Below are 141,545 nucleotides of genomic sequence, written 5' to 3' on the forward strand. Positions count from 1 at the left end.
AGCCACTGCACTCCAGCCTGGCCAACATTACAAGACCCTGTCTCTAAATTAAAAAAAAAAAAATTCAAATGAACAAATGCGCAGCCCCTCAGTCCCTTCAACCGCAGACCCCAAGCATCATCCAATCTCCCTTTCATCCTCCAGGTCCTCTGGGAACCTGCTCTCCTACGCTAGAGTTTCCGTAGGGAATGTTTTTTGTTGCACCGCCTTTGCCCCACGTCGCGTCGCACTCCTGAACGTTCTGATTGGCTGTAGCTATCTCATGTGCTCTGACGGGCTGCTCTGAGTGGCCGGTGGCTTGCAGCGAGCGCGAGGATGCCAGTTTTCTGGGATATGGCCGTGGCGGGCGGAGACTTCAATGCGGTTGTGTCGTATCCTGAGGTGAAAGTGGGGCGCGGCGCGCGGCGGGGTCCCGGGACTTAGTCTCGGGACGTTATGGCCAGCGTCCACGAGAGCCTCTACTTCAACCCAATGATGACCAACGGGGTGGTGCACGCCAACGTGTTTGGCATCAAGGAGTGGGTGACGCCCTATAAGATCGCGGTGCTGGTGCTGCTGAACGAGATGGGCCGCACGGGCGAGGGCGCCATCAGCCTCATGGAGCGGCGGAGGCTCAACCTGCTTCTCCTGCCGCTGCTGCAGGTGAGAGGCGCCAGATGACTCCCGCTCATTCAGCAAACTTTCACTGGGCACCTGCTCCGTGCTGGACACTGCTCAAGGCTTGGGGGGATGGGAGTCATCAGATGCTCTCCCTGCCCTGGAGGACCGTGAAAAAATAAAGATAGCTAATACCGCCAGCTTACACTTATTAAGCGTTTATGGTAGACCAGGCGCTTTACATGCATGTTTTTTTGCAGGTTCACGTCTGGCACCAGTATTTATTAGCTGAATGACTGGGAGACAGTTATATTCTCAGATCCTCCGTCTTCTGTAAAAGGGGCTATACATAGTCTTGAGCGTTGGATACTCAAAGTTGAATCACACAGGTTCCCTACCCTAGAGGACCGTAATAAATAGTAAAAATGACGTAAAACTAATAAGGAGCATTGATTGAATGCTTACTGTGAGCTAAGCACTTGGTGTTTTGTTTCATTTTTCAGACTCAGGTTGTAGCACCACTGTACTAGCCTTCTCTCAGGCAAGTTCCTTAATCTATTTGGGTCTCAGCTTTCTCTATGTAAAATGGGAACAATAATAGAAACTATGTTATTAGCACATAGTAAATGCTCAATCAATTTTAGTTGTAATATTTTCATTTGAATGTGTTCTTATAGGGCACATACCTTTCCCTGTCAATCTTGGTTTTCCATTTATTTGTGTGATTGATGTCTTTCTCACCCACTAGACTGTAACCTCCATGAGGTCAGTACTTTGTCCCGTTTTTGTTCACCCTTGTATCCCCAAAACCTAGCACAGTGCCTGGTTAGTTATTTGTGAAATGAATGAAATGTGATATGCCTTCCTAGAGGTGGATGAGTGTACTCATGTGAATGGAGAGAACTTCTCAGAAAAAGTGAGGTGTTAAGCTGGGCCTTGGAGGTTGAGCAGTTGTCTGTTGAGGAATTGGTGGCAGAAACAGAGCTCTGGGGTCCTGGGCCCCCAAATTATATGATCTTAAGAGGTAAATCTAGTAAAATTAGTACCCAGAGTTGCATTTCTGCCCCTCAATATAGTTTATAAAGGATTAAAAAAAAAATCTTCTCTTGTTAAGAGTCTTCAGATCCAACTGGGAAATATAGTAAAGAAAAAACTAGATAAAAAGAAAAAAAAATTATAAAATCCATCATTTGTGTTTGTGGGAGAGAGGAATGGGAGGAGGAGGGAATGGAGGATACTATGGTTAAGAGGCTTGCCCAGTTAAATAAAAGGGGCACTGTCTTTAACTTATAGCTCTCAGTCCTAGCCACATTACTATTATTATAAGTGCATTTCCCCCATTGTTAAAAAAAAAGCCATAATACTAAAATTTTGGTAAATAGGGAAAAAAAACAGTAATCCTAGTGTCTTAACTCTCACTTTCCTGCCTTGCCCATGCTATTTTTTGCTACCTGGGATTCTCCTCTCTGGTTTTTTGTCTGGCTGACTACTATATAGTTTTAATCAAAGTGTGCAAAGAGGCCGGGTGTGGTGGCTCACACCTGTAATCACAGCACCCTTTGGGAGGTTGAGGGGAGAGGATCGCTTGTGGTCAGGAGTTGATACCAGTGTGAGAGAGACTCTGTCTCTACAAAAAATAGAAGAATTATCCTGGTGTGATGGAGAGTGCCTGTAGGCCCAGCTACTTGGAAGGCTGAGGCAGGAGGGTTGCTGGGGCTCAGGAATTTGAGGTTACAGAGGTTGCAGTGAGCTCTTATGATGCCATTGCACTCTAGCCCAGGCAATAGAGGGAGAACCTGTCTCAAAAAAAAAAAATAGCTTATCATTTAATAATTTACTAATATAAAGGTAAAATTTGGTTTAAAAAATATATACATACAATTAATCTAGTAACATTCCAACCAGACCTCAACTCATTCACTAACTGTTTGACTTTTAAAATTAGTAGTTAATTTTTAACTACTCAACTAATATACAAAGTTCCATTGTAAAAACTTCAAGTACAGTAATACAAAAATTGATGGAGTGAAAGGTTATAGTTCTTCTGCATGCTGTCTAATCCTGTTCTCTCTCAGAGATTATCATTAATATTAATTAATTCAACTATTTATTGAGTACCAGTTTGGAATGGATCTTTCTAGATGCATATGATTATAGGTGTATGTATATGTATATGCTTTTAATTTCATTTCATTTTCTTTACATAAATGCTACTTCTACAGCTTGCTCCTTTCACTTAACAAGTCTTGGAGAGCTTTCCATGTCAGTCCATTTGAATAGTCTTTTTAATGGCTGCATTATATTTCACAGTAAGAAAAGCAGCATAATTTAACTCTTTATTAAAAGTTTTTTTTCTATTTTAGATCACTGACTAAACAAAAACACTATGCAAATGTTAGGTATTACATTAGTGTTTTAGGTAGACAGAAAAACCTTGATTTGAGATTTCATGTTTGGAATGATTGTTACAGCATCAGGTTGATAAATGAATTTATGTTTGCAGTTCCTTATCAATCTCTACCTCTTTAAAATTTATCCATAACCTCCCTATCTCTTCTTTACCCAGGGCCCAGATATTACTCTGTCAAAACTATACAAATTAATTGAAGACTCTTGTCCACAGCTGGCAAATTCAGTACAGATCAGGTAAACTTCATTTTCTTCTGTACATACAAAATGGTGTCAAGGTAGATGGAAATTTAAAAAGGGCATGTGGTAATTAATTCTTTAAAAAAAGCTATCTTTATTATTCTAAGTTGTTTCCTAAGTACCGTAATTTTTTTTAAAAAATGGATAACATTAGGCCGGGCGCGGTGGCTCACGCCTGTAATCCTAGCACTCTGGGAGGCCGAGGCGGGTGGATCGCTCGAGGTCAGGAGTTCGAGACCAGCCTGAGCAAGAGTGAGACCCCGTCTCTACTAAAAATAGAAAGAAATTATATGGACAACTAAAATATATATATACAAAAAATTAGCCGGGCATGGTGGTGCATGCCTGTAGTCCCAGCTACTTGGGAGGCTGAGGCAGGAGGATCGCTTGAGCCCAGGAGTTTGAGGTTGCTGTGAGCTAGGCTGAAGCCACGGCACTCACTCTAGCCCGGGCAACAGAGTGAGACTCTGTCTCAAAAAAAAAAAAAAAAAAAAAAAAATGGATAACATTAAACATACTGTTATTTAGGTTTTTTTCCACAAAACTTGTTATTCTGTTTGATCTACGTCATTCTTTTTAGTTGTTGCAGAGTATTCCATTTTTAGTGGCTGATGTGATACTTTGGCAAATTTTATGATCAAGAAAACAGCAATGATAATTTTCAGAAATACGAGAGTAACATTTTGGATTATGAAGTTTGTTTTATGAGCCACCATTTTATACAAATCCTTGAATTGCCTTTAAAATATTAATAGACTTATTTTATATAATTGAGGAATATGAAATGAGGGAAGATGTTCAAAGGGCCTTCCTAAAATATACACCTCAAATTTTCTCATTCAGAATCAAACTGATGGCTGAAGGCGAGTTGAAGGATATGGAACAATTTTTTGATGACCTTTCAGATTCTTTTTCTGGAACTGAACCAGAGGTTCACAAAACAAGTGTAGTAGGTATGAAACTCTTCTAAGAAGAGCAGAGTATTTTCATTGAAGGGAACAGCTTTCTAAATCATATCTATCATTACTCTGCTATATCTGTGAACAAACATAGTGGGGATGTTGGACATGTTGTAGTTTGTATTTATTGCCTTGCCATTTTGATCTATATTTACATATTTGTGGAAAAGCACCTTCTCTTTTGTCTACAATAGTCAGAGACCAAGGCTGGTCCTGGGGTTTTTAGGGTTTCCCAGCTCTTTCTCACAGTCCTCTGGATCACTTGCCTGCATGGTACAACTGTAAGTGAGGGTCACCAACCAGACTTATGAAGAGAGGTAAGTAAAAATATATTATTGATATGGTATACAAGATGAGGGCGTATGAATTATTTCTTTGATGCTTTTCTATTAGGTTTGTATCTGTGCTCTATCCATCTGGCTTTTTTGCATGGTAATTTTTATGTTATTCAATATTGGTTATTTCTCAGTCTCCTCCTATGTGCTGGGCTCTGGATTATACAGGATAGACATGGAATTTCCTCTTACAGAGATTACCGTCTGGTAGGGGGAGTCAGACTTTAAAAGTAAACCAATAAGAAAGATAATTTCAGATAGTTAAAACAGCTAAGAAGAAAGTAAAATGGAGGCTTTGGGGATAGAGATGGTGGTGGGGTGGGAGGGCTGAGCCCTGAATAAGAGAAGAAAGCAGCTTTGTAAAGAACAGAGGAAGAACATTCCAGAAGGAGGGAGTGGCAACTGCAAGTGCCTCTTTTTGATTCTTTTTAAGGAAGAATTGTGACAAATAGTCATCGCCATGGTACACCTGGATTTCTGTTAATGCTTTCACCTTGTCTATGGTCTTATTTTGTAGGTTTATTTCTGCGTCACATGATCTTGGCCTACAGTAAGCTTTCTTTCAGCCAAGTGTATAAACTGTATACTGCCCTTCAACGGTACTTCCAATACGGTGAGAAAAAGACAGTAGAAGATGCTGATATGGAACTGACCAGTAGAGAGGAGGGTGAAAGAAAAATGGAAAAAGAAGAACTTGATGTATCTGTAAGGTAAGTTGGGTTTTTCTGGCAGGGATCCTTCTTCTGTGAAACAGTATAATTTCGTGTGTAGTAAATCCTCATTCATTCAGGGTTTGTTGGCTGGCTCTGCCATTTTTGCCCCTCCAGATCCAGGAAGTTGATTCTTGTGTGTAATTTTTTACTATTTTTGTTTTTATTTTTTCCAGAGAGGAGGAAGTATCTTGCAGTGGGCCTCTGTCCCAGAAACAAGCAGAATTTTTTCTTTCTCAACAGGTACGTAAATTCTGTATTTAGACTGGGCGTGGTGGCTCAGGCCTATAATCCTAGCACTCTGGGAGGCCGAGGCTGGAGGATCATTTGAGCTCAGGAGTTTGAGACCAGCCTGAGCAAGAGTGAGACCCTGTCTCTACTAAAAATAGAAACAAATTAGTTGGATAACTAAAAGTATATGGAAAAAAAATTAGGCGGGTGATCCATGCCTGTAGTTCCAGCTGCTTGAGAGGCTGAGGCAGAAGGATCGCTTGAGCCCAGGAGTTTGAGGTTGCTGTGAGCTAGGCTGATGCCATGGCACTCTAACCCAGGCAACAGAGTGAGACTGTCTCAAGAAAAGAAAAGTAATCAGGTGATGCTAGTTAGTACATATTTCTACATGCTTATTGATCATTTCTTTCTACTGAGTTGTCATATTTAAATTTCAGGCTGCTTTGTTAAAGAATGATGAGACTAAAGCCCTCACTCCAGCTGCCTTGCAGAAAGAATTGAACAACTTGTTGAAATTTAATCCTGATTTTGCTGAAGCGGTGAGTCTTTCCCAGAATTTGCTGAGTTGGAAAGGAATCACCAGGCCGCTCTTTATATCAAATAGCCATGCAAATGAAGATCAGTCCATTGGCCCAGGTTCTTGAAAGAAATCATGTTATTTGCAAGTAAACAAGTAAGTGTAGGTTGCAAAGCTCTCCCCACTCTCCCCGGACATAGAGGATTTCTTCAATCTGTTAATGTTCTCTTCCATTCTTCATCTCTCTGATAATGTGAATTTCTAACTGGAGATGATAGAGTAGCCTTACCAAAAAAAAAAAAAAACAAAAAGTTTGGGGCCTGAAAAACTCTTTTCTCCTTTTTTGTGAGTGTTTATTTGTTTTTAAAGTTCCAATAATCCCATTCTTTATTGGCTCTTCTTACTCTAAAAACTTTCTTCATAGTATTATTTTTGGATTTGACATCTGATTTTATCCATGTGTAGATATATATCTGTTTTGCTTCTCAGTAACTGGTATCTGCACATTAGGAGGAAAGTTTAATTCAGTGCTTCAAAAAAAAAACAAAAAAGAAAATAACTACCTTAGTAAACTAGTAAGAGTCTCACTGTGTTTTATCTTGGACATTTAGAAAAATTGATTTTATAACATATCTGAATTCAGGTTTTAAGATATCTAATTTTGAACTCTCAGTGCTCCTTAATATCTGAACTAGGTGAGGCCCACTGCCCTCATCTATCACCCATAGGTCCTAATGTAACCGGTGTCATAGTGGACGTGGGTTAAGGATAAAACTGACACAAATACGAATGAAACTCCTGGTTTTCTTGTGGACTCCCTCCGGGTGTGGGGGGGGACTATGCCAAACCAATGGGTCTTGAACCCACTTTATTTTGCCTGTAGGGAAAAGGTTAAGCTAAAACTATGATCGTCTTGTTAGAAGGGTAGAGGACATAAGAGTGCTTGCAGCCAGTGGAACTCTGCAGTAGTCCTGCACATTTAAAATGTGTTGATTATTTCTTGTTTTAGCATTATCTCAGCTACTTAAACAACCTCCGCGTCCAAGATGTTTTCAGTTCAACACACAGTCTCCTTCATTATTTTGACCGTCTGATTCTCACTGGAGGCGAAAGCAAAAGTAACGGGGAAGAGGGTTATGGCCGGAGCTTGAGATACGCTGCTCTGAACTTGGCGGCCCTGCATTGCCGCTTCGGGCACTAGTAAGTTTATAGACGCTTTTCTCTGTACGGAAATTGAAGAAACTAACTCTGAGAAGTTAACTGAGATGCATTTAAAAAAATAATGTATTTAAAAAAAAGGAAGAAGAAAAGGAAGAGACTCTTCAACCTGGACTGGTCAATAACTTCCAAAGAGGGAACCTTTTTGCCCTGAACAAAAGTTAATGTTAAACCGGCTACCTAAATAGTCTGCCCCCTGGTGTCATTATTTAGCATTGCTGTCTTAGTGCCCGCCCTCTTTCATTCCTTCTAAGAACAAAGCCATTCAGTGAAAAGGAAATTAGGTCATTAGGCCAGGGAGTCCCTAAAGGATTTTTCAGAGGTAATGAGGATGCAAAAGCTATTTTCAGTATTTCAAAAAGCCAAAAGACATTTGTGCCTTTACTGGATGAAAGACTACACAGGCTTATTGAAAGTCACATGCTTGCTTTTGGATAGAATTCAGGCAGCTTAGTGAGGTGACACTGGTTTATTCTGTTGCCTAGGTACATCAGTGTTTTTAATGAATAGAAATAGGAAAATCAGTTATTATTTAGTAAATAGAGTTAAGTATATAAAAAATCTTTCAAAGCATGGAAGTTATCTTGGGAACAATGAAACAATGGGAATAATGGTGAAAGGTAAGAAATTACTAATTGACAGAGGCCCCCTCCCCTGGGCTTTTTACAGGTTGAGAGAAATGTGGTCTCTGCTACAGGCATCTTTGAATAGAGGCTCTAGGGTATATTAATGGGAATGCAGTGTCCAAAGTTCGAGAACTGAGACTTCTATTCCTTTCTCTGTGGGCCAGGCAACACCTAGGGAATTCTATTAATTTCTCGTTGTCAGGGTTTAAAAGGGACACAGATAAGCTGGAGTTTGTGTCAGGGACAGTCTCAGGGCGTCGAGACATTCAAAGCCATGCCATATAAATAATGTGGGAAGGATGTGAGAATGTTTGGTCTGGAGAAAAAATAATTTATACAAGCACGTGTTTGACATCTTCATGTAGTAAAAGGTCATGAGAAAAAGGCTTAGATTGGTCGAAGCTGTGGCTACTAGAGAAGATTGAGACCTGGTAAGTACAAGTTAAAGGGCAAAATATTTTTGCTCATTATAAGGAAGATGTTTCCCCTTACAGAACTCTCTGAGGAAGGGGTCAGTGGAGTGCTTGAGCCTACACCAAGGGTGTCATTAAGGGCATTCAAGCATTAGATTGATAGCTGTGCCCAAAAATGCTTAAGGCTGCTCCAAAGTCCATGATTTTGTGAGATTCTACAATATCTTGTAATAACTAACTTCTTTTTGTCTGCCCAGCTTTAATAACCCCTTGATCAGGGCCTTTCATTTCTTATGTATTCATAAATAATAGGAACACCATTTGTAATATTTTCCAGTGAGCTGTTTAAACAATTTAAAAACTGTCCTTTAGGATTTAGAAATTTGTATATAGCCTTCCAGATACAAATAATCTTTATTTATTTTTTTGGAGACGAGACTCTTGCCCTGTTGCCTGGGCTAGAGTGCAGTGGCATCATCATAGCTCACTGCAACCTGAAACTCCTGGGCTCAAGCAATCCTCATGCCTCAGCCTCCTCAGTAGCTGGGACTATAAGCATGTGTCACCATGCCCGGCTAATTTTTCTATTTTTTGTAGAAACAGGATGTCTCTCTTGCTCAGACTGGTCTCAAACTCCTGGCTTCAAGCAGTCTTCCCATCTCAGCCTCCCAAAGTGCTAGGATTACAGGCATGAGCTACTGCACCTGGGCAAGATTTCTTAAAAATATTTGTAGTTCTTTGTTGAACATCTGCTGTGTACTGGGCACTATTCTAGGTACTGGGGTTACAGCAGTGAAAAAAGAGAAAAAACTCCTGTTATGGAGCTTCTAGTGGGGAAAAAGACCATAGAAAATGCTAAAGGTAATTGTTATATGTCACGTAGTGATCAATCAGCACAAGGGATTCGAGAGTGGTGACGGGGAATGCTATTGTTTTCATAAGGAACACTTCAGCAATGTGCACAGATTGCTCACTCCCTCAACTTGTAAATCTGTTTAAATATTAAGGTAGCAGGTCAACCTTCCTTGATCTCTGCCAACTTAATATTTGAACAGAGATTTAAAGGAAATAAAATCTCAGAAGTGGAAATCCTCAAAATATTTTTTAAAACTAGTTTTGAAAAGATAATAAAAGTCACAATTGCACATAGTAAAAAAAAAAAATTCAAACAATGCAGAAGGGAATGTAATGAGAAGTAAAATATTATGTCCTCTCTTTACCCCTCCCCTCAGCAATGGACAGCTAAGATAAACATCTTAGGAGCAGAGATAAGCCTTTCCTTTGTGCCTTCTAGTAGAAATTCACCTTAGAAGAAGAGACACGTCCTATATCTCCGCTGTTAATGTTTCCTGCTGCTGGGGTCGGGGTGCACCTGTGAGAGAACAAGCCCATAAACAGTCACAACTTCCAACCCAGAGACCTGCCCTCGGATGAATTGTGTACAGATGACTTCCTGCTGCTGTTGCTTGTGCATGTTTGTGATTGTTAATGAGATATTAATGTTCAGTCTGTCATTAGTCAACAGGCAGAGCTCGCCCTGCAGGAGGCAATTAGGATTGCCCAGGAGTCCAATGATCACGTGTGTCTCCAGCATTGTTTGGTGAGGCCATCCTCTGGTCTTGGGAGTTTTGCTCATGGGTTCGGTTGGAAGCCCTTTGGAAGGGTCCTGTTTGAATTGGGTTGTTTGCAATTGGAGCAAATGTCTTTGGCGGCAAAGGGAAACTAGTTAGGTGGTCATGGGAATTCAGAAAATGCAACCCATATTTATTTATCTTTCTTAATTCATGACATCTGTTGTGCTTCTGGGACATTTCTTATCTACAAAGTTTAATGCAGCTTGCCGTGAAAAAAGAGTAAACCTTTAATGATCACATTTAACATTGGCATTAACAAAAAGATGTATGCTACACCTAGTAACTGGGTGAGATTTTGTCCTATAAAAGCATAATTGCCAAGCACAAGTAGAACACAGAAGCCACTTGACAATCACTCGAGAGTCTCTTTCTCAATGATAGGCCACATGGGGGCTTTATGCTTTTTTGCTGACATACCTGCCACTCACGACTGTCAGAGGTGAAGCAGATCAATGGCTTATTTATTTCAGTCTGGTTTTAGTATGTCTGATAGGTTTCATTTAGGTTCATAATTCATGAGAGTATTTTGGAGGATATATTTGGTCCCCTTTTAATGCTTTCTTATAACCACATTGATATTTCCCTAGCACATTAGGCATTACCATTGTTATGATATGTTTCGATGATTTCTCTCGCCAGAGCTGGCTTTATGTACTGGGGCAGAAGAGAGCCGATAGCTATGTTCTACTGGAGCATTCTGTGAAGAAAGCAGTACATTTTGGGTTACCGGTAAGGCTCATCTTTCTGTGAGATTGTTTCCATAAATGGTATTGAGCCTTTATCTCTTTTTCCACCTACCTCTGTCATGAACCAATGACAGAGGGTACTTCAATGTGTGGTTTTATTGTTGGTAGTTTCAGAATGGGTACTTCAATGTGTGGTTTTATTGTTGGTAGTTTCAGATGACTTTAATTATTAATCAAACCACTAAATTCTGGTAGGTTTCTCTCTGTTCCCTTTATCCTAATGACATCTGTGGAAGTTCCACTGATCACCTTGATAGATCTTTGTCTGGTTTATTAAACAATATTAATTTAGCACATATTTAGCACTTAGACAAATTTTAGGAAAGGCTTGTTTTTAAACCAGGGATTGGCAGACTTTACAGCCTTTGGGCCAAATCTGGCTCTCTGTCTGCTTATGGTCTTCAAGTTAAGAATGGGTTTTAGATTTTTAAATGATTGGGGGGAAAAAACAAGAAGAATATGCAACAGAAACCAAATATGGCCTGCAAAATTTAAATTATTTTACTCTCTGGCCCCATATAGAGCAAGCTTGCTGATCCTTGTTTTAAACAATAAACAAAGCCAGGAACCAGTAAACCTGACAGGCAGGTTTGTCCTTTCTGATTCTGAGTGACAGGGAAGGACCTGAATTATAGTCATCAATGACATACAGTGAGGAACCTTGAAAGGGCAATATCTACATACACACGAAGTCGTGATGACGGTTAGAAACTAGATTCCTGTTGCTTTAGTAACCTTATTCTCTCAAAAACGTCTACTGAAAACCGGAGCATACACAGTGCGACAGCTTAAGCATCCTGTCTCATAAAGTTTGAGACAAACTTCAGTAAAATTGAAAGTAATTATGTATAGTAATTTAACATCTGTGCTTTTAAAATCTGTAAATTGTCCATGTGATTCACTTCTGGGAAAGGAAACTTAAATGTTCAGAATTGGTGGTAATGATAAAAGTGGCTCCTTGAAATGAATGATAGACTTCTTAAGTATACTTTTTGCTATGGACTCAAGCTGACTCTCTTTAGTTGAGCTTTCATCCTTGAAGATTATACCAGGAGTTAATGAAAAGATAACTTTGTTGCTCATGATCGGCATCCTTTTTTGATCTCCTATTACATAATGTGCCCAGCACTGTTTGACATATATTATTTCATTGTAATCCTTACAACAATTCTTTATGATAGGTTTGATGCCCATTTTACAGATGAGGAAGCTGAGGCATAGCTAAGAAGCTAAGTGACTGGCCCTAAGTCACACAGTAAGTAGCAGAGGCAGTGTTTAAGTCCAGGTTCATCTAATGCCAAAGCCCTGCTGGCTGTTTTCCGTGTCCCCTCTGCCTCTCTTCCAGCCCCAGTTATTCAGGAACACATCTCACATGGATCAGGGTTAAGGTCAGGTTGTAGGTACTTTCCTTTTAAATAGTGCTGTCACTGTGCATGTGCTGAAATGTGAAATCCACCACATTTCTGAAGAGCAAACAAATTCTGTCATGTAATCTCTATCTTGGGTCGTGGGTATATCTGTCCCCTTAGTACCTCGCCTCCCTGGGAATACAGTCCCTTGTTCAACAGAGAGCTTTCGCTGGGAAGACGGCAAACAAGCTGATGGATGCCCTAAAGGACTCTGACCTCCTGCACTGGAAACATAGCCTGTCGGAGCTCATCGATATCAGCATTGCGCAGAAAACGGCCATCTGGAGGCTGTACGGCCGCAGGTAGGTCTTCAAGCAGATTGCCAAGGCCGTGGGGGGCGAATCCTTCGGAGATAAGCAGGAACTAGTAAACTGCTTCTGTGAAAGGCCACACGGACAAGGTTTCCCCCTCACTTTGGTAGAAGTTGTTCATGCAGGGGGTTAGACAGAATGTTTTATAGTGTAAAAACATTTTGTGTTTTGCAGTGACTTTGCAAAATTTTTTCGCATGCATGTTCTTACTTATCCCTCTCAGCTCCTCTGTGAGGTAACTGGTGGGTGATCTCCATTCTGGGATGAGTAAACCAAGGTTCACTTGATCTTGATCTACCCAAGATCACAAATGTAGTTAACAAGTGCCAGAGCCAGGACTCCAACCCAGGTCATCTGACTCCCAGCACCGTGCTCCTCCTCTGCTCTGAGACAGGAACCTCTCTTCCTGTTCGCAGGAGGTGTGGTCCACGGTCACTTCAGTAAAGCATCCCCTGAACCCCAAAGCTGTTGTGTAAAGACAGGTGCTTTTGTGTTAGCCAAGGTGTTTTCTCTGGAATATTGCCAGCTTCATGTTTACTTTTCCATTTAGCTAACTTTAGCTTGGGAGTAAACTTCTGAAGCAAATTTTAATCCTGGAGCCCTGTTGCTACCTCATCCCTCATCTAGACAATCTACTCTTTCTAGGAATTCAGTAAGGAAAGGAAGTGACTATTTTACCAGTCTTGTTTTTGTATTTCAGATAATTTTTTGGCACGGTGTGCTCTGAGACAGCTGCAGACACTGGCCACTGCTTACATTGCCAGAGCAGCCGGTGCCAGGATGGCATCGGGTCTGAATTTACCCGTGAAAATTAATTAACATACTGTGACCACAGGGAAAATCGGGTTGGGGTGGGGGTGGGACGGGGAATCGGAGAGCTTAGATCTTCCAGTTGTGCTGTAACCACCATATGTCTCCTTTGGGGCTGCACGTCAGGATGCTTTTTCGCTCTCCTGGTCCTGAGGGCAGGATCACTGGCATTGGGAGGCAGCTGCTCCCACAAAGCCAGGACCTGCAGAGGGGTTTATCGTCCTTGCGTTTCCACTCAAGATAACTGATGGGTGTGGCTAAGGGGCAGCCCGGGTCTACTGACTGAAGGAAAATCCTGTCCCCTCTCCTCACTCAGCACCATGGCACTACAGCAAGCCCAGATGCTGCTGAGCATGAACAGCCTGGAGTCGGTGAACGCAGGCGTGCAGCAGAACAACACCGAGTCGTTTGCCGTCGCTCTCTGCCACCTTGCAGAGCTACACGCCGAGCAGGTAGGCAGGTGGCCGGGCCTTAAGGCATGATAAGGCAGCCTTATCATGAGTCTCCAATTACTCTAATTTCCTTTGTGTCCTCCACATGAACTGGGTGCTGTCTTTTGCTTTGTGGTATGGCAGTGGTTGGGGCTTGGGTGAGCCTATAAGAAGTCATGGGGCTCTGAACAACTTTCTGATCTTCTTTCTGCAACTCAGAGGAAGTAGAGTGAGCCTTTTTTCCTAAGATTGCCAGCCCCTTTGCTCTCTCTGCGTGACTCTGCTTCATCTTGCGTCATTCCTCTCATGGCCTCAGGAATGGCAGGTCACAGTGGGAATGTTTTGCTGGATACTGCAGTATGTGCACTGTTCTTTCCACTTGGCCCGAAGGTTTGACAACCCACCTAGGTCCATATGCCCAGATCCCTATGGCAGTCATGAAAATAATTGGCCAGACTAGCCAGTTAAAATCACAGGAATAAGAAGATAAATGATCTTTTATTGTAATTCAATGTAATGTCCATTTACTTCAAATAAAAGTTCATTTGCAGTCTAACTGAGCTTCTATATAAACAGAAAGTACATTACCTCATGAAGGATTGAGACAAATTGAAAAGCTTTTGGGGTCAATAAGATAAACATCCCAACAATATAAGAGTGTAAAAAAGACATGAATGTATTCACAAAAAAAGCAGAAATGACCCCAAAACATGAAAAAATTTCAGTCTAGTCATTGAAATTAAATGTAAAGCAGTTAAAATAGTAGTTTCACCAATCAAATAGGCAAAGATGTACTAGTGGAGGAGAGGAGCACAGAATGCTGATATAAAAGTACTTGGTACATTTCTAGAGGGTAATTTAGCAGTATATCTCAAAGAGCTTAAAAGTGCCTAGCGTTTCTATTAGTACTTCCAAGACTTTATATCAAAATAACTGGACAAGTGTGCAAAGCTATATGCACCAAGATAATCACTATATCATTTTTTAAATGGAAAAAATTAGAAACAACCAAACTATCCAAAACTAGCAGACTATTTTGATGTACCATAATTTATTTACCTAATAAAATGACTATATAGATTTGTATTTATTGACATTGGAAAGATTGACTCATTCAAAAACTATTTATTGAGTGCTTCTCATTTTCAGTACTGTAAAAAATTTATAAAGACAGTATATATACCTATTTTGGAATATTTGTATATTTTATATTTATGTCCATAAAAGAAGCCTAGAAAGAGATATGTCAAAACATTAACTGTGATTATCTTTGGTGGGATTAAAAGTAATTTGTCTTTTCTTATTGTTTACATGTATTTTGTAAGTTTTTTTGTAGAATGAGTATGTCTTGTGTAATTTTCAAAACTTAAAAAAACACAAAATGTATTAGAACCTTAAAAAAAATAGCCCTTTGAAATTCGGCAGACTCTGCATATGGTCTTTCAGGTTGCTGCATCAAGAACAGATGAATCCTGTTGACATCCCGCGTGTGGTGCAGCAGGTGTGGTTTCAACACAGGTTGTACTAATCTAATTGTGTCTATTTGAAGGGCTGTTTCGCTGCAGCTTCTGAAGTGTTAAAGCACTTGAAGGAACGATTTCCACCTAATACTCAGCATGCGCAGGTAACCTGCCTTTTGCGTAGCATTGGATTTATTTCTGATAAGAAGGTCTTTTTATTGTAATGTAAAGTGGGATATTTTAGAGTCTCCTTCAGAAAAATTATATTGAGCTAAAAGAGAACTTGTCAAAGGATGCATACAAGTGTGCCATTACTTTTTTATACATAGTTTAAAAACATACAAGCTCATACTATACATTGTTTATGGGCAGATACATATGTTGTAAAAGTATTAAAAACATGAATGAGAATGATAAATACCAAACTGAGTGCTTACTTTGGAAAAAGAAATGGAATTTGCGAAAGACTTCAGTGTCATCTAATAGTATCTGAAGCAAATAAAGCAAAATGTGAGTTGACAAAGTTGGTAGTTGGCACACATCTGTCTATTATTTTATTCGCTTCTATACATACTTGAAATATTAAAAAATGTATTTAATCTCAAAAAAAAAGAATGTGAATTGTTGTACGGATATTTGTTAAAGAAGCCAAAATACTTTTGTATTCCTATTGAATAACAAGGTGCACATTTGCCATTTTGTACTTGTTTTTTTTTTTTCTTATTATAATAGTTATGGATGCTGTGTGATCAAAAAATACAGTTTGACAGAGCAATGAATGATGGCAAATATCATTTGGCTGATTCACTGGTTACAGGAATCACAGCTCTTAATGGCATAGAGGGTGTATATAGGTAAGAAACTTTGGAAACTCCAGCCCCAGAATAAAATAATTTTTAAATGGCTTTGTTTTTATTAGTTTTGTGTGTGCATTAATTTATTTACTTTAGCTTAGAAAAAACTTTTTCTATTATAAGAATTAAAATACAGATAAACAAAATGAATAAAATAAGTATCACCCAGAGATAATCACTAACATGCTATTCATTAAAACATCTATAATTCCAGATATTTTTCTTGCATGCATGTGTGTGTGCATATACACATACATGCTTACATATATACGAATATTCATACACATACATATATACACATGTTTTTCTATAACAAAAATTAAATCAGGCACAGTTTTTCCCCTTGGGAGGTTTACGGTCTAATTGAGAAAACGGAGATTCTTACCCCCAAAGTGACTATAGTTAAAATACTTGGAAAACATCAGCATAACCATTTGTCCTTATCTTGATTTTGTTTCAGGAAAGCAGTTGTACTACAAGCTCAGAACCAAATGTCAGAGGCACATAAGCTTTTACAAAAGTTGTTGACTTATTGTCAGAAATTGAAGAATACAGAAATGGTGATTAGGTAAGGGGTCTCTCGTGTACCTCGTGGAGATGTGGTGGTGGGTGTTCTCATCCCATGTTTTCCTTTGTGTCGTCAGTGTCCTGCTGTCGGTGGCAGAGCTGTACTGGCGATCTTCCTCCCCTACCATCGCGATGCCTGTGCTCCTGCATGCTCTGGCCCTCTCCAAGGAGTACCGTTTGCAGTACTTGGCCTCTGAAACAGTGCTGAACTTGGCTTTTGCCCAGGTAAGACGATCTCTGTTTTTATAGCACATATTTGTGCTGAAGAACTGGTGAGTCTATTACCACTTTTTGGTATTGAAAAGGACAATAATGAGCTTTCACTTACTAATATTGAAGTCTGGAAAGGCAGTTTCCATGTGCAAGCCCTCCAAGGAAGCCTGTGGAGTTGTGAACCTGGTGACAGGCTGACACCTCCCAGTGACACTGGCTTTCCTGAGCTGTGTGTTTAGTAAGGGGGGACTTGCCTCTTCAGTGAGGACACTTGCATCATATTAATGATTAGCTAGCACAAAGCGATTGATGCTTGATTTAGCAACAAGAGGATGTGAATAAAGAAATCAGGGCTAGGCCGGGCGCGGTGGCTCACGCCTGTAATCCTAGCACTCTGGGAGGCCGAGGCGGGTGGATCGCTCGAGGTCAGGAGTTCAAGACCAGCCTGAGCAAGAGCGAGACCCCGTCTTTACTAAAAATAGAAAGACATTATATGGACAACTAAAAATCTATATAGAAAAAATTAGCCGGGCATAGTGGCGCATGCCTGTAGTCCCAGCTACTCGGGAGGCTGAGGCAGGAGGATCGCTTGAGCCCAGGAGTTTGAGGTTGCTGTGAGCTAAGCTGACGCCATGGCACTCACTCTAGCCTGGGCAACAAAGTGAGACTCTGTCTCAACAAAAAAAAAAAAAAAAAAGAAATCAGGGCCAGGTGTGGTGTCTCACGTCTGTACTCCCAGCACTTTGGGAAGCCGAGGTGGGACGATCACTTGAAGTCAGGAGTCCAAAGTTGCAGGGAGCCATGGTCATGCCACTGCACTCCACCCTGGGTAACACAGCAAGACCCTGTCTCTTTAAAAAAAAAAAAAGAAATGAGATGTTTATTGGAAGTTTTTGGAAATCAAATTGTGTTTTATGTTTATTTTCTTTCTCCTCTAGTAAACGCCACAAAGGAAGGGACTCTATTTATTTCTAGTTATATTCCCTGGTACCTAGTAGGACCTACAGGTAGTAGACTTTGAATTTTGAACCCACTGGAGAAATTTATTAACTCAAGCAGAGGTTTTCCAAACTTTACATTAGAATTATTGGGGAGATTTAAAAAATATCTTCACACCTGGTCTTGCCTCCGACCTACAAGTCAGAATCTCTAGGGGTGGAGCCCAGGAATCTGTTCCTTACCAACTTCCTCAGTGATTGTTTTTTTTTTCTTGAGAAAATTTATATAACATAAGATTTATCATTTTAACCATTTTAAAGTGTACAATTCAGCAGTTTTGAGAATATGGACAGTGTTGTGCAACCATTATTACTGTCTAATTGCAGAGTATTTTCATTACCTAAAAAATGAAACTCCGTACCCATTAAGCAGTCACTCCCTAGTCCTCCCTCTTCCTAGCCCTTGGCAACCTCTAATGCTTTCTGTTTCTGAGTTTGCCTATTCTGGACATTTCATCTAAATGGAATCGTACAGTATGTGGCTTTTTTTGACTGGTTTCTTTCACTTGGCATAATGTTTTCAAGTGGTAGCATGTATCAGTGCTTCACTCCTTTTAATGGCTGAACAATATTCCATTGTTATGGATATGCCACATTTTGTTTATCTGTCAGATGATGGATGTTTGGGTTATTTCCACTTTTTGGTTATCATGAATAGCTGCCCTTAACTTTTCTGTATACATTTATCCTTTCTGTACTATTTATCCTTATGCCAGTACCACATTGTTTTGATTACTATAGCTTTGTAGTAAGTTTTGAAATCAGGAAGTGAGAGAGTCTTCTAACTTTGTTCTTTTTCAAGGTGTTTTGGCTATTTGGGGTCCCTTGCAATTCCATATTTAGAATCAGCTTGTTCATTTCTGCAAAAACGGTAGTTGGAGCTTTGATAGGAATTACATTTGAATCTGTAGGTGAATTTACAGAGTATTGACAGATATGATATTAAGTCTTCCAATCCATGAACACAGGATATCTTTCTAGTTTTTTAGGTCTTTAATTTCTTTCAACAGTGTTTTGTAGTTTTCCACGTACAGGTCTTTCGCCTCCTTGGTTAAATTTATTCGTATGTATTTTATTCTTTTTGATGCTGTTGTAAATGAAATTTTTTTAAATTTCATTTTTAGATTGTTCATTATTGCTGTATATTGATCTTACATCCTGCAACCCTGCTGAATTTGTTTCATACCTGTAATAGATTTGGGGGATTTTAAAAATATTTTATAGTGCTCACTTCAGCAGCACGTATACTAAAATAGTTTTTTACATATAAGATCATGTCATCTGTGCACAAAGATAGTCTTATTTTTTCCATCCCCCTTTGGATACCTTTTATTTCTTTTTCTTGCTCAATTGCTTTGGGTAAAATTTCCAGTAGAATGTTGATAGAAGTGGCACGAGTGTACATCTTGTCTTGTTCCTGATCTTAGGGGGAAAGCCTTTAGTCTTTCATCATGTTCATGCTAGCTATGGATTTTTCATATATGCCCTTTATTATGTTGAAGAAGTTTCCTCTGTTCCTAGTTCATTGAGCGTTTTTAATCATGAAAAAATATTGGATTTTGTAAAATGTTTTTCCTTTTCAATTGAGATGATCACACGGGTTTTTTTCCTTCCTTTTATTCATATGGTATATATACCATGTTCATACATTGAGCTACCTTGCATTCCCAGAGTATATCCCACATAGTCAGGCGTATGATCCTTTTAATATGCTGCTGGATTTGGTTTGCTAGTATTTTGTTGAGGATTTTTGTGTCTATCTTCATAAAGGATATCTGTAGTTTTCTTGTGGTATCTTTATTTGGCTTTAGTATTAGAGTGGTAATAGTCTCACAAAATGAGTTAGGAAGTGTTCCCCCTTCCTCTGTTTTTTGGAAGAGTTTGAGAAGGATGTGTGTAATTCTTTAGTAATTTGGTTGAATTCACCCGTGAAGCAGTCTAGTCCTGGGCTTTTCTTTGTTGGGAGTTTTTTTGGTTACTGATTTGATTTTTTTTTTTTTTTTTTGAGACAGAGTCTCACTCTGTTGCCTGGGCTAGAGTGAGTGCCGTGGCGTCAGTCTAGCTCACAGCAACCTCAAACTCCTGGGCTTAAGCGATCCTACTGCCTCAGCCTCCCGAGTAGCTGGGACTACAGGCATGCGCCACCATGCCCAGCTAATTTTTTGTATATATATATTTTAGTTGTCCATATAATTTCTTTCTATTTTTAGTAGAGACGGGGTCTCACTCTTGCTCAGGCTGGTCTCGAACTCCTGACCTCGAGCGATCCACCCGCCTCAGCCTCCCAGAGTGCTAGGATTACAGGCGTCAGCCACCGCGCCCGGCCTAATTTTTTTTTTTTTTTTTTTTGAGATAGGGTCTTGCTTTGTTGCCCAGGCTAGAGTTCGGTGGCCTCATCATAGCTCACTGCAATGTCAAACTGCTGGGCCCAAGTGATCCTCCTGCCTCAGCCTCCTGAGTAGCTGGGACTACAGGCTGTGCCACCACACCTGGCTAATTTTTCTATTCTTTTTTGTAGAGACAGGGTCTTGCTGTGTTGCTCAGGCTGGTCTTGAACTCCTGGGCTCAAGCGATCCTCCCACTTCAGTCTCCTGAGTAGCTGGGACTGTAAGTGTGCACCACCACGCCTGTCCCCAAGTGATTTATTACCTATCTAGTTCAACCCCTCAGAATCACCAATCTAAAGGATATTAATGTGAATCTTTCTCTAAAAACAAAAAATGTTCTGTAGCAAACAACCTTTCCCTACTTTATCTGTCATAGTGTGAAATCATACTGTCACATACTGTATTTTCTAGGAGTCTGATGCCTGTTTTGATGTAGAACATGTCAGGGAGTAGATAAGCCCGAGATAGCTATTCAGGAGAGAACTGCCAGAAATGAAGCCCTTCCTGGTTGTGGGCAGTAGGTTCGGGTGTGTTCAGTGCCGTGATGTTTCTTTTTCAGCTCATTCTTGGAATCCCAGAACAGGCTTTAAGTCTTCTCCACATGGCCATTGAGCCCATCTTGGCTGACGGGGCTATCCTGGACAAAGGCCGAGCCATGTTCCTTGTGGCCAAGTGCCAGGTGGCTTCAGCAGCTTCCTATGATCCATCAAAGAAAGCAGAAGGTAGGAAGCTATACAAAGATTGTTAGGTGATACTATTCCTAAATATGCTGAAGGTTAGGACCCAGAAGAAAAAAAGACATTAAATTTGGGACAGTATTTACGTTCTGAGTGTTCACAAACATATGTCAAAATTTCATGCAGCATATAAAGCACTTTCGCATGCATGCTTTGCAGGAGGGTTGAAGGCAAATGAATGGTTATTTTGACCCCATAAAGCCAGGTGCCAGGCTACAAGTCAGGACTAAAGACCTTTTTCAAAACCTCGTCCTAATGGTTTTTTTCCCCTCAAAAAATGTAGAATATAAAAGTATTTGGTACATATTAAACAAATGAAATTAGATACCATGTTTTGAAAACTATATGGGAAGTGTTGAATTAAAGTATGGGGTATTTTCTTCATTTTCCATCAGCTCTGGAGGCCGCCATTGAGAACCTCAATGAAGCAAAGAACTATTTTGCAAAGGTCGACTGCAAAGAGCGGATCAGGGATGTTGTTTACTTCCAGGCCAGACTCTACCACACCCTGGGGAAGACCCAGGAGAGGAACCGGTGTGCAATGCTCTTCCGGCAGCTGCATCAGGAGCTGCCCTCTCACGGGGTGCCCTTGATAAACCATCTCTAAAAAGGACATCCCTGCTGGGCCATTGTGTGGAGTATAAGATTTTGGACTTGTTCATGCCCCTTCCTCCATGTATATGATGTATTTGTAAGATCCTGTCTTGTCAATAAACTGCATTGTGATTAGTTTGTCTTATTTTGTTGCTAGTAAGTGCATCATTGTTTTATCTCCCTTTTCTTTCCTTTTGGTAGAGAGGACCCCACCTTTTTGTTGATAAATGGCTGTTTTGCTAACAAGCGTCTGAGATTATGTTCTCTTTGGCCAAAATAGCCAGTATCTTTGTTAGAAATTTTATTAGAAATCATGCATACTCCATCATTATGTAAATTTGTTTAGCTTATGTGCTCAGACAAAGAACTCTTTTGGGAATTGGTAGATCTCTCTGAGGGGGGTCAGTGCAGGTTTTTAATGAGGCTTCGATTTTCGTTTTGAAGCTTCCCTGTTTTGTTGGGCTGAACCAGTGCTTGTGGTGCCTGGGGGTGCTCACGAGTACGTCGTGGTCCCTGACTGGAGATTAAGAAGGAAAAGGTTTTTTTGTGGTTTTTGGACCGATGACAAGAAGCATATTTCATTCCCTTTCTAGGTGTTGGATTTTTTTATACCTTCTGCATGGGGATTTTTTTTTTTTTGTATATTTAAGTATATAAATTAATTAAGTCTATTAAGGAATTCATCATGAATAAGGTGATTATAAATTCAGAAAGAGTCTAAAGCTCGGAGGTGTATGGATGCTATCACCAAATATACAATATATATATTTACATTTCTCTACCCCACAATTAAGCAGAAACCAGTTATTTCTTTGTTCATGAATTTCTTTCCTTTAGTGTTCAAAGAAAAATGCCTGTTTTGAGTCCAAAGCAGCAGCTGTACCCAAACAGCCCTTATAAATCGACAAGGAACCTTTGCAGCTTCTGTCATTGGCTCTTTCTCTGTTAAATTTAAACTTTCTAATGGAAATAATTTCTCTCCAGAGCTCTCTGAAGCAGTGTAAAACAACTTCTATCCATTGCGGAATGTTTGCTGGTCAAAGACAGCTGCTCTGGAAACAACAGACTCTGTAGAGATAGAGACATTGATTGGTATGTTGGTGTTTAAAAATCTTTCCTTAAATTTATTAGAAGGGTTGTATATGTAGATGGTGAAAATTAAATAATATTAAAGGCTATGAAGTAAAAAGTAATTCTTCCTTCCAGGAAGTAACTACTATTATCAGTTCCTTTGCATTCTTTCAAAATGTTTTCTCATCTGATGTCACTTTTGACCAACATATTTAAAGTAAAATCCTTCCAATCTCATAAGTGGCCTTAACTACTCTGCCTCAGCAGAAGATCCCAGAGGTGGGGCCAGGTTGTTCAGCTGACCCCACAGGTATCAACATAAAAGCCGGAAATCATCAAGCCTGACCAGGACCAACTGTGGAATTTTTGGGGCCCAGAGAAAAGTAAAAATGTGAGACCTCTACTAAAAAATAATAAAGAATTTCCAAATGGCAACAGCAGAGCCTTAAACCAAGTACAGGGCTCTTCTGAGCCCAGAGCCCTGCACACTTTGCACACCCGAGAAGCCAGCTGGCTGCACATCCACCTGAGCAGGGAGGAAGGGCCTGAATCTAAACCCATTAGAAGGGTCCAGGGTCCCCTGCCATCTGTGACTTAGATTTGTTGGCTGGGGCCTGTCTCCTCCAGGAAGGAACAGTGGGGTTGAATGGAAAGCGAAGACATCAGAGTGACCCCAAAACTCAGAACTAACTGGGTGACAACTAGCTTTTTTCCTGGTGGAGCACTTGATGGGGGAAGAAAGAGTAATTACATAATGGTGCAATTATGGATGGTTTAATATAGGAGTGTATGCATCGACCATCTGTTTAAATGAGAAAAGGGTTAGGTGAGGAAGGAGTTGAAGCTTATTAGTCAGTGGGCATGCGGGTCTATACCAGAGACCTTCAGGATATATCCTCAGAGAAGGAGAAAAGAAAGGTGCTCTGACCAAAGCGGCATTGTGGGAACTCTTCCCAGCAATTTTGGTGTTGAGTATTCAGAGCCCCAGATTGGATGGGAATCTTCACAACAATCCTAAGAGGTAGGCAGTAGTGTTAATTCCATGGAACAGATGAAGAAACTGAGGCATAAGGAGGTCAAGGTCATAGATAGTAGCTTGTGGAGCTGAGTTTGTACCCAGAGTTTTGAAAAGTACTGTTCTGTTTTTATGAACATTCTTTTTCAGTTTCTTGAACACACTTGATCATATTAGTTGTTTATCTGGTGTCCAATATGGGCCAGACACTGCTAAGTGCTTGCACACATGCCATCTCTAATGCTTGTGTGCAAGTAGCGCTAAACAGCCCTATTTCACAGGAGAGGAAACCAGGCCCTAGAGGGTGGGCCTGACCCAGCCCCCACACCGGCAAGGACCAGAACCAGGATTCAGCCCCAGGTGTGAGGGCTCCACCACCCACGTTCTTTCTCTTAGCTCCACGTTGCCTTTGTAGTCACCTCTGTACCCTGAGTATTTCTACTTGGTCAGAGTGTTTTGGATTTTGTCCTGACAATTTTGAGTAGTTACACTGTCCTGTTTTCCTTTCTCAAAGATATGTGCTGAGACAGATAAACAGCTTCCTCATCTGTGACCCCCGACAACATCTTTTATGATGATGTTTACATTTGGGACTAAGAAACCTATTAATCTCATTGCCTGTTGAAAGGAAAATTCCCAAGGTCTTTTTCTTTCTTTTTTTTTGACAGCATTTTCTTTTCTTTCTTTCTTTTTTTTTTCTTTTTCTTTTTAGAAATGGGGTCTCACTATGTTGCCCAGGCCTCCTCAGCCTCCCCAGTAGTTGGGACTAGAGGCATGTGCCATTGTGCCTGGCCTGACAGCATTTTTCTACTGTCCTGTTGAATGGGAAAGAATTCAATGGATAAAGTACATCGGTGTGATTAATCCTGCTGTTTGTATCTAGATGTTCAAGGTTTGGGAGATGGAACATTCCAGTGAGCAACATGAGTAGAACACAGTTCAGAAAGGAATAACAAAGCCTCGGCAAGAGATTAGGAAGCCGTCCTAGTGGGTGAGATAATTTTGAAGTGTTACTTTTCAGTTCCCTCCCTGGTACTGTTCAAGTTTTCTTTAAAAGTAAGATTCAGATGCTTTGTTTACTTATTTCACTGGCAATCTGTTGTCAGGACAACAAGATCTGTTTGCCTAGAATAGGGTTTTCTGGTATTCTTGGAAGAAAAAACCCAAAAGCAAAGATAATTCTTACTTTCATTTTTCTAAGAAGAAAATGGTTTCCTTGAGGGGGATGGTTCATATCCTAAGAATTATAATGACAGGCAATTTGATGTTTCTGCTTTGTTCTAATTCACTTTAATAGGAAAGGCATATAAATTGATGGGGCTTTAAGCTCTGTGCTAAGTATTTTAATAGTTAGCATCATTGAGCACTCACATGCCAGGCATTGAGCTAAGATCTTTACACACGTTATTGAATTTAAACCTCATGCCAAACCTGTGAGCAAGGTACTATTATTATCCTCATTTGACAGCTGATGAAACCAAACTGGAAGAGATCAAGGCACTTGCCCAAGACCACAGAGCTGGTAACTAGGGAAACTGGGATTTGAACTAAGTCTATCTGACTCCAGAGTCACTGATTTCAACCACAATGTGGAACGCATGAAATGTTTCTGATGGGGTACCTACCTTGACCCCAGAAATTTATAGCTCTATTGGCAAGTAAAATGCACGTGTGAAAAAGGAAAGAATAAAGAAGAAATGGTGGCTGAGCATTAATATGTGGTACTGTGCTTGCTTGAGGAGATCAGAGACAGGAGAGGTCAGAGGGCCTGGGTTGCAGCATTTTAGGAAACTTCCAGGAAGAAGTGACTCTTGGGCTAGGGTTTGCATTTGTATGGGCTCTTCCTAACCCATCTTACGTAATTGGCTTTTAAGCTTACACAGCTGTATGTATATCTAAGTTTCGATTAGCTACAGTGTTCTAATCAAACATAGGCAATTTAGTAACATGATGTAAATATACAGAATTGTGTATTTTAACAAGTAACAGAAAAAGACACCAATACCTATTTTGGTTACCTTAGTAAAGCAGAGTTGTCAAACTGTTTATTGCCCATGGGCCAAATCTTTCAGAGCCTACTAAGAATGGTTTTTACATTTTTATATGGTTGAAGAAAAACCAAAATAGTAATATTTTGTGACATATGAAAATTATAGGAAATTCAACATTCAGTGTCTGTAAATAAAATTTTATTGGAACATTGCCACGTGCATTCATTTACTATTGTCTGTGGCAGAGCTAAGTAGTTGCAACAGAGCGTATGGCCCACAAAGCCTAAAATAGTTACTATCTGGCCCATTATGGAAAAAAATTTGCCTTACAGTTATAAATGCCCAAAATGCTCCCCCCAGCTCTAATACATATTTTGGGGGGAGAAAAATGTAAAAATATGGAAAAATACAGAACTATGTATCCACCATCGAGAATTGACAGTTGTTACATTTTGCCATTTGCCTCACATCCATTTCTAAGTACATTACAACGTTCCTCATCGTCGCTACTTCCTTCTTGCTGGCAGACTGTCATGAATTGAATGTGTATCCTTCCCCGTGTCCATGAACAGTTTATACTGTGTGGGATTTAAAAATACACACAAATTGTGCATCATACCATATTATACAACTTGCTCTTTGACTCAACAGTATGTTTTTGGGATTTCCTCATGTCAGTATAAGTAGATCTAACGCAGTCCTTTTAATTATTGGATGGTATTTCCATCAAATGACTGATTTTATTTATCCGTCCTCTGCTGGACATTTGGGAGGCTCCCAGGTTTTTGCTATTACCAACATATGCATGCCTATTGAGTAACATCAGAAGGGGTGGTCATTTCGTTGGATCACTCCCAATTGTTTGGGAGTGCCCCGTGCAGGCTGGGAATACCAGAGGCGCTCATCGGAAGGCGGCTGGAAATCCACCCAGTTGACAAGAGGGCTTTGAACCTTTAATTAACTTGGCGCTTGAGTCTCTTCTCAACTCTTCCCTTTTGGCTGCTTGGCAGGGTCAGCGAGACATCCCCTGGGCCACTTTCAGGCCAGATCTGGGTTGTCCGACCCCCCAGGACGGTTCAGGGAGCCCTTGAGGTCTTCTCCTTTCCCCCCTTGTCCAGTGCTGTTACCTAGCTGGGAGACCTAGCACACGACATTCTTAACGCTCCAGCAAAGCAGGGTGCCAAGACGGGGAGAATATGATGTATTTCACAAAAAGCATCTGAGTACCCGTCTGGAAGATCCAGAACTTTCAACGGGTTTCGTGCAGTTTGGTGCATACAGGTTGACCGCATATGGGAGAGGAACTCCTTCCCACAGCCTTTGGGGCCGGCCCTGAGCAAGTAAGTGCCCAGTGGGGAGGTGGCTGCGGAAGGCGGCTCCTCCGAATGGATGGTCCCCGAAATCCAGGCCGCATCCACCGCGGGGCGCCTCGTGCTGGGGCAGCTGCCCCGTGGGCGGGAGCCGGGCTGCGAGGCGGGACCCCGGGTCTCCCCGCCGGTATGGGGAACTTTCCGAGTCTCAGTCGCCCCCCTGCAGTCCCCGCATTTAGCTAAACAAAGCGAGCGCTGGGGGCGCAGCCCGCCCGCGCGAGGGTGCCGCGGCCACCGCGCGGAGAACCCCGGCAGGTGCGTGCGGGGGCAAAGTCGCAGCGCCGCCGGCCGCGGCCCCGCCGGCCGCTCCCTCCGCGCCGCCCGCGGACTCGGACCCCCGCCCGGCCGGGCCTCACTTCCCCTCCTCCGCGCCTCCTCCCCTCGCTTCTCCTTTCGCTCCGCGGCTACTTTCGTCTCTGCAGGCGCCCGCCCCTCCCCTGCGCTCCCGGGCGCGGGGCCGAGCCGGCGGGGGCGCGCGGCGGGGGCGCGCGGCTCCGCGCCCGGGTTTCCAGCGGCCGCGGCCAATCCCCGCGCAGCCCGAGGCGGCGTCGCGCCCGAACCCGGGCCGGGCGGCTCCTCCCGCCTCCGCCCCCCGCGCGCCCGCCCGGGCCGGGGAGAGGAGCGCGCGGCCGGGCGGAGCGAGCCGAGCCGAGCCGGGGGCGCAGAGCGCGGGAGGCGGCGGCGGCGGCGCGGAGCCCAGGTGAGTTGGCGTTAGCCGGGCCGGGGGCGGGGGGTGCAGCCGCCGCTGCCCCGGGCGCCCTCACCCTCTCCCTCTCGGGGCGGGGGACTGCCGCCGGGACTGCATACAAAGCCCCGAGGCTGGCCTGGGGTTCTCTTCACTGAGGGACCCCACGTGCACCGCCCCACGCCCCGCCACGTGGATGACGCGGCCCCCGGCACCCTTTCCCCAGTGTCCGTGGGCGCCCAGGGCCTCGGGGTGGCCTCTTAGGCTGGGCCGCGCCCTGTCCGGGCGGCTGGGACAGTCCTGGAGTTTGGAACCGATGTCACCGGGTTCTGGGGCTGTCCAGGATCGTGGAGGCGGCCTAAGGCCCACACCCTCGCGTTTGGCAGGTGGGGAAACCTGGAGCGCTCAGGGGAAGACAGGGCCAGCGGACTTTGAGCACCTCCACCCCGCAGCCTGCTTGTCTTAGGGCAAATCCAGGCCTTGGTGGCTTGGACACCAGGTGGCAGGACCCTATAGCAGCAGTTGTGGGGACCTGGGGGACCTCTGCCTCTCCTCAGCCTGCCCTTTGACCACCCCCACCGCTCCTCTCAGGCTTGGTTCTTTTGACCTAAATTTACCTCGGGCTTCAGCATGCTGTGAATGCAGAGAGGTGTCCGCCTGACCCTCTGGATGCTGGGCCCAGCCTCTCTCAACGCTGGGTCTTGGTGTCTGGGGTGCCACCCCATCCAGCCTTGAGCTTTTCCTGGCTTCCCCCGGCCCCTGCACTGCCTGGTTTGGGAAGCGGGGTGTTTTCACAGCTCTGCCAGCTGCCGCCTGGGCTGCTCTCACCTGGTGCTGAGGAGGTCGCACCTCAGCCCCTCTGATCTCCACAGAAGGTTGAGGTGGAGGGATGTAGCTTGGGGAGGGAGTGCATCTCAGGGCCCTCAGCAAGGGAGGGGCACCCTCGTCGGAGGTGGGACCTGCAGCATCCATCTCCCTAGAGGCAACTTTTGCCTTCCTCAGCCTGGTGTTTGGAGTCCCCACAGTCCTAGAGATAGAAACTTCACGGTGCCCCAGAGCCGTGCTGTCATTTACCACTACCCCTCCCCTGGCTCTGCCCCCAGCGGAGAGGAGGATAGCTTTATGTCCCCCTAAGCTCCTTTGTTCCTTGGAGAAGGCAGGGGCTGCAACAAGGGTAGGGCTTTGAAGGAGTTAGCCCGCCTCTTCCCAAACCACACCACAAAAACATGCAATTTCAGAATAAACAGTGTGCATGCTATGGAAATGCAGCTTTAGGGTGAGTCCCAGACCGCCCCTTCCAGATTTGCAGCTTGTAAACCCTTGCTATATAGAGAAAGCAGGCATTTGTGATGAGGGCCCACAACGTATTTTTGTAGCAAAGGATAATAGCCATCGTTTGATGAGCCCCTAACTTGGATAATAATAATGTTAACAACTAACATCTTTTGAGTTCTTGCTATGTGCCAGATCCTGCGCCATGTGTTGCATGTATCATTTACTGCTTTCCAAAACCCTACAAGTCAGCGATTTTTATCCCCATTGTAGAGATTAGGAGATTGAGGCTTACAACAATCCTGCAGTGTTGCTAGGATTTAGCCCCATTTTATAGGACTCAAAAAAGTTGAGTAACTTGCCCAGGGTCGGACAGCCAGTGCAAGTATATCAGGCCCAAGGGCCTTTGTGCTTTACCACCTGTTCTAGAGCAGGGGCCCTCACAAGGTTGCCGTCAGCTTCTTGAGGAGCCCAGATTTTTTTTTACTAAGTCAACATATGAGGATGCAGATCTAAGCAGGCTCTATAGTAATGCCAATTCTTAGGCTTGTCTTTGCCCCAGGTTGTTAGTGGGCTGCTAGCCAAATATATTCATTAATAACCATACATTTGTTCTCATTCAGGGTGGTCCCTCCCTCCTGGCAAGCATTTGGAAAAGTGTGGGGGCGACTTTCGGTTGTCAAGTGATGCTAAGCACTCCTGGCTTTTAGTTGGCAGGAGCCAGGGATGCCAAATGTCCTGTAAGCAGGCCAGTGCCACCACATGAAGAATTCCCCTGCCGTAGATGCCAGTTGTGCCTCTGTTGAGAAACACCACAAAGAAAAAGTGCTGTGGAAATGGAGGGAGCAGAGGGCAACGAGGGTTTGGAGAAATCTCTTTTGACTGGTGTGCATCTGAGAGGCTTCCTGAAGGAGTCGTTTGTGCTGAGCCTTGAAGGATGGGTCAGAGCTTGGAGACTGGATGGGAGTGGGAGCGGGAGGGGAATGGGATAGGATGAGATGACCTAGCAGAGGGAACTTTGTGCAGTAACCGGGATCGCTCCTTGTGAACATCAGCCTGGGTGGAAGATGGAGTGGCTAGCCTGCTCTCTAGGGGAAGGGCTGGGCTGGGTGGGGCAGGCCAAGCCTGTGTTCAAGACATTTTGGCTCCAGTTTTAACATGGGCCACAGAGTCAGCCTTACCCTACCATGAACTCATTTTAGGGAAGGGCTCAGATAGGCTGAGTAATTAGATCAGGGTCAATCAGGGTCACCTGCGACCTTCTTCCCTGCCCGGCACACCTTCTGGTGGCTGTGGGAAGCATATGGTTCCCATTTCCTGCCCTGATCCTGAGGATTTGGGGCAAATGCTATTTCAGATTTTCCTTTGAGTCAGAGGGCCCGGTATTGCTATTTTTCTCAGATGTTTTGCTTTCCCACCAGCTCCTCCCCTTCGGATGGGGTTAGAGAACCTGGATGTGGGGTTCCTGTCAGCCAGCTCCATGGTACTGCAGTGGCCTCACCCTCGCATCTGTGCCTCTTTCCTGGAAGTTGAGGAAATTGTATTTCCCCTTTGAAATTGACCTTTCTTCTTTCAGGCTGTGCTAGTTACCTTACTGACCTAGGCGTAGAGATTCGTAAGGTTGGCTTTGCTTTTTTTTTTTTTTTTGATTGCGGTGAAATTCACAGAATATAAACTTAATCATTACAATTCGGCAGCATTTAATACATTCATAGTGTTGGGCAACCGTTACTTCTGTCAAGTTCTAGGACATTTTTATCACTCCAGAAGGAAACCTTGTCTCCATTAAATAATCACCCTCTCTTCCAAATGCCCATCCTTGGACCCCTGGCAACCACCAATCTATTTTTTGTCTCTATGGATATTCTGAACATTTCATATAAATGGAATCATGTAACATATGACTTTTGTGTCTGGCTTCTTTCATTTGGCATAATGTTTTCAAGATTTGCCCATGTTGTAGCGTGTGTCAGTGCTTCATTCCTTTCTGTGGCCAATATTAATATTATTCCATTGTTTGGATGGACCACATTTTGTTTATCCATTCATCCACTGATGGACATTTGGGTTGTTCCTACCGTAAAGGCTTCTTATGGCTACTTTGTCCATTCCTGTGTCTCTGCAGCCCTGTGGTAAACTTCTGGGTGTAAGGCATTGTTTTGTCACTCCATTTGCAGGGAGAGGGTGACGGGAGACAGGTTTCATGAAATCACCCGGGGATCAGCTTCCTGGAACAAAGGTTTTTGGGACTCCCTTCATTGCACCCTCACCTGTGCCTGCACAAGAATTGTAGCTCCCCTTTTAAGCCTGTTGCCTCACAGGTCAACTCATGGTTCTTACAAGTGTGATTTTTCAGGGACAGTGTAGATTTTATTCAGTTCACATTCATTTCAGTCATGATGATTTGTTAAACATAGGTCCTCTTGTGATTTTATATTGGCATGTTTTGTGAAACTTTTTCCAAGTAAGTAAACCCACAAAGTAGAGAAAACCTCACCAGACAGACAGTACCATGACCCCGTGGCCACAAATGGAGTCAGCCCAGTCTCTCCTGATAGCTTTGCCAGGAATGCCCACCATGGGAGCAGAAATCGGAAGCTGAGCTAGGAGGGAGCCTAGCAGCTCCTTGTCCCCTCTCGTTTTACAGATGGGGAGAGTGGATGCAAAACAGGAGGGAGAACATGGTCTTTTTGGAACATTCACTGTGTGCTGAGCTGTGTGTCGGGCACTTTCATATAGAAGATCAACTCTGCAGCCACCCGCTATGTAGGTCCAGGTCACTCCATTTTACAGATGAGAAAATCAAGGATCCAAGATCCCCTGGGATCTGTATAGCTTCCTCATGTACCTTCGAAACCTGAGCTCTCATTCCTCCCTCGGCCGCCATCTAGCAAATGATGTCCATTTTCTTGAGCCATGGAGTCCACCTTCCCCAGGAGTTTGTGGTTTGGAAATAATGTCCAATTGGTTTTGCTCTCTGAAAAATAAGATTTGAATTATTATTCTTTTCTTTCTTCTCTGATTGGACACTTTCCTCAATAAGACCAAAATTTCAGAAAAGACATCTTTAAAATGAATTAAGTGCTATTAGGTTTCATGGGGAAGACCTCTGGCTCCTGCCTTGCCTGCCAGGGCTGTTAGTGATCAAAGTGGCAAAGGGATTATTTTAGCTGCCAGTTTTTCTAGATTCGGTCGTGTTTGTAGTATTGCTGCTGAAAATTTTTTTTTTTTTTTGGTTACGAAACATTTTAAACATAGAGAAAAGCCAAAGTTTTGTTTTGCTTTGTTTTTTGGACTGGCTTGTTTTTTGGAAAGCTGGAAGGGAGCCCAGGAGGTGACGGAAACAGGGCAGAGTGGGGCGCCCTGGCTCTGGAACCTCCGTCATTCACTCAACCCACTCTTTTTTGGGGGGTGGGTGGGTGCTGGTGACAAGCCCTGCCTGGGGAACTGAGGAACACTGGGACTTGGTCCCTGTTCCCAAAGCGCTTTCAGGTGGGTGGGTACTGTTGGGTAGCCCTCTGGAAAAGATGCACAATTCTAGCATCGTTTCCCTTTTGCGAAGGAGGGAAAGAAAATTAGAAGATTCTGTTGTGCCCCCACCCCCACCCTATCCTGAAAGCTGCTGTGCAACTATTTTTACGTTGCCTCTTTTTATCCTGGTGGCTTCTGTAAATAGTTGAGAGATGGCAGTTGCAGAGATAAAAATGCTAATTCCACCCTGGAAAGGAGAGATGGATGGTCCCCTGAGGAAATGGGGGTGGGAGTCGTGGGGAGGCCAAGGTCTTGGGCATAAGGTAGGAACCCAGTGGGTGGGGAAGGGGCATTTGAGTGGTGCCTGAGATAAGCTTCTGTTAGAGAAGTTTAAATGGGGAACCAGTGGTTTGTGGGGGCCAGGGTGTAGGAAGGAGGGCACATTCTGTTTTTTGTTCTTTAAAGATGCGTTGAGATACTGCCTTCAAGGCCTCTGGCAGAGGAAGACTTTATTTAGGTTCTTCTAAGAAAATTCTCTTGCCCTCTGGGTCCACCTGTGGGGGGCCAGGGTGGGTTCTGCAGAGCTGACTCCCAGTGCCCTTCTTGCTGGAGGGTGGCGAGGGAAGGAGATAGATTTAGCGTTACGTCCAAGAGGCAGGGAAGAGGGAGGGAAGGGGCCGTGGGTAGGCAAGGCGAGGATGCCTGTGGGTTCCGAACTGGCCCCCTGTAGCTCTGATTTGCCAAGCTGCAGGATGTTGGGGTAGGAGTCTTTTTCTTTTCATCATGAACTGAAATTGCAGTTTCTTTCCAGCCTCTTCCTTCAGTACTGTGAAAGATTGGGAGGACTTCAGAGGGGGAAGAGGAAGACTATTTCCACCTCCCATTTCCAAATACCTCCATCCCCGAAACACACAGCCATACTCACACACATCCATACTTCCTCCCTCGCTCCTCGAGGCTGGGGCCACCATGCACACCTGGCTTTAGATGGCTGCCCGCAGGAGTGGGGCTTCTTTCAGTGATGCTTCACTATGGACTTAACAGCAGCTGCCTCAGAATCTTAAGACAGTTGACGCTGGTGGGCAGCGAGACAAGGGAGCTGCTTGCTCTGTGAGCATCCAGGGCTGAGAGGGACATTGGGCTGCAGCACACGTGGATCACTTCCTGGCTGGCCAGGAACCTGCTGGGCTGCGTTGGTGAGGTCATCTCATTTCCCTGGGTCTCAGCGACTCCATCTGCAGCCTCTGTTGCGCTGATTGCCGGAGCCGTGTGAGAGTGCGCGCAAACTCTCAGGACAGACGTAAGCAAGGCTGGGAAATTATATGCAAACCCTATTTTTAATTTTGTAAAAAGTGATGCATATGGACAAGGGCTGGGGGGTGGGGAAGAGGAAAAGAGTTAAGTTAGCATGGTGGGATTAGAGGTTTGATGAATTTTGTTTTGATATAAGTTAAAGCCAGTTGAGGGGCTTGAACTTGATAATTGCTGAAGTCCTTCCTTGGCAATAGCTTCCATTTAGTGAGCATCCGCACCTGTGCCCTCCCAGAGCACTCGTTAGCTGGGTGGTCCTGGGCAGGTTACTCAGGCTCTCTGGGCCTCAGTTTCCTTGCTGGTGAAACGGGGATAATAGCAGTACTTATAACTCATAAGGTTGTTGAGACAATGAAATGAGATGATACAGGTTAGACTTGTGCCTGGCACTAAAAGAAAGCTAGCCATCGGTATGACTGCATCTACGAGGCGATTCTTGTGTTGAAAGTGCCAGTCAGTTTCTTCTCCTCTCCCTGTTCATCACCCCTTTCCTTTCCTGTCCTTGATTTTTTTTCTTTAAGATTAAAAAAAGAAAAAAAGGCTATGGAAGTGCTGATTTCTGCCTGACTGTCAAGGTGAAGGCCATCCGGGTTGCCAGGAGCCTTGCAGCTGCCTCTGGTGCTTTGGCCCGGATGAAAGCCTAAGGGTGCAGAGAACCAAACATCTGCAGGGTGCTTAGTGAAGCAGCTTTTCTGTCAATCAGCTCTGTCGTTCAAAAGCCAGGGCCCTTGATTATAAGTGATGGAAAACAACAATCACACAGAAATGTATTGGCTCATTTGGTTAAAAACTCCTGGGGTACATGAGCTTCAGGCATGGTTGGATCCAGGTGCCCAAACAGTGTCTCCAACCTCAGTTATTCCCCATCTGTTGCCTCTCCTCTCTCAGTAGACTTCATTCTGAGTCAGGATTCTCCCCAGCCCCTGATGACTCCAGGAGATATCCTCAGAGCTCTAAGTTCAACTGAAAAAGAAAGATGTTCTTTCTTTTCAACACTTCCACACAATCCCAGAATGAGACCCAGAATGGACTGACTGGGGCCACACATCTACTCTTGAATCAATCACTTGACCAGAGCAACTGATGCCCAGCTGGCCAGGCTTGAGTTATGTGCAAATCCCTGGAGCTGATGGTGGGGTCAGCTCCATGGGGCCACCTCTCACAGGAAGGGATGGGTTCCTGGACATCAGGCTGCTGTTATTAGACTAAAGGATTGTAGATTCCAGCCAGCTAAAGAAAGCTGACCTCCTGAACAGCCTTGGGATGAGTGAAATAAACAATGACTTCCAACCAGTATTTATGGAATACCAACAGTGTTCTAGAAAGTTCTAGGTCCTGGAGTTCATCAATAAACAAAATAGGCAAAACCACAACTCTCATGAATTAATCAGATTATTGTTTCTGCCCAAATCCTGTGCATTTCTTTCCTGAACACTTTGAGACACGGTGACTTCGCACTCTCTCCATCACAGGTTGAGGTCCTAGGAAGGCAGAGGTGATCCCCTTTGTGAGAGATTTGGGCCCAGCTTGGACTCTGTTCGGGATGCAATCTGTGGACGTTGCAAGGCTGTGCCTGTAATGTGTGGCCCTTCCTGAAAATCTCAGACCAGTTGTATCTCTGCCTGTTATCACCACGTGACTTTGGAGGAATCAGTAAATCTTTCTGAGCCTTCCTTTTTCTCATTGGTAAGATGAAATGGTTGGAGCAGGTGACCACTAATGTGTGCCCCTGTTAGCACTAACAGCCAGTGACTCAGATACCCGTAGTGGGGAGGTAGGGCACGGGCTGTGGGAAGAGGCGGGGCATGGCACACGCAGGCAGCCTGTCCTCAGCTCTGGGGAGGCAGTGGAGAGTGAGTGGTGAGGACTGGGGCGTGCCGGCAAGTGTCTCCCCTGCCCAGAGCGGCAGCGAGTTGATACCAGGATAGAACTCAGGACCAGTGCTATCAGAGTGTCCAGTTCTTCAAGAGAATCTGGAAATTGTGATTTTTATCTGAAATCTCCTGGCTCTGACATACTGGCATCTAATTCAAATTGTTTTAAACATGGTGCAGGCCAAGCAAAACATGTCAGGGGCCAGATGTCACCCGTGAGTCCCCATTTGCAACCTTTTTGTCCTGAGGACTGTGATGGGGACGGGGGTCTGTGGCCTCTAAATCCTGAGAGAGCTCTGCTGCTGTCAGATGAGTGGGGGCCTTTATATTTGGGGACCCAGTAGTTTTAGTGCCCCCCAACTAAAGGGTGTTTAAGGGGAGACAACTATAAGGGTTAATGTCACTGGATCTAATCAGACTGCTTAGCTGGGCCAAGGCCCTGAATCTGGAATATTCCAGCACTGCCTCAGCTATTGCAGCTGAGTCTCTCGGGCTTCCCCACCCTTCCAGCTTTGGGAAATACCTCTGAGGCTGTGGCCTCCAAGGCAGCCATCTTCTCCGCATCTCCCTTGCTGGGTGAGATGCCGTGTTGGTTTCCTAGGGCTGCCGTGACAAAGTACCACAAACTGGGTGACTTGAACAACAGAAATGTGTTGTCTCACAGTTCTGGAGGCCAGAAGTCTGAAGTCAAGGTGTTGGCAGGGTTGGTTCTTCCCCCTGAGGGCCCCGAGGGAGCATCTGCTCCAGGCCTCACTGTGGCCTCCGGTGGTGCCTGTGGGCAGCCTACGGTGCTCCTTGGCTTGTAGAAGCGTCACCCGCCTCTGCCCACGTCTTCACACAGCCTTCTGCCTGTGTGCTGTCTGTCTCTGTGTCCGAATTTCCCCTTTATAGAGGGACACCAGTCCTACTGGATTACGGGTCACCCTAATGACCTCGTTTCAACTTAATCACCTCTGTAAAGACCTGGCTCTAAATAGGGCCGCATTCTGGGGTACTGAGGGTTGAGATTCCCACGTATCTTTTTAGGGGGACATAGTTCGACTCACAGCAGGATCCAAGTGGGGTCCCTGTAGCCTTGGGCCACCCCTCTGCTCTTCTCATCAGCTTCCCATAAAGCTCTGACCCCTCTAGACACCCCCGTGCCCCTGCCTCACTCTGGCTCACAGGCTGCAGTCCCTGGACCTTCTTTCTGTTTCCTCCCTCTCCCACCTCCTTCCTGCTGCAGGGCCTCCCCAGAAGCTCTTTCCTCTGCCGGGAACAAGTGCCTGCTCCCTCAGCGCCTGCTCGCCCTGCTCCCTGCTCGCCCTAAGTGTGATTTCCCCAGGAGGGGCCTTCCTCTCCCCACTGCCTCCCTTTCGGGTCTGAGGCTGGCCCTGTATTCCCTTTTCTCACATCCTGGTTTTCTCCCATCCATACTCCCAGATTCACGTGTGGACCTACTTTTAAATGTTTGTCTCCCTCACTAGACTCGGTCCCTCGAGGGCCAAAACCATGTCTGTTTTGTTTATCTGGCACAGGATAGGTCCTCCATAAGCATTGAGCACATGAATGAATGAATTTTCCATAGGACCTCCCTGGGCCTCAGTTTCCCCATATGAGAGAGGGTGTGGCCAGTTGAGCCCTTTAGCCCAGGGAAGCCTTCGATATTCCAGGGAGAACATTGTCCCTGGCCTTGGCAGGGTGCATGGAGCTGCTTTGGGCCCCTTTTCTGTTCCTTGGTGCCCGGGTGAGGTGCCCTCAGGGGAGCCCGCACAGGGTGTGTCTCGGGTTGGGAGCACCTCCTTGGCGCACCTGCTGGCTTCTTGCTGTGCCAGAAGCAGCAGGTGGCAGCAGGAGCAGGTTGGAACTCCCCCTTCCCCGCCCCCGGGAAATGAGAAAGTGTTTCCTGCAGGCCTGTGCCACTTGGCTTCCTGGCAGAGGAAGGAGCGTTTCCCTTATCCTGGCCCAGGCCCCGGTCCATCTGCTCCAGGAAGGGCCTGTGGCTCGTGTGGAGCTGCCCTGTGAGAGGGGATGGCGGGTGGGGAGGGCTCGGGGGCTGGCCTCCTCTTGGATTTCATGGGGAAGGACCCAGGGCCGGGGGAGGAGGCTCAGGGGTGAGGACTCTTGGCATCTGTAAGACTGAAGCAGCTTTGCAGAAAAGTCCTCTGACTCTGGGCCCCCTGGAATCAGATGCTTCTCTGTCCTTCCCTCGCACAGGGCCTGCCCTGCGAGGATTAAATGATCGGGCTGAGCAGTGAGCTCTATGCTCGTTGCCTGACGAGTGCTCAGTTGGATGTTAGCTGTAGCTGCTTTTATGCTAAACTATCATCTTTTTGTACAATTTTATTCTCCTGGGGAGAGTGTTGGTAGCTTTCATCATCTTCTTATAGGGTCTGTGACCCTAAAAACATTCAGAACACTGGCCTAGACTCTGTAGCGGTCAGCGAGGGAAGAAGTCCTATCATCTGGACACACATCCCAGCGCCTGAGGCACTGAGGTCTGTGTCCCAGGGACCCCTCACTCCTGGGCCCTGGGCAGCCTGCCCCGCCAGCCCTGCCAGCCCTCGGTCCAAGCTCCGGCGTCTCTCCTCTCCTGCCTCCTCCAGACCTCAGAGGCCGAGTGGGAGGCATGGGCCAGGCGCCAGCCTGCCAAGGAGACTGATTAAAAGCAGCTTTGCTGGGGCCGGATGGCTTGGTGTCCTTGGCCTGGAGCAGAGATCGATAAGCAATTGTTTTTCTGTTGGCAAGAAAAAGAAAATTCTCCACTGAATTTCCCAGGTGCCGCCAGGCGTAGCTTTCTTTTCAGGAACCCTTGCAGCCCTGAAAGAGGTGGCTCTGGGAGGGAGGCAGGCCACACGGCCAGGGCAATGGAACACAAAGAGCAGGCTAGCTTGCTTGGACGTCAGGCCCCTCAGGAACATTCTGGAATGCAGGCTACCTACCACAGCAGGTAGTAGGCATTCCACAGGTTTTGTTGAAATAATATCTTCTGAGCATTTAACTGTGTGCCAGACATGATTCTGAGTGCTTGGCTCATATAATCCTCATGACTGTTGGGTAGGTACCCGTTTTATAGATGAGAAAACTGAGGCTTAGAGAGGCTAAGGCACTCGTCCATGGCGGTCAGGGATAAGATGAGCCCAAGCTGTCAAACTTCAGGGGCCCTGTTTTTTCTCTTCCAGGAGATAAGGATCATAAAAAGGACATGTAAAGTGATATAGCAGTTCGGGCCACAGAGAATATTGAACTTGGGTTGTACTCTTTCATTGATAGGGAAGTCAAGACAGGGACACAGAAGATTTCTTTCCCAGATACAGTAAGGAGCAGGGTAGAGGAATAGGAGACAAACCAACTGCTCCCTCCCCTGGTCTCTTGCCCCATGTGATCCCACAGTATCATATAGCCTTCTCATCCTAACCCCAGTCATGGTTAGAACTAATTCCTTTCTTTTAAAAATTCATTTTTAAAGAGTTATTGTACCCACATGGGACAGAAATAAAAGTGAATATGATGAAAAGTCTCTTCCATGGCCCCCACATTTGCAAACCAGTTATCTTCTCATGAGACCACTGCTACCATTTTCTTATGTGGCTTCCCAGAAAGATGCAATACACTTGCAGCCACGTATGCACATATGGCCTTTGACCCTATGCCAGCAGCAGGCCAGTGCGTTGTTTTTTTCCATGTAACAGTGTGTCTTGGAGCCAGTTCACATTAGGAGGTATAGAGCCACCTCTGTTAAACTAAACACGTGGTCGTCTTCTGGGATAGCTGTACCTTATTTTATTTACTCATTCCCCCATGGAAGGTCATTTCAAACCATACTGCCAAAATAATCTTGTACATACATCATTTTCTATAAGTGTGAGGTTGTCCAAAGGGTAAATACTCAGGTGTGCATTTAGGATTTTGTCAGATACCAGCGAATTTCCCTCCATGAGGGTGGTACCATTTCATAACTCCGCTTCCCCAGAGCCTCACCAGAATATGCTGTTATTAAATTTTTGTCTTTACTAATCTGATAGATGAAAAAAAATGGTATTTCATCATTGTAGTTTTATTAATACTTTCTTAATTTTGGTAAAATATACATGAAATTTGCCATTTCAACCATTTTTAGGTGCACAATTCAGTGGCATTTAGTACATTCACACTGTTGTGCAGCTACCACCTCTACCTAGTTCCCAAACATTTTCATCACCCCAAAAGGAAACTCCATACCCTTTAAACAATAAACTCCCCATTTCCCTTCCCCTCCGCACCTGGTAACCTCTATTCTACTTTTTTTTTTTACTCTCTAAGTTTGACTACTGTAGGTACCTCATATAAGTGAAATCATACAATATTTGTCTTTTAGTATCTGACTTGTTTCACTTAGCATAATGTCTTCAAGATGCGTCCATGTCATGCCATGAGTTGGAATTTCCTTCCTTTCTATGGCTGTACAACGTTTCGCTTATCTGTTCATCTGCTGAGGGACACTTGGGTTGTTTCTACCTTCTGGCTATTGCAGATAATATTGCTGTGAACATGGGTGTACAGGTATCTGTTGGAATCCTTGCTTTCAATTCTTTTGGGCATACCTAGGAGGGGAATTGCTGGTTACATGGTAATTCTACGTTTAACTTTTTGAGGAACCACCAAGCTGTTTCATTGTAGTTTGGATTTGCACTTCTCTTCCTATAAATGACACTGAGCGTCTTGTCACACGAATGGATTCTTTGTTCTTTTACCATAAACTCCATGTTCATAAATCAGGCCCGTGTCAGGGCTGAGATGTCGTGGTTGTTTCTGTAATGCCTTCTCCACTGGGCTTTCCCTGCCACGTTGCCAGATGTAGTAGATGTTCCATCAGTACTTCTGGAATGGCTGTTCCAAGAAGGCTGAGTGGCTTTTCTCTGCCTCTCAGCAGGGTCCTCCAGGGAGCTCTGGCTCTCTGCTGCTGTCTGCACCTTCCTCTCTATCCCCCATACCACCCAGTGTCATCAGGAGATAAGGTTTCATTCATTCATAAAATCTCTGCTGAGCACCTACTGTTTTTCTGGATCCAGAGAGGCCTTTTGTGATGTGGGTGATTGACACAAGTGGCCACTGTCCACAGATGGACGTCTGTGGATGTAGTCAGTGAATTCCAGCGGTACCTGTGACATTTGTCCAGTGGAATTTGTCAAACATGTGAACCAAAGGTTAACATTCTGTGCCAGAGACGGAGGGAATTGACAGCCTAAGGAAATGTGTCAATCTTTGTTTTAAAAATTGAGATAAAGGCTGGGCGTGGTGGCTCACAGCTGTCATCCCAGCTGGAGGCTGAGGCAGGAGGATCATGTGAAGTCAGGAGTTCAAGACCAGCCTGGGCAGCATAGCAAGATCCCATCTCTACAATCCCATCTCTAAAATTTTTAAAAAATTGAGATAAAAGTACACATAACATAAAATTGACCATTTTAAAGTGTATAGTTCAGTGGCATTTAGTACATTCACAACGTTTTGCAGCCATCACTTCTATCTAGTTTCAAAACATTTTCAACACCCCAAAAGGACACCCCCTACCCATTAAGCAGTCACTCCTCATCCCCTCCACTGTCCCCCCTGGTCCTAGGCAACCACTAATCTACTTTCTGTCTCTATGGATTTACCTATTCTAGAAATTTCATGTAAATAGAATCATACATCTGTGACCTCTTGTGACTGGCTTCTTTTACTTAGCGTGATATTTTCAAGGTTCATCCACATTGTAGCGTGTGTCAATCTTTCGTTCGTTTTTATAGCTGAGTAATTTTGCATTGTGTGGATAGACCACGTTTTGTTTATACATTCATCCATTAGTGGATACATGCGTTGTTTCATCCTGTAGCTATCATGAATAGTGCTGTCTGGGCATATACTATGGGCTGGAATTCCTGGTCACATGGTCATTCTTTAACTTTTTGAGGAACCACCAAGCTATTTGATGTTGACCTTTTAAAATTCATGTTTCACCCACTGTCTGGCAGGCACTGGCCGGGAAGACGCAGCCGGGGCTGCACTTACTGTAGCTCTGTTGAGCCTGGCTCCTCAAACAGCACTGATTCCCCTGGCTCACACGCTCTCAGTGGCTGTCAATGGAAGCTCTGATGAGACCCCACCCCACTCCTCACTTGAGAATGATTGGCTGGAGCCCAGGCTAGGAGACCAGACTGCTGTGTGTGTGGGCTTTGCATTAGGACTGTGGTCCCCAACCTCCAGCCACGGACTGGTACTGGTCCATGGCCTGTTTGGAACGGGGCCACACAGCAGGAGGTGGGTGGCAGGTGAAGGAGGAAGCTTCATCTGTATTTACAGCCGCTCCCCATCACTCGAATCACTGCCTGAGCTCTGCTTCCTGTCAGATCAGCAGCGGCATTAGATTCACATAGGAGCACGAACCCTGCTATAAACTGCACATGTGAGGGATCTAGGTTGCAAACTCCTTATGAGAATCTAATGCCTGATGATCTGAGGTGGAGCTGAGGTGGTGATGCTAGTGCTGGGGAGCGGCTGCAAATATAGATTATCATTAGCAGAAAGGTTTGACTGCACAATAAATGTAATATGCTTGAATCATCCTGAAACCGTCCCCTGCCCCCCAGTCCATAGAAAAATTGTCTTCCATGAAACTGGTCCCTGGTACCAAAAAGTTTGGGGACCACTGCATTAGAAGACCTTGGACAGATCCCTTTCCCTCTAAATGGGGGTATAATAGCAAACCAACAACCTATGGGGCTTATGACATTATGCTGGTACATGGGAGATGTTCTGTAAACCGTAAAATGCTGTCTGAGTGACCTAAAATGCTGTGAGGTGATGCGGCCCAGAGGTTGCCAGGTAGAAGCATTTCCTTTGGCCTGCCCAGCATTTAAAAATATTTTAAAAAATTGCTAATTAAAACAAAAAAATCAGGTGACCTCAGCTAACATCCTCAGGGCTGCTTTTGAGAGGAAAAAAAATAAAAGGGGAAACGAAGCAATGGTAGGCCCAAACCCTGCTGAGCACTTGGCTTGTGCTGGAAGTAGCTGCTGGTTCTACATGGGGCATGTGTGCTCTATTTGGGGCTTTTCTTATGCTTGGTTCCTATAGGAATTGAGTTGGGAATCCTTGTCACGGTGTGTGAGAAGGGGCTTTTAAAATAAGGAGATGCAAGCCAGGTATGGTGGCTCACGCCTGTAGCCCCAGGCACTCTGGAGGCTGAAGTGGAAGGATCGCTGGAGCCCAGGGGTTGGAGGCTGTAGTGCACGATGAAAAAAACAAACAAATATTAGGAGATGCAGGCTGTGATTTTCTATGTAGACTCAGAGATCAGGTCACATCATGTTTTGCAATATTTTTTTTGGATATCAACCTGAGGCAGGAGGAGAGGGGCTCTGTCCCTGTCCCTGCCCACAGGGGTGGGGCCAGCTGACCCTTCCTCTCTCTGCAGGTGGCTCCGCTGCCAGATGGGAGCGCCCGGGTGTGTTGGATGAAGTCAGCGCATGCACCATGTCATCATGTGTCTCTAGCCAGCCCAGCAGCGACCGGGCCACTCCCCAGGATGAGCTGGGGGGCAGGGGCGGCAGCAGCGAAGGCCAGAAGCCCTGTGAGGCCTTGCAGGGCCTCTCATCCCTGAGCATCCGCCTGGGCATGGAGTCCTTCATCGTGGTCACCGAGTGTGAGCCGGGCTGTGCTGTGGACCTCAGCCTGGCCCGGGACCGGCCCCTGGAGGCTGATGGCCCACAGGTCTCCCTCGATGCCTCCAGGTCCCAGGCCCGGCCCCACCTCTGCGGTCGCAAGCTCTCCCTGCAGGAGCGGTCCCAGGGCAGGCTGGCGGCCGGCGGCAGCGTGGATATGAATGGACGCTGCATCCACCCGTCCCTGCCCTACTCACCCGTGGGCTCCCCACAGTCCTCGCCGCGGCTGCCCCGGCGGCCCACGGTGGAGTCTCACCACGTCTCCATCACGGGTATGCAGGTGCGTGAGCCGGCGGTGAGCTGGGTCCCAGGGGTCTCTGGTGCCCTTTCCTGCCCCCAGGAGGGTCTCCGTGGTAGGCTGGGCTCCCCCAGGAGGATTTGAGGTGACCTTGGAGGTGACCCCAGGAAACTCTGGTTGCGGGGAGGATTGTGGGAAGGGAGTCAGCACAGGGTGGGTGGTGGAGTTAGTTACAGTGTGGACACTGGGGGCTCCGTCCTTCTGGGGGCCCCTGGGGACAGCATAGAGCACCAGCCTCAGAGTCCTCCACCAGGGGGGTGGGAGTTGGGTGTCTGTACCTGTGCTGCTGTCACCCATTGGTAAGGTGACCTGCCATGAGTGTGGACAGAGCAACTCCAGGGCCAGAGAGCCTCCCGCAAAGAGAGTCAAGAGCTGGCGATTGGCAGGTGTGTTGGCACGTGGTGGCTCACTGACAGCCTGCGTGGCCTGACAGCCGTGGCCCCTGCTGCTGGGTGTTTGCCCGCACCAGGCCCTGGGTTCAGTTCTTTGTGATCCTCACTGTAAGCTCTGGGAGGTCGATTAGAACTCACATCCCCACCAGGATTCATGAGGCCATTCCCTGCCGTTCTGCCACTGGGGCACAAGGCTCCACCTGTTCTTGCCACACGTCCCTCAGATACCCAGGTCCTTTCCCACCTCCAGTTCTTGGCTTTTCCCTCTAGTTGGAACCACCCTTTCCCTTGCCAACTTTGCACGGCCATCTCCATCTGACGACCAAGTCTCAACTCAAATCCTCTGAAAGGCCTCCCGGACCACCCTCCCTACGGCAGCCCCCAGCCTCTCTCTACCCTGTGGCCCTGTTTACTTTCCTTCCTAACGTTCATTGGCATCTGATCATCTTGGGTGTTTGTTCAGTTGTTTGTTGCCTGTCTCCTCCCAGCTGGAAAATAAGCTCTATGGGAACAATCTTATCCACCACTGTGTCCCCAGCACCGAGCACAATGCCCGGCTCATAGTAGGAGAGCGAAAATATTTGTTAAAGGAATGAATGAATGTAATTGGAAGAAGATGTGAAATCAGAATGGCTTTCTAAAGTGGCTGATTTTGAAGGGGGCTGTATTCCTACAGGGGCTACATTTTGAAGGCTAGGAGATAGCACACGGAGAGCTCAGTGCAAGGAGGGTGCACAGCATGAGCAAAGGCCCACAGGTAGAAGCCATAGGGTGAGGGGGATGATGGCCAGGGGAGTAGCTGGAGTTTAGGGGCCCTTAAGGAGGGCCCTGTGGTGAAAGGGCTGGAGGGATAGTCTGGTTTATGTCAGTTAGAATTGAGCTCAGCTTAGAGAAACAGATCCCCCGCCCCCGACCCCAACAGTGGCTTTAACACAACAGGGCTTATTTATGTTGCAAAATAAATCTGGAGCTAGGTGGTCCAGGACTGGAGTGGTGGTTCTGGGGTCTTAATAGGGCTGCTGTGGCTCAAGCCCTCACAGCTCCATTCCAGGCAGGAAAGAGGAGCAGAGGAGAAGGGCAAAAGTCATCTGGCTCCTGAGTCAGTCCTTTTTCCTGGAAGCACGTCTGCCTGTCTCCCACTGGCTGGGACACAACCACATGACCACCCCTAGCTGCAAGAGTGGCTGGAAATGAAATTTGCCAGCCATTTGCCACCTAAAGTTCGATTTATCAGGTAGAAAGGAGAGACTGGGATTTGGTAGGCAACTCTGCCAAGGTCAGAGCTTTGGAGGGCTTCGAAGGCCAGGTTGTGGGGTCAGGACTACAGCCTGGGAGCAGCAGGGAGCTGGAGCTGACACCATCAGACTCTTAAAAGATGGATTTAGCAGTGTGTGGAGGTTGGATTAGGAGGCAGTGAGACCCCTGAGGGCAGCTCCCCAGGGCTCCCCTCTGCCTATCACATCCCTCCAGGACTCACGGGGATAAAGGTAAAACAGGAGAGAACTAGAAACAACCTGAGTGTCCACTGGCGCGGGGAGGACTCCACGAGCTGCCAAGGGCTGTGCGGCCGGTCAGGTGACGCAGTTCTGTGCATACGTTCTTACGTGGAGCTACCTTCGGGGACGTCGTTGAGTGAGAAAAGGAAGTTGAGAGATGGTTTAGTGTGACACCATTTGTGCCTCCCCAAACCCCATTCCCAACAATACTCTATTTTCTACAGGTATATATTACCCAAAAAAGGCCTGGAAGTTTATACACCAAGCCGATATCAAGGTTCAGGGAGACAGAATTGAGGAGTGGGGGTGTCAAGGGAAACGTACGGTTTATCTATTAACAGTTGAACTTTTGTTTCCTATCCTGTTCCTTTTCCCAATTTTACTTCTTATACACTTGACTTTTCCTCCTAACTATATTGAGGTGCAACTGAGGTTAAAAAAAACAGCTGCACGTATTTCAAGTGTACAAGATGATTAGTTTCAATATATGTCTCCACCCATGAAACTGTCACCACAACCAAGATAACAGACATTTCCAACACACCTGACAATCCCTCCTCCCCTCCTGCCCCTTTCCCAGGTAACCACCGACCTGCTTTTTAAAAATCATTGTAGATTAGTTTGCAAGCTCTGGAATTTTATATAAAAGGGATCATTTAGTATGCACTCTTTTTAAACTTAGCTTCTTTCACAGCCTAATGATTTTGAGATTTATCTATGTTGTTGCATATTTCAGTAGTTTGTTCCTTTTTACTGCTAAGTAGTATTCCATCATACAGACGTACCACAGTTTATCCGTTCACCTGTTGGTAGACAGTTGGGTTGTTTCCAATTTTTGACTGTTACAAATAAAGCTGTCATGAAATTTATATACAGGTCTTTGTAAATGCAATTTCATTTCTCATGGATAAACACCTTGGAGTAGAATGGCTGGGTGTATGGTTAGGTGTATGTTAAGAAACTGCCGAACTGTTTCCCAACGATGTTGCACCGTTTTACATTCCCACCAGCAGTGTATAAAGGTTTCGTTTGCTCTACATTTTTGCTGGTACTTGGTCTGGTCAGTCATCTTGATTTTAGCCAACCTATTAGATGTGGTTTTAGTTTATGTTTCCCTGATGACTAATGATGTTGAGCATCTTTTCCTGTGCTCATTTTCCACTTGTATATCTTCTTTGGAAAAATTTCTTTTCAGATCTTTAGTCCAATTTCTAATTGGGTTGCTGGTCTCCTTATTACTGAGTCATGAGAGTTTTTTATGTATTCTGGGTACCAGTCCTTTGTCTAATATATGTGTTGCGAGTCTGCAGTCTGGGGCTTGCCTTCTCATTTCCTTCATAGTGTCTTGAAGAGCGAAAGTTTTAATTTTGCTGAAGTCCAATTTATCACTTGTTCCCTTTTGTATTTGTACTTTTTGTGTATTATCTAAGAAACCTTTGTGTACCCCAAGGTCGCACAGATTTTCTCCTCTTGTATTACTTTATGTTTTTACAGGACAGTGTAGTCATTGACTACTTGTTTGATTTAAGGGCATTCTAAGAGTATATATTGTATGATTACATTTTGACAAAGTACAACAACAAGCAAAGTCTATGCTCCTAGAAGTCAGGATAGAGCTGGGGTTGTTGGCGCACACCTGTAATCCCAGCTACTATGGAGGCTGAGGCAAGAGGATCACTTGAGCCCAGGAGTTCAAGACAAGCCTGGGCAATATAGTACGACCCTATCTCTTAAAAAGAAAAAAAAAAAAAAAGGATAGAGGTCACCGTGGGAAGGAGGCAGTGGCTGGGAGGTGTTTCTGGGGAGCTGGGAAGGTTCCCTTTCTTGATTTGGGTCCTGGTTACGTGTGTGCTTATGTTTAATTTGTGAGAAATTTATTGTTATTTTCCATGTGTCTCTACTTACTTTCTAGGACTGTGTGCAGCTGAATCAGTATACACTGAAGGATGAAATTGGAAAGGTAAATATCCTGGGAGCCAGGCTGGTGCCACATTCACCAGGGGATGTTTCAGATACTATGGAGCGAACCTGGTATTGCTGGGAGTAGGAGAGGAGTCTTTGGAGGCAATGTTGGTGGGGAGGGTTTTGTCATTAATGATCTGGTGTTTTTGTTTGTTTGTTTGTTTTTATCTTAAAATTAAATTTATTTCTGCAAAAGCTCAGAGAGCTTCCAGAGAAATCCCATATCACCATGGTGACAGTTACATCCCCATCACATTAGTGGAGTTTTTCCCCCTGACATACTCCCACATCTATTTTTGCTTCTGTTTTAGCCAATGGGTGATATCATTACAATGGTCAAAACCTCATATGCCAATAGAAAACAAATGAGTGAGGTGTGCTAAGTGTAAGGTGGTAGGGAGTGGTGGGGACTGTGGCAAACTGTTAATTTATGGAAGTGAGGGCTCCGTGAGTGAAACAGGCTCTAGGTGTGAGAGTAGGGAGTAGTGAGATCTGTGGCAAACTGTTGACATGTGGAAGTGAGAGTTACATATGGCTAGATCGTCCAGTTGTTTCAAAAGAAACTGGGAATCTGGATTTTTATATCAGATCTTTGTGTTTTTAAATGTTGGCAACTAATCCAAACTTTGTAAAAACTGCAGGTCCAACAAAATACAGTCACAGGGCAGATTTGAACAATGGGCTTCCAGTTTGCAACCTCTGTATTAGGGTCCTGATTTTGTAGATAATATGTGGATAGTATTTCATGGGCACCTCCCCTTATCCAGGGCTCTTATGGCGTGGTCAAATTGGCCTACAATGAAAATGACAACACCTACTATGTGAGTATCCACATTGTCCTCCCCGCCCCCTGTCTTTATCTACAGAAAAGCCTCCTGTCCAGCACTCAGCTTTCTGAAAGGTTTTCATAGCTGTTTCCTCATTTTATTCTCAGGTTGTGTTCATTTTGTGCATTAGGAAGGACGTAGTGTACCCATTTTCAGATGGGGAGGTGGGGAGGTAAAGTGATTGGCCCTGGGAGGGTTATTCATTCAGCAAATGTCTCTTACTCCCTTCCTCTGAGCTGCTGTTTCTGCATTCTCCGTAGTACTGAGAACAAGGCAGCAGCCAGACGGATCGTAGCTGAGGCTTTGGAATCAGTCCAGTGTAGGTTCAAATCCTGGCTCTACCGTGTGCCAACTGTGTGACTGTGACAAGTGACATTTCCCCAAGAGTAAAACAGCCGAGCCTCAGTTTCCCCATGTGTAAAATAGCCGGTCACACCCCTCCTTCACCCATTACTCAGCTCGTTTGTGTTTTGACTCGGTGACAGTGAGTCTCAAAGCTCGTGGTTTCCCAGCTGGGTAGAGCTGACCAAGAATCTGAGAAGCACCCCAGGGCTGCAGGGACTCTGGGAGTCCGGCTTCCACACAATGCAGTGGCTGCCTGTAGTGCCTGCCGGGGTCACCACATTGCCCCGAGGCTGCCAGGGGACCAGGAGCTCGGGCAGGCCTTGGAGTGGCGGGAACCCACCCTTTGCCATCCTTCCTTCTTCCTTCTCCCCGCTTTAACCAGGACATGGGGTCTCTTTTCCTGCAGGCGATGAAGGTGCTGTCTAAAAAGAAGCTGATCCGACAGGCCGGCTTTCCACGTGAGTTTTGTGGGCCTTTGTTCTTAGGTGCAGGGGCCCACCCAGCGGTCTCCCCTGCGGAGCACCCTGGGTGGGCACCCCATCCCACTCAGGGCTTCCCCCCGAAAACAGCGCTGAGCCTCCTCCTAAAGTTCTTTATTTATTTTCGTTTAAAAATATTATTAAAGTAGGCCGGGCGCGGTGGCTCACGCCTGTAATCCTAGCACTCTGGGAGGCCGAGGTGGGTGGATCACTCGAGGTCAGGAGTTCGAGACCAGCCTGAGCAAGAGTGAGACCCCATCTCTACTAAAAATAGAAAGAAATTATATGGACAGCTAAAAATATATATAGAAAAAATTAGCCGGGCATGGTGGTGCATGCCTGTAGTCCCAGCTAATCGGGAGGCTGAGACAGGAGGATTGCTTGAGCTCAGGAGTTTGAGGTTGCTGTGAGCTAGGCTGACGCCACGGCACTCACTCTAGCCTGGGCAACAGAGTGAGACTCTGTCTCAAAAAAAAAAAATAAATAAAAAAAATAAAGTAATACAGGTATCAAGTCAAAAAATTCAACAGAGGAAAATAATCTGGCAGTTCCTCAAAAAGTTAAACATGGGGTTACTACATGACTCAGCAATTTCACTCTTAGGTGTATCCCCAAGAGAACTGAAAATACACATTCGCATGAAAGCTTGTACATGAATGTTCATAGCAGCACCATTCACAATAACCACAAAGGTGGAAACAACCTAACTGTCCATCATCAGATGAAGGAATAAACAAAATGTATGTGCACCTAATGGAATATTATTCAGCCATAAAAAGAATGAAATACTGATTCATGCTCCAACATGGATGAATCTCGAAAACATTGTGCTAAGTGAAAGAAGCCAGACACAGAACACCACATATTATGTGATTCCATTTATATGAAATACCCAGAAGAGGCCAATCCATAGAGATAGAAAGTAGATCAGTGGTCGCCAGGGGCTGGCAGAGGGGGAATGAGGGGTGACTGCTGACAGGTGTGGGGCTTTTTTCGGGGAGGAGCAATGAAAATATTCTGGAATTAGGTACTGGTGGTGGTTGCACAACCTTCAAGACCACTGAAATATACATTTTAAAATGGTGAATTAAAAAAATTTAAATACCACGAGGTATTTGAATTATATCTATCAAAAAAAAAAAAAAAAAAAAAAGCCAAAGAGCAGGAGGGCACGTGATGGGAACGGCAGTTTCTGTTCTAGTCTTCCCTTTTCCCTACAGGCAGCCCTCACTTTCAGCTCTTTCAGCTGCTGGTGATTACCGTGTGTGGTCAGAGACAGACCTGCAGGTGAGCTTATCAGAGGCTGCTCCAACGTAAGCTCCCTGTCAGCAGTGCTGCGCACAGCGTCAGCTCCAGCCAAAAAGAGAAATTAGATGAGAAAAAACAACCCCCATCCTAACACTAGGACCCGGTTTATCCTGCTTATCTGAACTCTGAGCCAGATAACGTCCCTGTGCCTTGTGTTGCTATTTATTGATTTACCATAATTTTTTTTTTTTTTTTTTGAGACAGGGTCTTACTCTGTCTCCCAGGCTGGAGTGCAATGACCTGATCATAGCTCACTGCAACCTCAAACTCCTGGGCTTAAGCGATCCTCCTGCCTCAGCCTCCCGAGTAGCTGGGACCACAGGCACGAGGCACCACACCTGGCTAATTTTTCTATTTTTTTGTAGGGATAAGGTCTCCCTATGTTGCCCCCTATAAGGCTAGTCTCAAATTCTTGGCCTCAAACTGCTCCTGTGTTGGCCTCCAAAAGTGCTGGGATTACAGGCATGAACTACCATGCCCATCCTAATTTATCAATTCTAACATCTGCTTGTGACCGCCTCCAGTGACAGATGAGAATTTCGCTTGCTTGAGCTACTCCTTACTTCCTATCTTAACAAAATAACAAGTGCTGTGCTTTAATGAAACAACCATAGACCAGGTGGCTTAACCAACAGACGTTTATTTTTCACAGTTCTGGAGGCTGGGTCATGGCCCCTCACTGTGTCCTCCCATGGCAGAGAGGCTAGGCAACTCTCTGGGACCTCTTTTATAACAGCACTAATCCAGTTTATGAGGGCTCCACCCTCATGACCTAATCATCTCCCAGAAGTTCCACCTCCTTATCCCATCACATTGGAGATTAGGTTTTCACATAGGAATTTTGAGGAGGTGCAAATATTCCCAGCTATAGCCCCTTCCTTTCCCCAGCCAGACAATAAAATGGTACCGTGATGTTTAGCTCCTCTATTGTTACACATTTGTGATTTCCTCCTTGTTCCAGCTGGCGTAGCGAGCGTCTCCCACCTCCTCTCTTTGTTAGATGTGGCTGTGAGCGCCCTCCCCTCTCCTTTGAACATCCCACTTCTGACACCTGCGCTGTCACCTTGCCTTTTCCAAAGCTCATCACGTCTACATTCCGTTCCGTCAATCACACTTAGAGCCCTTACATAGAATATGTGACATCATATGTGTTTTGATTATTGTCCTCTCCAACCTTGTGGCTTTGTCACTGCCATTCACTGCCGGACAAATCGGTGACCTGAGTGTCTCTCCTTCCTGGCATAGTCTTTTGTTTTTCTCTCACTGACACTTGCTTTCTTTTCCTCTCGCTGGCTTCATTTTACATGTGTGCTGTTCCCATGAGTTAAGGAGATGAGGGATAATGTTTATGGCCATTTTATGGAGTAGAAAAGGTGAGCCCCAGAGAGGGGAAAGTGATTAGCCCTGGGATGTTGAGATTGCTGAGCTAGACCCCAGTTACCTTAGTGGCCTCCGGCCTCTCACTGCAGACTGGGGTATGTGACAGGACAGAGGGGATTAACAGAAAGGCTGCAAAGGGGGTCAGAGCTCCGGCCTCACTGATTTCTAGCAGTGGAGGAGAAGGTGGTTATATCCCCTGGTGGCATCAGCCACTCCAGTCCTGCTGCGACCCTCCCCCTTTTGGTTATCCCACCTGCAGCTGTCCTGGGCAGAGGAGAGTCTCTTTGCCCTGACCCTGGGTCCATCTGTGTCTCCTCCAGGTCGCCCCCCACCCCGAGGCACCCGGCCAGCCCCTGGGGGCTGCATCCAGCCCAGGGGCCCCATTGAGCAGGTGTACCAGGAAATCGCCATCCTCAAGAAGCTGGACCACCCCAACGTGGTGAAGCTGGTGGAGGTGAGGGTGGGACGACATGGGGGAGGGAGGGAGGTGCTCAGTCCAGCCCCGGCTTTGTTAATTCCCAGACACTGCACCGCTGGTTTCCTGGGAGAGCCAGGTCACAGCGAACAGGTCACTGCAGGGCTGAGTGGTAGTTCTTGCTCTGGGCTCCTTTGCCACTGTTTTTTATGTCACTTCCCTTCTACCTAAGACTATCACCCCCCTTTTACAGACAGAGAAATTGAGGCTTAAAGGAATACTGAGGCTTCATCTCATTTCGATCTCTCTGTTTTTTTTCTTTTTTGAGAGAGGGTCATGCTCTGTCATCCAGACTAGAGTGCAGTGGTGTCATGATAGCTCACAGCAACCTCAAACTCCTGGGCTTGAGCTATCCTCTTGCCTCAGCCTCCTCAATAGCTGGGATTATAGGCACTCGCCACCCTGCTGACTAATTTTTAAAAATTTTTTTTGTAGAGATAGCATCTTACTATGTTGCCCAGGCTGGTCTTAAACTCCTAGACTCAAGCAATCCTCCTGCCTTGGCCTCCCGAGTAGCTCGGACTACAGGGATGAACCCCTGTGCTTGGCCCATTCTGTCTCTTTGAAGTGGGTTCTCTTTCTATTATACCACACCTATGGGTAGTTGTAGTGCAAAAACAACAACACAGATTATGTAAACAAATGGGTGTGGCCATTTTCCAATACAACTTTATTTATAAAAACAAGCAGACGGCTGGCTTTGGCCCACAGGCTGTGGTTTGCCAATCCCTACTCTAGATCAGCAGTTCTCACACTTTTCAGTCTCAGGACCCCTTTTTTCTCTTAAAATTATTTGAAGACATCAAAGCACTTTTGCTTATATGTTATATTTATTAATATTTACCACATTGGAATTTAAAACTGAGAACTTTTAAAACTATTATTCCATTTTAAAACAATGATAAGGTTATTACGTGTTAACATAAATATTTTTATGAAGCATAACTTTTTCTGAAAATAGAAGACTGGCGTAGTTTTCCATTCTTGCAAATGTTTTTTGGTTAATGTTTGGCTTAGTAGAAGACATCTGGATCCTCATATCTGCTTCTGCATTCAACCTGTTGTGATATCACAAGCATTGTGGTTTCTGGAAAACCCCCATAGACTAGCAGAAGATGTGAGTGAAGAGGGAAAATGTTGTCTTGATTTTAAAGTGAAAATAGTTTTAACCATGTGAACTTTCTGAAAGCTGCTTGGGGACCCCCAGAAGTCCCCACATCATGTTTGGAGCACCTCGGGTTTAGATAAGAAGGACTTGTAAAAATAGCGTGTGATAAAGTACCGTGTTGGACATTCAAAGTGCCGTGGGGGTACGGAGTGGGAGCAGCCAGCTCAGCCTGAAGGGCTGGGAGAGGCTTCTCAGAGGAAGTGGTGTTTGAGAGGGCCCTGGTTGTTCCCCGAATGGGGAAGACAGGGAAGGGCACTGCAGGGGGAGGAACAGCATGTGCAAAGGGCTGGAGGCCTCTATTTGGAGGAGTACATCCCTGCCTTTGGTAGATGGGAAGGTTTGCTGCCACCTTGCCTGGGGCCCATCAGGTGGGCAGGGTCCTGGGTCTGACTTCTTTGCAGGGCACAGCTCAGGGCTTCAGGCGGTTTGTCCCAGCTCAGCCTAGGGTGCATCCCCTTTCTCAGGGTGTGTTGTTTTGTTGATCTTAGGTGGCTTGGAAAGGCGATTTGATGTGGGAAAAGGTGGGAGGACCAATCTAGCCAAGGATCCTGCTTTTGTTTCTTCCCAAATAAGAGAGGTGGCAGCTGCAATTCATCTCCATCTGTCATGCTGAGTTTCACGATCTCGACTCACTGATGCTGGAGTCGGCCATCTTAGAGGAAGCCCAGTGGCGTTTGGTTAGCAAGTGGCCCTGGGTCCTGGTGGGATCTCCTGTCTCCCCACTGCCCTTTGGCATCTGGGCTGTTCACTCAATAAGACTCTTTGCCAGCACATCATTTGTTCATTCATCAGGTGTTTCCTGAGCACCTAGTATGTGCCCAGCCCTGTATGGGATATCACTGAGGCAACCAAGGTGAATATAGCCTGCCATCTGTCCTTTGGAGAGAAAGAAACGGTGCTGTGGCAGTTCCAGTCAGGGAGACATCATTTCCTGCTGGGGCAGTGGACAATGGGGATGCTTCATGGTGGAGTCACTTGAGCCCACATAGGACATGAATTTTCACTCTGAAGACCAGTCTGTTTTCTCCTAGGAAATGGGCTGGATTCTTATTCAAGTGTGAGGCATTTCTCAGGGAGAATTTTGCCCCCTTCCATTTGTAACCTCCTTTCTGGGTGTGTCAGACCTTGGAGGATAGGGCCAGAAGGTGCTTATTTTCCACATGGGGATGTTTTCCTGTGCCCTCTATCTCAGCTAGGAAAAGCAGTGTGAAGTACAGCCCTCCTGTTGGCAAACACAGTCATGTGGATGCTGCTTTGTGCTCATATCTGTTCTCTCTCTTCCTTTCCTCCCGCCCCCTGGCTGGCCTGTCCGTGTGCTGTGCCCACAGGTGCTGGACGACCCCAATGAGGACCATCTGTACATGGGTAAGAGAGCCCTTCTGCCAGCCTTGCTCAGGCCGCAGCACCTGCCAGTGCCCAGGAGGGAGGCAGCCCTTTCCCCTGGCACCTCCCACCAAAGACAGCTCCCCCTTTCCGGGTCCAGCTGGACTCCACAGAAGGCTGCACCCCTGGTTGGAAGCAGGAGGTGAAAGAGTTCTTGCTGGAACTTTCTTTATCCGGATCTCCTATTCATTCATTTGCAAATATTTGTTGACCACCTGCTGTATGCTGGGTACCATTTTAAGTGGTACATAGAAAACATTAACAAAATTTTTTTTTAGATTTAGTTTAACATTTTTTTTTTTAAAACACAGTGTCTGTTGCCCAGGCTAGAGTGCTGTGGCATCAGCCTAGCTCACAGCAACCTCAAACTCCTGGGCTTAAGGGATCTTCCTGCCTCAGCCTCCCGAGTAGCTGGGACTACAGGCATGTGCTACCATGCCTGGCTAATTTTTTCTATATATATTTTTAGTTGTCCAGATAATTTCTGTCTATTTTTAGTAGAGACAGGGTCTCGCTCTTGCTCAGGCTGGTCTCGAACTCCTGAGCTCAATCTGCCCGCCTCAGCCTCCCAGAGTGCTAGGATTATAGGCGTGAGCCACCGTGCGTGGCCTAGATTTAGTTTAACATTGTATAGAAAAAACTATGACTAGCACCTTACACTCATGATTTCATGGATATTTGTCACTTAGGACAAGGCTGAAAAATTAAAAATTGAGGCTGGGCTCAGTGGCTGATGCCTGTAATCCTGGCAACCTGGGAGCCTGAGGCAGGAGGATCGATTGAGCTTAGGAGCTCAAGACCACCCTGAGCAAGAGCAAGACCCCGTCTCTACTAAAAATAGAAAAAATTAGCCACGTGTTGTGGTACATGTCTGTAGTCCCAGCTACTCAGGAGGCTGAGGTAGGAGGATTGCTTGAGCCCAGGAATCTGAGGTTGCAGTGAGCTATTATGATGCCACTGCACTCTAGCCCGGCAACAGAGTGAGACCGTGTCTTAAAAAAAAAAAAAAAATTAAAAATTGAGTCAATTTCAAGAGAAACATAAATAATAATTTTTTTGGTATATACATATGGCCAAATTATAAACATGGTAGGCAAATGAGTGAAGTTTGGGGAAATACAGCAGAAATCACAAAATGTAAAAAAGTTGTTTTGGCCCAGAATGGCATCCTTAGCATAATCCTCTCACTCCGGGGCCCAGACCCAATTCCAAATGGCCCTGGGCTGTTTCTGAGGAGGTGGTTTGTTCATTCAACAAATAGGACAATTTGTCAGACCCTGCTCTAGGTTCATCCAAGATCAAAATTCTAAGCTCCTTGTCCTCAGGGCACTCCAGTAAGTATTATGTGTAGGTTTTGAAAGTGACAATACTCTAAAAAGACAAAAACAACCTGAGCAGGGTAAGAGGAACGAGGACTGGTGTTTTGGGGTAGGGAATTGGGAAACAGAGTGGCTCCTCAGAGAATGTCTCCCTGAGGTGACATCTGGGCAGGACAGTGGGGACCAGTGTCTTACCTTTGTAAGAGTTTGGCTTTGACTCTGAGGGAGGTGGAAGCCATTAGAGGGTTCTGCTCTGAGAAGTAGAACGAACATAACGAGAGCATGGCCCACGCTTCAAGGAGGAGTTTCCTAATCTGCTTGAGCCAGGCAGCTTCGTGGACAGTTTTTTCATTCCTTGAGGTGGCAGTTGCAGATAGGAGCCGTGCTGACTTCAGGTTTGTGATTCCAGTGGTTTTGAAAATCCTGACATGGCCATTTTTTACTTTCCAGCCACAGCTGTGTGAGCCCAAGACAGACAGGGTAGCACGTTGGGTATCAGGAAGGGTCTTGCGACCGCAGGCCTGACCCTCCAAGGGTAGAAAACTCCATCTGTCTTCCTAGGGGTTAAAAAATTCCCACCCACTGCTCAGCCCCAACAGAACGGTTGGTGACTGAGAATAGACCTGTTCCAACAGGCCAGCTTCTCTCATGCTGACGGATGCATGGCGCTTGGATGGGTGGGAGGAAGGTGCCGAAATTCCTGAAGCTTGCAAGTTAAGACTTAAATAGCCAAGGCAGGAAAGGCCGAAGCTGAGGGGGCCAGTGTTCTGGTGTCTGTGAAAGCGGTGCCTTCGGAATGGCATTTGTTTCCAACCACAGCCTGAAGCAAGGGCAAATCTGCCCTAAGTTGGGTCTGCCCAGCGCTGGTTAATGATCCCGAAGGCAGGGAGGAGTCTGGGGGAGTTAAGTTCTTGTTCTCATCAGAACCTTTAAGCCTTGTTTATGTCTGAGGATCTTCTCTTCTCCCCTTGGCCGCTCCAGCCCCCGGAGAGCTTGAAACAACCCTTTAGTTTCTATCACACGCTCACCCCATTGTGGATAGATGATTCCAGAACGACAAACAACTCCAAAGTCATTCTCCATTGGATTTCGAAATCCACTGTCCCAGTTTTTCACTTCCTAAAGTACAGCTTCACATTCCCAGTTATGTTTGTCCCAGGAGAGCAAAATTAAATAACTATACTCCATGACCCTGTATTTTCACTCCTAGGTGTGTATATACCCCAAAGAATTGAAAACAGATATTCACACAAATACTTGTATTAATACGTGAATACTTGTACATGAATGTTCACCACAGCACTGTTCACACAGCCAAACAGTAGAAACAGTCCAAATGCCCATTAACAGATGAATGGATAAACAAAACATGGTCTGTCCATACAATGGAATTAAGCCATTAAAAAGAATGAAGCACGAAAACATTATGTTAAGTCAGAGAAGTCAGACACAAAAGGCTGAATATCGCACAATTCTATTTATATGAAATGTCCAGAATAGGGAAATCTATAGAGACAGAAAGCAAATTGGTGATGTCCAGGGGCTGGAGGGAGGGAAGAATGGGAAGTGACTGCTAATGGGTACAGGGTTTCCTTTGGGGCAATGAGAGTGTTCTGGAACTACATAGTCGTGGTGGTTGCACATTATGAATTTGCTAAGTGCCACTGAATTATGTACTTTAAAATGGTTAATTTTATGTTACGTAAATTTCACCTTGATTTGTACAAATGAAAAAAAATAAACCCCAACCAAAAAAAACCCTGTGCATTGCCTGAACACAGTTTATGTAATACTTGGTGTTTGGATGGGTAGTTTCCCATAACCACAGGGTTGGGAAGAAACTGGCGTGGTGTGCAGCATTTGTGTGTGAATGTGGATCACAAAGGTTTGGGGACAGGATAAGGTGACCTTTGAGGAGATTCCCACCCACACCTTGAGTCTTGGTTTAGATGGAGAGTTACGGGAAAGCGTCAGAGGCCCAGCTGATCAAAAGGGTTGAATTATTGGAACCATGTTATCCAACAACACTTGGTCTATAGCCTGGCACGGCCTTACCACTTAGAGAATGCAGAAGGGGTTGTTGAAACGTGTTCTTGTGGTTTCTTGGATCGAAACTTTCCTAGTGTTTTGAAGATTCCCTATGGCTACTTCTTTGAATTTTTTTTAAATTTTTGGGCCTCTTTCACTTTTTTTTTCAATTATACTCACCATAGGAAACCACCTATACACACTTTTTTGGGTTTTTTAATTTGTTTTTTAATTATGGGTACATAATAGTTATATCTTTATAGGATACATGTAATGTTTTGATACAGGCATACAATATGGATTAATCAAATCAGGGTAATTGGGGTATCCATCACTTCAGGCATTTATCATTTCTTTGTGTTAGAAACATTCCAGTTCCACTCTTTTAGTTATTTTAAACTATACCCTAGGCTGGGCGTGGTGGCTTACGCCTGTAATCCTAGCACTCTGGGAGGCCAAGGCAAGAAGATTGCTCAAGGTCAGGAGTTCGAGACTAGCCTGAGCAAGAGCGAGACCCCGTCTCTAAAAATAGAAATTATCTGGACAACTAAAAATATACATGGAAAATATTAGCCGGGCAGTAGTCCTCAGCCTTCTGTAGTCCCAGGTACTCAGGAAGCTGAGGCAGGAGGATTGCTTGAGCCCAGGAGTTTGAGGTTGCTGTGAGCTAGGTTGATGCCACGGCACTGTAGCCCGGACAACAGAGACAGACTCTGTCTCAAAAAAAAAGTCTAAAAGTAAAGTATACCCTAACTTATTGTTGATTATGGTCGCTTTGTTGTGCTTTCAAATATTGTTCATTCTACCTAACTATCTAACTATATTTTTGCCCCATTAATATGGCTACTTCTTTGGGCCTCAGAAAATTGACATTTGGGTTGTGTCCCCTCAGACCCATTCTCTGGCATAAGGTACCTGAGGGCCTGGGTATGACGAGTGGACACAGTTTAGCATCAGTCATATCCCTGGAGTCTCCAGGTACCAGTAGGGAATGAGAAGGGGCCCATGAGCCGGCCACTCCACCACCTGCCACCTCCTTCCTCCCCTGCCTTGTTTTCTTTGGCCAGTGGATCCTTGGCCATTTTGAGCACGAGAAGTAAAGCCAGACTATGGTCTCTGCTTCTTTGCCTCCTGATGGGAACTTAGCAAAGCAAGACCTTGGCCAGCTTTCGTTCAGTGTACTGTTTCTCTCTCCAGCCCCAATGTTAGTTTCCGTGCTTCTTGGTGCTTCTGGATGTGGCTGGGAGGTGGGAGGACTGTGAGTGGGCAGGATTCCCTGTTTACCACTAAAAATTTACCCTTCTCTTCCCTGCAGTGTTTGAACTGGTCAACCAAGGGTGAGTGTCCCATCTTCCTAGCCGGTGTGATGCCAGAAGCTTCTTGAGCTGCAGAGCTGTGTGAGGTGGCGCTGGGCTCCGCTCGTGAGAGAGGACAAGGGCCGGGTGGGTCTGGTTTGCCTTTTCACGCGGGTGTTGACCTTTCAGGCCTGTGATGGAAGTGCCCACCCTCAAACCGCTCTCCGAAGACCAGGCCCGTTTCTACTTTCAGGATCTGATCAAAGGCATCGAGTACTGTAAGTGGGGCCTGCGGGAAGACTCTCCCCTAGCGGATCTTAGCATTCCGCGCTGGTGGGTGGGGAATGGAAAGTGTCTTATTTCCTTCTCGGAGCACAAGGAGGTGGGTGGGAAACAGAATTGTGTGAAATGTAGAGTTGGGGATAGCAGCAGAGAGCCATTCTGGGGCCATCCCCTGGTGAGCAGAAAACCCTTCTTCCTGCCCTCAGAGAAATGAAGAGCAATGGCAGTAGTGACCATTTATCCAGTGCTTTCTATGTGTACCGGGCCCTGTTAGGGGCTCTACTTGCCTTGTCTCTTTTTCCTCCCAGCAACCCAGAGATCAGGGTCCTGTTAACCTCCTGAAGCCTTAGTTTCCTCATCTGTAAAATGGGAATAACGTATCTCTCACCAGGGCTTAGATCAGCCAGTACACATCAGTGATTCTGATTGGCAGGTGTCCCTTCTGCCTCTGGCTGTTAAATGTTTTGGCCAGTCTATCACATAGGCTTGTTGTGAAGTTTAACTGGGATAAATGTGAAACTCTTAACCCAGGGCTATGCCCATGACTGGGTGCTCAACAGAGGGAGCTGCTGCTGCTTTTATTGATATTATCATCATCACCCCAGAAAGTGATATTATCATCATCACCACAGGAATGTCGTCTGCCATGTCCTGCTGACATCCAGGCAGGGACAGTTAGCAAAGTCCCTAATTCTGCTTTGTGGTTCACACTTCAAATCAACCCACTCTGGTCATTGTTGGTTTGGTAAACACTTTGAGCATTGGCTGTTGGTAAATGAAACTCTGCCTGTCACCAATCTCAAGGCTCCTAGCTGGGAGCCAGGCTCAACAAAAACTTTCCATGCACTGTCACCTGTGACTTAATAAATAATAGGTGATTATGAATTGCTTTTGGCAGTCAGTGTTTCACGCTTCATTTTTGAGAATGGGGTTAAGGAGTTCTTTCTTGCAGGTACTCTTTTCCTCTTATTTTCAGAGCATGTGGGTGCCCAACAGGTTTGGGGAGGGGAAGGTTAGGCAAGGCCTGGGGCCGTGGGAGATGAGGCACCAGAGGATGCCATGCCTGTGTCTCCAGGTCATGTGGCCACATGGAGATCCTCATAGGGTTTTCTTCCCCACTCTCTCCCAGTACACTACCAGAAGATCATCCACCGGGACATCAAACCTTCCAACCTCCTGGTCGGAGAGGACGGGCACATTAAGATCGCGGACTTCGGTGTGAGCAATGAGTTCAAGGGCAGCGACGCCCTCCTCTCTAACACCGTGGGCACGCCTGCCTTCATGGCGCCCGAGTCACTCTCGGAGACCCGCAAGATCTTCTCGGGGAAGGTAGATTTGGGCCTGCCTGAGCCGCTGGCCTCTGCCTGTGTTAAGGTCCTTTGGGTTGTAAGTGGCAAAAATCCAACTCAAATGGGCTTGTAATAGTGAATCCAACGGGAAATAGCTGAGGAGTGGGCTGCGTTTGGCTTCGGGCTTGGCTAGATCCAGGGACTCGAATAGAAACCATCTCTCTCCATCTTTCAGTTCTATTTTTCCTGAATCGGTTTCCTCCACTGGTGGGTCAGGCACCAACAGCTCCAGGCTACTCGCCGTCATTTGCCAACCTCTGTAGCCACAACGGTCCCTCTTCTGCACAGCTCCCGCGAAAACCCTGGGGTTGGCTCTGATTGGCCCAGCAGGGGTCATGTGCCCATCATTCAACCAATCACTATGGGTGGGGCAAGTGGTACTCTCATTGGCCAGGCCTGGGTCACGTGCCCATCCCAGAGGCTCTGGATCTGCTGCATCCGGGTGCCGTGGACAGAAAGTCAAGGAGGGGTGGTTCCCTCAAGGAACGCTGCGGGGTTGGGTGCTGGACAAACAGAAGCAGTGGCAGCACCCGTCACCGCTGTTTGTCCCCTCACATTAAGCTCTCTTTCCCTTGCAGGCCTTGGATGTTTGGGCCATGGGCGTGACACTGTACTGCTTTGTCTTTGGCCAGGTAACCTGGTGGGGTGTCCTGTCTCCTGGGTGCTGCTGGGTGGCCCCCTTATTGTCACCCTTGGCAGGGAGACAGTCCTTATTCATTTAGAAGTTATTTTGTTTCCACAGCTAGATGAGAATGTGAAAAAGGATGGCTTCCTAAATGTACGAGAATCCTATCTGTGAAAAAATGATCCGTTCAAACAGAGGGGTTGGCAGAGGCTCTAGAGTTTGTCAATAGTTGATGAATGCAGGGCAAGGGCAGCAAATGTGCCATCTCTCTACTCCTGAGCCCCAGACAGACATCACTTATCAATAACTGCACTCTTTCCTCCTGAGCCTGACACTGCTTTGATGTTCATTTCACCAGAGTGTTCCTAGGAGCTATTGTCAGAGGGATAGAATTGGAATGGAAATTAAAATCTATTTGGTATTATTGATTTAGGAAGAGCTGTTTTGTCTTTTTCGCTATTGTTTTGTTATTATCGATAGAGGCTTCTCTTTTTCACTCTGAAGTTCAGTTTGATTAATGTGACCAATAAAAGCATGGATTTTTCTCTCTCCTGAGCTTGTGCTCCTGTTGAGGAAAGCTTCAGAAACTGGTCCCATGAAGACAAAAGGAGTTAATTACTATCTCCCTCCAACATTTGTGGTTTTTTTTTTTTTTTAGTCTTGCCCTGTCACCCTGGGTAGAATGCAGTGGCATCATTGTAGTCATTGTAGCTCATTGCAACCTCAAAGTCCTGGGCTCATGCAATCCTCTTGCCTCTGCCTCCCAAGTACCTGGGACTACAGTCATGTGCCATAATGCCTGGATAATTTTTCTATTTCAGTAGATACTGGGGCTTGCTCTTACTCAGGCTTGTCTTAAACTCCTGAGCTGAAGTGATCTTGCCACCTCGGCCTCCCAGAGTGCTGGGATTACAGGCGTGAGCCACCGGGCCTGGCCCCAACATTTGATTGGAAAATTTTTCAATCATGCAGCTAAGTTGAAAGAATTGTATAGTAAACACCCACATACCCACCACCTGGATTCTGCCATTAATACTTTACTGTACTTACTTTATCACATGTCTATACTTCCTTCAATCCACTTGATTTTTTTAGTGCATTTCAGAGTAAGTTGCCAGTATCTTTACTCTTCCTTCCAAATGCTTTAGAATGCAGTCATTAGCTAGAGCTCAATATTTGTTTCTGGTCCATTTTTTTCCCTTGGGGGAAACTTACATATAATGCAATGTAAGTATTTTATTGATGAGTTCTGTCAAATGGATACACCTGTGCAAACCAAACTTCTGTCTCAAGTCACTGCTCTTAATGAAATAATTTTCCTTGGACAAGAGTGGACCAGATAACTTTCTGCCACCTTTTCCAACAGTTTCAGCACCCCACATAAAGATTGTTTTTTCCAGCACACATAACCGAACTCCTCTTGGGTCAGGCCCTCTGCTGGGTGAGAGTATTGTCTGTCACCCAGGAGGTGGTACAAAGATTGGGCTTTGGAATCATCCCAGTCTGGACTTAAGTCCAACTTTGCACTTCGTGGGACATGTCACTTCTTTAAACTTCTGTTTTTCTCTTACGTAAGATGTGAATAATATTCATTATTTTTCATGGCTTCTGAGAGGATTGACAGAAATAATTCAAGTATTCATTAATTCACCAGATATTTATTGAGCCCTTACTTTGTGACAGGAATGTTCCTAGACACTGGGGAGTCCGCAGTGAACAAGACAGACAAAAATTCCTGCCTTCTTGGAGCTGAGGTGCCAGTGGAGGAGTTAAAAATAGACAAGCACATACGTGCTGTGATGTCTGGGGCACGTGCTATGTGGGAAATAACATGGCAGTGGTGGGGCGAGGGTCTGTTTTAGGGGCTCAGGGGAGGGCCTCCCTGAGAAGGTGAGCTGTGGTCAGACACCTGAGAGATGGGAGAGAGCAGGTCATGCAGATATTAGTGGGAAGAACATTCCCAGAAGAGGGAACAGTGAATGAATGGTTACAGAAAACCTCAGTACGGGGCACGGTCCGGGCTAAGTCCTGGCAAATCACTGCTGCTTCTACAGCGTCTTTTGCGTTGTTGTTGGTGTTATTGTTCACCTGGCAGGTGGGTGCAGGTAAACTCATGTACAGCTCCAGAGAGGACCTGTAGTATGGAAGAGCTCTAGCCTTCTAGAAGGACATTCCTGGTCCTTCTAGAACTTGAGGTGGAGGACTGCTCCTTCCCTGGACTTGGCCATAGCTGTTGTTTTCTGCTGTAGTCCGTGTGGAGCAGCGCAGCACAGGTGGCCTTTGAAGGGCAGATGCCGCAGCCATTGACCGCCACCTGTCCCCGGTCTCTCTCCCTACAGTGCCCGTTCATGGATGAGCGCATCATGTGTTTGCACAGTAAGATCAAGAGTCAGGCGCTGGAATTCCCAGACCAGTGAGTATCGTCCTTCTGTTCTGCCCCACCTCCCGCTCCAAGTTCTGGGCAGTCCTGCATGTCTGTCTCCTCCCCTGACGTGTCTCCCACCCCCAGGCCCGACATAGCTGAGGACTTGAAGGACCTGATCACCCGTATGTTGGACAAGAACCCCGAGTCAAGGATCGTGGTGCCAGAAATCAAGGTACCTGCTGCTGGCTCCACCGGGCTGGCCCCTCAGCTCGGCCTGCGTCCCGTGCTGGGAAGTGTTTGGCTCCACGTTGCCTCGGCCAGGCACCACTCCCGTGTCCACAGCGCCACACTCTCCTCGGCACTGCTGCTCTCCCATGACCTGGGGCCTCTGGGCTGCTGGGGGCTGGCAAGGGTGAGGGAGGAGGATTTGGGCATCATGGTCACTATGATTGTGGGATGGGATCTGTGACCAGCCAGCCAGACAGCCTGCGCTTGCTCTGATTGGCGTGGGCCGATGTGTCCACCCCTGTGGGCTGAACTGGGGCCCCTGTGTGCTCTGCTGGTGCTCCGCTGCCAGATCTTGGGTCCTTTCCAAAGGGCCAGTCCCTTTGAGAAAGCACAGTGAGGGCAGGAGGAAGTCGGTGGGCAATTTGACCTCATAAGCAACTGCCCTGTTGCAGAAAGCACTATTAGGAGACCCCTGGACACTCCCACATGCCTGCTAATGCCACATGCACACATCTGGCCCTTCTACAAATCCAGACATTTTCCCTGGGGCCTCTTGAGCACCTAGCTAACTGGTATTTGAAGGTGTCTTAAGAGGGGGCTACCCGAAAAGTCACAGATTAGGGCTTGAACCCAAGGCGTAGGGATTGGGGGCAAATCCCTGTCTGGGTCCTCTCTTGATTGTATTCTTCCAGCTGGTCTCACTGTTCCTCCCCAGGCCTCTGTTTCCCCTTCTGTGAAATAGGGAGACAGCCGCCTGCTCTGAGCTGAGCCTTCAGGCATCCGGGGGAGTTCCTGAGGAGTGATGGGTGCTCCTCAGGCGGCCGGGCAGGCAGATGCCAAATTCCAGTCACTTTTGCCAAGACCTGGGGCCAGATGGAGAATTGGTCTCAGATGCATCTCAGCCTCGTAGCCCCTCCCATTCTCTGTCTCTCTGTCTTCTCCATGGTTCCTCCCGTCTCGCCCACCCCTGCCCCCTGCCTGGCTCACAGCTCTCTTGCATGCCTGAGCACAGCCTCTGCCGCCCGCATGCCCTCCTGGCTCCGCTCGCTGGCAGGGCCTTCCAGGGGCCTCTGCACCTGCTCCTCACCCCTCCTGTCATTCATTGAAGCTGCACCCCTGGGTCACGAGGCACGGGGCGGAGCCGTTGCCATCGGAGGACGAGAACTGCACCCTGGTCGAGGTGACCGAAGAGGAGGTCGAGAACTCGGTCAAACACATTCCCAGCCTGGCGACCGTGGTAAGGCGGACGGACCGCTGACCGAAAGCAGGGACCCAGAGAGCCTGAGGCAGGGCCTGGCGGGACAGAGCTGGACACAGGCAGGGGCCACTCCTAACCCACAGCCACTGGGATCTGGGCCTTGGTCACACACCAGGCCAGGTGACCCTACATATTCCAAGCCGGGTCCCATGTTACCATGGGTTGGAGGTGTCCGTCTTCGAGGAGCTTGCTGCCCCCTCTGGAATCCTGCTTTCAGAATATGTTAGGGGAGAGGAACCCAGGGAAGGACCAGGCAGGAGCCAGGGGTGGGACATGGAGCCAAGGTCCCTAAGATGGGATTCCCACCTGGCTGGACCTGCAGCTTCCAGGGCAGAAGGCTCAGCGTGTCTCATATTTGCCATGTGGGCGGCTCCAGGGCTGGGGCAGAGGCTCCCACTCACATGCCTCAGAAAGTTCTGCCTGATTCCTGAGGGTGGCATTTTGCTTAGGAGCCACTGGGCCTCCTTTTATGGCCTTGAATTTGGGTCCTGACCCAGGAAGAAGGAGCCAGCATGTAGAGTCCTCAGGCCTAACCTTGGAGACTCTAGGAATCACCCACTCGCCGAGACCCCATCCAGGAGGGTGTCTGGCTCCAGGAGCCCTAAGGTTCAGGCAGCGGCCCTGGTACAGAGACCAGCTGGCTGTTAAAGTGGCCACCTTGACAGCCCTGATTCCATGTGGCCAGTACCAGCCCTAGCAGGCAGGCATCGGGCTCTGGGATGGACATGTGAGACTGTCTGCAAAGACACACTGTCCAGCCTGTAGGGACAGCCCCTTTAGGAGCCTTGCTTCTGGCTCCTTATCTTCCAGCTTTGCATCTCTCCCTTCTGCCTCCCTACACTTCCTCTCTCCTCCTTGCAAACCCCACTCCGCAAGGCCGGGGCATTCATCTACCCTCCTCCCTCTCTCCCGCACTGGGGCCTGTGCACAACTTTCACTGGTACTCACCCAAACCCAATCACCTTCCTTGTCCTCCTACCTGCTGCACCCATATCCTGCACCCACAGAGGGGGAGGCAGCTGGTGTCAAACTGTGTACCCACCGTGGGTTATTCTGTTCTAGACTTGGAATGTTCTAGTCCTGAATCAGTCTCCCTCCCTTTGCTCCCAGGTCTCAGCTGCAGGTTCTTGGGAGAAAGTGACCCTGGAGGTCTGGAGTAGGCATTCATTATTCCAGAAACACTTCTTGAATACAGTGGTTTCTCAGGCCTGTGCTGGGAGCAGAGGGTGGGAGTGCAGCGATGAACAGAACCCTCACGGCCCCCGTTATCCTTGAGAGGCAGATGCTGGTCAAAACACCAACCATATAGTAATGTATTCAGCGCAACAGAGGGGCTGCAGGGCACACCCCTAACGGAGGGACACTCGGCCCAGGCAATGGGTCGGGAAAGGCTTCCTGGAAGATGTGGCTGTACACCAAGAGGATGGCAGGTGTCTGCCTGGCCGAGAGAGGGTAGAGGGGCGAATACATGCCCAGCAAGAGGAAACTGGGCCCAAAAGAAGCTTCCAGATAGCAGGTCAAGGAAGGTGGAGGGAGGGTGCAGTAAATATTTAAATGTTGACCCCAAGAGCCGAGAGAAGTTCCTGCAGGGTTTAAATCAGGGTGGCTAGAGCAGGGAGGGGCAGATAGGCACTAAGGAGCTGTCCAGCTCGGAACTGGATTATGAGGTCCAGGCCCCTTCCATGTGTTCACCATTCAGCGAGCACTCGCTGAGCGCCCAGCACATGCTAGGCACGGGGCGCAAAGATGAGTGAGGTCTGGTGCCAGCTCTCAGGGGGCTCCCAACCGCATAAGAAAGATGATCCAGAAAGAATCACTCTCCTGTGTAATCAGAGGTCAGCATAGCGGGGAATAAGGGCTCCTCGAGGAGGGGCTCCTTCTGCTGGTCTGACAAGGTCACAGGGGAGGGGACAGGGCGGGCTCACCAGGGCAACAGAGTGAGACCCTAACTCTAAAAAGTAAAAATTAAAAAAACAAGCTGGGTGTAGTGGTGTGCACCTGTAGTCCCAGCTACTTGGGAGGCAAAGGCAGGAGGATCACTTCAGCCCAGGAATTCGAGGTTGCAGTGAGCTATGATCATACCACTGCCCTCCAGCTGGGGTGACAGAGTGAGACCCTTTCTCTTAAAAAAAAAGTTCTGAAACATTTTCCTCACCTTAAGAGCAATCCCTCCTCTGTTCATCAGTCCCCCATCCCCTGGCAACCCCTAATCTACTTTCCATCCCTATGGATTTATTTATTCTGATGGAATCGGAAATCATGCACTGTGTGGCCTTTTATGTCTGGCTGCTTTTACTTAGCGTCATGTTTTCAAGGTTCATCCGAGCTGTGACGTGTCAGTGCTTCTTTCCTTTTTATGACTCACGCTGCACGGCACGAAGACACCACATTTTGTTCGTTTCTTCAATTCATGGATGTTGGCTGTTTTTATCTTTTGGTAAATTAGTGTTTTTTAAACAGTTATTTTTCTTGTTAGCAACAAACCCTAAAAAAAAAAATCAGCTCATTCCGTACCTGAGACAGCTTGAAGGGGCACCATGCTCTGGTGGTGGTGGTGGGGGGGTGAGGCCCAGAGCTGGCTCCTCAGTGACTCCTGTGGGTCTGAGGCTATTCCCTTCACGCAGCAGCCAAAATCATCACCAAGGGTTCACTCCCTTGCTCCAGCATTTTCCAGGGCCAGCAGCAGGCTAGGTTCCAGACTCCTTTGGGTGAGGGATTCTGAGTCAGGGAGTGGGGGAATCAGATCTGGGTTTCAGAAGGGCTGGGAGGAAGAGGGGAAGAAGACGAGGGAGGCCGGCGAGAGAAGCTGAGCAGTGGCCAAGGGCCGTGGTGCAGGAATGGCTGCTTTTCTCAAAGGATCCTCTCCTCCCCGGCAGGGCTGTCTCCCAGCCACGCTGCGGACCGGCCTGTGTCGGAGTGGGCGAGGCAGAGGCACCAGCGAGTGCCCACTCCCGGCTGTGGACAGGGCCAGCCACCAGCGTCTCTCAGGCTTAGAAGGGCCTCTGGACTCTCGTCTTCCTCACACCACGCCAGCCTGGGAACTGGCTGTCCTCATTGTCCTGGGATGTTTCCCCTCCTCCAGTAAAGTGTGCCCCCCTGAGAAACTGGTACCCTCGTATGTTGCTGGTGGGAACGTAAGATGGTGCGGCCACTGTAGAAAATAGAATTACCTCACAATTTGGAAATTCACTCCTAGTCTGTGCCCAGGAGAAATGAAAAGATTTTGCGTGGAATACATGCTCACACAAACATTTGTACACGAATATTCACAGCAGCACTATTCGCAATAGCCAAAAAGTGGAAACACTCCGAGGGTCCATCAGCAGATGAATAGATAAGGAAACGTGGTCTGTCCACACAAGGGATTACTGGGCCATGAAAAGGAACAAAGCACCGATTCGTGCGACAATGCGGGCCAACCTCGAAAACATGATGCTAAGTGAAAGGAGCCAGTCACAAAAGGCCACATTTATATGATTCCATTTATAGGAATTGTCCAGAATAGGCAAATCTATGCAGACAGAGATTAGTGGTTGCCAGGGGCTGGGGACAGGGGAAACGAGGAGTGACTGCTAACAGGTATGGGGTTTCTTTTTGGGGTAATGTAGATGTTCTGAAGTCATAGTGATGATGTGAATGTACTAAAAAGCATTGACTAGTATATTTTTAAATGGTGAATTTATGGTATGTGAATTATATCTTTTTTTTTTTTTTTTTTTTTTTTAGTAGAGATGGGGTCTCGCTCTTGCTCAGGCTGATTTCGAACTCCTGACCTTGAGCGATCCACCCACCCTGGCCTCCCAGAGTGCTAGGATTACAGGCGTGAGCCACCGCGCCCGGCCTTAAATTATATCTTAAAAAAAAAAAAAGGAACCCTCCACCCCCAGAATTATGCCTGGGAAGCAAGAATTTGTTTTTCATTTTTTTACTGAAACTAAAGGCCTGGCCTTGAAAACAAGGCAGGTTGATGGGCCGGGAGGGCACATCCAGCCATGGCTCAGGTGAGACAGGGTACCAGGTGTGCCTAAGGGACGGTGCAGAACCACTCTCCTGAAACGCAGGGCCCTGTGGGGGTTGGCTAGGCTGGGACTAGATTATGTCAGGCCTTGACCGTCACACCGAGGAGTGTGGACGTTGTCTTGCTGGCAGCCGGGGAGCCAGAGGAGGCTTTGGAACAAGTCAGACTGAGGGTGGCTCTGGCAGGTGTATGCTGGGCAGGAGGAACGCTGCCCAAACAGCCCCCCTCAGAGGCCCACTGTCGGCAGCGAGCCCTAGGAGCTGGCATGGGCTAGGGAGAAGGAAAAAGGAGGATGTTGCCTGGAATCTCCCCCACATGGCCAAACAGTCACCTGCCACCTCTTCTCTCCCTCGTCAGATCCTGGTGAAGACCATGATACGCAAGCGCTCCTTCGGGAACCCATTCGAAGGCAGCCGGCGAGAGGAGCGCTCGCTGTCAGCGCCTGGAAACCTGCTCACGTGAGTGCCCACCTGCCTTCCTCCTGGGGTAGGGGGCTGGAGGCTGGGCTTGGGGCAGCCCTGCCCATACCACTCTGCATGTCCCCTTCCTTAAGTGCTACCACCTGGGGAAGGCTCAGATGAGACCCACGAGGGAAGTGAGCAGCCGCGGGCTGTGGTTTCACCCTGTCCTGGGCTCAGCCCACTTCCTTTTGCCGACAGCTAATCCACACTGAAGTTTTACCTTTCTTGGGTGTGGGGGGGGGGTGGTTTGCACTTTAGTTTGGGGGCTCTTGGCAGCACTTTTGTGGCCCAGAAGCGTGAGTGCTCAATGGTGGGATGGCAGCCCTGTGAGGGGTAAGCAGTGTGGTCTCGCTCGGACCCTGCACGTCCGTGTAGAGAGGCGTCCACTCACCTGCTCGTTGAGACCGCCCTGGACCAGCTCTGTGAGGCTGGTGCTTGGGATCTGAGTGTCCGTGGGGTGGGGACGGGCATCTCGTGGATCCCAAGTGTCCCTTCTCACTTCCCTTTCCCCCTCCTTCTGGCGATTCCAGCAAAAAACCAACCAGGGAGTGTGAGCCCCTGTCTGAGCCCAAGGTAACGCCTGCCTGCCTGTGCCATAGCCTCTGCCGGGGCCTGGGGGCGGGGGCAGCTGTGGAGCACGGGGGCATTTCCACCCAGGCGACGTCCCTCCCAGCCCGGGCTGCTGTGCCCAGGCTCCCTACCCGGCTCCAGACCCAGGGTTAGAACGAGGGGCATTGAGAGGCTTGGACCCAATGGCGGGTCATGCATGTGGCTGGGGCTGCAGGTGCATGGCGCTCCACCTGCAATGCCTGCGGAGTCACCAGGTTTGAGGGCCCAGCGTGGCACCTGTGCAGACTTAGTGCACGTCACAGGCCCATGGCTGCCCCACCCTGAGTCTGCGTGGTCAGAGCATAGATCGGGCATGCTGCACTCTGTGGCTCTTCATGAGGGGCTCTCCAGCCTCTGCCCTTCCTTTTCTGGTGTGTTAAGACCTAGAAAATAAGCCCCTTTCCAGCCTGTTGTGAGGGGATGTGAGTCCTCTGACCTGAGTAGGAGCCAGACCTTCCTCCAGGCTGGCTGCCCTGCTTCCAAACACATCCAGGCCAGAGCCTCCCAGGACAGATGCGGACTTTTGTCCCCATAAGATTGGGAGGTCCGCTTGGCACCCCAATGCCCCTCCTGCTATAATGCCCACGGTGGGTGGTGACCCCAGTGGCCTTCCCACTGAGCCTGACGTGGCCGCCTGACTCTCAGCTGGGAGCTCCAGGCAGCCATTTCTATTTCTTTTTTTATTTAATTTTTTTATTATTATTTTTTGCGACAGGGTTTCCACTCTTCACCTGGGCTCTTAGAGTGCAGTGGTGTCATCATAGCTCACTGCAGCCTCCAACTCCTGGGCTCTAGCAATCATCCTGCCTCAGCCTCCCAAGTAGCTGGGACTACAAGCATGTGCCACCACGCCCAGATAATTTTTTAAATTTTTAGTAAAGACAGGGTCTTGCTATGTTGTCCGGGCTGGTCTGGAATTCCTGGCCTGAGGCGATCCTCCTGCCTCAGCCTCCCAAAGTGCTGGGATTACAGGCGTAAGCCACCACACCCAGCCTTCTATTTCTTAAACATAGCTTTATGGAGGTATAATTCACTTACCAGACAATTCACACATTTAAACTGTGTAATTCAGTGGTTTTTAGGATATTCACAGTTGCGCAGCCGTCACCTCAGTCAACTTTAGAACATTTCATCTGTCCAAGAAGAAACCCTGCACCCTTAGCTGTGCTGGCCCAACTCCCCCAGCCCCAGCCCCCACTAATCTACTTTGAGTTTTCTATGGATTTGCCTATTTCTGGACATTTCGTATAAATGGAATATACAATATGTGGCCTTTTGTGACTGGCTTCTTTCACTCAGCATTGTGTTTTCGAGGCTCATCCACGCTGTAGCATGTATCTGCGCTTCATTCCTTCTTATGGCCAAATAATATTCCGTCATATGGATAGACCACAATTTGTTTATCCATTCTTCCATTGATGGATATTGTTTCCACTTTTTGGCTGTCACGAATGAATACTGCTGCTATGAACGTTTGTGTACAAGTGTTAGGAGCTGGCTTATGAGATGAGATTTACTGGCCACCCCTACCATAGCAGTCAGGGGCTTACGTGGTAATCTAGGAGGAACACTTGTTTGGAAATTATTTATACTTTTCAGAGTAATCTTGCTGTCCAGAATAGAGCAGGGAAGATGGCAGTTAGTAATCAGAGCCTTCAGCAGCCTCAGGAGGCTGCCGTAGTCCCCGCCTGGTTTTCTGCAGCCAGGTGGCCTGTGAGCCCCACCTCAGGTGTGAGCCTCACGGGGTAATGGGGAGTGGGAGCCCAGTGGGTTGGCCCTACTTGGCCTTTCTCTTCTCAGCCTCCGTGTTAGGGTCTGCCAGCCTGGGGCTGCCTCCTGTCTCTAAGCAAGTCTACTGTTTGTTTTCTTTTCTTTTTTTTGAGACAGAGTCTCACTCTGTTGCCCAGGCTAGAGTGCCGTGGCATCAGCCTAGCTCACAGCAACCTCAAACTCCTGGGCTCAAGCGATCCTCCTGCCTCAGCCTCCCAAGTAGCTGGGACTACAGGCATGTGCCACCATGCCCGGCTAATTTTTTGTATATATTTTTTAGTTGTCCAGCTAATTTCTTTCTATTGTTAGTAGAGACGGGGTCTCGCTCTTGCTCAGGCTGGTCTCGAACTCCTGAACTCAAATGATCCACCCGCCTCGGCCTCCCAGAGTACTAGGATTACAGGCATGAGCCACCGCGCCTGGCCTGTTTTCTTTTTTAATTTTCGATGAGATCAAAATTGCAAGACACCAACAGACAAGAGATTGGCCCAAAGGGCTTTACTGTCCCTTCACTGTCTTACCTGTAGTCCCAGCAACACCTGGGGATCCCTGCCCCTCAGCACTGAGGTGTGGGCTGGATGCTTTCGTCATGGAAGCTGATTCAGGCATTGGGGGTCTTGGACTGGAGGCCCACCTGCTAGCTGCGGCGAGACCCGTACCTTACCAAGGGGAACCTGCGAGAGCAGAAGTTGAGCCCTGCCTTGGCATGTAGTTACATCTCCCTCCTCCCCAGGGGCCTTTACCTGCCAGTTCTTTGTCAGAAACATAAAAAGGCATCTCAAATAATGGGGTTTCTTCCTAGGAACTATAGATGTCACACTTTCTCTGCCCCTGTGTAGGGACAGTCTGAGACAGGGGACACAGATCAGGTCGTTGTTGGGGAAAGACATTGGCATGCCCAGCAGATTCCCTTAGAAGGGGACATCTGCATGATTGTGGCCAGGGATGGACCCCTCCTTAGGGGATCCCCATCATACCTCCTGTCATACCATCCGCACTGTCACAGCAGCAGCTCCAGCTGGGGCCCTTCAGGGACTCAAGGACTCTTCCTCTCTCTTCCTTCTGAGGTGGTCCTTCCTTGGGCCTGGGTGTGGGGCCTGGCGCAGTGGTCCGCAGCCCTTTCCTGAGGGCTGGCTGTGTGCCAGGCCAGGCTGGGGGGCCCTGCCTACTGCTCCGAGGAGCTTACAAGTGTCACAATCTCTCCCCTGCAAGAGCTTATAGCCTCAAAGCTGGGGCGGTTGAGATAGCTACCTGCATAGTGCTTGTGATTTGTGTAGTGATTTAGGTGTTCCATAGGAATTTTGCGTCTATTTTATAGCTCCTTGCTGTGTTTGGCAAATGGTGCTGATCTTCCATGCAAAGGGGATGGATGCAAAGTCTCCTCTGAAAAATTTCTGTGAGCAAGAAAAAGGGGGAGAGGATCTTAAAGACCAGGTTAAGTAGATCACACTCCAGGTGGTGCGAGACAGCACACTGGGCGGAGGGGCCCAGGTGTGGGAGAAGCTGGCTCAGGGCCCTGCCAGCGCTTGTCTAAGTCTTAACATTGTTTTCTGTCAAGCAGGAAGCAAGGCAGCGAAGACAGCCTTCGGGGCACCGACCCGCCCCCCGTGGGGGAGGAGGAAGTGCTCTCCTGAAAGGCAGTCCCCGCATGGAGAGTTGGGGGGCCCCAGCCCCCAGCTCCCCCGCAGGCATGCATCCTCCGCGGCCCGAGGAGGAGGCGATGGAGCCCGAGTAGCTGCCTGGATTGCTCGACCTCGCATGCACGCCGCTGAGTGGCCTCTGCGGGGCTGCTGCACCCTGCGTTTCCATAGCAGCATGTCCTACGGAAACCGAGCACGTGTGTAGAGCCTTGATCGTCATCTCTGGTTATTTGTTTTTTCCTTTGTTGTTTTAAAGGGGACAAAAAAAAAAAAAAGGACTTGACTCCCTGACTTCGACCTTGGCCGCTGGCTGGCTGAACAGGCGGGTGTGAGGAGTTGCAGACCCAAACCCACGTGCATTTTGGGATAATTGCTTTTTAAAACATTTTTATGCCAAAAATCCTTCATTGTGATTTCAGAACCATGTCAGATATACCAAGTGAGCGTGCAGGGGGTTTGAAAAGTATGGGAAAATGAGCAGAAAACTCCGGGGCCCTGAGGCCAGGGAGTTATTGCCGCATTTGAGAGGGAGTGGAAGGGTAGGTGTGACCCCTCGTGCAAACCCCAAACGGTGGCACCTTCCAGAACCTTGGACTCAAAGAACCAGAGTAGGGCTAGCCCTCAGTAGCTGCAGGGAGCTTCAATGCAACTTATTTGTAAGAAGGACTTTTTAATTTTTTATGGGTAGAATTGTAGTCAGGAAAATAGAAAGGGCTTGAAGTTTAAGTGCTTCTGGAAGGAGATTTTCCAACCCCAGAAGGACATTCAGCAGCTGTGGTGGGAAAAGTTTCTCCTGAAAGACTGAACAAATTTCTTTGTGACAGCCACTCAAAGCGGGTTTCTGAGCTAGCCGACTGAGCTCTAGTAAATCTCTCTGTTAAATTACAAAACCTTCAGGGTGAAATCCTACACTTCCATGTACATTACATGGCTTAAGATTAAAGAAAAAATATTTTCAGTTCTCTAACTAGACTGAACTCTAGAGTATAGTAGTTCAGACTTATTTAGAGCTTCCAGGATATACTTCATGGCTTCAGGCATGTGATCAGAGGTAGAGCCGATGAAACCTATGCCTGTATATATTAGCAGCTTAGCTTGTTTATAACCTGTGTATTCTAGAGACTTGCTAAAGTTTTGTTTTCATTTTAAATACTAACTGATTGTCGTAGTCAGTGAAATACTTACCCAGTTTCTGGAGGGCCATTTGGGAAATACTTTCATTCGACTGAGACGCAATGGTCATCCCTACTGTCAAAGCTAACGTAGGATCCACACTAACACTGGGGTGTCCTTCTAGAGAAAACTGCTGAAACCCAGAGCACTCAGGGTACAGGGAAACCAGCGCTTGACACAGGAAGTTCTGCTTTGTAGCCAGAAGTCCAGGAAGAAAGGGTTTATCTTTTTGACTTGCAACTAATGTTTGAAGTTTGGTTGAGGATTGAGCAGGACTCCTTCCAGAGCCACGTGCGGGTGAGCGGGAGGTTCAAGGGGGGGGACAACTGGAAGGACTTTGCCTGGGAGATTCCGAGCTCTGCTTTCCGGTGCTCTGTGGAGTCTGGTTTGGGTGAAAAGCAGCAACAGTAACTGGGCTCGAGAGCACTGCTTTCCCCTAGTTCCCGTCGGATCAGCCCGGATGTGAGGACTCCTCACAGAGACAAGAGCAAGGCCTTGTGACCCCCCCCCTCCCCCGCCCAGCCCATTCACAGAGTCCTGGGCGTTCTTGGCTTCCATAGATTTTCTTAAGCTCTTGACTGTATTTTGGCCAGACTTTTCCTGCAATCGTATAAGCAGTTCAGAATTAGGGAATGCCGGTTTCGAGGAGCAAAGGACACCCGGCCTAGGGAGGGTTGTCTTGCCTGCTTGCTTTCTCTTTGTGACCTAGTACTTCCTTTTGCCCCCTTCCTTTAAATGTATGGGGCAATGACTCAATAGCTCCACCCCTTCTGGTAGCAGATGGGGTTTGATTAGTTTGCAATAAGCACCTTGCAGTGGTTGAAGCCAGCGGGTCTCTGGTCTTAGGCCTGGCCTGTCTGTGGTCTCCAGCCTGGCCGAGTGGCTCGCCCGAGGAGGGCGGCAGCACGTAGAAGCTTCCGCAGAACGACTCTTGTTTACACAGCCGCACTGGGCAATGCCATCTGTCCCCACCATGGAGCTTGCCATGTCAATTTCTCACGTGGATCCTGCCAGCGATCAGGCAGCACCCAGCTGTTCGGGGGGCGGGTGGGTCGAGGGAGGCCCACATTGATAACTTTTTTATTTAAACAAACACCAAAGAGAACATGGAAAGGACCCACCCACATGGAAAGGATAAGCCGAGAAGGCTGTATACACAAAGCATTAGAGCTACCACTCTCTTGGAGCACAAACATTGATTTTTCAAAAGCCAGCTCTGTCAGGAAAGGGGAGAAGCTGTTGTGGGCAGCTCTTCCGGGTGGGCCAAAAGATGCCCACAGTTTCTTCCACTGCTGCCTCACCTGTGGGACCAATTTGGTGTAAGCGACCTGCGGCCTGCACCTGTGGCCTCGAAGGAAGCACAAATCCTCCATCCACCTTCCGTTTCCTCTGCCCTCTCCCACCTCCCTGTCCATCCCACGGGTTGCCAGGGGCCCCCAGAAAGCCTTATCCAGCCTCTTGTTGGCACTTGGGGCTCCAGAGGCCTCTCCCCACTGGTCTTGCCTTTCCCACGAGGCAGGGCTCCCATCCTCAGAGCCCTCCTGGGACAAGGAGGGGAATGACCAAGCAGGTAGATGCAGGCGTGGCCTGTCACTCTCACTCATCTTCCAGAGGGGAGCTTCATGCTGCCGAGTGGAAGAACCGTGACTTCCACTGGCTTCCAAGGTGCTAGGGAAGGTTTCAAGGTAATGGGTTCCCATCTTCTCTCCAGCTGCACGGGCTGAGTTTCGCGGGACTGCTGACTTTTCTATTCTGTGATTTATTTAACACCCGACACTTCTGTTTTATTCCTGATCCTTTCTATGCATTTTCCTTTTATCAGGTGTACAAAGTTAAATACTGTGTATTTATCACTAAAAAGTACATGCAACTTAAGAGAAAAATAAGCCTTTGGTGTTTTTCCACAGATGTTTAAGCTTCTCTGTAAACTTGAAATAAATGAACAGCAAAATGGTGCAAAACCTGGGCCTCAGGGATTTTTTTTTGTTTGTGGTTATTTAGGCCGCCTGTCCTTATGTCTGTATTCTTTCCTTAGGCTGACAACGAGGTCAGATGCCCAAGTCAAGGGTAACGTATTCAGCAAAGCCCTAATTTGTGGCATGTCCTAGTACCTTGATGCTCAGTGTGGTTCGCAGACTAGCAGTGTGTCACCTGGGAGTGGGTTAGAAATGCAGATGCCCAGGCCTGGTTCAAACCTGTTCCCTAGGTGACTTGTCTGTGTGTTGAAGTTTAAGAAGCGCTGCTCTGGCAGGCAGGTGATGGCAAGATTCTGGTGGAGGCCAGACAGGTGAGCAGTACCGGAGCAGTTCCAGTCTCATTGAACACACCTGTGGGCCAGGCACACTATGTGACTTCACCCCATGAAATGTTATCCCCATTTTATGGTTCATCCCCTGTCCGCTGAGGCTCAGAAAAGTTAAGACAATTGTCCAAGGGCTTGAACTTGTCAGCAAAGCCCCCAAACTTCAGAGTCCCGATGGTTGCTGCTTTTCATGGCATCTGGAGACTGTTTTAGAACCAGTGCTCCTCCAAGCCAGAGGCTGAGGGCCCCCTCATTGCACATGTGTATCTAGCTCAGGGCATTGTTTTTCTGGCTTTGAACCTCATTTTTCTGTTATCAAGGGGCAGAAGATGAAGTCTGAAAGATTCCCAGTCCATCGCTGCAGAAATACAGCATTAAAATCCTGGCTTTGAAGACTCAAGAGCAGGGGGCTCCTGTTTGAAGATCCCGCTGAGGCTCTGATGAAAGTGGAAAGAAGTGCACGCAGGTGTATGATTTTGCAGAGCTGTGGGGGTCCCCAAAACTCCTGGAAGCCCATCCGTGGATGTGAGGTTGAAGGATTCCTATTTAAAGGACAGAACCAGGGCTAGGGAGTAGGGGTGCAGCTGATGCAAGATGACTCTGGTCAGTAAAATAAGTAGTGTCCCCTCACAGCCCAACTGGCCTTTGCATTCCATTTTAGAAAAGAGGAGGCCAAAGTGTCCCCCGCTCCAGAAGACAGCCAGTAACTATCACTCCTTAGCCTGCAGGATATTAATAATAAACCATTTGTGTTAGTCCATTTTGTCCATTCTGCTGTAACAGAATACCCGAGACTGGGTAATTTATAGAGAACAGAAATTTATTTCTCACAGTTAGTTCTAGAGGCTGGGAGTTCAAGATCAAGGTGCCAGCAGGTTGGGTGTCTGCTGAGGGCTGTCCTTTTCTTGCAACAGGGCACCTTGGTGCTGCATCCTCTGGAGGGGAGGAACGCTGTGCCCTCATGTGGTAGAGGGTGAAAGGGCAAAATGGGGACGAACTCCCTCTGCCAGGCCCTGTTATAAGGGCACCGGTCCCACTCGGGAGGGCAGAGCCCCGAGAACTCAATCACCTCCCAGTACGGCTGCATTGAGGATTAAGTTTCCAATGCATGACTTTTGGGGGACACATTCAGACCATATCACCATGCCTAAAAATTCTAGCTCCATTTGATCCATGTGCTCAAGTGAGCATGTTTTTATTTTATTTATTTATTTATTTTTTGAGATAGTCTCGCTCTGTCACCGGGGCTAGAGTGCCGTGGCGTCAGCCTAGCTCACAGCAACCTCAAACTCCCGGGCTCAAGCGATCCTTCTGCTTCAGCCTCCCAAGTAGCTGGGACTACAAGCATGCGCTACCACGGCCAGCAAGTTTTTTCTATTTTTGGTAGAGAAGAGGTCTCGCTGTTGCTCAGGCTGGTCTCAAACTCCTGAGCTCAAGTGATCCTCCTGCCTTGGCCTCCCAGAGTGCTGAGATTACAGGCGTGAGCCACTGTACCTGGCCACAAACACGTTTTTAAAAGGCAGCATGAACCAAATCTTCATCTGAGGGATTTGGTAAAGTTTTTTTCCAAAAGCAAGAAAAGCCCAGTTTGGTCATTTACCCAGCAGCTGCAGAGCACTTCTACAATACTCGTTCTCCTCAGTACTTGGAAGGGAATTTATGGCAAAGGGGTGGGTGGGGGCAAACTGCTTCCTTTAGGGGGATTCTGAACACCTGCTGCAGAATTAAGTCAGTGTGAAGTCGCAGCTGGAAATAGCTTCCTGAGCACTTCACCCCTGTGGTGCGCTAGGTATAGGCCGTGCTGCTTTTGGCTGGAGACTCTGGGGAAGGAGAAAGGATAAGCCACTGCCATGTTACCTAAAATCGTGTGACCTATAGCGCAGTGCTGTCATTTCATGTGAAAATGTAAGCACAGGTAAGATGTCGCTAGGAAAAAAAATCATGTAAACTCTACAGGAACACGACCTAATGAAGATTAAAATTCTTAGGCTTTTAAAATAAGTGGGGGGGGGGGGGGAATGAGTAAACGCCAGAAACAGACTGTTTCAGGGACCTTTTCTGAGCACAGTGAGCCAGACGATAATCAGATTTATTGGTTGTAGTAAAAGGGTAGGAAGGAAAGTTCTAGCACATGCTATGAGACAACACAGGCAAGGATTAAGAAAATCATGTTTTAATGTTTGGTCCTCAGTCACCTCACTCGACCGCATGACCTCAAGGACACAGTTCCTGGTTGTGGTGAGAGGGATGGCAGCCCAGGCTGCTGAAAGTCTCGTGACCACACCAGGTGGCCTTCCCTTCCTCATAAAGTGCTTGACCAGAGTTGCCGTGGCCGGGAGGGCCGGGCCTGTCCCACAGGGAACTGCAGACAGGAGCTTCTGAGGACGGCCAGCCCCGGATGCTCTGGAGCAGGCCCCAGCCCTGGAAGCTACAGCAGTGTCACCGCCCCCGGGCTGCAGGGACAGCAGAGTTGACCCAGCCAAGAACAGACTGGTAACCTACTGTGCTGAGTGGGCAAACAAACCCTAAACACGAAACCCAGGGGCTGCTGGGCAACCCTGAGTACTTGTGGAGAATGAATCAGAGTCCGGAACCTTCTCTGGGGTGGTATGGCAGCCGTTTCTCCCTCCTCCTCACTGTGCTTCGATGGGGCCGTGGGGAGCCCAGGTGCGGGGCAGGCATCACTGGTCCGTCACTCACTAGCAAGACCCTGCAGAGAACGGTGAGCAGGTAAGTGCACGCCCAGCACACACTGCCCCCAGGCAGGCCCGGTCGCAGTGAGGTGTCTTCCCTGAGGCCTTCTGGACAGTCCTTCACAGCCAGGGGCACTCAGGTGGGTCCTAGGCATGGGACCCAACCCTTCCTGTTATACAAGGTCAGTTTAAGTAGTGTGTGAACATAAATTTTGTCATAATGTCCATTACCGTAACTAGAGGTGTCATTGACTGAAACAAGGCTAGGTTTTGAGGAGCGAGTCCGTCTGAAGACAAGTATAAAGCAAACACTAGAACAGTGGTCTAGAGGAGAGCGGATGCTGAGAGTGGCGTGGCTGCCACAGTGGACGATGCACCGGAATAGCGCCAGCCTTCGTACCAGGGCCTCCCCAGAGAGGCCGAGGGCCTAGGGTTCTTTGACCCCTGGGACAAGAGACAGGTAAGCTGCTCGGGCAGCCTGCCTGCCGGGAGAACAGGAGGGGCCTACCTGCTCGTAATCTTCCACATATTTATACTTCTTCTCCCGATAGTAGTATCTTTTCTTCATGCAGTAGAGGACTATGACATCACACAGCACTGTCGCCTGAATTTAGCACAGGGCGACAAAGAATGAGCCAGGATGCTTTTAGCCCCATTACTCTGTGTGTGCCCCTTCCCACACAGCCTGGAATCTTCCACCGGAAAGGAAAGGCTCCACCATCTTCCCAAGGGGCCTGGTCTTGGGAAGGGAAGGTGGAGGAGGGGTGGGGTCAAGAGAAAGCCTACAGGGTCAAGTCTAGACACAGGTTCAGGGTCCAGGACGCCAACCAGGGTCTCCCCTCACAGAGCTGACTGCTGCTGAGGACGCCCTGGCCCAGCAGGGTGAAGGGAAGGGCCTGCACCACTCACCACCCCCAACAGCGCCAGGCCAGAGCCGATGTTGATCATGGTAGGGATGATGTCAAATTTCCCAGCCTGCAAAGACAGGAGAAAAAGAAAGTAAGTTTCTACAGGGGTAGGGAGAGGCCCCTTGTCCCTGCTGGGTGTGAACAAGGGCTGGCAGCAGGGAGCCAGCAGTGAGCTACCTTTCCAAACACGATGATGTCGAAGCGGATGCCGTATGCTTTGATGAGTGTGCGCTGCTCATTGCCAGCGAAGTCACGGTAGTACTTGGCAAACCTGGGGAGAAGAGGGCGGATTAGAGGGAAATGGCATGGGCTCCTGGGTCCTGGGAGAGGATGTCCCTTGCAGAGCTGGCCCTGGCTAACAGTCTGCTCTACCTGCAGGGCCTCTCTCCTGGCTGATGCGAGCCCACGGGGTGGAGGGACACAGTGAACCATCCCCCCCCGCCCCCCGCCAGCATCGCTGTCCTCTCCTACAAGATGGTTGAAGCCCTACCCTCTTGCTCTGAACGTCCTTTCTGATACGGCTGAGCCACCTGTCTCTCTCAAGGGGACCCTGGTCCCTAACAGTGAGCATGTGGCCAGCCAGTGCTGCAGGTGAGGGACTGAGCCAGCTGAGAAACTCACAGCACCAGCCCTGAGCTTTTTTTTTTTTTTTTAAGAGACAGGGTCTTGTTCTGTCATCCGGCTCACCATAACCTCAAACTCCTGGGTCTGGTAATCCTCCTGCCTCAGCCTCCCAAGCAGTTAGGACTATAGGTGCACACCACCACACCTGGCTAATTTAAAAAAAAATTTCTTGTAGAGACAGGGTCTTGCTATGTTGCCCAGGGAACTCCTGGCCTCAGGTGATCCTCCTACATCAGCCTCCTAAAGTGCTGGGATTACAGGTGTGAACTACCACGCCTGGCCTTTTTTTTTTTTTAAACCATTAATGAATGAATGGATAAACAAAATGTGGTCTCTCCATACAATGGAATATTATTTGGCCATAAAAAGAGATGAAGTACTGACAAATGCTACAACGTGGACGAACCTTGAAAACATGATACTGAGTAAAAGAGGCCACATAGTGTATGATTCCCTTTATATGAAATGCCCAGAATTGGCAAATCCGTAGAGACAGAAAGTACATGGGTGGTTGTTAGTGGCTGGGACGATAGAGGATGATAGCTAAAGGGTACAAGGTTTCTTTTTGAGGTAACAAAAATGTTCTGAAATCAGCTGTTGATAAAGATTGTACTTACCTGTGAATACACTGGAAACTTCTGAAATCTGCACTTGAAATGGATGAATTGTATCAATAAAGCTATTTAAAAACATATATAGCAACTTTGGGAGGCTGAGGCGGGAGGATCACTTGAGGTCAGGAGTTCAAGACCAGCCTGAGTAAGAGCAAGACTCTGTCTCCACAAAAAATAGGAAAATTAGCTGGGCGTGGTGGTGTGTGCTTATAATCCCAGCTACACAGAAAGCTGAGGCAGGAGGATCGCTTGAGGCCAGGAGTTTGAGGTTGCTGTGAGCTCTGATGACGCCACTGCACTCTAGCCCAGCCAACAGAGTGAGACCCTGTCTCAAAAATAGAAAAGGAAAGAAAAAAATAGATATAGCAGCAGATGGTGGGGGGAGAATCACCGAGACATGGTACCATGGCCCGTGTTCTATGGGGATCTAGCAGGACCCTGCGCCTACACCCTAGGCCACGATCTGTCTGGCCCACAACTTCCACGTCACCATCCAGGTCTGGGAGACTCGGTGGGGCCTGATGCTGGCCAAGGTCAGGTGGCTGGGTGCCCTGAGGGCTCCATCAGCTTCTCTCTGTTCTAAGGTCCTGATGCAAGCTTGAGGTTTCCACAGTGGTTTCTATAAGAATTGTGTGACGGCCGAGATGCAGCAACACAGATCTAACTGCTAGGGGAAAATGCCAATGTCTGCCCTACTCTCAGTGAGCCACACGATTCAAAAGGACAGCAGATCCTGCCATTTCGGAAATTTCTTACTCTCCGTGTGTATCTGATGCCGTGCATCACCGCTAGGGGGAGACAAGTGCAACACAATAGAGCTGCTGACCGACTCCCAGGGCCTTGCGGGGCCTGTTTTTCAGAGTGGCCACGTGTGTGAGAAATACAGCAAAGGGCCTGTGGAAATGGATGTGGCTGCAGATTTTGCTGCCTCAAGGAAACGGCCAATGTGACCCTGGCCCAACCCTCTCCTCAGATTACCAGCTGCACAGGGTTGAACAGGGTCCCCTCAGATTCACAGCTACCCGGAACCTGTGAATGTGACCGTATTTAGAAATAGGGTCTTTGCAGATATAATTAGTTAAAATGAGGTCACACTGGAGTAGGGTGGGCCCTAAATCCAGTGACTGACGTCCTTATAGGAAGAGGAGACACACACAGACATGCACAGAGGGACGAGGTTTCACATAACAGAGGCAGAGACTGGAGTGGCGAATCTACAAGCCAAGGGACACCTCAGGCCACTACAAACTGGAAGAGACAAGGAAGGATTCTACCCTAGACCCTGCAGGGTGAGCGTGGCCCTGCTGACAGCTGTATTTTAGATTTCTGGCCCCCAGAACTGTGAGAGGATAAAATCCTGCTGCTTCAAGCCACCCAGTTTGTGGTGCTGGTACAGCAGCCCAGGAAACTGGTACACCAGCATTTTCAGCAAGAGACCAGCAAAGGCCTTTCTTGAGCCCAAAAACCTGTATCCTCTCCCCTCTGGAGATTCTGGGGTAGGCTCAGCCTTCGAGAAGCCAATTCCTGGGCCCCAGAGGCCTTTGGACCAGAGGATCACAGGACCATCTGCTCCTTGAAACAGTGAGTGGAGGTCATGGCGGAGGCTGGCCCTGAACAGCTCAAGCCGCCAGCCTCTCCCGGCTGCTCTGCAAATGATCTCAACACGTTTCTTGGGACAGGGAAGGGCAAGGAAGGCTCTCGGGCTGGGATGCCACTGGGGCAAGATGCTGCTTGGAGCACTTTCCCTGGCACGGCCTTCCCACCTTGGATGGGGTACAGGCAGCCTGCCGTTGGGGTGCTGCCTGAGTGCTGGATGTCCCCACTGGAGAGTGACCAGCCACCAGCACCCCCCACTACACACGAGTGATGGGGCCCAAGCTCATGCCCACCTAAAATTATAGCCAGGAGACACGTTGTGGTCTACGTCCCGGGTGTCGAGGCGGCGGAAGGAGTACTTGGGCAGGCAGAGGGCGGCGGCTCTGTCCAGGTTGCAGTTCCAGTTGACTTGGATGCCCATGATGCCCCCCTGGGAGTGACGCAGGGACAGCAAGACTCTCATCAGCGCCAGCTCTGGCGCGAGACTAGTCCAGTCATTCTGGGACAGCCGGGGCCTGCACCTACCTCGACAGCCATGTCCTGGAAGCTGTGTCCTGCGTTCTCCACTATGTCGCCGAGACGGAATATGGGGCAGAAGGGATCTGTTTTCGCATCATAAATGCACGACTTGAGGTAGGTAGTGGTGATGTTGGGAAGGATATTCCTCCTGAAGTTGGGAGCAAGCAGAAAATCAGAGCGAGGAAAACCTCAGAGAAGAGCCAGAAGTTTCTCCAAGACATGGACGAACTCGCACACCTGGCCGACACTTACTTGCTGAAATTAAATTTGGGATACCAGATGTTGTTCTTAACCAAAAGAGTGAAGTTTTCTGCAGCCCTTAAAAAAGCAGGTCTGAAAAAAATCATAACGTGTTGTTAATAAAAGTACAAATATCTATATAGTCACATACCTATGTAGTATTTTTAAAAAATTATACATATATATCTTACAATGGCATGTAGTTGAGAAGAAGAGGAAGCATCTCTAGCATTTTCTTTCTGCGTAAACACTAGGTCAAGAGAAGAAATTAAGCCAAGCCTTCCAGGTTCTTCCTTTCCTGGAAGGGCAGGGCCTTTGCCCCCAGGCAGAGGAACCTGGGGGGTGGCTAGGGAGGGTCTAGTGTGGAGGCCTCACTGGAAATGACTCAGTGGCAGCTGCTGGGTTTCGGGGTTTGCCTCGCTCTGGTGTTCTCTGGGCAATGAATGTTCAACAGATCTAGTTACAAGTCAGTGCAAAATTAAATTTCACCTACAGGCTGGATCCTGACCTCATCTGAAAACCACGCAAAAAGCGCCCACCTACTGTTGCACCTGCCTTTTCTCAGAAGTGCCACGCCAGCCCCTGGCTGATGACACAAGTTGAATCTCTCCCCAGGGGGCCTCATTTCTTTGGGGGATTTCTACAGGCGAATGCAGCGCTGTAGGGCTGACCCTTCTGCGGGGGATGCCTCCCCTGATCCGGGTGGGATCTTTGAAGCCATAAACAGCATCAGTCGCCTTCCCAGTACTGAGACAGGAGCAAGGCCGATGACAGGGCCACACAGTGAGGACAGCTGACCCTGTCCCTGCTGCTGCCAAGTAAAGGCCTTGATCAAGGCACTTCTCTCAGGGCTGTAAAGTCCCCATTCCTTCAAGAGAGATGGATTATAACAGGGTTTTTCAAACTTTTACCATTTTGTCATTTCCTGTGCTGTAACTGCCCCCTGTACCTTGACATCTGTGTACCTCATATGCAATACTTCAAGATCGACTCATCTTTTTAAAAAAATTGAGATGAAATTCACATAACATAAAATTAACCATTTTAAAGGGAACAGTGCAGAGGCATTTAGTACATTCACAATATTGTGCAACCATCGCCTCTATCTAATTCCAGAACACTTTCATCACCCCAAAGGAAACTGCTACCCACTGGGCACTTACTGCCCATTCCCCCCGCCCCCCAGCCCCTGGCACCCACTAATCCACCTCTGTCTCTGGATTTGCCCGTTCTGGACATTGCATACGAATGGAATCATATACAAGTTGAGTATCCCTTATCCTTAATGCCAGAAGTGTTTTTGATTTTGGAATTTTGCATCCTGCAAATGAGCTGATCAGAGGCAGCCTGGAGCAGAGACTGTGGTGTTGTCCCTTGAGCCCCCGTTCTGGCCATGCTGGATCTTTTTGGTTTAACTGAGTAAACCTCCCCCTGCCTTGCGTGTGTGTGTGTGTGTGTGTGTGTGTGTATGTGTGTGTTAGGTGTATTTGCACAAATGTGCCTAAGGCACTGAGAAATGTTTCCTGTCAGTTATTTGCAACTGACAAAGTCCTTACAAGTGAGTCATCTGCACCCATATCGTGAGTGACAAACACTTGTGGTCCACCGCGCCACTGACGGTGACTGCATTGTGGTTGAGAACCCTTGTCCTAGGGCAGCCTGACTGCACAGACACCAAGAGCACACGGAAAGCCACAACACACAGGCTTAACTCTTCTGCCGCCTCCGCTCAAGGCCAAGACCGGGTATTTCCTTCCCGGAGGCAGGACTCACTTTGGCACGTGTGTGTCGTCCTCCACCGGGCACCAGGCTGCCACCTCACACGTCTTCACAGACCCATCGAAAGGCACGCATCTGCCCGTCGAAACTCCTACAGGGGCAAGGGGGACCCAGGTCCAGGGGGGTCTCTATTCCGCCTTTGTGGGGTAGAAGGTGAGAGCCCCACCATAGCATCCTATGCAGCCAATCTTAAGCTAGTCCGATTCCAAGATTTAGGCAGCATCCAGGAATTGGAATCGGGGGAAGAAGACAGTCACCTGAGTGCCGACTCACGGACAGGGTGATGTCAAGCCACAGAACCAGGCAAGATGTGGGATGGTTTGGGGGGCTCACACAACAGAGGTGAGCATAGAGAGGGTCCTGGGGCCCCAATCTCGACACCAGGCTGACCCAGGGGCATGTGAAGTAATTAGGGGTTTTTCTTTATCCCTGAGATTTCTCTCTGAAAGAAGCCCCACAGGGGAGGTGATCCTGTCGGTGGCCGCCCTCCCCCGGTGGCGGTAAGCTCATACCGTTGCTGTGGGTGCCTGCAGAGCCAGCAGTGCAATTGGCATCTGATCTACAAACAGTGGTCTTATCTGGAATCTGGAAACAGAAGAACAAGTGAAAACAAGCTCCACGTGGCTGGCCCCTCACACAGCCAGACAGGCACAGAGAGAGCGGGTAAGGCCCCGGGAGCCACCTACCTCGGGACAGGTACCCTGGGTCTGGTTCATGGTGATGATCATGTTGGTCATGATGAAGAGGGAGTTTTCCTCCTGCAGGGTGGAGAGAGCACTGTCGTATCACCCTCGGAGTCAAGCAGAGCCCCAAAGTCAGACTCGCTCAGGGTCAGCAGGTGACATTTCTCTCTCTGAGGAGATTCTGTTTTCTCCTCATAGGTAAGAAGGTGCCGAATCATTGATTCAGAGTTTGTGGAAAACAATGTGCTTGGATGAGACTGAAGAACTGTTAATAATGACCTCCTAATATAAGGAATAAAAGAAAAAGATCTTAAAAGATTCTAGTGGGACGCCTGCTTCCCCGCACTGGGCACTGGCATTTTATTTATTTATTAATTTACTCTTTTAGAGACAGGGATCTTGCAACGTGGCCCAGGCTGGTCTTGAACTCCTGGGCTCAAGCAATCCTCCTGCCTCAGCCTCTTGAATAGCTGGTACTACAGGTGCACACCCCTGTGCCTGGGTGGGTGCTGGTATTTTAAAAGGAGACACCTGAAGCTTTCAGCACTTCATACTCCTGGGAAGAAAAGAGTCAGCGATGGGAGCCCCAGGCCTGACAAAGTGGTGGAAGCTCTAGAATAGCTGGCATCTTCCAAAGAAAGGCCTAGAACAAACCATGTTGGGAGACAAGGAAATGGCCACAAAGATGAAGCATGAGAATGTGCATGAGGCCAGAGTCTCTGCTGCCACCTGTCACGTTCCCAGGTGTTCAAATAGACACACACTCCTTGTTTGCTGTTTATAGAAGGCTGCTCCCAAGACTCTCCCAAGACTTGAACAATTTCAGTACGGTTTATTTTTTGTTTCCTATCTCTTATCTACTTCAAATATAGGGGAACTTCAGTCTGGAGATGAGCCAAGTAGATGCTCACAGGCGACTGTGTTCCAGCTACAGAGAAACACAAAGACGTAAGAGCTCATGAACAAAGTCCTGCGGAACTCACACAGCCCCAGCCTGGATCCGCTATGGAAGGTGGAGTTGCTGTGTGTTCCTTTCCACCGAAGGGCAAAAACAGGCCCTGTACCTGTTGCTTGTCCAGTGAACGTGTGGAGCCTCACATTCCTAGAGTGCACCGGCCGAGGCCTCAGCCCCAGAGGGAGCAGCGGTCTCTCTGCTGAGACAGGTGCACGCCCGCAGCACTGCCCACCTCCAGCCAGCTACGAATCCCCTGTTCCAGTTGACTTTTGTGGCTTATTAGCTCTGTCCCCTCTCTGGACACCCCAAAGCCCCTTCTCTGGAGAAGGGAGGGGGGAAAATGGACACACTTGAAGAAAGAGTTTCTTTTTTTCTTTTCTTTTCTTTTTTTTTTTTTGGAGACAGAGTCTCGTTCTATTGCCCAGGCTAGAGTGCTGTGGCATCAGCCTAGCTCACAGCAACCTCAAACTCCTGGGCTCAAGCAATCCTCCTGCCTCAGCCTCCCAAGTAGCTGGGACTACAGGCATGTGCCACCATGCCCGGCTAATTTTTCTCTATATATTTTTAGTTGTCTAGATAATTTCTTTCTATTTTTAATAGAGACGGGGTCTTGCTCTTGCTCAGGCTGGTCTCGAACTCCAGAGCTCAAACGATCCACCTGCCTTGGCTTCCCAGAGTGCTAGGATTACAGGCGTGAGCCACCGCGCCCAGCAGGTAAGAAAGAGTTTCTGAAGTCCCTGCTTTCCTTGACAAGAGTGCTAAGTCAGGAGTTGACAGCTTATCTATATTTGGTAACCCTAGGCGCCCTAGCACATAAGCCATCTGGAGAGGTACGTCAGGGTTTGGCCCTGTGGCATGTAGCTGTTACCAGGGTGAAAGAGCAAATGTTTATTTAATTTGGAGATTTGCAGATTAACAGCCCCGAGACTAGGATGCTGCCTCTGTCAAGCAATTTCCTCTCTTCCCTTTGTTCCTGACGGGATCCTAGGCTGGTATGCCTATTTCCTTCTTGTTTGAGTTTGGGTCTCTAACTGTGGTTAAAGTTTTTACACTATCTGAAAACATTTACCTTGTGGGGTTTAAGACAATAAAGCAAACCCAAAATGTGGAAAGGTGATGATATCTCTACCTCAATTTTTCCCAGGATATAAGAGATTTGCTTTCTCACCTTTCAGGGCTTGAGACACAGAGATGTCCATCTGGAAAGCTTCGTGTATTTTAGCTAGCCACCTAGCTAAAGGAACCATGTGATTTGTTAGTTGTTAAGCCAAAAAGAGATCTGGCTGCCCTGCTTTCTTAGACTAAAACAATCCAGTCTGGGCATCAGCGATGTTAGAACCCTGGCCATGTCAATCATTAATCAAGTGTGCAAAGTCAGCAATGGGAAAGGCGCAAACCAGAGGTGTCAGCATTAGACAGAAGTCATAGTCGAAGACCTACCTGAGGTGGTATCACGTAATCAGCCACATCCCAGATCCGGAATCCAAGTTTAGAAGTGTTGGTCACAGCCACACCTTTGACCTTGGTAGTAACTGAGCTGACCACAGAGTCCATTTCCTGGTAGCCCTTTTCCCACACAAACACCCACCTAGAAAATAAAACAGGCCTCTTAGATTGCCATTTAGGATTCAGTGAATTTGAACTGATGCGAGGGAGCTTCTGGTAGCCAGAGGCTGAAAGTATGATGTTTACTAATTAGGTGACTTTGCAAAAGCTACTTAACTTCTGGGGGCTCTATTTCCACTTTTACAAAATGGGGATAGTAGCGCCTAAACCACAAGGTGGTTTGTGGGAAACAAATGAGATGATGCAGGTAAAGCACTTAGCACAGCGATTGGCACAAAGAAAATGCTCCGTGAATGCTGTCTTTATTATTAGATACTTGAGCACTTTCAGTCCCCTGTGACTGGTGGGAATCATCAGAGAAAATAAAAGTTATGAGAATAGTAGTTACCATTTGAGTGTTTTTAGGTGCCAGGCACTGATCTAAGCTCTTTATATGTATAAACAATTTAATCCTGACCACTTTACAAGGCAGGTATCATTGTTATCATCTGCATTTTACAGAGGAGGAAACAAGACACTGAGAGGGTAAGTGACTTGCCCAAGGTCACACAGTTAGTGAATGGCACAGTCAGGATTTGAACTCAAGCCAGAAGCCTCTGAAGCCTCCTCTTACCCACTATGCTCTGTCTAGAAAAAAGAATCCTACCTTTTAAGGAACTTTTTATAGTAGCTTTTTACTTTTCCCCCAAGGATTTAGGTCACATGTATGCTCTTCTCCTCTGAAGTGAGGATATTACTACCAGTTGGAATAATTAAAAATCTAAAGGCATATTGTAGTTAGGACACCAAAACCCAAACTGGAGCCAGCAGGCTCAGCTCCACCCCTCACTAGACAGGTCTGGCCAAGTTGCTTAACTTCTTTGTGCCTCAGTTTTTCCCATCTATAAGATGGGAATGATAATAGAAATTCACAGGATTCTTGTGAGGTTAAATGAGTTAATGTATGTCAAAAGCTTAGAACAATGTTTATGAGTCATCACTGGTAGGCTGAAATTGGCCAGGAGAGAGTATTTACACCTTGGAAATTGGCCAGAACTCCTCCACCTTGAGCTGTTGTTAAAAAATCTATCAGAGGCCGGGCGCGGTGGCTCACGCCTGTAATCCTAGCACTCTGGGAGGCCGAGGTGGGCGGATCGTTTGAGCTCAGGAGTTCGAGACCAGCCTGAGCAAGAGCGAGACCCCATCTCTACTAAAAATAGAAAGAAATTATATGGACAGCTAAAAATATATATAGAAAAAATTAGCCGGGCATGGTGGTGCATGCCTGTAGTCCCAGCTACTCGGGAGGCTGAGACAGGAGGATCGCTTGAGCTCAGGAGTTTGAGGTTGCTGTGAGCTAGGCTGACGCCACGGCACTCACTCTAGCCTGGGCAACAGAGTGAGACTCTGTCTCAAAAAAAAAAAAAAAAAAAATCTATCAGAGACTATTATTGTTGTTATTTCTAGAATCAAGAAATGCTAGGATCCATTTCTTATAAGTCCTAGATGTTAAGACTTCAGAAATTCACTAGTTTTGGTTACTTATTTGTGGGTTTGTTTGACCTGAGCAGTCCCCAAATTCATTGCCCATCCTAGAGATGGACTTTGCTCCTAACAAGTCCTCTTCTTCAGGGCTTCTAGGAATTCAGCTGCAGTATAATATTCCATTTAATTCCAGTCTGACACACAGAAGCTTAATGCAGGAAAGCCACTATTATTTTTCTGACACTACTGTTACTCTGACACACAGAAGCTTAGGGCAGGAAAGCCCAGGTACTCCCCAAGTACAGTCAGTTTCTTAATTTAGAGTTATATGATTTCACCCCAATCATTATCATGTAATTAACTTTCCTCAATATGTGACTGACTGATAACAGAATTAGATAACTGGGAATTTCATGTTCAGTCTTTTTTTGAGGAAGGATTACTGTAGATCACAAAGGGAGAAGAGACCACAATTTCACCAAGACGAATTGAATCAGGAAGTTCAGAGATGAGGCTGGCCAGGCCCAGTGGCTCACGCCTGTAATCCTAACACTCTACGAGGCCGAGATGGGCGGATTGTTTGAGCTCAGGAGCTCGAGACCAGCCTGAGCAAGAGCAAGAGCTTGTCTCTACTAAAAATAGAAAGAAATTATATGAACAGCTAAAAATATATATAGAAAAGTTATTAGCCAGGCATAGTGGCACATGCCTGTAGTCCCAGGTACTTGGGAGGCTGAGGCAGTTGGATTGCTTGAGCCCAGTAGTTTGAGGTTGCTGTGAGCTAGGCTGACCCCATGGCACTCTAGCCTGGGCAACAGAGTGAGACTCTGTCTCAAAAAAAAAAAAAAAAAAGAGATGAGGCTTTTTTTAAACAAAGGCTTTGGTCAGTTTTGATTATAGCAAGATAAATGAAGGCAAAAGCATATTCTGCTTTAAAAATCTCATGATTGAGGTAGAGAATACGCCATAAGGAGCCCTACAGAGCTGTGCTTCCCAACAGAAATATGCTGCAAGCCACACATGTAATTTAAAAATTTTAGTAGCCATGTTAGAAAGTAAAAAGAAATAGGAAAAATTAATTTTAATGATATATTCTATGTAACCCAATATGTCCAAAATATTTTAACATGTTATCAATAAAAAAATGTACTGATGTCATAGTTTAATCTTTTTGTACTGTCTTTGAAATCTGGTGTGTATTTCACAGTTAAAGCACACCTCAATTTGGAGTAGAAACAGTTAAAGTATTCAATAGCCACATGTGACCAGTGGCTGCCATATGGTACACCCAGTTATACACTGTCTGCAGCCCAGAATTTTACAGGTACCCTAAGGTAGATGTGAACTGATTCTCCCATAAGAAGCAAAAGCCAAGAGCAAAAAGCTGCATGAGAGGTTTTTTTTTTTCTTTCTTTCTTTCTTTTTTTTTTTTTTTTGAGGCAGAGTCTCACTCTGTTGCCCGGGCTAGAGTGCCATGGCATCAGCCTAGCTCACAGCAACCTCAAACTCCTGGGCTCAAGCAATCCTCCTGCCTCAGTCTCCCAAGTAGCTGGGTCTACAGGCATGTGCCACCATGCCCAGCTAATTTTCTGTCCATATAATTTCTTTTTATTTTTAGTAGAGACGGGGTCTCGCTCTTGCTCAGGCTGGTCTCAAACTCCTGAGCTCAAACAATCCGCCCGCCTTGGCCTCCCAGAGTGCTGGGATTACAGGCGTGAGCCACCGCGCCCAGCCTGCATGAGAGCTCTTGACCCTAAATGCTTCAGGTCTAACCAGGGATATGAACCAGCTAGTAGCAGGGCTCAAAATTTAAAGAGTGTATCACAGTCACTGTAGGGTGACCAACTGGTAGGATTGGTACCATGTCAAGCCTCAGACTTAATGACTCCAAATCTGGGTGTGGGCCAGGTGGTTCTGATGTTGAGTCCACACCTGGAAAGCCATCTTCTTGAATACTATCAGTACCTACTGCTGATGCTGATAAATGTTGGGAAACCAAACCTGCCCTATCATGTGAATTCCCCTGGGCAGTGTTAATAAATTCCAAACCCTGCCCCAAGGTAGGAGGGGTCTGTTACTTTTAAACGATCCTTCACATGAGTCTTCCATGATCCTGTAAGTTTGGGATACTAGGTCACTGGTTCCCAAACCTTGCTGAACATCAGAATCATTTGGAGAGTTGGTTATACTCAATAGCAATTGAATCAGAAGGTCTGGAGATGGGAGCGAGCAATCAGAATTTTTTTAAAGATTCCCAAATGGTTCCAATGTGCCAGTTTCCGGACCACTGCCCTAGGCCTTTTAAGAGAAGGAAACAAGCTTGATGAAACATCTGTCAGCCCAACAGCTGTAAACACCATAACACCCCAGGTGGTGTTTAAAGTGGTTCTAGTTGGCAAGGTAATTCCCACCTCCTCTTTCAGGTTGTACTCAACTGTAACTGGTGCTTTCGAATACAATGATGCACTAAGGCCCGAGGGTGGCAGGGCATGTACAGCATAAGGCCACAGCATGGGGAATGACTCGGCTAAGGCAGGCACCATAAAAATCTCCGACAATCCCACAAAACAAAGGAAGTGAGCTCTAAATACTTTTGGAAGTGTGACCTCTCTACCATCTCGGGTTACCACATAGTGCTCAAAGGACCAGAAGCCACAGACCCAGAAGGAACCAAGTGCAAATCCCAAGCCTTCGTTTTGTCAGCAGATCAACAAAATGCGAAGTGAAGGGCGAAGATTGAGACATTGAGGGAAAAGCCCCGACAGTCAAGGGGCATCATGGACCCACTCGCAAGGTTAGACAGGAAAAGCAGGGCTGAAGGTCCAGCCAGACTTTGCCTTTAAAACAGCATCGAAGCAGCCTCCTGCCCCCGGGGCCCCGGCACGGAGGAGCGGGTCCGCCAGTGCTGGAAGCCCAGGAAAGCTGTGTCTCCGGCCTCGGGTCGCCACCCTCGGACTCCACCTGGAGGGCGCCCGTGGGGCTCTGCAGGTGACCAAGCCCGGACGAGCAGGTGCACCGCGGGACCCGAGGACTGCCCGGGTCACCTGCCGCCCCGCGCCGCGGCCCCTCCGCGGGACCCCAGCGCCGGCCGCGCTCACCCGATGACGTAGGCCAGGATGAGCAGCTGCACCGCGCGGTTCATGAGCCCCACTTTACGGCTGCGGATGAGCACGATGCGCGGCGTGTCGTACTCGAACAGGAAGGGCCGCAGCACTTCGCAGCAGCCCGCCATGGCGCCGCCGGCCTCCGCGCTGTGGGTCCCGCTGCCCGAGCCGCCTCCTTGTCCCAGCGCGGAGCCCCGCCCAGGCGGCCGGTCGGCGCGGGGGAGGGCCCGGAAGGGGGCGGCGCGGGCCCTGGGGCCTGGGACGCGGGGAGGAGTGACCTCCTCCTTGAGGATGAATGACCCCCTCAATGATCCCCTCAGGAGGGCTGGGAAGAACAAGGGGCCCTCTGAGGAAGATGGGGCCAGCGAGGAGAGAGTGACCTTCTCGAGAGGGGGCTGAGTTCGGGTTGGGAGTAACGGGTGACCCCCTTAGGGGGCCTGCAGAGGACTAGGGACCTGCCTTCTCAGAGGACTTGAGGTCTGTGGAGAACAGCTACCCCTTAGGAGTGCAGGCTCCAGTGGGGGGAGCTGGGGCAGTGCTGCTTTCTCAATTTCTGGGGGAAAAGCCTCAAATACCGGGTATCTTAGGAACCTTGGGGTATAGCCACATGCCCTGTAAAATGTTCCTCTTGGAATTGAAGCCTGGCCACATTCCTCCTCTAATTCAAATGCTTCCTTAGTTGCAGCCCAGGAAAGGAACACCCACAGTTCCACCTCTTGGAACACAATTTTCTACATGTATATTTGTTCATTCCCTTCAGATATGTTTTCATAGGTGAATTTTGTATTTAGTTTTGAAAGGACGGTGGATCTTGCTTTCTCCCTCCCTCTCCACCTAGCTAACAGGTACCCTGCTGAGCTCTGTTTTCACAACATCTCAAAGGAGCCCAGCAGACGAAAGGAAAGGCCTTTTTTTTTTTTTTTTTTTTTTTTTTTTTACAGTTGCTAGACCTATTGACTAAAACTGCTTTTTAGCATCTGTTTCTATAGCCTGGAGTAGTTCCTGAGAAGCTCCTGAATGACAGCAGGGGGGACAAACTCTGGACGTCAAACCCAGCCCAAAATCATATCTTGAGGCAAGGTTGCAGACAAGCTATCTAACAGCCATTCCTGCTACCTATGGCCAAAACAAAGAAAAGGATGCATCAGTCTCACACATCATGCTGTTATCTGCTTACAGGTAAGAAGAGAAGAAGTGGATACAGCAATTCACAGCACCCTGCTAATTTGACTAGAACCATAGGTCATCTTTCATCCTTTTTTTTACATTTCCAAATAAAAGCTCTGAGTAGCAGGTTTTCTAGGCCAACACACTTTTCCATTTTCTTTCTTGTGTTTGGCCCTTCCCACTCTTGGGAAAGTAAAATAAACTTCATCCTTCTATCCTAATCTTTTTTGTTGTTGTTGTTGTTTTTGAGACAGACTCTTGTAACCTCAAACTCCTGGGCTCAAGCAATCCTCCTGCCTCAGCCTCCTGAGTAGCTGGGACTACAGGTGCACACCACCACGCCTGGCTAATTTTTTCTATTTTTAGTAGAGATGGGGGTCTCCCTCTTTCTCAGGCTGGTCTCAAGCTCCTGACCTCAAGCAATCCTCCCGCCTCAGCCTCCCAGACTGTTAGGATTACAGGCTCTTTGTCGGGAGAAATTTTTTTCAAACCTGCATGCACCAGCTCTACACTAGCTCACCACCCTGACAGTTTCACTATTCCATTCAAACATATTAATAAGCATGTTCCATATGCCAGGTACTGTCCATTGAACAGAATAAGCAAAACACCTCATCTTCGTGTGGTTTAAATTCTAGCAGGTAATTGGCATACATTTTTAGTTTGTGATCATAGTCAGTGGTGGTGCTTTTTATTTTCTGATCCACACTGCTTATTTTCCGTGTTACTGCAGACTCTTCATAATGATAATTTTTAGTCCATGGACTGTTTCTTCTGGAGAATATGCCATGATTTCCCTAACTGCTCTCATTTGATTGCTTCTTAGTTTGTGGATCCTATGCATAATCTTTGATACATTTTTAGTTCATTTCCTGGATGTAAGATTCCTAAGCTACACCAACTCATTTTTCCAAATATAAAAAGGTGAATAATAAAATATGCAGAAAACAGACAGTATCTGCTTCTAGAAATGGAATTGTTAAGTTAGAGGGAGGAACAGAGATGCTACCATCTCCAGTCCAAAATGGTCCTGGGAAAAGGTGGTGGGGTTTAATTTATTCATATGACAAAAATTTACTCATGTGCTCTGTGGTTGATGGGGGCCTCTGTCTTCCTGGCCAGGTATGCAGGTGCTGTCTTGGACCCACTGCCCTTAAGAAGAAGCTGCCTTGGTGTTTTGTCCCTCCCTAGACCCCTGGGCAGCTGCCCCTTTAGAGACCTTGGCCACCATCTTTCTGGTTGGGGACATGGTCCCATTCTTGACCTTACTGGATGTGGGTTTTAAACTCTTACTCTCAGCTTTGGTTTTCCTGTGAGCCTTGGCATCTCCTCAGCCATTTCTACTGCCTTTGACCTTTGACTTTCCACTGAGCTTGCTGGTAGTGGAAGGGGCCTGTGTGGTCTTGTCTGGCTTTGAGGCAGCCTTCCTAGCCTCACCCAGTTTTGCCTTGGTGTCCTTGGCCTGATGCCATTCTTGGGGGCCTTCTGCTTGGCTGTACATGGTTTGGGAGGTGCCTTGCTCATCTCTCCAGGCTTCTTGGCTGGCTTTTCCACCTCACCAAGCTAGAAGTGTTCCTTCTTTGCCTCACTTGGTTTCTTGGGGCCCTTCTCCTTGGCTTCCCCAGTTCTGGTGGCCACCAAGGCAGCCATCCTCCTGGGCTGGATTTTCCTCTTGTGCTTGGGAACTAATTTGAAGCTGCTGGTGGCCCCTTGGCCTTGGAATTGAGAGGTTTGGTGAGGAGGCCATGACACATACTCATGGCTAGGGCCTGCTTCAGCAAGTACTTGAAGTAGATGATGTCCACCGATGGGTACTTGTGCAGATATAGAGGTGAACAAAGTCTTTGTCAAAATGGAGTTTGGTGCAGTTGGTAGAACGTAAATTCTGTATAGAAAAGGAAAACCTAGTTGCTAAATCTTCGTTGGAAGGGGACTTAAAAATGCTTTTCCTTAAGAATCAAAACACATATCTAGTCCTCATTAATACTTATCCCATAGTAACAAGTTCATCTCAACCTTACAGATCCCTAATTTAAGTGATTTACCTGAGTTTTGGAATGAAGTCAGTTAAGAAAAATGTAGAAATATACATTTTCATAAATTGCTAGTTAGTAACAAATTGTTACATATTGTTACAACCAGAGAAGCTGATTCTGAAAAATGATTAGGAAAAGGAAGTTATTTCCTTTATAGTCTTTTTTTTTTTTTTTTTTTTTGAGACAGAGTCTTGCTCTGTTGCCCGAGCTAGAGTGCTGTGGCGTCAGCCTAGCTCACAGCAACCTCAAACTCCTGGGCTTAAGCAATCCTTCTGGCTCAGCTTCCCGAGTAGCTGGGACTACAGGCATGCGCTACCATGCCTGGCTAATTTTTTTTCTACATATATTTTTAGTTGTCCAGATAATTTCTTTCTATTTTTTGTAGAGACAGGGTCTCGCTCCTGCTCAGGCTGGTCTCGAACTCCTAACCTTGAGCGATCCTCCTGCCTCGGCCTCCCAGAGTGCTAGAATTACAGGCATGAGCCACCTCGCCCAGCTGGGAATGTAGTTTTAAAAGAAACAGGATTTTAATAAAGATGCCAAGGCAATTCAGTGAGGAAAGAATAGTCTTCAACAAATGGTGTTGGAACAACTGGATGTCCTTGAGCAAAAGAAAGAAATTGAACTCCTACCTCCTGCCACATATAAAAACTCAAAATGGATCAAAGGCCTACATATAAGAGCTAAAACTATAAATCTCTTTGATGAAAACATAGGTGCAAATCTTTGTGACCTTGGATGAGGCAATGGTTTTTATTTTTGACAACTTAAAGCACAGGAAATGAAAAAAAAAATAGAAAAATTGGACTACCTCATCAAAATTTTAAACTTTTGTTCTTCAAAAGAACCACCAAGGAAATGAAGAAAACCCATAGAATGGGGAAAATATTCAAAAAACATATATCTGATAAGGGTCTAGTATCTTGAATATCTTAACAACTCTTACAATTCATCAATGAATGACAACACAATTTAAAAATGGGCAAAAGTATTTGAATAAACACTTCTCCAAAGAAGATACACATGTGATCACTAAGCAAATGAAATGACGCTCAATATCATTAGATGTTAGGGAAATGCAAATCAGAATCACAACGAGATACCATTTCATCCCCAATAGCGTGGGTATAATAAAAAAGATGGACAGTCAAAAAGATGTTAAGGATGTGGAGAAACTGAAACCCTAACACATCACTGGTGAGAATGTAAAATGGTGCAGCCGCTTTGGAAAACAATTGGGCAGTTCTTCAAAATGTTAAACATAGAGTTACCTTATGACCCAGCAATTCCGCTCCTAGGTCTAAACTGAGAGAATTAACACTCAAAAACTTGTACATGAATGTTCATAGCAGCATTCCTGATAGCCAAAAAGTGAAAATAAATGTCTATCAGCTAATGAATAAACAAACAAAATGTGATCTATCCATATGATGGAATTTTATTCAGCCACAAAAAGAAATGAAATACTGATACATGTTACACCATGGATGAACCTTGAAAATCCTATGCTGAGTGAAAGAAACTAGACGCAGGTCACATAATCTATGACTCCGTTTATAGGAAATGTCCAGAATAGGTAAATCCATAAAACCGAAAGTAGATTAGTGGTTGCCAGGGGCTGGGGGAAAGGAGGGATGGGAAGTGACTGCTAATGAGTATAAGGTTTCCATTTGGGGTGATGAAAATGTTCTAGAAATGAAATAGTGGTGATAGTTGCAGAACCTGTGAATATACTAAAAGCCATTGAATTGTACATTTTAAAAGGTATTTTTAATTTTTATGGTATTTGAATTATATCTCAATACTAAAAAACAGGGAGAAAACAACCAAGGCCTCAGAAAAGTCAAAGTATATACCACAAAACAATGGGGCCAAACATCATGTTCTTTCTTCATAAAGGAGCACCTCAGGCCCTCAGCAGAGCTTATGTATTTTTATGTTAGATACAGTTCAAACAGTTTTGATTATCTGGTTTCTTTGTTGCTTGTTAAGCCAGTTCTTCATTACCTTCTTCCTTGAGGCTGTCCTTTTTCACAGAGGTGGTGCATCAGCCATTTTTATACTGTGTGACTGTATCCTCCTGTCCATCGTTGATTGGACCGCAGGTGGGGACTTGGACCACAGGTGGGAACCTGACCTGAACCTGGCCAGACTGGTTCTCCCCTTTGGCTTTGGCACTGGGATAGAGGCAGCTCTTTGTTCTCTGCAGATGCCTGGAACTGCGTTGACGTAACCATCACATTCATGGAGAAGCGAAGGGGGGTAGGCTGCAGAAGCAAAAGAAGGAAACAGCCGGGCGATGAGATGCAGAGGTGAGAGAGACTAAAAGAATGGCCACTTTGGTTTCTGCTGAGCTTCCACTTCCTGGTTCTGCCGCCTCCCTGTCCCTTCACCTTTACTCTTGAGATACTCCTGTAACCGCTCATTTCTTTCAGAAGGCAGATAGCCTTCTGAAACTTGGAATTGAAAAGATCATGGCCATGGAATGAGGACCCAACAGATGAAAAATGTCTAATAATGTAGGTGTTAAAAGAAACATTTGTATGAATACAGCAGATTAGAAAGAGGTGGGAGGCACTGCCTGAGGCCACCAATACTAAGAGCAGCGATAGCTAAATAGCCCATGAAAAGAAATAAGTTACTATAAAAAACAGAGTCAAGAACTCCATAAAGCTCATCAGTCTGGGCCCATTTAGTTGAGAGACCAGCAGTGACAGAATGCAGTATGCCTGAGGGCATCATTTGCTTATGGCATGATAAAACTGACATTTGCCACAATGGCCTTGAGCCACAAAAGGCCAGTCAAATGAGGCAGCATCTTTTGTTCAGGAGTATCTTCAATGAAAGAATCTTTAAATTCAATGTTCAGGCATTAAAGATGTAAGATTCACTTATCTGGCACATAGACATTGTGAAACACGTCATTGTAGAACATAATGACAGATACATGTGGCACAAATGTATAATTATATATGCTTCCAGAAACAGAACATCTAAATCAAGAACAAGTTGATAGCAAAAGTGCAGAATAAATTATAATTTTGCTGTTGCTTTCTCCATGCAGTCCTTGAGACTGAATCTGTCGTTGAATTATATCTTTTTTTTTTTTTTAGGAGAGAAAAAAAAAAACCTGACTCTTATCTAATAGGCCATATGCTGATCACAGATAATTCTCTTTGTGCTACCTGCTAGATCAGTGGATCTCTCTCAACCCTATCAGATCCAATATCCCTTTGAAAATAAATATTTTCCAATATCCCTTTAGTTGCCCTGGAATAAATTAATACAGAATGTGATCTATCTACACTCAATTAAATATAGATGTATATATATGTATAGGTATGCGTGTGTATATATATGTTTGGTTTATACTTTCATGATGGCTAATGATGTTGGGCTTCTTTTCATGTGCTTATTGGCCATTTGTACATCTTTGGAGAAATGTCTGTTCATATCCTTTGCTCACTTTTTAATTGGAGTATTTGTCTTTTTAAGTTGTAAGCGTTCTGGCCGGGCGCTCACGCCAGTAATCCTAGCACTCTGGGAGGGCCAGTAATCCTAGCACTCTGGGAGGCCGAGGCGGGTGGATCGCTTAAGGTCAGGAGTTCGAGACCAGCCTGAGCAAGAGCGAGACCCCATTTCTACTAAAAATAGAAAGAAATTATCTGGCCAACTAAAAATATATATATAGAAAAAATTAGCCGGGCATGGTGGCACATGCCTGTAGTCCCAGCTACTCGGGAAGCTGAGCCAGAAGGATTGCTTAAGCCCAGGAGTCTGAGGTTGCTGTGAGCTAGGCTGGCGCCACGGCACTCACTCTAGCCAGGGCAACAAAGCGACACTCTGTCTCAAAAAAAAATAAAATAAATAAATAAATAAATAAGTTGTAAGCATTCTTTATATATTCTAGATACAAGTCCTTTATTAGATATATGATCTGCAAATGTTTCCTCTCTTTAGGTGTGGGTTACAGATTATTGAAATGGAGAAAATGGGAAGTATAATATGATATTCTTGCAGATGAGCTGGACCTATTTTAATAACTGTGTCTTGAGAGCGCAGCACATTTGACATTCAGTCTCTAGGAGATAAAAAGACCTCAGAGATCTCATCCTTTGATAGGCTGTGTAGAATAGACGGTGGATGGGGAAAGAGCTATGAATACAAGAGGTAATGTCAGGGGGAGGATTGTGAAGTAGACCTGTGTGGACTGTGTGTGATATTACTGAGAACAAGAGGCAGCCCAAAACTAATCAATCCCATGTGTGATTTTCACAACAGATTTCTTATCACCATGGGGCAAAGAAAAAATTTTAATATATAGAATGGCAATAATATGAAATCTATATATTTTATATTTGATTTAGTTTGTTGAACATGTATAATATTTGTAATGCCAAAGGCAAAACTATTAAAAAGCTATTTATCTTTATTTTATTTAAAACAATTTAAAATATATATTCAGGGAGTCGCCTTGCCATCCCTGCCTCTTCTCTATTCTGTTCTCTCCTTCCACCCAAAGATTATCATTTTTATTAGTTTTGTTTTGGTCCTTCCAGAGTTTGGTTTTGCAAGTATAGCAAGTGTGTATATGCACGTATGCGATATCCCTGTTCTTACAGAAAATGTAGCATACTGTGTATACTGCTATTCTATTTTGCTTTTTAAACTTAATAATAGCATAACATTTAAAAAATAACCTTGTAATGAAATTTAGGGACATCTCTACATTTCAGTTGTCTCTCATCCTTTGAAAGTATTTGGGTCTAACTTAGTTAAAAAGAGCTCCAAATCTCTGTTACATATTTGCACTTAATAGCTATAGGTACAACTGATACAAGCATTTTTCTGGCAACTCAAATATCACAAGTCACATTGCTGCTGGTAATGTGATTTTCTGAAATGAGGGAACAGTTCTTTACCAAGTGTTTTTTCATTGATTTTTTTCCAACTTCAATTGAATTTTTGTTTACCAAAACAGCTGAGATGGGAGGATCACTTGAGTCCAGGAGTTCAAGACCAACCTGGGCAATATAATGAGACACTATCTCTACAAAAAAATAAAAAAGTTTTAGCTGGGCATGGTGGCGCACGCCTGTAGTCCTAGCTACTCAAGATGCTAAGGCAGGGGGATTGCTTGAGCCCAGGAATTTGAGGCTGCAGTGAGCTATTGGTCATGCCTCCCCACGCTAGCCTGGGTGACAGAGTAAGGTCCCTGTCTCAAAAAAAAGAAAGAAAGAAAGAAAGCAAACAAAACAAAAACAAAGCATAGCATTCCCTAAACATATGTGATAGTTACATTCCTGAAAAATTCAGTGCATGTGCAAAAAAAGTTATGCAAAAAAGACTTTGTGTTTGTAAGTAACATGGGGTTAGGTTATAGGCTCAAACTATTAGAAAAGGATTTTTTTGCTTACATGAATGTCTGGGGGGCATCAGAAAGTCCTGCAGAATATAGGACAGCCTTTCCTTTTGTGGGATATTCAATTCATTCCAGGAAGGCTAGTATCTCTGGCCCACACCTAAGTGCCAGAAGCACTCTCTAATCATAATGACCACTATAAAACACCTGCACAAAATGCCAAAACTCCTCCTACAGCATTGTGCTAAATAGTTCTCAAATTTGATATGTGTTTAAAAAAAAAAAAAGAAGAAAACGATAAATACTTAGAAGCTCTGATTCAATAAGACTGGCAGGGCTCATAAATCTGCATAGTTTTAAAACAATTCAGTTGATTCTAATGTAGGGCCTGAGGGCCATGCCTTGAAAAACTCTGCCCTAGGCTGTAAGCTCCATAAGTGCAGGAATGTTGTCTAGTTCGTTCTTCAGCAACTCCCAGAGACCAGCATAGGGTGTTTCTCATAGCATATAGCACATAGCAGGTGCTCAATAGCTATTTTTGAATAAATAAATGTGCAGGTTAAATTTAATGATAGTTACTTTGCTTTATAAGGTACTCCTTTTGCAAGTAAGAGACTATAGAGGCTTAAAGAGATTCATTAACTTGCTTAAGGTCATTTCGTTTAAGTAATGGAGTCAGGATTCGAACCCAGGCCTCTCTGGTGACGGAGTTTGCACTATAGGTTACTGTTCAAAAGACAAGTGTGCATTTCCGTCTTCTATTTTATGGAAGTAGACCTTCAGGCATATTTTGAAAAGGAGGAGAAATTTTATTTAGAAGAGAAGTTGAGGAAATTCGGCTGTGCAGAATTTATTGAGCATGGGCCATTTGCCATGAGAGCTGTTCCTAGGCAGAGGAAGATAAGTAAGACAACAGTCCTTGTCCTTAAGAAGTTTATAATGCCGTATGGCAGGTATACTTGTAAATAAAAGAATAATAAGATAAATGCTATAACGTGTATTCAACAAACTGTTAAAATGATACTATGCTGTGGAAAGACATTTAAGATAATAAATGGAAAAAGATTACAGAGCAGTATGTACACTAGGTGCTCAACTTTGTGTTTATGGCAGATTATAAATTGAAATCTTAACAGTCGTTATTTTGGGAGGGGTGAAACTATAGATGATTTTTACTCTCTTCTTGATGATTATTAACATTTTCTGAAATTTCTACAATGAACTTGATTATTTTTGTTAAGAGAAAAACAATTTTAAAGCTACTCCTAAAAATGTTTATTAAGTATATTTGATTATGTGGAGGAAATGCTTATGATATAATGTTAAGTGAGGAAAAAAAACAAGACACAAAACAAGCTAAGCAGTGGAATCTAAATTATACACATCAGGAGAAGAGAAACATCTTGCTTTATCTAGGGGAACAATTCTTTCCAGTAATCTGTTTTCTTCCTTGAGAAATCCTGCTTGTGGAGATAGCAGTTCATGGAAGCCCCATACATTTCATCATATTCTCTGATGACAGAAAGACAGAAACAGATTAGTGTACAGTATAGTCAATTCAAATTTGTTTGGAAACTATTAGATGCCCAAATATTTAAAAGGATTACCCAATAGACTCAGGAAAATAGGACCCAAAGATACAGTACCATTAGTGTCAAATCCTCTGACTTTCTAAGATGGTGTCTTAATTACTATAGTAGGCAGAATAGTGACCCCCAAGGATAGCTATGTCCTCATTCTTGGAGCCTGTGAATAGGTTACTTTATATGGCAAAAGGGACTTTGCAGACGTGACTAAATTAAGGATTTTGAGATTGGGAGATTGTCCTGGGTTATTTAGGTGAGCCCAGTTTAATCACAAGGGTCTGTAAAAATGGAAAGGAGGAGTTGAGAAGTCAGCATCAGGGAAGGAGATGTGAAGACAGAGTGAAGAAATTGCTAGCTGGGGACCGTGAGCCAGGGAATGACCTGGAAAAGGCAAGGAGAGGGATCTCCTTAGGGCCCCAGAAGGAATGCAGCGCTGCCAGCCCTGACGTTAGCCTGTAAGACCCATTTTGGACTTCTGACCTCCAGACCTACAAAAGCATAAGTTTGTGTGTGTTGTTTTAAGCCGATAAGTTTGTGGTAATTTGTTATAGCAGCAGTAGGAAACCAGTATAGTTACTAACTCCATAGAAACATAAACATAAGATTCTTAGATTAAGCCACAAAGAATTTCATTTACTATCTTTAGTCTTTAATCTTGGGACATTTTGTTTTCTCTTGCGAAGACCTTGGTGTTCGTTTTCTGTGTACGCTAAATACATGGCAAGGGCCAGGGCTTGAGGGAGGAGTGCAAAGCTATAACTGAATTAGGTAAATGATTATTCCCCCACAAAGTAATTTTTATGAACACAGAAGATACATTTCAAAATAAGACCTTAAAAAAGAAATTTAAGACCATTTGTGTGCATTTAGATTGTTCCTCTTTAAAAAACAGAGAAACAAAGATTTTTTAACACAATGTAGAAACATTTGTCTCATTTAATGTTCTTAGTGATGTTTTGCAGTAAGTGGAGGTAGGAATCCTCTTCAGTGGTAGAGACTGATGCTGTGACAGGTGATAGACCAGAGAGGCAAAGGATACCAAGTACATAGATTTACTTCCAGTGGAAAAGCTTCCAGTTATTGTTTCAATGAAATTACATCATTGCCATCAACCCTATTTTCAGGTACAGAAGCTGTAGAGGGGCTGAGTCTTCACCATGGTCAAATAGTATCTAGAAGGAAGGAAAACCTAATGGTTTGATAGCAACAGTGCTATATATGTGTCCCTTACTGGCAGAGCCAGCCAAAAAATATGTTAGCTCCACCTTCGAACATTGAAAGTAAGCATTTAATCAGTATCCAGATGTTCTGTAGAGCCACCACGGGAGCAGTCCAGCAGGCAGTAGTGCCAAGGAATTAATGCTTCCCCATGATAAAAATCCAACTTTAAAATTTGATGTGTAAAATATAATAGTAAAACTACAATAATAATTAAACTCCTAGAAAATTTTCAGATTTATTCTAATACCATGGCAATTTATTTTAGATGGTGATATTATGCTTTGATTATTGATTTTTTTTTTTTTTTTTTTGAGACAGAGTCTTGCTAGAGTGCCGTGGCATCAGCCTAGCTCACAGCAACCTTAAACTCCTGGGCTCAAGCAATCCTCCTGCCTCAGCCTCCCAAGTAGCTGGGACTACAGGCATGTGCCACCATGCCCAGCTAATTTTTTCTATATATTTTTAGTTGTCCAGCTAATTTCTTTCTATTTTCAGTAGAGATGGGGTCTCACTCTTGCTCAGGCTGGTCTCGAACTCCTGAGCTCAAGCGATCCTCCTGCCTCGGCCTCCCAGAGTGCTAGGATTACAGGTGTGAGCCACCGCGCCAGGCCTGGTTATTGATTTTAACAGTCATTTGGCCAAATGTGTATTTGATGCTCCTTTACTCCTTTTCATTCAGTTACTTCTTTCAAATTGAGGTGAAATTCACATAACCGAAAATTAACCTTTTTCTGAATTTTTAAAAAAAATGTTACTGTGGTAACAATACAACGTGAAATCTGTTCTCTTAACAAATTTTTAGATGCACAATTAAAAATTAACCATTTTAAAGTGAACAGTTCAGTAGCAATTAGGACATTCACAATGTTGTACAGTCACTACCTCTAGTGTCACTACCTTTGTACAGTCACTACCAAAACATTTTCATCACCCCAAAAGGAAACCCTATACCCATTAAACAGTTACTCATTTTTTCTTCTCCTGAGCCCCTGGCAACCACCAATCTGCTTTCTGTTTCTATGGATTTATTTTTTCTGGATATTTCTTTCATATAAATGGAATCACACAATATGTGACCTTTGTGTCGGGCTTCTTTCATTTAGCATAATGTTTTCAAGTTTCATCCACGTTGTAGCTTGTGTCAGTACTTCATTCCTTTTTATGGTTGAGTAATATTCCATTTTATGAATAGATCACATTTTGTTTATCCATTTATCTACTGATGGACATTGGGTTGTTTCCACCTTTTGGCTATTGTGAGTACTGCTGCAATGACTTTGGCATACAAGTATGTGTTTGAGTTCCTGTTTTCAATTGTTTGGGGTACGTAGGAGTGGAATTGCTGGGTCACATGGCGAGTCTATGTTTAACTTTTTGAGGAACTGCCAAACTGTTTTCCTTCTTTACTTTTCATACTCAGGATGTACATACAATTGTGGCCCGGTGAGCCAGAAATTCAAATATGAGTTCAAATTCAGAAATTCATAGTTTCTTTGAGTGGCTCCAGAAGTAACCAGGTGCGGTAGTACTGTGCCATTGATACAATCATGTCCCTCGACCTTTACTGGGATTAGCTTTAGTTGTCCGGCTGCCTGGGTAAATCCACTGAAGACAAACCAAAACACTCGTGTTGGGAAGAACTTACCCGACCTCATTGTGTCGGCATTTTGGGGACATTCATCCATGCATTGGTCAAATAGTTATTCAGTGCTAACTCTGTGCTCGCCACTGTTCTTGGTGCTTGGTGTTTATCTGTGAACCAAACAGACAAAAATCCTTGTCTCAAGGACCTTATATTCCAAGTGCAAGAGACAGACAATAGACAATGAAAATAAGTGAGGGCAGTCAGGGAAGGCTGTTCAAATTTATTAGCACATGATTATAATAGTGTTAGTGTTTAAAATATCTCTGTTGTGACTGTAGTTATATCCTATTTCTTGTGTTGTAGTTTATTTACTATTTTTCTTAGACATACCTCTGGCAAGACTTCTATCTTAGTAATCTTTTTATAGGACCAGGTTTTAGTTTTGTTAGTTGCTTCAGTTATTCTACATTTTATTGATTTCTGCCCTAATAGTTATTATTTCCTTCTTGTTTCTTTCACTTGGTTCTATTGTCCTTTTTCTAATGTTAAGCTGTATACTTAGCTTATTTTTTAACCTTTCTTGTTTCCTGATAAATGTATATAAAGCTATAAATTTCCCTTTAAAGTACCACTTTAGCTGTGTGCCATCAATTTTGATGTGTACTGTTTTTACTACCATCCAGTTCTAAATATTTCCGAGAGTCATTTAGCAATATTTTTTTTGGTTTCAAAATATTTTAAAAATCTACCTTTTAAAAATTAATTTTCTAATTTCATTGAAATATGTTTGGAGAAACTTGTCCATATCATACTGATTGCTGGGAATGTATTGAGGAAAATACATGGTCTAATGCATATCTGTTTTTATAATTGTCCTTGTACACCCTACAAAAGAATGTACACTCTTGGCTGGGTATTGAATTCTGTATATATTAATATCTATTAGCTTGAGGGAGGCCCTCTCTAAGGGAGTACATTTAAGCTGAGGTCTAATGTCAGGAAGGAACCAGCTCTCTGAAAATCTGGGGAAAGTATTCCAGGCAGAGGAAATGCAAAGGCCCTGAGGTAGGAATAAGCTTGGTGTGTTCCAAGAATAGAAAGAAGGTCAATAAGACTGGAGCATAGTGGGTGAGGAGGAGAGTGATGTGAGCTAAGGTCCTGAGAGGTAGCAGAGGCCAGATCAGGTAGGGCTTTCGGGGCCATTGTATGGACTTTAATTTCAGCTCACATAGTACATTCACTGGCCACTTCCCAGGTGGTTTGCTAAGCACTTTATATAAGCTTAATGTCATGTACAAATTGATCTCATTTTATACAATGTAGAGAGCATTTTGAGATGAAAAGTACCTTAGCGATCATATTTAGCCCAATCCTTTCCTTTGACAAATAGGAAAGCGAAGATGGGTGTCAGAGAGGTCGCACAGAGAGGCTCTGGACATCCCTCTGTCTTTCTGATGGATGAGCTCCAAAAAAGGAACACTTAATTTTTACAATTTCATTCAAATGTTATTAAAGGAATCTTATCTTGTTACGAACCTCTTTGTAAAGCAAAAATCACTCTCACCCATCCCATTCTGCTTATTTCCAGATTTTTATAGATCGGGTTTACTTAAAGTGAGTTTCCCACAGAGACTCCCTCCTTTCCTAAAATGTTCTGCAGCTCTAATTTTACCCCTTTCTGCTTTGCTTTGACATTTGGATCTGTTTCTGGGAGGCAGCAGCTTCAGGCTGCCCTACATTCTCCTCGATGCCACCTTCATTTCCAGGATGACCTGTCCCAGCCAGTTTTTGATGGGGCCTCTGTGGCACATTCAAAAGCTTCCACCTGGCAGAACATTCACAGTTATTACCCATTGCCATTGCCTGGCTGCTTGCAGGTTTGCCCCTTACCCTCCTTGGAGGCTCAGCCACGTTGCTCAGTGACACGGGAGCTAGCGCAGATGAACCTGAGCAAGCAAGAACTGATTCCAGGTGCTGCGCCAGGCAGTCCTCAAACTCCAAATGGGCACAGGGCATGTTCGAGGCCTCCCTGCAGATAAGCCTGGCTCAGACTCAGGGATCCGCAAGTCACTGTGTGGACCTCATCCCTTGGTGCTTTATCTGAAATTGAAGGCAGGTTTATTCTCCCTGGGACAGTAGAAATTATATGATGATAGCAAAGTCAATGCCTCAGGCAAGGTGAGGCCTTGAATTCCACGGCGAGAAAGCCAAAGATAAGATTGATATCCCTAGTACTTTTGGAAGGCCAAGGCAGGAGGATCGCTTGAGGCCAGGAGTTGGAGACTAGGCTGAGCAACATAGTGAGAGTCTCTACAAAGAATAAAAAAATTAGCCAGGCATGGTGGCACACGCCTGTAAGTCCCAGCTACCCAGGAAGCTGAGACAGGATTGCTTGCGCCCTGGAGTTTGAGGTTGCAATGAGCTATGGTGACGCTACTGCACTGTAGCCTGGGTGACAGAGTGAGACCCTGTCTGTTAAAAAAAAAAAAAAAAAATTGTTCTCTACCAACCACTAGCTTACCCCTTCTTCCTTGCAAATTCCTTGTTCTCCCCTAAGATGTTCTGTTCACTCTTTCTCCAGGCTTTCTGACCATGCTGGAATCTCCAGTGGAATATTTTCTTAGCAAGATACATTTCTAGGCATTTGCAGGGCACAAGGAAATATGATCAGCAAGACCTAAGCCTCCAGTTGACACTCAGACCAAAAAAATGACAGGACTCTGCAAAAAAAGTACTTTTTAAAATCACATAAAGAAATTTCCTCAAAATCTCACAGTTGTCAAAGCATTAGTGGTTTTCTTTTTTTGTGGTTTAAAAAGTTATGATAAATATATATAACAAAATTTACAATTTTTATCCATTTTCAAGTGTACAATTTAGTGGCATTAAGTACATTCACAGTGTTTTGCAACCATCACCACTGTCCATTTCCAGAACTTTTCCATCCCAAACAGAAGTGTTGTATCCGTTAAACAATAACTCCCGTCCTTCCCTCACACCCTTGGTCATGTTTATTTTACTTTCTGCCTCTATAAATTTCCCTGTTCTGGGAAGTTCACATAAGTGAAATCATACAATATTTGTCCTTTTGTGTCTTGCTTATTTCACTTAGCACAATGTTTTCAAGATTCATCCATGTTGTAGTATGTATCAGAACTTTATTCCTTTTTATTGCCAAACAATATTTTATTGTATCTGTAGACCACATTTTGTTTATCCATTCATCTGTTGATGGACACTTGGGTTGTTTCCATTGTTTGGCTTTTGTCAGTAATGCTACTGTTAGGTCCCGAGCAGAGAGAGAGACACATAGGAAGCCTCATGGGTAGCAAAATGCTGTTTATTTTGAGCATCTGGGTGCAGATGGTGGAGGCCAGAAAGGCCCTCCATGAGAGAAAAGGGGAGAGCCTTTGGTTTTATAGAGAGAGGGTTTTTCTGGGAGGAGTAAACAAATTCTTTTCAAACAACTGGGAGGGATAAGGAAAGTAAGTCCCCCTCTTGCATTCCATACCTTTATCTCCCTAGGGGTCTGGCAAAGGCAACATGGCCCAATATACCCCAAGGAAAGGGAGAGGGATGGGTTTTATAGGACGTTTGGATGGAAGTTTGGGGAGGGTGAGTTCTTTAAGCCTAACAGCTGCTGTGAACATTCATGTGCAAGTATCTATTTGCGTGCCTACTTTCAATTCTTTTGGGTATTTATCTAGAAGTGGAATTGATGGATCATATCGTAATTCTGTGCCTCACTGTTTGAGGAACCACCAAACACCAGCATTAGATTTTGTATTCAAAATATATTTGTCACAACTAAACAAAAGGAAGAAATGTATAGTGCTAGCCATATGCCAAATCTTAATTGAGTTACTCAAAACAAACCATGGTAGAAGAAAACCTAAAAGATGGTTTTTAAGCTTGGTTTCTGGATTTCAGGAAATGCCACTAACCTTTTTTGATGTCTCTGGATAATTGACTTTGTCATCATGTATGATGTTTTCCAATGAGGGGAATGAGGCAGTTCTCCTTTGTCTCCTTAAATGTGCATTCAGGGTTAAAGGTTTTTAATAAATACTATCTTTTCAGGGAAAAAAATGAGATCTAATTAAAGGCTCAGATTCTCTTTAAGCAAGAAATGTCATGCATATTCTGTTCTGCCGTGAGCATCTGTCCCTGTCATTAGCTGTCCTTCTGTGGTGTCATTTCATATAGCTGCATACTCCTCTGTAATGAGAGTGCCATAATTTATTTAACCAACCTTCTGCTGTTGGACTTAAAGGAATTTTTAAAAATTCTTTTAATGTTTCTCCCTTTTCTATCACCACCACTAATTCAGTACTACAGGTGTCTTATTGACTCACTCCTTTGTCATCCCAGCAGACTTCTAAATGAAGTCCTTTCCCCAGGGCTTCCCCCTCTACCCAAGGTCCTCCTCTGTCTGGATGATGTTCTTAAGTCACTGCTTTCCTCATGTGCCCTGTCAGCCCCAAGATTGATTCTACCTTGAAGACTTTCCCAAATCAGTCCCTATTTAATCTTCATCCGCTTTCTTCCCCATCTGCGGAGCTACTTGTACCCTCAGCACATAAGCTTATTTCTTTCTGGGCCTGACTCGTACCGCCAGTCCTGCTGGGAATGCCTCTTCGCATCGCATGGAGTGTTTCCAGGCCCTTCCTCCAGCAAGGGCCTGCTTACGTCTCACAGGCTTCACAAGGCTCCCATGGTTATGCCTGCCTGGTGGCTTTTGCCTTCCTTTGAACGTCTGCTTCAGTGAGATCGGACCACACATTTTATGAGGTAGTAAGTAAACAACCACGCTGTGAACTGTGTCTGGAACATCCTGGTTGCACTGGCCATCTGACAGCTCCCGGAACACACTCTTCTTTTTTTTTTTTTAGGTGAGTAGATGAGGTGTCTCGCTGTGTTGTCTAGGCTGGCCTCAAACTCCTGGGATCTGGGCTCAAGGGATTCTCCTGTGTAGCTGGGACTACAGGCACACACCACCAGGCCCTGCTCTGGAACACACTCACTTCTATCCCACCTCTTTTTTTTTTGTGCCTGCTGTCCCTCTTCCTGGAAGGCCCTTCCTCCAGCTCATCACAGCTGACTCCTTCCTGATATTCCGATCTACTATCAATGTCACTTCCTCGGAGAGACCATCCCTGACTCCCATCAGAAATAACTCCCTTACTTCTGTCTCAGCATCCTGCTTGTTTCTTTCAAACCCTTTATCCCAAGCTGCCCTAACCTCATTTCTTTACATATTGATTGCCCATCTTCCCCACTGCATCGAACCTCCAGAAGAGCCTGTCTTGTTCACCTGTTTATCCCTGACACCTGCAGAGGGCCAGGGTGCTCCGTAAATGTTTGCTGATGGAACTGATGAGCTTGGACAAAATAGGGAAGGAGAAGGGAGACGTCATGGGTGTCCTTGGGATTTCTGGCTTGGAGAATTGAGCTGATGGCAGGTGATGCTACTCGCTGAGCTTGGGAGCTCTGGAGCAGCACGTGTGGGTGGGGTGGGGGGAACAGAGAGAGTGATTTCTCTATTGTAACTATTTGAGTTGCCTCTAAACTGTTGAGGTATAGACTGTCTGGAGGTGGTTAAATACATGGGCCTGGAGCTCAGGAATGATGCTTGGGCATCGTCCAAATAAGAATAGCATGGTTAGGTATGCGATGAGTTGCCTGGGGCTATCCAGCCAATAAGTGGCCAAGCCAGGATTTGAACCCAGGTGGTCTGTTGTCCTGATATAGGCATGTAGGGACAAAACCCAAGAAAAGCTTCTTGCCTTTGAGGAGCTTATTGTTTATTGGGGAAATAAAATACAAAGACTCATAATTTACCATGCTCCACAGTTGGCCCTGATCCAAGCTCGTCAAGTATAGCAGTTATTTGGTTAAAATGGCAAGTCAGTGTCAGCACCTCCTCCTTTGATTCCGGAAGACTCAGGCTCATGTGACCTTGATAATTCATTAAAAGGAGCCAAGGATGTTGGAAATGCAAAGCCCTCTCCTAGATCATCATTTATTTTGGAAATATGATTCATAACCCTCTGGGACTGGAAAACAGGAACCTGAATGATCACAGTAAAAGTGAAAGGAGAAGGTGATTTCTAAATCTGTTCAAAAAAGAGGAGTCATCGAGGTAGGGATGCCACGGGATTCCCAGAATGATGGTTGCAGGGGATTAGAATATGGGTTGAGAAATACACAAGCAGCAGAGGGTAAAAGCCCACACAGTACACTGAAGTAGATAATGTGAATAAAGAGGGGTGGTGGTCACAGTTCCTGGTGAGCTCTAGCAGGCAGGGCTTTGTGCAGACAATGACTTGGGGCGGAACCCAAGCCAAGCCTCTACTGTTTGAGGGCTGCTGGTTGGCCTGGAGTCAGAGATGTTTTAATCACCTCCTCTTCACCTCATCGGTGAGGGAGGGATCCTAGTTCCCACCCCAGGGTTAGAGGGATGTCTGAACACACGACACCCAACGCTGGTCAGATGAGATTGGCAGCAATTTATTGTCACATATACTAACAGCTCAGGGAAGAAAGACACTGCGTGCCATGCAGGGCCACATAAGGAGTTCTTCTCAGGAGCAGAGTGAACAGCCAGAGCCGGTAGGAGGCAGGCTTTGTAGCATCAAGAGGGTGAGGTGTCCACGGTAGGATGTGATTGACTCATGTGGACAATTCCACGGGTTGGCAGGAAACTCAAACTTGCTACTCAGCAGTAAGCAGGAACTGCATCTGGTCTGTTTGATAAGGAAGGTTGTTTGGATGATCTTCTCTAAGGGAGGACTTGGAAGAGGAACTTGTGGTTAGTCCATTCCAGGCACTCCCGATTTCACCAGATGTCAAGGCAGCACATGATATTGGACCTTAATTTTAGGCCTTATCCCACCTCAGTGGGTCCTGTTGACTGCCCCTCATCTGTCAATTTAGTACCCTCCTGCCCCAGATCTGAAGCTCAACAAGCAGTCTCACTCCTGGCGACTTGGGACAGGAGCTATTCTAAAATTCAGGGTGCACCAAAGCTTTTCCTCCTTTTTTTCTTGCTGCCAGTCTTTTCATGACTTTCCAAAAGGAAAAGGAGGGCAGAAAAGAGAATCATTCCATTTGGCTGCATATTTTCATGAAATGAAAATTAAAACCATATCTGCCACCACTCCTAGTTCATTTTCCACACAGCAATCAGAGTCATCTTTAAAAAATCAAAGATGCTCCTATGAGGCTCTTGCTTAAAACCCTCCAATTGCTCCCCATTTGTGTTAGGATAAAGACAAGCCCTTTCCCATGGCCTGCAAGGCTCTATTGCAGCTTGGCCCCTGCCTGCCTGTCCAGCCTTGACTAATGCCTTACTTCCCTGTACTATTTATGGTCTAGTCACACACATCTTCTTTAAGGTCTGTAAACCTGCTGTGTTTTTTCTGCCCCAGGACCTTTGCATATGCTATTCTCGCTGCCTAGAATGCTTTTCCCTCCCCTACTCACCTAGTTAAATAGTACTTATCCTTCATATTTCAGCTAAAACATTCCTGCCTCAGGTAGGACTTCTCTGATCTTTCCAAATAGGTCAAATTCCCCTATTATAAGCTCTCAGAGCATCATTTTGCCATCTTCCCTGTGATAGTCATCACAAGTTGCAAACTTACATTTCCTTGAATTATTTGATTAATGTCCATCTCCTCCCCTTACTTCCTTCAGAACAGCAACCATATCTATCATTGGTCTCCAGTGAGTGCCTTAATGACTATTATTGCATGAATGTGTCAATGAACAAGTTAACTATGATTTGGGGACCTTCTGAAAAAAGGAAGTAAAGAGAAGACTTAAATTATATGTCATTTTTTTTTATTATCAAAACAGTCATGTTAAGAACACATACATTGCCAAGCTAGAATCAGGAAGTGTTCAAAAAATTGTTCCCTTTTAAAAAGAGAAATGCAAGTCCATTACCAATTCTACATGCACTCAGCCATCTACAGCAAGAGAGTATTAATAGGTCTCTTCTGCCACAGAGACGAAGCAGTGAATACTGTGCGATTACCATATCAGAAGAATGTGCTGAAGTATAAGTACAGATCCTACAAAATGTGACTCTCATTGCCTATGGCGATGACATTATTTTATGCAGTAGACTAAAAATAAGAGTACAAACACGGTCCCTGTTATTGTAGGAAGTGTCAGGCATTTTACACACACAGTTGAAGTAACACATCACCCTCTTGCCCAGAGCAATCAGTGGGGAAGGTGAAGGGAAACAGTAGATGGATCCAGTGATTATTTGTCATTCCAAGTTCTGACTCCATCTGGGGCCTCACTGAGGTGACAGGAACACTAGGAATAAGGCACCAAAACTGAAGGTATAAAGGCCCAGAGGCCATCCAAATGGAAACCTATAACAGTTACATAGAATTCTTGGAGAAGAAAACCTTCAATTCCAAAAAAAATCGTACATAATCCACTTTTCAAAAATATCTCTGAAAAGGTAGTAAAAATGAAAGTTCAATCTGGCATATTTAACTTGATTCCTGAGTTTAAAGCCAGATAAAATCCTTTATTAAAAAAAGGTTTTTGGCTGGGTACAGTGGCTCATGCCAGTAATCCTAGCACTTTGGGAGGCTGAAGTGGGATGATTGCCTGAGCTCAGGAGTTCGAGACCAGCCTGAGTAAGAGCAAGACCCCATCTCTACAAAAAAATGGAAAATTTAGCCAGGTGTAGTGGTGCACACCTGCAGTCCCAGCTACTCAGGAGGCTGAGGCAGGAGGATCACTGGAGCCCAGGAGTTTGAGGCTGCAGTGAGCTGTGATGACACGACTGCACTCTAGCCTGGGAGACAGAGCGAGACCCTGTCTCTACAAAAAGTTTTTATTCATGCTATTTTACATTAATACAGTACAAAGCTGCTGTTTTTTAAAAAGTACCAAAATGGTAACTCTTAGAGTATGTGTTAAAAACTCACAGATCGTTAATCAATCACAGGATTTAATAGTGGTCTATAAATTACTCCTAGTTGTTTAGAAACAGATAAATAGCCAACTCTAGTGACAAAACCATGAAAAGGAAATCCTAAAGTAGAATCCTAAAACCCGCAACTATTGATTTTCATATTCTTTGTGATTGGTGTATAGAAATGGTGAAGGCTTGAGTGTGGGTTGCTTTTGAAGCAGCATCCAGACTGTATCAATTCTAATTGGCTGCAAAGCGCAGGATGTTAAAGGCAGAAAGGCAGCTTTTTGGTTATTTCCAGTCATAAAATTGTGATGAGGATTGGAATGTACTGGGTAGCTTGGCAGTTAGATTTGATAGATTCTGGTTTGGTAAGTTACCTGATTTGGTCTGGTTTGGTGAGTAACCTAATTTGGTCTGTAGCCCTTCTAGAACTGTCTAGTAGAAATCTAAGTTCCTGAGGGGCTCCAGGGTTGGTCTGGGCTCCCAGAGAACCTTGGAACCAGGGAAGGTGTGGGCTGAGTTTATGTCCCCATTCATAAGGCTTGTTCTTTGTCCCCATTATCTGTTGCTGCGTAACAAACAACCTCAAAGCTTAGTGACTTAAGACAGCAATCTGGGTTTCTGGATTGACAGGGCAGTTCTCACTTGGGGTGTCTCATGCAGTTTCAGTCATATGTTAGTAGGGCCCAGAATTACCTGAAGACTTCTTCTCGCCCATGTTTGGTGACTGGGCTTGGATGGCTTGAAAGCTGGGGCTGGCTGGTCAGGCACTCTCCTCTCCACATGGCTGCTTGAGCTTCCTCACAGCAGGGTGGTCTCAGGATAGGCAGACTTTTACACGGGGGCTGTTTTCCCCAACAGCAAGAGTTCCAAGGGACAGGAAGTGGAAGCTGCCAGCCTCTTAAAACAAAGATCCTGACACTGACACAGCATCACTTCCACCATTGGGTAAAGCAGTCAGAGCTGCCCATACTTAAGGAAGGAAACAAAACCCTTGGGTCCTGAGCGATAGATGAGTGTCAAAGAATTTGTGGTCACTTTTAATCTTTCACATTCTCCAGGCAGGACGAAAGGATTTGTTCTTAGTTGGACATTATCCTAGTCTGACCTATACTGAGATGTTTTGGATCCATGTAGCTCTTTACACTTTAACAAGACAGTTCATGAACACTGTCTCAACTCGTCCTCAGAATATTTCTGAGATAGTAGGTTGGGTAACGAGGAGAAAAAGGTACAGAGGTTAAAGGCCTAGGGTCACGCAACTTCCTAGGGCCAGAATTGAGACTTATATCTGAATCTCTTCACTGTCAGTCCATGCAAAGGGATTCTGGTTGGTTGGTTTGTTTAACCAGGTCACTGTGCTCTCAGACATATATGAGATGTCTGAGATGAAAACACATTTCCCTTTGGCTGAAAATTTGGCCACAGATCTTCGCAGGTGAAGTTCAAGGTGATGGCAAAGGTAACGCTAATATGACTGCTGCAGCCTTCTCCTGTCAGTAGGGACTCTTGAAGCCACTGTACTGCCCATTACTCTTGGGAAACTCTCTCCGAATCCTCCAGCGGCAGCAGCTGGGTAGGATGGCAAAATCAGCCATGTCCTGGGAGCCGAAGCGCCAGGTGGCATAGCACCTGTAGGCACAGTGCCGCAGCCGGCTATTGGTGGAATCTGCATCTAGCTCCAGCAAGGGCTCCTGGTAGAGCAGGAGGAACTGCAGGACATGTCTGGACAGGACGAGCTTCCTGAATGGCTGTGAGGTGGTGATGCAGGCCCCTGGCTTTTTCCGGCAACATAGCTCCTCCAGGCACCTGTGGCTCTTGGGGAGTTGGGACGGGAGGCAACTTCCACACTGGCACCACTCCGGGCTGTCCCCGGATCTAGGAGTCACCTCTTGATGAAGCGGCTGCATCTCCTCTGTTTCTCTAGGAACGGAGGGCGGGTCATGGAGAGTCAGAGGGAGCTTGGACAAGTCTGTGAAGTCCAGCGGGGGTCTCTGAAAAAGTCAAGTATCCAAAACCATCAGCAATGGTGACCCCCAGGGCTATAGATTCTTTAATTTTATCATTAACTTATAAAATTACATTTAATATTACATTAATTGTGGTAGCTATCATTGATTAAATGTGTGGATCAGGACCATGCTTGTGTTTTGTAAGCATTGCCTCACTTAAGCCTTTGAAGAACCTCGTGCGATATGTAGCCTTGTCTCCACTTTACAGATTTGGAAAGTGAAATTCAGAAAGGCCAGGCCTCAGTGCAGGTATCACCTCTTGACCTGACCACCCTGTCGAGTTGTTTTCCTCCCAGGTGATTCTCTTCTCACATCACGATATTCTACATTCTTCATAGGACATGTCACCATCAGAAATGAGCTTATTAATTTATACATTTACTTGATGGTGATGATTCTTCCATATGAAAGCAGGGACCCCGTCCTCTTTGTTTGTTGCTGTATCCCCAATACCCAGCACAGGATAGACAGTAAATAGTTGTTGACTTAGCTGCGCTCTCTCCTTTCCCTCCAGGTTCCTCTACTGGCAGGCCCATTTGTTATCCTCCAAGGGAAGTGGCCATAATTGCCATGCCTATTCTTTGTGACATTACCCTGGGTAATGTCTGGGTGTCTTTACCCTTCACTGGGTAAAGAAGGCCTGAGTCAGGGACATTAGACTAGATAGTTCTTGTACATGAGTGTTCATAGTATCATTATTCACAATAGCCCAAAGGTGGGAACAACCCACGTGTCCCTCAGCTGATGAATGGATAAACAACATGTTACATCCATACAATGGAATATTATTTGGACCTAAAAAGGAATGAATTACTGATCCATGCTCCAACATGGATGCATCGTGAAAACATGAAGCTAAGTGAAAGAAGCCAGACACAAAAGGCTACACATTGCATGAGTCCATTTATAGGAGATGTCCAGCATAGGTAAATCCACAGAGACAGAAAGTAGATTAGTGGTTGCCAGGGAATGGGGGAATTCAGTATGGGGAGTGGCTGCTTAATGGATATGGGGTTTCCTTTTGGGGTGATGAAAAAGCACTGGTACTAGATAGTGGTGATGGTTGCACAACACTGTGAATGTACTAATGTGTCACTGAATTGTTTAAAATGGTTAAAATGGTAAATTTTATATTATGTGCATTCTACCATACACACACGCACACACACACAAACTAAATATAGTCACGTGCCACATGATGATGTTTTGGTCAATGATGGATTCCATATACAATGGTGGTCCCATAAGATTATAATGGAGCTGAAAAATTCCTATCACTTAGTGACATCATAGGCATTAAAACATCATAGTGCGATGCGTCTCTTGTGTGCTAGTGGTGATGTTGGTGTAAACAAACCTGTGCTGCCAGTTGTGTAAAAGTATAGCATGTAGCCTGGGCAACATGGTGAAACCCTGTATCTACAAAATATTAAAAAATTAGTCAGGCATAGTGGCACATGCCTGTAGTCCTAGCTACTCCAGAGGCTGAGGCAGGAGGATCTCTTGAGTCCTGGAGTTCTAGGTTACAGTGAGCTATGATTGCACAACTGCACTCAGCCTGGGTGACAGAGCTAGGCCCGGTCTATTAAAAAAAAAAATATAGCACATACAATTATTTACAACACATAATACTTGATAATGATGATAAACAACTCTGTTATTGGTTTATATATTTACTTTGCTTTTTATTGTTGTTTTAGAATATACTGCTTCTCTAATATAAAAAAAAGTTAACTGTAAAACAGCCTCGGGCAGGTCCTTCAGGAGGTATTCCTGAAGATGGCATTGTTACCATAGGAGATGACAGCTCCATGCATGTTATTGCCCCTGAAGACATTCTAGTAGGACAAGATGTGGAGGTGGAAGACAGTGATATTGATGATCCTGACCCTGTGTAGGCCTAGGCTAATGTGTGTTTATGTCTTAGTTTTTAACAAAAAAGTTAAAAAGCTAAAAAAAAAAATATAGAAAAAAGCTTATAGAATAAGGATATAAAGAAAGAAAATATTTTTGTACAGCTGTACAACATGTTTGTGTTTTAAGCTAAGTGTTACAATGAAAGAGTCAAAAAGTTTCAAAAAAGTAAAAAGTTTGTAAAGTAAAAAAGTTACAGTAAGTTAAGGTTAATTTATTATTGAAAAAAGAAAAATATATTTTTATAAATTACAATAGCCTCAGTGTACAGTGTTATAAAGTCTGCAGCAGTGTATAGTAATGTCCTAGGCCTTCACATTCACTTACCACTCACTAACTCACCCAGAGCAACTTCTAGTCCTGCAAGCTCCATTCATGGTAAGTGTCCTATACAGGTGTACCGTTTTTATCTTTTATACCATATTTTTACTGTATCTTTTCTATATTTAGAAATGTTTAGATACACAAATACCATTGTGTTTTAATTGCCTACAGTAGTCACTACAGAAACATGCAGTATAGATTTGTAACTTAGGAGCAATAGGCTGTACTGTATAGCCTAGGTGTGTAGCTGTACCACCTAGGTTTGCGTAAGCACACTCTGTGACGTTAGCACGACAGAATTGCCTAATGATGCATTTCTCAGAACTTATCTCAGTTGCTAAGTGATGCATAACTGTCGTTTACTTTATACACATTCCCAGCAAGGATGTTAGAAGAATGGAAAAATTTTGGCTACTCTCTTTCAAGAAGAGATGTAACAATCCTAAATATTAGTGAATTTGGATCCAGCAGTAAGCACAAAGAATAGTACATCACATTCAAATGGAGTTTATTTCAGGAATGCAAGGTTGGCTTAATAATTGAAAGCCAATCAGTGTAATTCACCACATAATAGAATAAAAGAAGAAAACCCATTGATCATTTCAAAAGAAGCAGAAAAATTTTTTAAATTTAATATCTAGTCATGGTAAAATTCTTAGCAAACTAGGAACAGAAGAGAATTTTCTTTTTTTTTTTTTTTTTTTTTTTTTTTTTTTTTTTGTTGAGACAGCGTCTCACTTTGTTGCCAAGGCTAGAGTGAGTGCCGTGGCGTCAGCTTAGCTCACAGCAACCTCAGACTCCTCGGCTTAAGCGATCCTACTGCCTCAGCCTCCCGAGTAGCTGGGACTACAGGCATGCGCCACTATGCCCGGCTAATTTTTTCTATATAGATTTTTAGTTGTCCATATAATGTCTTTCTATTTTTAGTAGAGACGGGGTCTCGCTCAGGCTGGTTTCGAACTCCTGACCTTGAGCAATCCACCCGCCTCGGCCTCCCAGAGTGCTAGGATTACAGGCGTGAGCCACCACGCCCGGCCGAGAATTTTCTTAATCTGATAGAGCATTCTTAAAAACTTGCCACAAATACTATCGTGAATAGTGAACTCTAGAAAGCTTTCTTCCTGAGATAGGGAATGAGACAAAGATGCCTGCTGTTGTCACTTCTGTTCAATATTGTACTGGAGGTTCTAGCCAGAGTCATAAACACCAGATGTTAGGAAGATGCAAGGAAGGATTTTTTTTCCCAGAGCCTTCAGAGGGAGCAGGGCCCTGCCAAAACCTTGATTTCAGACTTCTAGCTTCCAGAACCGTGAAAGGTATACATTTCTGTTGTTTTAAGCCACCTAGTTTGTGGCAATTCATTAGGGTAGCCCTGGGAAACTAATATAGTTAGTGAAGATACACAGCATCCAGAACTGCTAGGAAGAGTGTGAGTTAGAACAGCAGCTCTGGAGCACTGTTTGTTAGTATCTTCTAAAATTGAACGTATGCCTGCCTTATGACTCAGCAGTTCCACTCTTAGGTAGTTACCCAGCAAAGTGCCATATGTTTACCATAGCAGCATTAACTCCAAACTGGAAACTACTCAAGTGTCCATCAACAGTAGCATGGATTAAATAAATTAGATGTTTATAAAATGGAAATTATACAACAGTGAGAATGAACTGTTGCTATATGCAATGTTATGAATGACTCTCACAAAAATATTGTTGAGTGAAAGAAACCAGATAGTCTGCAGAGTATATACTGAGTATCTTCATATAGTATACTAGTATATATATGATTCAATTTTTATAAGATTCTAGAAGAAGTAAAATTAATTTTTGGATACAGGATAATGACTACTTTTAAGGAAGTGTAGTGACTGGATGGGAGCATAAAAGGGACTTCTAGTAATATTCAGTTTTTTAATCTGGGTGCTGGTTACATGAGTATGTTTACTTTTGTTAAAGTTCATCAGTTATGACTGGTATAAATTTCCAGATGTGTTTATATGTAATAGTAAATTTTCTTTTTTTTTTTTTTTTTGTTGAGACAGAGTCTCACTTTGTTGCCCAGGCTAGAGTGAGTGCCGTGGCGTCAGCTTAGCTCACAGCAACCTCAAACTCCTGGGCTTAAGCGATCCTACTGCCTCAGCCTCCCGAGTAGCTGGGACTACAGGCATGCGCCACTATGCCCGGCTAATTTTTTCTATATAGATTTTTAGGTGTCCATATAATGTCTTTCTATTTTTAGTAGAGACGGGGTCTCGCTCAGGCTGGTCTCGAACTCCTGACCTTGAGCAATCCACCCGCCTCGGCCTCCCAGAGTGCTAGGATTACAGGCGTGAGCCACCGCGCCCGGCCTTAAATTTTCTTTTAAAAAAAAAAAAAGATAATGTTTCAACTTACTGGGACTTCTTGCCCTTTGACATCTTGCAGACTTTTCCCAAGTAGCTGCTGGTCCACCATCCTGATGTGAGATTCATCCACAAAGGACACATACTTTAATGTCTAGGAAAGGAAGGTTAACACATTTACCTACTTTTGTATGGAATTATCAAGAATTACCTATCTAACCATACCTAAAGGCAACTGTTTTTTCCATTTATAATACCCAGTGACAAACTATTGAACCAGCTAACTAAAAACTCTTGCTAGCCAAGAATGAATAACTTCTGAGTCTAAATGTAAATCAGAAATGGAACCTTGTGCACCTTAACTTGTAGGTTCAGCCTATCCACAGCTCACTGCCTAATGTTTTTAGGTCCCCCAAGCACTGTGTAAAATTCCTTTGTTGTGGTCTCTCAATTTTAGTTACTCTAGGTTAAATGTCTCCAGAAAGTTACACTATTGCAACTTAAATTATTTATATGTTCATTAGATTTCATCCCATCTAAGGCCATTATATGGTGAATGTTTTTAGTTGCAAAGATGAACTTTTATTTCAAAATGTGAAAACATGTATAATGGACAATGAATTGTGTATTCAGCTGTTGGAAAAGGACAGTGATGTTCTTAGATGAGGGAAAGACAAAGAAACTCCCTTTGTTTTTAGGCACCAGGGATTTCTCTGGGCGGAATCATGGTGTTGAGTGCAGAGGACCTGCTTAGTGAAGTCCAAATTAATCAAATCAAAACAATACAGAGGAGGCTAAAATTCCCTTTGACTACTCCCCCACTTTGGGCTTCTTTCCAGAAGCAACCCCTGTTACCACTTTTGTATGTATTCAACACCTTTTGCATGGATATGTATACCCACACACACATATACATATGTGTATGCATGTGTATGTAGATAAAATACACATATAGAAAATATATAGAATGAGTTTATATGTGTAGTTTTTTTTAACCTATATATCATACCATACCTATTGTTCTACAGTTTGTTTTTGTACAAAATGTCTTGGATATTTACTCATGCAAGTACCTATAACTCAGTAGTTATAGATCTCATGTTGGAATTTCAGCTCTGTGACTTATCAGCTGTATGACTTTGGGCAAATTATTTAACCTTCCCATGCCTCATTTCTTCTGTTATAGAAAGAGAGAATAGTGGCAGCTATCTATATGGTTATTGTGAGGATTCAGTGAGTTAATATACACAAAGCATTTAGAAGTGCTACATAAATGTTGGCTATTATTATCTACCTCACTCTTTTAAACTGGTGCCTGGTATTCCTTACTGGGGGTTTATCATAGTTTCTTTCACCGTTCACCTATTGGATGTTTGGGTAGATGCTATTTCTTCACTGTTAATCATTTATTAATAATAACTTAATAATTAGTGCTGCAGTGAACGTCTTATACATGTGTACTGCTTGGGTACTAATGTGAGAGTGTCTCTAGGGCACATATGGAGAAATGGAAATGCCAGGCTGTAAAGTATGTGCCATGTAAATGTTATCAGTCACTGCCAAATTGTTCTCCAAAGTCATTGTGGTGGTGGTGTGTTTTTCTTTGCCTGTACCAGTTTAATAAATGACAACATTGATAAGTCCTGGAACATAAAAATTTGCCTTCCCTACATCTTGCCTCTCCATTTTTGTTTCTATTCTTCTCTAAGACCAAAGGATTCATCTGGGAGATGGTCGATTGGGGTGAGTCCAGAGACTTACCCACTACAGGATTAAACCTGTGATTTTGGCCTAATTTTAGTGCATTTCTCAGGGATCTAATGGAACCTCGAGTGTTTGGGTGTCCTTTAAGCACGGTGTGCCTTACCGGCTTTGGCTCCACGATGGACTCACACTTCTTCCTGTAGTAGTATTCATTGACCGCGCAGGGTTCACAGCACTTGCAACAGGGATAAATGTGGGATCGACAGCAGCTACTGGAGTAAGTGTTGATGAGAAAGTCAATGAACACAGTGGCCTGGAGAAAACCCAGACACGCACTAAGTTAGTGAAACTTCTTTTTGCCAAATCGTTTTCAGAAAGCATGAGAAGGAGAATCTCTTACCAAACCAAAGTAGGAGAGGGTTGAGCCAATGTACACGATCAGTTGGATAATGTCAAATTTTCCTCCCTGAAAACAGAGCGGGATAGTTTACTTGGATGGAATTCAGAGCGGCGCTCTTTTGCTTTCACACATGCAGTTGCTGGTGTAGTAAGGAGTGGAGCCCAGTGCCGTGACTTTGATAGATGGGTTCAAGTGCTCACTGAGGCAGAGACTGTGCACGTTGAAACTATGGCTCTCATTTCAAGTTTGCCCTGTTTCTGCTGTCCAGGGTGTGCCTGGACCATCAATGTTTTAAGCAAACAAGCATTGGAACCTGCACATTAAGGGGAGAACCACTGAAGATTTGTTATTTTTCCTTTTGAGGTGAGAGTTTCAGACAAGCTTTCCCTAGAAGAGGTTTGAGATTACTTCAGATGCAGAGGGAAGGAATGTCCGCACAGACTCTTCCCTTGGGTGGCCTTGTGGATTTTATTCTCAATGGTCTTTCCATGCTCTCAGCTGTAGCTTGTTGATTCTTGTGCTGCGTATCACCATGTTATATAAATAATGTGCTGTGAAGCAGGGTGTTATGGATCTGTTGATTTTTTTTTTTTTTTTTTTTTTTTTGCTTACCTGGCATCCCTTCATTCCTTCTTCTGAAGACAGCACCACACTTTTTTGGGGGGAGAACCATTTCTCTTTATATTCATTCCATGTAGTTTGGTGGGGGGCGGGGCGGTGCCTTGGCTCTCTCCTCTGGCCCCTGGGCTGGGTCAGGGCTGGTTCAAGACCAGCCATTGAGAGTATGACATGACTCTGGTCACAGTGATTACTCAGCAGTGGGCATGTGACCCATATCAGGTCAATCAGGGCCAATGGCATCTGCCTGAGGCCTTTCTTCAAACTTCTGGCAAAGAGATGTTTTCTTTTAATTGAGGTTGCTGGCTGGGCGTGGTGGCTCATACTTGTAATACCAGCACTTTGGGAGGCTGAGGTGGGAGGATTGCTTGAGCCCAGGAGTTGGAGACCAGCCTGGGCAACATAGCAAGACCCCATCTCTACAAAAAATAAACATTAGCTGGTTGTGGTGTGTGCCTGTAGTCCTAGCTATTCCAAAGGCTGAGGCAGGACAATCACTAGAGCCCAAGAGTTTAAGGCTACAGTGAGCCATGATCGTGCCACTGTACTCCAGCCTGGAGACAGCAAGATCCTGTCTCTAAAATAATAATAAAAATTGAGGTTGCTAAACTGGTCAGATGTAAGGAGCTGTGTGATACTACCATATAGAGATGGCCAGTCTAAGGATGATACCAAGACAGAGGAGAACATATGTAAGAAATGGAGAGAAACAGATTCCTGAGGATGTTGTTTGAACACCTAGATTTAGCCATACCTGAAGCTTAAAAATTACCCCTGGATTTTTTTCAGTTATGTGAACCAAAGAACAGACAAAAAAAGGACTTTTTTTCCTAAGCCAATTTGAGTTGGATTCTGTTACTTATACACTATCTTGCAGAGGGTTTTCTTTCTCTCTCTTTTTGAGCATCAGAGCATTTTTAAAGTTGAATATTAGAATTTTTTCCAGGGCCACTCTTTTTGTTTTTTCTCCATCCTCTCCCCACCCCTACCCCCCACTGCCACCACCAGTGCCACTCTTGTACTCGTCAGGTGACTTATTCTTGGACAGGACTCCAGGAACATTTCTTCCTCCTCTTTTATCCCACATGCGAAATGCACAGTGCTAGCTAATGACTATGACCAAAAGCATTCACTCCTTGAAGGCACTACAACCATAATTAGGACACAGTCATAGGGAGGAGGTGCCTGGGGCTGGGAGCAGAGACTTACTGTGCCAAAAACCAGGATGTCAAAACGGATCCCAAAGACTTTTATCAGAGTCCGTTTTTCGACATTGTTTTCCTTATAGTACTTGGCATATCTGTAGGAAGAAAAGGATCCATACGTATAAAACTCTCTTTGAACGTGCTGGTATTTTATGAAAGAAAAAACCAGATCAGTAGTCGACCTCGTCCTCCTGGTCTGCCTTCCAGCTCTGCTGTGTGGCAGAGGGAAGAACACAAGCCAAATCCCTGGATTACTCTCTCTGACCACTTGGAACCAGGAAGCTTCCACCTGTGCCCCACCCCCAAAATGCATCATCACAGATTGATGGGAAATCAGCTTTAAGCTTAAGAATAAAATGAACAATTTTTAGCCAATATAGAATTAGCAAGCAGAGAAATTTTTAAAAAATAACTTCAAGCGATCTGATTATTCCTTAAGAGGGGAAAATAGATTCGGCTTCTAGAACAAAGATGGGGGAGTGGAAGTGGCGGTGAGTCTTAGGTACTGATTGCTGGATCGGGGACAGGTGTGCCTCTGCAGTCTCTTCTAACTGTATTTTCTCACGTTCTGTATTTGTCTATTTGGCGGCAACCATTAATCACAGGACCAAAAACTAAAGGCCAAAGTTGTTGTTTACATCTGCCCTGCAATCCAGCTTTTGTGAATGTGTGAAAATCATATTACAGACCCTCCAAACAATCCTGAATTCATGCCCCCAACCACCTCCTTTATCTAACTCTCACACAGGAAGCCAGGATTTCTCCTCAGGGCCAGGTAGGGCCCGACCAGACAGCTAGAGACCACCCCTGTAACCCACAGCACACCAGCATTATCCAAACCAGCCAACCCCAAGCTGTTCCCTCAGCCCTTCCTGGCCCTTCCCATGGAAGACACAGTAAAGTTTCTGGGCCATTCTGTCCCCTTGATTGTGCTTCTTGGCTAAACCCAGTGCTTTCCCCGTGGCCCTGCCCAATGTGGCGTGGTGTGGCCCCATCTCTTGGCAAACGTACATAATAAATTCTTTCAATGGCATTGATCTCTCTATGTCATCACTCAGTCACCTTTATAAAGGAAGACGCGGGCACAAATCAAAATCACCCCAAATATGCAACTCTCACCAGTGCCAGAGTCAGGAAAAATGGTACATTATATTTTCCATGAATAATTAGGAAGGCTTAAACCACATGCTTCGTGAAACTTTTAAATCTGTCCTTCCCTCTCACCACCTTTTGGCGTTATTTTTAGATAAGGGTATATATATATATTTTTTTTCTGAGTTATTAATTCACCATCTATTTACAGGTGTGGGGAGAGAAGAAAACAGAAGACAGATGCTCTGCCAAAATACAATATGGAACATCTGAAACTCTTTTTTGCAAAAAAACTGTCAAAATCTGGCATTGAGATGAGTTAGATTTTATCAGGCACTTTAATGCCTCTTTCTGGCCAGAGGGGTTTCAGTTTCTTTGCATCTGATTATTACTGTTCCAAGACAGTTTTTTTTTTTAATTTCAGCATATTATGGGGGTACAAAAGTTAGGTTATGTATCTTGCCCGTTCCCTCCCTCCTCCAAGACAGTTCTTTCTTCTGCTGCTGTGTTGAGTGATTGTTTTTTTATATACAAGCAAGCATGCATCACCACTGCATGCCCCAGGGTAGGCGCTATCTCCCAGTGCAAGTTGTTTGCCTGGGAAGATTAACATGGTACAGTAAGTACTTGAATTTCTGCTTTCAGGGTCTTGTTACAGTGGTTCTTAACCTGAAGGCAAGAATCACTAGGGGGGAGTGTGTTCAAAAGGCAGACTCCTGAGCCCCACTCCCAAAGAGTGATTTCAGAAAGTCTGAGAGGTTTCTAGAAATCTGTATTTCTAGTAAAGGTACCAGGTGATTCTGATGCAGGTGGTCAGTGGGCCACACTCTGAGAAACACTGGACCCTGAACAAGAATGTTTTCTTGCACACTGTAAGGATTTGTATAGTGGCCCCCCCCCCCACTTGAAGATATGTTCAAGTACCTAGCAACCCCTTTGTGCCTATGAATATGAGCTTATTTGGAAATAGAGTTTTGCAGATGTTATTAAGTTAAGGAGCTCAAGATGAGATCATCCTGGATTTAGGGTAGGCTCTCAATCCAATGAGTGGTGTCCTTATGAGATAAAGGAGAGGGAGATTGAAGACACATAGGCACAGAGGAGAAGCCATGTGAAGAGGGAGGTAGAGACTAGCCTGGTGCAGCCACAAGTTAAGGAATGCCTGCAGCCTCCACAACTGGAAGAGGCAAGAGAGGATCCTCCCCTAGAGCTTCAGAGGGAACGCGGCCCTGCTAACACCATGACCTTGGACTGCTGGTCTCTGGAACCGTGAGAGAATACATTTCTAGAAACTAGGAAACATATAGGCACATACTCATGCTGGACCTGAGAAGTGCCTCATACATTCTGTTTGGGCCTGCCCTACTTTACACGTGTTGTAAGTAAACTGAATCACAGTTCACTGAATAAGGACATTTTGCAATGGATCATTTTGCAAAGGACAGAATTCTATAATGTGATCAACTTCTTCAACTTTCTGTGTTTTAGAAAGTTAGATTTTCTCATATACCTCATATAACCTGTAATTTTCTTCTCTTTTGCGTAGCTATTTGAAAATAACTTGTCCACTTACCCATCAGATCTTGACTATTTTTGTCCAAAGATTTCTTCTGGTGCTCATTCCAGACAACATGCTCGAATACTTTGTTCTAAAAGAATACTAACGTCATAACCACCTCAGGTCTTCAGGAAGCTCAGATCTCTCCAGGAGCTAATGTTCTCAGGCTTAGCTCAGCCACTTGAAGGACATTTGCTGACATCTGATTGGTACATTGCCGTGTGTGTGCTTCTGCTGACTGCTAAAAGAAACGGCCTGAAAAGGCAGTCAGGGGACCACTGATCCTGTCCTCTCTTCTTGCTAATGGCCTGCTGCTCTGCTCTCTCTATTTAGCAGAGCAGCAGGGGATGATCAAGAAGTTGCCTCACTAAGGAGCTGCTTTCAGGGCCCTGATGAAACTCCATTGACCCAGAGGAGACAAAAGGTATCGGCCAGCCTTGACATCAAGGGTTGAAACTCAGGTGCCTACAGTGGCCAGGCAGAGAACAGAAATGAATGATGTTGGCCAGGTATAAGGCAACAAGGAGTGGTGGGGACAGTCACAAATCAAAAAACACATTCCCTTTCTAAAGGGGACCACTGGTACTCGGCTCCAGCCATGGCTGCCACAGAGGCTGCAGACCCAGGGCATCCTTAGTTTTCCTGAGGACTGTGCTTTCCTAGTTAAGAAGAAGAGAAACTGCACACACAGGAGCCCACGTTATAGGAATCAATTTAGAAAAAACTTTTAACTTCTCTGAATCCCTTTAGTGTTTGTGGTCTAGACTAGTGGTTCTCATGTGGTCCTCCGTATCAGCATCACATGGGAATGTGTTAGAAGTGCACATTCTTTTTCTCGGGCCTACCCTCGATCCACGGTGGGGGCGGGCCTCGGCAATCTGTGTTTTCACAAGCCTCCAGGGCAGTGTAATGCTCACTCAAGTTTAAGAACCACTAATTGGACCCTCTACACTCAATATGGGGTCCTGGAACCAGCAGTTCCTACCCCTGTGCTTGGAGAGGCCTTCCTTGGCCATGTCTGCCCCATCACACTATCTTGTTTGATTTCCTTTGCAGGACTCATCTGAAATGGTCCTGCTGGATTTGTTCTATTGAGGAATAATTTACATATCATAACGTGCGTAAGTCCTAAGGCAAATGAATACCTTGTATGACCTATACCTTTATGAAAACCTAGAACATTCCATCATCCCAGAAAACTCTCCTGTACTTCTTTCCAGTTAATTCCTACCTCCCCTACCCAACTCCCCAGCGCAGCAACCACTGTTCTGTCTTCTATCATCATAGTGATAGAACTTGAACTTCATATAAATGGCATCAAACATTATGTACTCATTAAGGTACAGCTTCTTTTACTCAACATAATGTCTGTGGGATTGGTTCATTTATGTTGTTGAATGTAGCAGTAGTTAGTTCCTATTTTATTTATACTGACTGGTGTTTTATTGTATAGACATACCAGAGTTTATCCTTTCACTTGTTGGATATTTGGGTTTCTTCTAGGTTTTGGCTATTATGAATAAGGCTGCTCTGAACATCATGTACAATCTTTGTGTGGACATATAATTTCATTTCTCTTGGATAAATACCTAAGAATGGGATTGTGGGATTTCTGGATTATAGGGAACATGTATGCTTAACTTGGTAAGAAACTTCCCAACAATTCCCTAATGTGGTTGTACCATTTTGCATTCCCACCAGGAGAGTAGGAGAATTCCAGTTGTTGTTCTCCTTGCCAACATTTGGGATTGCCAGTCTTTTTAAATTTTAGCCTTTCTAGTTGTGTAGTTGTATTTTATTGTGGTTTTAATTCATATTTTGAATTGACTAGTGATATTGAGTTGGTGGAACTTTTTATTTACTTGTCCATTTTGTCCATTTACCCTTACTAGAATATAAGCACCATGAACGTAGTGACCTTGTCTATTTTGTTTACCAATATATAGCCATTGGCACAAGAAATATTTTTTTCATTTGATGACTGAATGTGTGAGAAATGCCAACATCAATTTCGTACCAGCATTGTTAGTCTAGTGGTGTACTTGGCAACTCTTTCTGAAAAGGGAACAGCATATGCCTATTTTGTGAATAGAACCAGGGCACAAAATGACCAGCCATAATCACAGTCACAGAAACATGCCTGGCACCCCACAGACAATGATAGATCATAGAGATTGTGTTAGGGCCAAGTCACTACTGGGATAGAGTTGTAGGACAGGCTGAAAAAATGATCCAGACATAGGAGGTACGGTGGAAACTAAGTTAGGATGGCACAGGCAAAAGTCAGGAGCAGAGGAGCGAGCAGAGGGTCAAAACAAGAATGAGTCAGCACCAGTCAGCAGGGAGGAGTGTAAGAGTGCAAATGAACCAGAACCCTAGTGAATTCATGGGGATGAAGTCCCGAAGCCAGAAGCACACATGATGTGCTACAAAGAAACTTTAAAAGTAAGACAATTCTTGTAGTCCCAGCTACTCAGGAGGCTAAGGCAGGAGGATTGCTTGAGCCCAGGAGTTTGAGGTTGCTGTGAGCTATGCTATGATGATGCCACTGCACTCTAGCCCAGGCAACAGAGTGAGACCCTATCTCAAAAAACAAAGAAAAAGAAAATAAAAGAAAAAAGTAAGACAACACTGCAGGTGAGGAAGCAGTGTGGCCCAAGGTATCGAGAGTCTTTAAAATGTTCTTCCCAAAGGGACTCCCATCAGGATGGCAGCCTGAGCTAGAGCAAGAAGCCCCACCACCTCCACCCCTCTCCCACCTCCACCCCTCTCCCACCTCATACACACAGAAAAGCAAGATAAAATATTTCTGAAAAGTCCTATCAATACAGTACTGAGCTCAAAACAAGAAAGGACATTTTTTTCTAGGTGCTAGACATGTGTAGTGAGTCGGAATGGAAGCCATGTGACCCTTAAAAGTACCTGAACCAGGTCTATACCTGAGGAGCTAGAGTTTCAACATGCTTAAGGGGAAGGGGGCTGGTGCTTCAGAAGCCCCACATAGCGAGAGAACAGAAACTGGATTCTTTTAGTAGAAATCCTGAGCCCAGAAATTAAACTGCATACTGATTCATGATTGATAGACACCATACGGTCCCGGCAGGAACAACTACAAAATTACATAATCATCCCAGAAGAATGTCTCCGAATCCCACAGCACACATGGAATTTTGCATAAGATTATTTCTACAGAAGACAATATCCCAAAGCCCACAAGGAGAAATCCCACCCAAGTTACTTCAGATAATAGGTCGATATCAAAGGAATTATACAGTAAAAGGTACAAAAGGAGTAGGATCCATAAGGCAAGAGTGGAACTCACTGGAACAATAATAGATGGCTTTGAAAAAGAACCAAATAAAAATCCTAGAACTGAAAAATGTAGCCATGGAAATTTTTAAAAATCTGAAAGCATATGATAAAATGTTCCTAACCTTTGATTCAATAAGTCTAGAAATTCATCCTAAGGAAATAACCTGGAATTCAAACAAAGATTTATGTGCAAAGATGTACAGTGCAGAGTTATGTATAATAGAAAAACTGGAAACAACCCAAAATGTCCAATAATGGAGGCATGGGTGAGAAAAATCATGAGATAGAAGGGAAAGAGAGTGAGTTGTGGGGCCAGAGTGATGTAGGCTGGAATTAGGGCGTGTCTCTTATCTGATTTCAGGAGCTAAGCAGGGTTGGGCCTGGTTAGTACTTGGATGGGAGAATTATGGAGTGTCTATTGTTAGCTGTGGGTCTTGGGCAGATCATCTTCCAGGAACACTAATATCTCTTTTCCAGGGTCGTTGGGAGGCTTAGAGATGGTGATGGCAAGTGCCTGGTAAATAGAAGACCTCTCCTAAATTATAGCAATAGTTATCGGTATACCCACAAAATGGAATGTTATGATATTAATGTCATAGTCACAAAGAATTTTGAGTGACCAGGGTATTAAAAAAAAACCCACAAAATACCAAATGACGTGTATGAAATGATCTCATATGAGCCTCATGAAAGAACTGGTATGGACAAGGGAAATTCCCTTGATTGTCTCAGGGTAGAGGAATTATGGGTGATTTTCATCTCCCTCTATGCTTTTCTGTTTCCCAAGTTTTGTTTTTGTTTTACAAAGAGTGTATGTGTCTTTGATCATTAAAAAGAGAAAAAGGTCAGGGGCTCATGCCTATAATCCTAGCACTTTGGGAGGCTGAGGTGGGAGGATCGCTTAAGGCCAGGAGTTTGAGAGCAGCCTGAGCAAGACAGTGAGACCCCATCTCTATGAAAAATAGAAAAATTAGCCAGGAGTGGTGGTGTGTGCCTATAGTCCCAGTTACTCGGGAGGCTGAGGCAAGAGGATCGCTTGAGCCCAGGAGTTTGAGGTTGCAATAAACTATGACAACACCCACTCTCACCCAGACAACAGAGTGAGACCCTGTCTCAGGGAAAAAAAAGACAGAGAGAAATTCATGCAAAAAATTCAGTCACTTCCTAGCTCTTAGAGGACGTCTTGTTTCATTGTCTTGTTGCCTTGGGAACCAACGCTAGTCTTACTGCCTGTTGGGGCTGCAGTATAGCCGGGCCTGAGACTTCCTGTGGAGCCGATGGCTGGCCACTGGGCGAGTCTGACCCAGAGTTACCTGAAGTTGTAGCCAGGGTACAAGGACTCATTGGTGGTCTTGTCGTCCAGGCGACGGAAACTGTATTTGGGACGGCAGTGATGGAACCAACTGTCCAGGTCGCAGTCCCAGTAGATCTCAATGCCCATGATTCCACCCTGGGGAAGTCAACAAGAGACAGTCTCCATGTCTGCCGGACGTGCATAGCAGTAATCGCTGAAGGACAGGTTTTCTTTTTTTGAGGAAAAATGCACATTAAAGGCTTCAGAGCCAGAAGGGCAGTCCTATCCAACTCGCACAAGCATTATTACCATGGCAGTGGTAACGCATCTCCTCCCATGTGGGACACACCACCATTGGACTTATTTTCCTAAAATACAACTTTCAACAAACCACTCCTGCACTCAAACACCTTTAATGGCCCCATCATCAAAGATGAAGTCAAAACTTGTTGGGGCACCCCGTGAAATGTCTGTTCTGCTTTACCTCCCATACTCCCCTAGGGAAAGCTCTTTGCAGCCATGATTAAATCAAGAGTTTGGGGTGGGGGATTATCCAGGTGGCCCGTAAATGCCCCCTCTCGTAAATGCCTTTATGGGTGTCTTTATAAGAGGGAGGTTTGACACAGATAAGGAGTCACCGTGACCACTGAAGCAAGGTGCTACACTGCTGCCTTTGAAGATGGAGGAAGGGCCTATGAACCAAGAAATGCAAGGGATGTGGCTCTAGAAGGCAGAAAAGACAAGGAAATGCATTCTCCCCCAGAGCTGCAGAGGAAGCATGGCCATGCTGACACCTTGATTTCTGCTCAGTGAAACTAAATTCAGACTTCTGACCTCTGGAAACATAAAAAAAAAATGTGTTCTTTTAAGCCATGAAGCTTGTGTTAATTTGTTACAGCAGCTACAGGGAACTAATACACCAAGTAGCTCACTCAGAGGGTGGTTGTGGGATTAGATGAGGTAATGTAGGTAAAGCCCTTGGCATGGTGCATGGATTTACCGAATGTCCAGGAAACGAGAGCCATATTATGAAGACCTGACGGCCTGGTGTTTGGGCCAGTTGCCATCCTCCATCTCCTGACACATACCCCTCCACACCCCACTGTACAAAGACACCACTAACCTGAATTGCCACATCTGAAAAATTATCTCCTGTTTCTCGGAAGATATCTCCTAGTCGGAAAATGGGACACTGTGGATTCTGAGTCTTGTGAAAGGTACAAGTAATGTTTAAACCGGGCAAGATGTTTCTCCTGTGCATAATTAAAAGCAAACACACATACAAACATCTCTACTGAGAACAGATCCACCAATTTCACAGCAGTGAGCTGCTGTGGTAGCTAGGCTCCGAGAAGGCCCCAAATGATCCCCGCCTCCTGGGGTCCCTTGTGTAGTGTCCTCTCATCTTGTACCAGGGTTAGTCTCTGTGACCAGTAGCAAATGGAGAAGTGATGGAGTGCTGCTTTAAAAGACTGTGGCTTCCCTCTTGGTTACTCTCTTGCTTGCTTGGACTGTCTCTCTTGGATAGCTTGCTCTGGGGGAAGCCAGCAGCCATGTCCTAAGGCCACTCAGGCAGTCCTAGGGAGAAGTCCACATGGTGAGGAACTGAGCCCTCCTGCCAGCAACCACGTGAGTAAGCGTGGAAGAGGGTTCTCCAGCCCTAGTCAAGCCTAGAGACTACTGCAGCCTCAGTTGATGGCCTGAATGCAACCTGACAGGCCCTGAGCCAGAACCACCCAGAAGAGTCATTCCCAGATTCCTGGCAGACAATATACACATTTGTTGTTTTGGGGCTTCTGAGGTTTGGGGTGATTTGTTACACAGCAGTAGATAACTAACACAGCCAGGCATCCTGGGCACTTACGTGGTGTAGTTATGGCCAGGGAAGTCGATATTGTTCTTGATGAGCACAGTGAAGTTTTCAGCACTGTTCAAGAGTGCAGGTCTGGGAGGGAGAAATGCAGAATGCAGTGACTATAAGGGACTGAGGGAGGCCGTGCACCAAGAGGACCAGAGGCTTCTGGTTTCTTGCTTTTGGTCTTTGGGATGAGTGAAGAGACATGGATACAGTACCCCAGTGGGCCAAGCCTTCCACAACTCTTCATAAAGCCTCTCCAGCTTCTCCAAAAAGAGTTTCTCCCTTCTTGAGACCCAGTGGCATTTACTGTGCCACTTTTCACACTCTGATATAATTATATGTTTAGGTATGTGTGATGGTTGGGACCTGCTCCATATCTGGGACTTCTTGTATGTTACCTAAAATGTAGCAGTCTCTTGTGCACAGTGAAATAAATATCTAACACCTACTAAGTGGTGATGGATGTATTGAATGAATGGTTAAATGAGCCGTCTTAGCTAAATCACATGACGTATGAGAAACTGAAGTTCAGGGAGTTGCTTGCCCAAGGTCACATCAAAATGCAGCCCAGGGACAGGCACACTTATCTAATGAGTGAGTTGATGGCAGAGCTAGAACCGAAAACCACAGCCAATCAGAGGGCCCCTTGTCTTGAACCAAGGACTATGTGAGTATAGGCTGCTGTCTACCCCCATGTGGGAAATTCCTTCTGTGACAAAGAATGTTTCCTGACCTAGAAATGAACCTGGGTGGAGCCATTAATGATTGGGGGCCAGAGAGGGTGACGCTGCCTGGCACAGCCACCCTGCCATCGGGAACCTCTGCCTGAGCTTTCCACAGGCCAGCTTGGGGCAGTTTTGTCTTTGCCCCACAGATGCTGAGGGAGTGGTCTTGAGTCTCATTGGTCTAGAACTGTGCTGTCCACTATGGTAGCCACCAGGCATATGTGACTATCTAAATTTGAATTAAATTAAAAATTCAATTGCTCAGTTGCAGTAGCCATATTTCAATTGCTCAATAGCCACGTGTACCCAGGGGCTGCTGTTTGAACAGTGCAGGTACAGAACATTTCCATCACTGCAGAAAGTTCTATCGGGCAGTGCTGGTCTAGAACCACTACACTTCTAGGGGCGGGTCATGTGTATGAACACACGTGCACATGCGCACATGTGCTTGTGTGTGTATAAGCCATGCATGGGGCTCACTTTACAATAATTGTACAAGTATCATCTCATTTAATCCTTACAATAGCCCCATGAGGTAGGTGAAATTATTCTCATTTTACCGATGAGGACACTGAAGCTCAGAGGGGTTAAGTCACTTGCCCAAGGTCACACAGCAAAAGTGTGTTAGAGCTAGGATTTGAATCCAGGTCTTCCTAACTATTCTCTGCTGAAATGCACTGGCCGTTGTAGCTTCTGAGATTTAACATCCTGACCTTGTGTGTTGAAGGGAAGAATCAATACAGGGGCTGCCAAATCTGTATGTCACTGTGAGCATTTAATTTGAGAAAGCTTCCCCTTGCCTCCTTCTCTCCTCCTCTTTCCCTTCTTCTTCCTTCCTCCTTCCTATCTTTAATCATTCAGTAAGGACACTGACCAGTCAGGTGGAGCCTCCTGTGGCACTAAAGGAGGGGTCTGGAAGTACCCTGCTGAGACAGCCAGGAAGGTGGTGGCACCCAAGGGTGCTAAGGTAGTAGCTACTTACTAGCTGGTTCAGAATTATTTCAGTATTTTAACAACCAGCATGGCCCTCCCAAAGATACTGCTTTGTACCAAGCAGTCCCCTTTACTTGCAGGGGTCCCCCAGCAAATAAGACCCAGGGCTTTGCGGGGCTGTGCTGAGAATGGAAAGCCCCAGCAGGGCCTCATCTTGTCACTTCTGAGGGCCACCGTGCATGTCTGTACCCGCCATGCAACTCACCGGGGGGCCTCCTCTACTGCCTCGATGGGACACCAGGCAGCAACTTCACAGGTCTTCTGGTTCCCTTTATACACTATACACCGTCCGGTCTGGATTCCTATGGGGGTTGAGGGGTTGTAGAAGCACAGATGTGAAAGAACCGTGGCGAGGAAGTTCTGCGGGAGGGGTGACATGAACTCAGCCCAAGCAAGAGACGGTTTATGCTTTTCAACCCAAGCAGCTTCAGCTTCCGTGAAACCCCATCCTGACCACAGACGTACACAGGGCAAGGCAAACAAGCAAAACATTGAACAGTAAGCTTTTTTTAAAAGGCCTAGGGAAGGCACAGAAAGACTGGATTCTGCTGGCTCTCTTGGTTTCTTTATAAGAAAAGATGCCCGGCAGAGCAGCTGAACAGGGTGTATTCTCTCACCTGGTATAAATAGGCTAGAACCTGGCTTCTCTAAGGGGCAGCTGAGTCCCTCAAGGGGTACACTGGCTGTCCAGAGGTATGCAAAGCCATGGAATAAACATGGCACGTCTTCCTGGAGTGTCAGGAAGATTAACAGATTTCCAAGGGAGAATTAATTAAATAGTGAGTAATGTTAAAATGATCTCTGTGCCAACTCAAATACACATGCATTATGGAATAGTATGCAATGTTCATATGCCTCTGTGTGTGTGTGTGTGTGTGTGTGTGTGTGTGTTATAGCTACTGATTTTTTTTTTATGCTTTTTTTAATTGTCAGTTTCCTTTTTAAGTTAAAACATGAGATAAGGAAATTTTGCAGATTAATATGAGTACTGCTTCCAGGTGCCCTGGGGGTACTAGTTCATGCTCTTCAACCTTTAGGGAAATTTAGGGGGAGAGTTTAAAATATGCAGATGACACTATGGGCCATCTGATTTTTCTATTCATTAGAACCCTGAACCTGCTAGGTTTTTAGGAGCTTCTCTCACTGGGAAATTGGAGTCACATTCACAGTCAGAAGCTGGTCTGCTGGGGACAGAGCCAAGGCACGGGGCAGACACTGGCTCACATATCCTGACGGTGGAAGAAGGCAGCTGAGAGCCAAAGGCTAAAGACCTGAGCTGTGCATTGTGAATGTCACCAAGATGCCAGACCATCCACCCCCAGGGTCTCTGGAAAAGAAACAGAAGGTACCTTTGCTCTTTGGGTCCATCCATCCCTTTTTACAGCCCCGGTCAGAGGAACAGAGCGTCCTGCGGGTGGGATACTGCAGGGAGAAGGACGAGATAGTGGGCAGTAAGTGGCTTGTGCTACTAAGATACCAAGAAGTGGATGTCTACGTCCACATAAAAACTTGTATGCAAATGTTCACAGCAGCACTACTCACCACAGCCAGAAAGTGGAAACAACCCACATGTCCATTGATGGATGAATGGACAAATAAGTGTAGTACATTCATACATGGAATTTTATTCAGCCATAAAAAGGATGAAAAACTCATACGTGCTACAACATGGACGAACGTTGAAAATGTTAAGTGAATGCAGCCGGTCACAAAAGGCCATATATTGTATGATTTCATTTATACGAAACGTCCAGAATAGGCAAATCCATAGAGACAGAAAGCAGATTGGTGGTTGCCAGGGGCCAGGGGTGGGGGGAGTTGGGCGTGACTGCTAATGGGGATGGGGTCTCATTTTGTGAGTGATGGAAATGTTCTGGAATTAGATGGTGGTGATGGTTGTACAACTCTGTGAATAAAAACCACTGAATTGTACACTTAAAATGGTAGATTTTATGATATGTGAATTATATCCCAATAAAAAACAAAAATAAATAAAAATTTGAAAAGCGGATGTCTGGGTAGCCAGGGACCACTTTCAGGGACGGCCCATAGGGTAGAGGACAGGTGGCCTGGTCCAAGCGGCCCTATGGTTGCAGGACTGAGCAGTACAGACAGGTGCAGAGACTCAGCAGGACACGTGGAATGGAGGGACATCAGCCAGCACACTCTCCTGGCCTGAGAAAATGAGGCCAACCCAGTTTCAAGGCTGAAGGACAGGGTAAGGAAAAGAGAAATGAGATGAGTTGGTTTATGCATATTTGACTTCCATTTTCTAGGAAGCAGGCTTGATGGCCAATCTTAGGGAAGCCAGAACATGACATGAGTATGAAAATAGCCTCTGTTCTTTGTCCTTTCTGTGGTTTGTGGCTCTTACAGCGATTCAGCGTTAACGACCTAGGTCTTGGACCCAGGTACACCCGGGTTTTGGGATAACTGCACCATTTTCTAGCTCAGTGACCTCAGCCAAGTCACTTCACCTCTCTGAGCCTCAGTTTCCTCATCTGTAAAAGGAAGGTGAGCAGATTTGTCTTGTATGGTTGTTGTGAAGGTTAAATGAGTTATGAAAAAAGGGGTTTAGCATATAATATTTGCTCAGTGAGTGTTTCTCATAGTTTTCAAACTCTCTCATGATCTCTTTTCTTCCCAGGCTTCCTTTCTCTTATCACCCAGCATGTCCCTGGCTTCCTCCCCTTGTGACCTTCCAAATTAGACTACAAACCCTTTGAACGCAAAACCTGAGTCATATCTTGGTAGCCCAAGTGCCCAACACCTAATAGGTCTTGATAAATATGGAATGAATGAAAAATGAATGAGTGATCATTCACTGTGGCTTATGGAAAGTTACGTTATTTTCATTATGAACTAGAAATAAATCTCAAAAAACAAGAGAAACCAGTTTTATTTTGTTCTCCAAAAGAAATTCTAAAATTAAAAAAAAACAGTTTTATTCTAATCTCTTTTGTGATTGTGACACAGATTAAATATGGCCACAAATTCTTGGTCACTCTCCCAATTGACAGGTGGAGAGTTTCCCCCTCTTTTTGAAGCTAGGCTAGTGCTGTGACTGCATGACCAATAGAAGTCAGCAGAAGTAATGCTGTACCCAGGCCTAAACCTTCAGAAGGCCTGGAAGCTTCTGTTTTTTGGTCTGGGGAACCTGAGCTGCTATTAGGAAGTTTGTCTGCTCTGATGGGGAGACAATATGGACAGACTCTGCAGAGAGGAAAAGTCTTGAGGGTTCCCAGAAAGGAAGAGATGCCCCATCATCCCAGTGCACCAGTTGAGTCTCCAAATGACATCAACCCTAGCTGTCATGGGACTGCAACTCCGTAGAGATCCTAAGGGAGACCAGCAGAAGAACTGCCCGGCTGAGCTCAGTCAACCATTGAATTGTGAGAGTTAACAAAATGTTTGTTGTTTTAAGCCCACCAGGTTCAGGGTAGTTTGTTTTGCAGCAACAGATAACTGAAACAAATGTCTGTTCATTTTGGTGTGTAACTGGGACTTGGTCATATTTATTAAGATGATCAGAGGTAGAGTAGATGTTGCTATGCAAAGAGAGGAAGGGAATGTCCAATTAGACCAACCCAAACCAGCTTGGGGAATAGGTTAAAATCTCAGAGAGTTACATGTTCTCTGGGCTAGCAGTGCCCCCACAGAGCCCGTTGGGTTCCAGCCACTCTGGGTGACATCCTGTCTGAGGAGGAGTAACATGTCATTTGAATCATAACAGCTCACATTTATTGAGTGCTTACAACGTACCATGCCTTGTTTTAAGCATGTCACGAGTCTCAATAACTTGAAAAGTATCTTTGTATGTATGCAGGGATGGAGTGTAGTAGCATAGATATGACCAGAGCATGGGACAAAAGAGAAGCTGGGACCCCCAAACTGGATTAGAAGCCAAGCGCTGCTGGGAAGGGAGGTAGAGGGGAGTGTTTAGCTGGACTGGCTGGGTGGTGCCACCACTGCCATCCATGTGACTCGGCATTGGGAATGGTCCCGGTGAAACACATTATGTGACCTGAGAGGGGAGGGTGGAAGGGTGGGAGTGACAGGTAGTACCTGGTAGGAACACATCAGTGTAGGTGGACTTAGAAGATTAGCTAGTTTTCATCTTCAAGAGTGGAGAGCAGGACTGTGAAGGGACAGAACAGGACAAATACAGTTTGATAGGGAAGAAAGTT

The 141,545-nt window shown here is 45.7% G+C and overlaps 4 protein-coding genes across 16 annotated transcripts in view; 2 read left to right on the forward strand and 2 right to left on the reverse strand.

The window, feature by feature from the left end:
• Positions 1-353: 353 nt before the first annotated feature.
• On the forward strand, positions 354-21,538 carry ANAPC5 (anaphase promoting complex subunit 5). 2 transcript variants are annotated; one of them, XM_069496856.1, is made up of 17 exons: positions 354-642; positions 3,164-3,243; positions 4,090-4,199; positions 5,058-5,250; positions 5,427-5,493; positions 5,919-6,020; positions 7,008-7,198; positions 9,774-9,855; positions 10,529-10,618; positions 12,165-12,346; positions 13,482-13,617; positions 15,146-15,220; positions 15,789-15,910; positions 16,371-16,478; positions 16,555-16,702; positions 20,635-20,797; positions 21,208-21,538. In XM_069496856.1, the coding sequence occupies exons 1-17, from the start codon at positions 436-438 to the stop codon at positions 21,417-21,419; spliced, it is 2,268 nt and encodes a 755-aa protein (XP_069352957.1). In that variant the 5' UTR covers positions 354-435; the 3' UTR covers positions 21,420-21,538. The 2 variants fall into 2 exon arrangements, with proteins under 2 accessions (XP_069352957.1, XP_069352958.1); XM_069496857.1 differs by having other exon boundaries at positions 12,204-12,346.
• A 5,920-nt stretch (positions 21,539-27,458) lies between these two features.
• CAMKK2 (calcium/calmodulin dependent protein kinase kinase 2) lies at positions 27,459-77,017 on the forward strand. Of its 7 annotated transcripts, none has more exons than XM_069497344.1 (17): positions 27,459-27,553; positions 42,881-43,407; positions 47,226-47,273; positions 48,043-48,096; positions 48,854-48,905; positions 51,935-52,068; positions 54,586-54,622; positions 59,303-59,324; positions 59,472-59,560; positions 60,694-60,893; positions 61,492-61,545; positions 63,878-63,951; positions 64,048-64,135; positions 65,240-65,368; positions 69,765-69,865; positions 70,399-70,441; positions 73,809-77,017. In XM_069497344.1, exons 2-17 carry the CDS (start codon positions 42,940-42,942, stop codon positions 73,980-73,982), a joined length of 1,767 nt encoding a protein of 588 aa, XP_069353445.1. In that variant the 5' UTR covers positions 27,459-27,553; positions 42,881-42,939; the 3' UTR covers positions 73,983-77,017. The 7 variants fall into 7 exon arrangements, with proteins under 7 accessions (XP_069353445.1, XP_069353444.1, XP_069353446.1 ...); XM_069497343.1 differs by having other exon boundaries at positions 73,806-74,202; XM_069497345.1 differs by lacking the exon at positions 73,809-77,017 and adding an exon at positions 71,193-72,351.
• A 2,404-nt stretch (positions 77,018-79,421) lies between these two features.
• On the reverse strand, positions 79,422-94,306 carry P2RX4 (purinergic receptor P2X 4). 2 transcript variants are annotated; one of them, XM_069497580.1, is made up of 13 exons: positions 94,102-94,306; positions 89,692-89,742; positions 89,414-89,561; positions 87,022-87,093; positions 86,848-86,920; positions 86,330-86,426; positions 84,569-84,649; positions 84,323-84,464; positions 84,091-84,227; positions 81,141-81,234; positions 80,965-81,030; positions 80,564-80,659; positions 79,422-80,072 (listed from the first exon to the last, which is right to left on the reverse strand). In XM_069497580.1, exons 1-13 carry the CDS (start codon positions 94,233-94,235, stop codon positions 80,055-80,057), a joined length of 1,209 nt encoding a protein of 402 aa, XP_069353681.1. In that variant the 5' UTR covers positions 94,236-94,306; the 3' UTR covers positions 79,422-80,054. The 2 variants fall into 2 exon arrangements, with proteins under 2 accessions (XP_069353681.1, XP_069353682.1); XM_069497581.1 differs by lacking the exon at positions 89,692-89,742 and having other exon boundaries at positions 94,102-94,305.
• A 12,906-nt stretch (positions 94,307-107,212) lies between these two features.
• Positions 107,213-141,545, reverse strand: part of P2RX7 (purinergic receptor P2X 7) — a 47,366-nt gene continuing 13,033 nt past the window's right edge. For 2 of the 5 annotated variants that reach the window (XM_069496804.1, XM_069496805.1), the window contains 10 exons: positions 138,708-138,780; positions 137,564-137,660; positions 135,647-135,727; positions 134,906-135,035; positions 133,802-133,938; positions 126,531-126,621; positions 124,704-124,769; positions 124,467-124,616; positions 122,652-122,753; positions 113,600-118,005 (listed from right to left, as the gene is read on the reverse strand). In XM_069496804.1, coding sequence (XP_069352905.1) covers positions 117,508-118,005; positions 122,652-122,753; positions 124,467-124,616; positions 124,704-124,769; positions 126,531-126,621; positions 133,802-133,938; positions 134,906-135,035; positions 135,647-135,727; positions 137,564-137,660; positions 138,708-138,780 — 1,425 coding nt within the window. In that variant the 3' untranslated portion in view covers positions 113,600-117,507. Of the gene's footprint in view, positions 107,232-113,599; positions 118,006-122,651; positions 122,754-124,466; positions 124,617-124,703; positions 124,770-126,530; positions 126,622-133,801; positions 133,939-134,905; positions 135,036-135,646; positions 135,728-137,563; positions 137,661-138,707; positions 138,781-141,423 lie in introns of those variants that run through there. The other 3 variants (XR_011236521.1, XR_011236520.1, XM_069496806.1) reach the window with 3 other exon arrangements.

Source organism: Eulemur rufifrons, chromosome 21 (genome assembly GCF_041146395.1).
Source record: "Eulemur rufifrons isolate Redbay chromosome 21, OSU_ERuf_1, whole genome shotgun sequence".
Taxonomy (NCBI): Eukaryota; Metazoa; Chordata; class Mammalia; order Primates; family Lemuridae; genus Eulemur; species Eulemur rufifrons.

Coding starts and splice junctions, on each gene's coding strand:
- ANAPC5 (XM_069496856.1), top strand. CDS start 436: ATGGCCAGCGTCCACGAGAGCCTCTACTTCAACCCAATGATGACCAAC. Junction 16,703..20,634: donor TGAACTTGGCTTTTGCCCAG/GTAAGACGATCT, acceptor TTTCTTTTTCAG/CTCATTCTTGGAATCCCAGA. Junction 20,798..21,207: donor TCCATCAAAGAAAGCAGAAG/GTAGGAAGCTAT, acceptor ATTTTCCATCAG/CTCTGGAGGCCGCCATTGAG.
- CAMKK2 (XM_069497343.1), top strand. CDS start 42,940: ATGTCATCATGTGTCTCTAGCCAGCCCAGCAGCGACCGGGCCACTCCC. Junction 48,906..51,934: donor CCGACAGGCCGGCTTTCCAC/GTGAGTTTTGTG, acceptor TGTCTCCTCCAG/GTCGCCCCCCACCCCGAGGC. Junction 59,561..60,693: donor GATCAAAGGCATCGAGTACT/GTAAGTGGGGCC, acceptor ACTCTCTCCCAG/TACACTACCAGAAGATCATC.
- P2RX4 (XM_069497580.1), bottom strand. CDS start 94,235: ATGGCGGGCTGCTGCGAAGTGCTGCGGCCCTTCCTGTTCGAGTACGAC. Junction 86,921..87,021: donor CCCAGGGTACCTGTCCCGAG/GTAGGTGGCTCC, acceptor TTCTGTTTCCAG/ATTCCAGATAAGACCACTGT. Junction 84,650..86,329: donor GACGACACACACGTGCCAAA/GTGAGTCCTGCC, acceptor GATTTTTTTCAG/ACCTGCTTTTTTAAGGGCTG.